The sequence below is a fragment of the Petromyzon marinus genome, chromosome 59 (genome assembly GCF_048934315.1).
Source record: "Petromyzon marinus isolate PM22_M1 ecotype Great Lakes invasive population chromosome 59, UKy_Petmar_22M1.pri1.0, whole genome shotgun sequence".
In the NCBI taxonomy this organism is placed as follows: domain Eukaryota; kingdom Metazoa; phylum Chordata; class Hyperoartia; order Petromyzontiformes; family Petromyzontidae; genus Petromyzon; species Petromyzon marinus.
Window position 1 is genome coordinate 11,223,326 of NC_133725.1, and position 144,179 is coordinate 11,367,504.

Below are 144,179 nucleotides of genomic sequence, written 5' to 3' on the forward strand. Positions count from 1 at the left end.
GTCAGAGTCTCGATGAGCTGTGACTTCTTGTCCCGTTGTCTGTTTAAAGCTCTAACAGATAGGTGAAAGCCCTCCCCGTAGAGGTTATCAATTCTAGATTTAAAGCTTTCGTGACTGCAAGGATCCATACTCTTTGGTTCTATTCAGTAAAGTCACGTAGGTAAATAATAAAACAACAAAAATCACGACGTTTCAGCCACAACACAAGCGGCCTTCATCAGGTGAAGGAACCAGGCTGTCTCGAGGACAGCGCTGGAGTGAAACACAGCCACGCTCAGACCGCGACCGTTAAGCTGTGTGCGAGGAAACAAGGTGCCTTGACAAAGGAATTAGCATAAAAATTAGCATTTGATTGGCCGACTTAGCATGATGAACGGTGTAGAGGTGGTGTACATGCGGGTGCACATGCCGGTTGGTGCGGATTGAAATCACATAGACAACATGACTGCTTCTGCTGATTCACTGTCAGTCAAATGTAAAGCTAACCTGATTTCTAAATTCAACCAGCTATTAAAGAAGAACCCAGTTCCACATATAACAAAACTCGACGTCAACAAAATCGTCATTAATCAGAGTAGCACGCCGATTTCGGACAATCTGAAAACAGTACTGGCTAGGGGACTGAATTTTGCTGTCACCCCAAAACACATACCAGTAGATGATATCATCTCTCAGGTCGATGTAGCCCTCAAAGGCGTGGGACACATCCAAGCAGATGTTGTGAGAGCTGAAATAGCCCCTATTCTTAAGAATGCTAAGAAACCCATTAGTAACATCAGCAAAAATGAATGCTCTGAACTCGCGAATTAAAAAAAAACAGAAGTGATATAGTCATCCTCTCAGCCGATAAAGGCAACGCTACTGTAATTATGGATAAAGATTCATACAACAACAAAATCCAGAATCTGCTCAACGATGGAAGTTACTCAAAAATTAAAAATTACCCTACCAATAGCCTAGCGATGAAAACCAACAAGATCATCACAAGTTCGACCTCCCTAATCGACCCAACTAAACGTCCCTCCCTAAAACCTTCTGCTGCAAGACTCCCTAGATTCTATGGTCTTCCCAAGATCCATAAAGAAGGCTCCTACTACGACCCATCGTATCCACGATCAACTCCCCTATCTATAGACTAGCCCGTTTTCTGTCATATTCCTTGCTGCCTTTCACTGACAAGACCACCTCAGCAGTACTTAACTCAGCCCAATTGGTCTCTATGGTCAAAGACGTTGTACTGTCCCCTGACGATATCCTTGTCAGCTTCGATGTGGTCTCTTTGTTCACCAAGGTCCCAGTACCTGATACCATTGAAATAATTGAAAATTTGGTCCAACATGGACTAGACGCCGATACACCTGCACTGGTTAGGCACTGCCTCAACAATACCTACTTTACTTGGAATGGCTCCTTCTACAAACAAAATGAGGGTACCCCCATGGGTTCCCCCTTGTCACCAGTGATAGCCAATATTTTCATGGAGAAATTTGAATCAGACGCCATCCAGACTTCCACCCTCAGACCTTCCCAGGGGAAGAGATATGTGGATGACACTTTCGTCATTTGGCCACAAAGCCTCCCAGCTTTGAACCTTTTCCTACACCCCATCAATTCCAGACATCCCGCCATCAAATTCACCATGGAAGTGGAGAAAGATGGCAAGCTACCATTCTTCGATGTTCTGTTTGAGAGGAGACCTGATGGCTCATTGGGGCATTCTGTCTACAGGAAACCCACCCACACAGATTCCTACTTGAAACCTGATTCCCACCACCACCCAGCCCAAAAGAATTATCTCATCAAAACTTTATACCATTGGGTTCATTGCATTTCGGACCAACACAACCTGACCAGTGAATTAAAACATGTACACCTGGCCCTCAAAAGGAATGGTTACTCTGACCGCACCATCCGCCAAGCTGTCTCTCCCTCCATACAGAAACAACCACTTGATACTCCGGTCAAAACCATCACACTTCCATATATAGCAGGCGTTACTAAAAAGATTTCCAAAATTCTAAACAAACACAAGATCCAGGTCCGGCTCAATACAGTACACAAAATTCGTGATCTGATCCCATCCGTGAAGGATGTCATTCCTGATTTACAGTACCCCGGGGTTTACAAATTGAGTTGTACCTGCGGTGATTGCTACATCGGTGAGACAAAGCGACATGTCTCTGACCGAATTCGCGAGCACAAATCAGATTTGAAACACGGCAAAACGAATTCTTCTGCCGTGGCTGATCACTGTTACAACGCTGTAGGGGATCACGATATAATTTTCTCCGATACCAAGGTTCTTTGCAAATTCACGGGCTTTTATCAGAGATTTGTTCATGAAGCAATTCAGATCTACAAACACAGACACAATTTCAACCGAGAGGATGGTTTCAAATTAAGCAACCATTGGAAAGATGTTCTAAATCGAACTAAACATTAAACTAATTTCAATGGTACAGTATATTTTTTCAAGTAGTGGTACCCCAAACTTTCGCAGCTCTTATAAATTCCCCCTTTTCACACCATCAATAAGTAAACTCCCCCTCCCCCCTTCCCCCCCCCCCCGCGCCAAACTGCAAGTCCACCGGCACGTACACCACCTCTTTCCTAAAATCCGCCAATCAAATGCTAATTTTTATGCTAATTTCTTTATCAGAACACCTTGTTTGCTCGCACACAGGTCCGATGTCTGAGCGTGGTTGTGTTTCGCTAAATTCTCCTGTTTGATGAGTACTAGGTGCCTCGGTGAATGTATATGCTCTAACTTTAACATAGCTATTTCTGTGACCAGTTACAAGCTAATCACTCAGCTATTTCAATGCTAAATTCGATGCTAATTCCTTTGTCAAGGGCTCCCTCTGCAGATGTGTATACTTTAACTTAGCTATTTCAATGAGCCATTTCAATGCTAAATTATATGCTATTTCCTTTGTCAAGGCGCTTGGTCTTTTTCTTCTCACACAGCTTACAGGTCGTGCTCTAAGCGTGGCTTCTTCCACTCCAGCGCTGTCCTCCAGACAGTCTCGTCTCTTCACCTGATGAAGGCCGCTTGTGTTGTGGCTGAAACGTTGTGATTTTTTGTTATTTTATTTTCACCTACGTGACTTTACCCAATAGAACCAAAGAGTATGGATCCTAGCAGTCACTAAAGCTTTAAATCTAGAATTATGAGGCTCGTTTACCCAGGAAAGCCTCACTGCAGGCGCGACACGTCCATGTAGGCTATCTAGGCGGTCGTCTAGGGCGTAAAGTTAAGTGGGGTGCCAAATTCGAGGAAAAAAAACCTGTAATTAATTTCTCAACATTTCTGACAATTGATTAATTGGACAGACGGACGGACAAACCGATTAATTATACCTCTTTAAATAAATAATTAATATTGGACGGAAAATAGGGGCAAAATGTTTCCCAGTTTACCAAAAAACTCAGCCTCGATCTGCCCCTGGGGTTTGGGGGGCGCCGATTGCTGGCAGCAGCGGGTCCAGGGCCGCCGCTGCCTCACTGAGTGAGCCTCGTGGCTCTTTTTCAGGAGGGTCCTGCCAGTTTTCACAGTAGGGGGTGGCTATGTATAATCCCAATTGAGTAATGTGTACTTTATATCAGAATACATTACAGTACACTATACCATTTTGCGTGAAAACTCGGACCCATTATCTTGAAGTTATCGGGGGTGGGGCGTCTTTGCTTATTAGCATCTTTAGTATCTTGCGATTCACCAACGATGGTTGGGGCAAGCCTGACTGCTGATGAGACACTGAATGTCGAAGCGAGCCCATAGCTTGCTTTGTATTGAACTAATACTGCTGACATTATGCACTCCAAGTTTTTGGCTCTTATGAAACATTTTTTTTATTTTCCATCTACGTGACTTTACCGAAAGAACCAAATAATATGAATTCCTGCAGTCAAATAAAGTTTGAAGTCACTGATGCAAGTGTTTGATGATGTACGTATGTGCTCAGAATCATTAGCCATACTTGACTGTTATAGAGCACAAAACTGTCATTACCCGCTAGATGGCAGTCAAATTATGCGGATGTAATTCCGGCTATGCACGACAGACAGATAGACAAATAATCCCTGGTGGGCAGTGTGGAATCTCTTATGGGTTCTTTCGGTAAAGTCACGTAGAATGGAGATAAAATAATACAAATAATAGCAGAATAAAATTCTCACGACGTTTCGGCCACAACACAAGTAGCCTTCCTCAGGTGAAGAAACAGGACTGTCCGGAAGACAGCGCTTGAGTGAACCCTGCCAAGCTTGGAAGCGTCTTTTAAGCTGTGTGGGAGGAACAGAGCGTCTTGACAAAGGAGTTTACATATGAATTAGCATGTAACTGGGGGATTAGCATGATGTTGGTGTGATGGATGAGCACCACGGAGAGCGACGAGTTTTGTTCAGACGGACGAGTTCATCTATGTACGGAACGGAGGAAGGGGGGAGAGGAGTTTACATATCAACAGTAAATTAGCATGTAACTGGGGGATTAGCATGATGTTAGTATAAGGGATTAACACCACGGAGAGCGACGAGCTTGGTTCAGACGGACGAGTCTATCTATGTTCGGAACGGAGGAGGGGGGGGGAAGAGGGGGAAACAGCCACGGTGCGCTGCTCTGTCCTGTGTTGCGTTATAACTATGCTACAAACTAGACTACTATACATTACAATATTATACCTTCCAATCTAAACTACATTGTATGATATCGTATACATAGACAAACCCCACCCTTGAATTATACAATGCGTTACTATACACTACCCTATACTTTAGACTATAAAATATTAGACTTGTAGTATTACACTATGTATTATTCTACTAACCCTACTGTATACCACACTGCTGTATATTCACTATACAATTACGGTACTATATATTGCCTTATCAATTATATTTAACATTACACTGTTATACTATTTATTATTATACAAAATGCTATAAACTAAACTATTGACCGTCGTGTGAAAGGTACTAAGAGGCAATGCCAGCAAATGGATTGCAGTCTGAAAGTCACCGTAAAATACAATCAATCAAAAACCGAAATGGTTTATAACGTCTTTCCAATGGTTACTAAGCCGGAATCCATCTTCTCGGTTGAAATTGTCTCTGTGTTTGTATATGTGGATAGCCTCATGAACAGATCTCTCATGGTAGCCAGGTGGCTTGCAGAGAACCTCCGTCTTGGAGAAGTCAATGTCATGTGAGCCCACTGAATAATAAAAGTGATCTGCCACGGCTGAGGTGTTCGTCCTACCGTGTTTCAAGTCTGCTTTATGTTCACGGATGCGGTCTGAGATATGTCGTTTGGTTTCTCCAATGTAGCTGCTTCCACAGAGGCAACTTAGTTTGTAGACGCCCGGGTACTGTATGTCTGGAACACATCTTTTACAGACGGAACCAGATCACGGATTTTATGTACTGTGTTGAATCGGACCTGGATCTTGTGTTTATTCAGGATTTTGGAGATATTTTTTGTGACCCCCGCAATGTAGGGTAAGGTGATGGTTTTGAATGGCTCGTCAAGAGGATCCTACTTCATGGTTGGAGTGATGGTTTTGCGGATTGTGTAGTCGGAGTAACCATTAGCCTTGAGAGCTTGGTGTACGTGCTTGAGTTCACTGGCAATGTGTTCCTGGTCGGAAATGCATTGGGCTCTATGGTATAGAGTCTTGATGAGGGAATTCTTCTGGGATGGATGGTGGTGGGAATCCGGTTTTAAGTGAGCATCCATATGGGTAGCTTTCCTGTAGACAGAGTGGCTCATTGAACCATCAGGTCTCCTTTTAATTAGGACATCTAAAAAGGGTAGCTTGCCATCTTTTTCGTGTGTGGAACCTGTTGTTCCTACCTGTATAATCCCCAGTCATAACCCCCACCATTAAGCCCAAATGCAGATACTTACCCCACACTGCAACCCCTAATCCAGATGTGCATGTACATAAACAGCCCAGAATTTAGCAATCCACTGCTGGATGAGGGCCTCCCAAAGTCTTGCGGGTCGTGAGGTATATATGACCATACTTCACCACGCTGGTCAGTAGTGCGTTGGTGCAGATGGAGGGGGGGGGGGACTGCAGAACAACAATGGATTTTTCTGCACTGTCCTTTCCTGCTCACGCTGGCTACGGCACCGTCTTTGTGCGTGCTGGCAATTAATCAGTCATACATCCAGGCTACAGTATATCCACGCTCAACTCTGCCGAGCTTCTAAGGCCTAGCGAAATCGAGCACATACCGGGTGATTTAGATATAGGTCATCCAATCTATTCGCCTAAGATACATCTCTCATCATAACCCCTATTCCACAACCAGCCATTGGAGTTCCGCCACCGCCACTTAGTGGCGAACGGCGGTTGTTGTTGATGTACGTCACTTATCTTGTCTGAAGCACTCCGATAAGCCTGGGCGAAAAGGGCACTCTATTAATAAGAATAATTGTTATTATGAATATAAATATCACTACACTTACTTTGAGGATGGGACGCATCGCATCTGTAATACACACTTTAATATGACATTACTCAGACCAATCTGATTAATCTTTCTGTTATTTCTTCCCCCAAACATATTTAACTATCATGAGATTAATAATCCATTCAGAACGCTCACAGAGCAGAATAACGTCATCACCATCGCCTCGTGTTACAAAATATCCCTCGGAAGGAGATACCACGACTGTATCTGATGTCATTGGAAAGATTTGATAAACCATTTCAGGTCTTAATTGATTGTTCACGCTTACAGTGGCTTTCAGACAGCATACATTAATTTTTCGTCTCCCCCCTCCTCTTTTCAGAACATAGATGGACTAGTCCTAAATAAACTGCCAAATCGCTGCGCGTGGCGCTGACGTTTTTTGTTATAAATAAATAAATACACCGTTTAAAAATACATTTATGCAAACCGACACACCTGATGACGACCGTTTGTGTTATGGTCGAAACGTCGTGAGAATTTTTATTGTTTTATATATATTTTATTGTTTCCCTTCAACGTGACTTTACCGAAAGAGCTAAGAATATGTATCTGATATATCAAGTAGCCATTTTATCCACACCATAAATAGGTTGACACAACAGTTGCTTCATTTGTCTAAATGTTTTTTTGTTTACACATCCCATCAGACACGTGACCTTCTGCGACTGCACAACCCACAGCATTGTAAGTTCAACACAAGCAGCCTCTGGAGCGTTTTCGACATGCAGTGTCTCATCAGCAGAGCCAACATCGCTTGAAGCAATGGTGGTAAACTGCCAAATGTGTAGAGGCGAGGACCCTCTCTGTTCGATATGGGTACTAATTGAACGCATAATTGTATACAGTAATACATATAACACAATAATTATGTTTTTATTGTGGAGATTACAAGTCAAAACATTAAGAAGCTTCGTTTCATATATCTGTCCCTCTGCATAACAATGTAAACGTTTAGTTTTACACATCGCTTAAGTATCACGACCATCTAGGAATTTAATAATTGCAGCAACTTTGGTTCAATACAAGCAAACTCAGGACCGGTTTTGGCAATGTCTCAATCAGCACACGAGGAGGCAGCATCTTCACACGCACCCTGCTGGAGAATTTTTTTTTGTCATGTAACAGTCAAAAATTATATTTATAATGCTCAGAGATGGGATTTAACCGTACCAAGTGTAAAACATGAACGTAACACAATGAGGCTTAGTTTGTATCCTTTTTTCGAGCGGGATGAGATCATCCTGCTCACTGCCCTGATTCACACTCATGATCGCAGCAGTACTGGCTGAGTTCTCGGGACCCATCAACTATTTTCAACCTATAAACGATGTTTGATTTTACCAGGTAAGGCCCACTGAGCTATGTAGCTCTTTTTCAGAAGTGACCTGGTCCCAAACAATAATTCGACAAAGTGGCTTATCACGTGGAAATTTTGAGCGGCTAAATACTCTAAACGCGCGCTTGTAAATGTGGAGAGAGAAAAAAAAACGGAGGAATTGGAGAAAAGTCCATGCAACCACGGGGAGAGAGACACTAAAATTCCAAAAAAATACATGCATCAGGGTCGGGGTCAAACCCACGACCTCCTGCATTACCAGGCGAGGAAGTTAACATCTCACCACTGTGGACCTCTGAACCACTCGGTCACCTCTCCAGTCTGATAGTGTGAATCTAAATAAATTGTGGTGATAAATGGAGACATTGTGTCTGCTTGTCTCTGTCGTAATTTTCTTAATTCATGAATTCACACTGACAACAACGAGAAAGGACGCACGGTGATGCTGTCAGCGACGTAGATGTGTCTTGATGCGACGCAAATCAATGAAGCGGCGGTGTTAATCATCACGTTACCACGTATTTGCCAAACGACGTAAAAAGGGGGAAGACATACATCGGGGTATTACTCTACGAGCATTATTGTCTTGACTATAAAGTTGCAGTGATTGAAAAAAAAACTGTATTTAAGTAATCTCTATTCATACGGGAAGCAAATAAACAGAATAACAATCTATATAAATAAAAATGTAAATGTTCGTTTGTTCAAAATCTTAAATCTCCGAAAGTTCTTCACCGATTGCTTTGAAATTTTGACACAACGTTGCATTCGAATACACGCATGTTTTTATATACATACTATGTTGTTATATACCTACTATTATATAGATGTCACACCTGTGACAGGTAAAAATATACTCATTGGCTTTTTCGGTAAAAATATGCTTTTTTTGAAAAACAGCGCCATCTGTTGGACGTAAAAGCAACACACGCTATACTCTGGTTCTATTGGGTAAAGTCACGTAGGTAAAAAATAAAGTAACAAAAATCACGACGTTTCGGCCACAACACAAGCGGCCTTCATCAGGTGAAGGGACGAGACTGTCTGGAGGCAGGGCTGGAGTGAAAAAAGCCACGCTCAGATCACGACCTTTAAGCTGTGTGAGAAGAAACAAAGCGCCTTGACAAAGGAATTAGCATATAATTTAGCATTGAAATGGCTGAGTGATTAGCTTGTGACTGGTCACAGAAATGGCTATGTTAAAGTTAAAGCATACATCTTCTTTGATTATTTCGGTAAAGTCACGTAAAATGAGAATAAAATAATAAATTGATAATATAAAATAACAAAATAATATTCTCACGACGTTACCAGGTAAAAATGTTTACCTGGTAAACATTTTTTTATTTAGTTATTCTTCAGGTGCTCCGGTTTCCTCCCACATTAATTGGCCCACACCACCTCAAACTGTAGAGGACCGCAGAGCTTGGGCAATCGTTGGCGCCGACTCGTCGCCTGGCTGCTGCCTTCCCGCTCATCTGTGGTTCCTCCTCGCGCCTCCGAGTCGTTGTCCTCTCTGCGAGAGCGAGCGAGTGATGTGCGGTAGCGGCGTGTTGCAAGTTGACATTGTTATTATTGACACACACACTAGAGGACGGATAAGGTGGCGTGACCTCACATGCATGACAACTGACCCATCGCCAGACACCGCTCACCATGCGGGCACTCACCACTCACCAGATATCATTCACCTGGCACACACATGATATACAGTGAGGGAAAAAAGTATTTGATTCCCTGCTGATTTTGTACGTTTGCCCACTGACAAAGAAATGATCAGTCTATAATTTTAATGGTAGGTTTATTTGAACAGTGAGAGACAATAACAACAACAAAAATCCAGAAAAACGCATGTCAAAAATGTTATAAATTGGTTTGCATTTTAATGATGGAAATAAGTATTTGACCCCCTCTCAATCAGAAAGATTTCTGGCCCCCAGGTGTCTTTTATACAGGTAACGAGCTGAGATTTAGGAGCACACTCTTAAAGGGAGTGCTCCTAATCTCAGCTTGTGTAACAGGTACCTGTCCACAGAAGCAACAAATCAATCAGATTCCAAACTATCCACCATGGCCAAGACCAAAGAGCTCTGCAAGGATGTCAGGGACAAGATTGTAGACCTACACAAGGCTGGAATGGGCTACAGTACCATTGCCAAGCAGCTTGGTGAGAAGGTGACAACAGTTGGTGCGATTATTCGCAAATGGAAGAAACATAAAAGAACTGTCAATCTCCCTCGGCCTGGGGCTCCATGCAAGATCTCACCTCGTGGAGTTGCAATGATCATGAGAACGGTGAGGAATCAGCCCAGAACTACGCGGGAGGATCTTGTCAATGATCTCAAGGCAGCTGGGACCATAGTTACCAAGAAAACAATTGGTAACACACTGCGCCGTGAAGGACTGAAATCCTGCAGCGCCCGCAAGGTCCCCCTGCTCAAGAAAGCACATATACATGCCCGTCTGAAGTTTGCCAATGAACATCTAAATGATTCAGAGGACAACTGGGTGAAAGTGTTGTGGTCAGATGAGACCAAAATGGAGCTCTTTGGCATCAACTTAACTCGCCGTCTTTGGAGGAGGAGGAATGCTGCCTATGACCCCAAGAACACCATCCCCACCGTCAAACATGGATTTTATTGTTGCTATTCTGTCTCTTACTGTTCAACTAAACCTACCATTAAAATTATAGACTGATCATTTCTTTGTCAGTGGGCAAACGTACAAACCTGCAGGGGATCAAATACTTTTTTTCCCTCACTGTATATGTATTTTATGTTTTTTTTATTTCAAGGCCACAGTATCGTTTATGAGTGTGAGTTAATTTTTCTTCTCAAGAGGCAAAGTATCATCGGGCCCTCGTGAAGAATGGCACTTTGGCAAGTGGCCCGTGGCCATATGTTCACCGCCTGCTGATTTCCTATTCTCCTTACTGCAGGAACTTGTGAACACGGACAGCACGGTCGTGGACACTTCCAGCAAGCCACGGCTAGCTGATTGGAAGTTCGGCCATGAATCGGTAGGGAGTGACTTGCAGATGCAAACACATACAGAACTGTAAAAAAGACAAAGATCCCCTATAGAGCCTAAAAAGACTTTTGGAGCAAGTGCTGTTAGCAAGCATCTATGAAGGCCGTAATTATGGCACACAAGGGGGTAGGTGGCCGACACTACGCCCGGCCGCCTTTGTCTTCCCAATGGCAATGTTTACACACTTCACAAAGTACTCATTTGAGGCTCATTCGACTTTAGGGAAGCCCCAGGACCCATTCAGATAATCGTCACTGGTATTGTCCATAAGCGGCCATAGAAGTCGGGTCACCGGGTTCGTAGAGCAGCGCGCTATCCGCTACACTACTGCTCCGCACGTACATACACACGCGTACAAGTACCAACATATGCGTACACACACATGCAATGACAGCCATGTTAAGGTGTTCGCTGTAAAGCCCAGAGCATGGGTTTAGGATGTGCGAGCGAATCGCTCGTTTGCCTCGGGCGTTCTCGACGAGCTGATGTTCATGGCGGTCTCCTTCACAGGTCTCCCAGCCCCGGGGGGGAAATGTTTCTCCAATGTATGAGAACCAACAGCCACCGGGGTTCGTGCAGCAGAAGGACGGTCACAGGTGAGACGCACGCGCGCATACACACAAACGAACGCACGGTCACGAGAGCATCGCCGTTAACACCCGGCGCCACATCCCGTCCAGGCACGGACACGGACCTCTTTCTGTCTCACCCACGCGTCGTGGCCCCCTGCGCTGACTCAGCTTGCGTGTGCCAGGTGGGAAAGATGGGAGGGGCGGGTACCAAAGGACTGCGCGGCTTAACGCTCGTTTTCTTCCGCAGGTTTATCAACGTTACACCTTGTGCCAACCAACTGTGATGAGCAGGCACGAGCGTCCGCCCCACCCCGACCCCACCGCCAGCGAGATGGGAGATTGAGTGTGCTGCTGGCTCGGCACCTCCTCTGAACACGGTTCTTCCGCTGGGGACCTCTGGGAGATGGCTTCGTAAATATAAATCTGTCGTTAAACCCGCCACCACCCGACAAAGGTTTATCACGTAAACAGAACATGGCAATTTGTTACTAGTACAGCATACCAGTGTGTTGGCATGTTCTGTTTATGTGACAAACCTTACTGTGTCGGGTGGTGGTGTGTTGCATGACACATTTATATTTACGAAATCTAACTTAACAGGTCCCTGCAGGGTGGGCTGGTAGAAACATTGGAATTTTGCGCAAATTTATTACACCCAACAGCACGAGATTTCACTTCTTAAAGTATTGAAAGGGACGGACAGACGGACACATTAATCTATTGCAGGCTGGTACACTCAGTTTACAACTTCGTTCCTACCAGTATAAGTCGATGTTTAAGATAAGTCGATGTTTAAGATAAGTAAATGTTAAGATAAATCGATGTTTAAGATAAGTCGATGTTTAAGATAAGTCGTTGTTTAAGATAAGTCGATGTTTAAGATAAGTCGATGTTTAAGATAAGTAAATGTTCAAGATAAGTCGATGTTTAAGATAAGTAAATGTTCAAGATAAGTCGATGTTTAAGATAAGTCGATGTTTAATATAAGTCGATGTTTAAGATAAGTAAATGTTAAAGATAAGTCGATGTTTAAGATAAGTCGATGTTTAAGATAAGTAAATGTTTAAGACAAGTCGATGTTTAAGACAAGTCGATGTTTAAGACAAGTCGATGATTAAGACAAGTCAATGTTTAAGATAAGTAAATGTTAAAGATAAGTCGATGTTTAAGATAAGTCGATATTTACGATAAGTAAATGTTCAAGATAAGTCGATGTTTAAGACAAGTCGATGTTTAAGACAAGTCAATGATTAAGAGAAGTCGATGTTTAAGATAAGTAAATGTTAAAGACAAGTCGATGTTTAAGAATAGTTAATGATTAAGATAAGTCGATGTTTAAGATAAGTCGATGTTCAAGATAAGTCGATGTTCAAGATAAGTCGATGTTTAAGATAAGTCGATGTTCAAGATAAGTAAATGTTTAAGATAAGTAGATGTTTAAGATAAGTCAATTATTAAGATAAGTCGATGTTTAAGATAAGTAAATGTTTAAGATAAGTGGATGTTTAAGATAAGTAAATGTTGAAGATAAGTCGATGTTTAACATAAGTCGATGTTTAAGATAAATCGATGTTTAAGATAAGTAAATGTTTAAGATATGTAGATGTTTAAGATAAGTAAATGTTTAAGATATGTAGATGTTTAAGATAAGTCAATGATTAAGATAAGTCGATGTTTAAGATAAGTAAATGTTTAAGAACAGCACGAGATTTCACTTCGTTAAAGTATTGAAAGGGGACGGACGGACACATTAATCTATTGCAGGCTGGTACACTCAGTTTACAACTTCGTTCCTACCAGTATAAAACCTATATTATGTATTACCAACTGTGAATAAATTGTCTTGATAATTCACATTGACTCGACTTCGTTTGTTTGTATGTATGTTGAATTTGTTTCGCATCGCCAACCGTGCTAATCAGAATAGCAATTTGCATTGCTATTCTTTTTGCATTGCTACTCAGGCCCTTGGGGCTTCTCTGCTGCATCATCACGGCACCAACCCAGTCACTCTTGCACATTTGACTCATTCTGGGCATTTTTATCATCAAGTTTATAAATGACGGTGACTTTGTTGGACATTTTTAAGAGGAGGGTAAGCTTAGGAATTTCGAGAGTTTGAGGGAGTGTGGGGGGAGGGATCACAAGGTAGTTACCGGTAACATGAAATAGAAATCACTTTATTGAACAACACGAATAAACGGAAGTGACTGAAAAATGAGTCGCCTTGGATTTTCCTTGAAAGTGAAATTGAAAAGCTATTTGATCAAAAAGGCCCACGTGAATTTGAGTGGGAAAAATGTTATACATCACGAACGGGTTAAACACGGTAAAATATTTGACACCAGCAGCTCACAGGCAAGAGGCAAATTGACCTCTTGCAACGGGGCTCATTAACAATGTTATACTTGGCGCCATCGCACAGGCTGAGTGGCTGCTTGCTGAGTGTTACGTCACGTATGCATGCCCTGTAAACGTGAAGATACAAACTTCCGATAAATAAAGGTGAGACCCTATCCATGAAATAATTAATAATCCTGTGCTGCAAAAAAGCTACGTTATTTTTCAACTCGCCGTCATAACACTTTACGGCCAGTCCCCGCTTCACGAACAGGCTGCGTTCCTGAGGCCCGTTCATTGATCCAACTCATTTGTAAGTTGACACTCAGTGGACGAAAGCCCCACTTATGACAACACGGAGATAACACATTCCATGAGAAAAAAACTTACAGTAACAGCTTGAAAACGCCGACTCGCACTGGCGAAACGAACCACCAAAACTCTTTGGTTTGGCGGAGCCAGCTGTGATGAGTCCTAACATCACCACTGAGAGTGTGTGTTGAGTGTACGTGTGAGCGTATGTATAAAGTGAGGGAAAAAAGTATTTGTTCCCCTGCTGATTTTGTACGTTTGCCCACTGACAAAGAAATTATTAGTCTATAATGTTAATGGTAGGTTGATTTGAACAGTGAGAGACAATAACATCAACAAAAATCCAGAAAAACGCATGTCAAAAATGTTATAAATTGATTTGCATTTTAATGAGGGAAATAAGAATTTGACCCCGTCTCAATCAGAAAGATTTCTGGCTCCCAGGTGTCTTTTATATAGGTAACGAGCTGAGATTAGGAGCACACTCTTAAAGGGAGTGCTCCTAATCTCAGCTTGTTACCTCTATAAAAGACACCTGTCCACAAGCAATCAATCAAATTCCAAACTCTCCACCATGGCCGAGACCAAAGAGCTCTGCAAGGATGTCAGGGACAAGATTGTAGACCTGCACAAGGCTGGAATGGGCTACAAGACCATTGCCAAGCAGCTTGGTGAGAAGGTGACAACAGTTGGTGCGATTATTCGCAAATGGAAGAAACACAAATGAACTGTCAATCTCCCTCGGCCTGGGGTTCCATGCAAGATCTCACCTCGTGGAGTTGCAATGATCATGAGAACGGTGAGGAATCAGCCCAGAACTACACAGGAGGATCTTGTCAATGATCTCAAGGCAGCTGGGACCATAGTCATCAAGAAAACAAATGGTAACACACTATGCCGTGAAGGACTGAAATCCTACAGCACCCGCAAGGTCCCCCTGCTCAAGAAAGCACATATATATGCCCGTCTGAAGTTTGCCAATGAACATCTGAATGATTCAGAGGACAACTGGGTGAAAGTGTTGTGGTCAGATGAGACCAAAATGGAGCTCTTTGGCATCAACTCAACTCGCCGTGTTTGGAGGAGGAGGAGGAATGCTGCCTATGACCCCAAGAACACCATGCCCACCGTCAAACATTGAGGTAAAAACATTATTTTTGGGGGTGTTTTTCTGCTAAGGGGACAGGACAACTTCACCGTATCAAAGGGACAATGGTGGGGACCATGTACCATCAAATCTTGGGTGAGAACCTCCTTCCCTCAGCCAGGGCATTGAAAATGGGTCGTGGATGGGGAAGGTTCGAGTTGCCAAACGTCAGCCTCGAAACCTTAATGACTTGGAGAAGATCTGCAAAGAGGAGTGGGACAAAATCCCTCTTGAGATGTGTGCAAACCTGGTGGCCAACTTCAAGAAACGTCTGACCTCTGTGATTGCCAACAAGGGTTTTGCCACCAAGTACTAAGTCATGTTTTGAAGAGGGCTCAAATACTTATATCCCTTATTAAAATGCAAATCAATTTATAACATTTTTGACATGCGTTTTTCTGGATTTTTTTGTTGTTATTCTGTCTCTCACTGTTCAAATAAACCTGCCATTAAAATTATAGACTGATCATGTATTTGTCAGTGGGCAAACGTACAAAATCAGCAGGGGATCAAATGCTTTTTTTCCCTCTGTATGTGCGACAGGGATGTTCTACAGATCCCACATTATTTAATATCTAATAAAAAATAATTACTTAATCTAATAAAGAATAATTATTTCATATTTTAATAGCAAATGCTAAGACATACATATTCACCATCATTTTACAAAAAAAAATTGAAGGCACCCAATGGGTTCTCCCTTATCTCCGGTTGTGGCCAATATTTTCATGGAAATATCTGAGACGGACGCCATCCAGGCATCCACTCTACGCCTGTCCTTGTGGAAGAGGTACGTGGATGACACGTTTGTCATCTGGCCACATGGCCGACCGGCTCAACTACATCAATTCCATACACCCAGCCATCAAATTCACGATGGAGGTAGAAAAGGATGGCATGCTAACTTTCTTGGATGTCTTAATCAAAAAGAGACCAGATGGCTCAATGAGCCACTCTGTCTACAGGAAAGTAACCCATACTGACGCCTACCTAAAACCTGATTCCCACCACCATCCATCCCAGAAGAATCCCCTCATCAAAACGCTACACATAGAGCTCAGTGTATCTCCGACCATGAACACCTAACCAGTGAAGTAAAACACGTACACCAAGCTCTCAAGGCGAATGGATATTCTGATTAAACAATCCGCAAAGCCTTCACCCCAAGCGTGAGGAAGGAGCCATCTGAGGATCCAATCAAAACCATCACCCTGCCATACATAGCAGGGGTAACCACAAATATTTATAAAATCATGAAGAAATACAAGATCCAGGTCCGATTTAACACAGTACATAAAATTCGTGATCTGATCCCATCTGTGAAGGACAAAATTCCTGACATGCAATATCGCGGTGTCTACAAACTAAGCTGTATCTGCGGCAGCAGTTACATTGGGGAAACCAAACGACATGTCTCGGGCCGTGTTCGTGAACATAAGGCAGATCTGAAACACGGCAGGACCAATACTTCTGCTGTGGCTGATCATTACTTTAATGCGCCATAATAATTACTTTAATGCGCCATAATAAGGCGCTGTAGGCAGCTGAGCTGCCACCACGCCAATGGACCGACAGGGGGCAGCCGAGAGAGAGCGAGGTGTGTAGGGGTTGACCGAAGGTCAAACCCCCGCCCCTCCGTGACCGGAGGTTGACACCCCAGACCCCCCAGGGGCTGGGGGCTGAGGGGGATGGGGACCCCCACCACTTCCTAAAACCCCTTAAGAATTAAGACCTACTAAGACCTTCTAGAAGGTTCTGTAGGGGGGATCATGAGGGGAGGGGTGACCTCGACCTGGGGATAAAAGGCCGGCCCTCGGGACGGGCCAGGGAGTGTTCGCCAACTCAAGCTTGAAGACATCTGAAGACCTGAAGACTGGACCAGCACCCGGGGACCCTCCCCGAGGCTCTCGCTAGAGCCGGGGTTGCAGCGGACCAGGGCGAGTCCCGTACCCCGGGGTGGGTCGGTCGGTCCAGTCTTCCCCTAGCCGCCGTCGCAAGGGACCGGCGTGTAGCGAAGCCCGGCGTGTGTAGGACACGCTAGAAGGGAGGCTGTCTCTCCCTTAGGCTATCGGGTGTTACAGTAGTGTTTAACAGAGTAGTCTTAACAGAGTGTTAAGAGTTGTTACAATAAACGCGTTGCCTCCAGCAGATGTCTCCGTGTGGTTAGTTCGGGCCACAAAACTTGTATGTCACTGTCCCTCTCTCTGCATATCTCTTTATGTCTCTGTCTCTCTATCTGTTTCTATCTCAGTCTGTGTATCTCTCTGTGTCTGTCTCTCTCTCCCTATGTCTCTGTATTAATGTTTCGTGTCTCTCTCTGCACTGCTTTTTTTGAATGTCCCTCTCTATTTCTGTGTCTGTCTCTATATATCTGTGGAAGTTCTTTCGTTCCATACATTGCCAACCGTGCTAATCGGAGGTGCGGGGGAAAGACAGCCTACTAAACACAAAAATAAGTTATAAAGAAATTAGTTTTCAATCTATATTTAAAATTGCATAGCTCCAGTGGCTTCCTAATATCGGGACAGCGTTCCAGACGGCCGTAAAACTGCATCAGAAAACACGTGATGCGGTGGCCATCTTTGTTCTATGGCCAGCCAAAAGCCACTGTGAGGATGACCGGAGTCTGCATGATGGTTTTTCTCTGTGTCTGTGTCCCTTTGTGTGTGTATTTGTAGGCCTGGGCTCTGGTTGTTCTTCATGCTTTCGGAGTCCCTGTCCCTCTGCTCACGATCATTAAGGACCTTCATGATGGTGAGCGGGCCTGGGTAAAACTACGTGGCTGGGAGTCAGAGCTATTCCCTGCACACCTTGGGGTGCGACAGGGATGTCCTCTGGCTCCAACATTATTTAACATCTATTTTGACCTCGTGGTTCGTGAAGCCTTCAATAGCTGTACCGGAGGAATCTCCATTTGGTACGGATACAATGGGAGGCTGATCGATGCCCGGGTAATTGCTGCTCACTCAGAGGAGGAGTTGGAGGCTCTGCTGCCGAACCTGGAGCTTGCCACCAAGAGGTGGGGCGTTACCATCAGCCCCACCAAAACTAAGCACCTGCCTGGGTATTTGTACCATCGGACACTCCACCCCCACAACTCCAAATTGGTGATAGGGTAGTTGTGGAGAGAGTGGAGAGCTTCCCATACCTTGGCAATGTGCTCATGACCGGCTCCGCTTTAACAGCAGAGGTCTCACTCCAAATCAGTCAAGCGGCATTATATTTTCATCGGTTGCGTAACGCTGTGTGGAAGCTACCTGGTCTTTCACTCCGCACAAAGCCTCAGGTCTTCTCGGCCACGGTCATTCCCTCCCTTCTCTACGCTTGCAAAACGTGGACCCCCCTAATGGAACATCGTCGCCGGTTAGAAACATTTATGCTGGCCTGCCTACGATCCATCCTGGGTTTAACCAGGCTAGATTGTGTGAGCTCACAAATCGTTGAAAGATGTGGACAAAGTCCCATTGGTGAGCTCCTCCGGCAGGCAAGGCTTCGTTGGCTGGATCATGTAGCCCGCATGCCCAGCCACCGCATGCCTAAACAGCTTTTGTTCAGCCGGATCTAGGTGGTGAAACGGGCGCGGACGGGCTAGAGAAGAGATGGATTGATGTGGTACATGAGGATGTGGACTTGCCGATGACTTGTACCAGCGGTGTCAAGATCGGCCTCGGTGGAGGAGGCTCGTGAAGGACGCTGCTACTGGGCAGTTGGAGGCAGTCACCCTCCAACAACAACAGACGGCGGAGGAGCGACGCTCACAACAACGAGCGGAGTGCCGGGTGGCTAAAGCACAGCAAGTTGATACAGTAGGGGGCACAGGTGGTGCATCAGCCAGTAGTCTCAGTCAGTAGACCCGTGGCATCTAGGTCTGCCCCGTGACCTCCTGCCAGCGGGTTTTCGACACTTCACGTGACCTCAAGGTGCACATAGCCTGGCACAAGCGTCATGGTGATGTCACTGCCACTTAGTGGCGAATGGCGGTTGTTGTTGTGTTTGTTTCTCACTTTACTCCTACGTCTCTCACTGCCTATTTCTGTGTCTATCTTTCGCTGTGTGTGTTTCTCTCCGTGTCTTTCTCTCTACCCCTATTTGCCCATGGCGATGCCCTCATTATTTTCATTACAAATTTTCGCCCATGAGTAGCTGCCCCGATCGTCCATTCCTAAGTCCAGTCCTGACTTTAGTGCTAAAACATTTTACAATACGAGAATCACAGTCACATCCACCTCATGTAAATACTGTACCATATACTTAGCATGAAGACGTACCTAATCAGGCCTATTGACCATGTAGAGTGGTGAAAGTTTCTGTGGGAAAATATTAAAAAGTAATTGTAGCTCCCTGTGGAATCAATGTTAGAGGAACTAGAATATGCATGCTCATATGTATACCTAGGGGAGTTATTGAAGGCAGACCGGGATCATAGACAGGATATAAGAGAGGGGGACGACGTTAGATCGGAGTGCTTCTGAATATCAACATAGCTATGTGCTCAGGGAATCACGTTAACAAACGGTGCATCTATCACCTGCTGTGATGTATGGCTCAGACACACCGACATATCAAATGAGTGCAGCTAATACTTGGACGAGGAAGACATTGACATATGATCTCTGGATTAATGTATAAGCATCTGCGTGCTGAAGAAGGAAAACGAATGCATGGAAATGTAAAACATTAGAATGATCTGAGATTGAAAACATCGCTAGACCTGCTGCTGGCGGATGGTTCGTAGGGACGCAGTTATGTAGTCCACCAGTAATTTAATTCGTCACGATTCAGAATTTACAATTTCATTTATTACTTGCTCATGCCTCGTTTTTACCGTCTCCTGTGTACACACGCACACAACAAAAGCTGGGCGGTGGCGGCTACGCTGCTGCACGTGGCTGCTGCACTGTGGAGGCAGCAGCGAGGGTCGGTGGATCACCGCACTTCGATGTTGTGAAACTCCCTTGCCGTGGGCGTCGAGGAGGTGCCATGCTCTGGCTATGCCAGGAGAAGGTGGTAAAGGAAGAATGTGGACTGCATGGGATTGATCGTTTGCCCCCTTCGCACGCATGGGCGCCACGGTGGTGAGATGTTAACTACCTCGCCTGGTATACAGGTCATGGATTCGATCCCGACCCAGACGCCTGCTGTATATTTGGAGTTTGCATGTCTCTGTCTCCCCGTGGTCGCGTGGATTTTTTCCGGGTCCTCCGGTTTTTACCTCCGCAGATACAGAATAAACGAGCGTTTTGAGTATTTGACTGCTGTAAATTTCCACAAGATAAGCCACTTCGTTGAGCTATCATTTGAGGCCAGGTCGTTTCTGCAAAAAAGAGCTGTATAGCTGAGTGAGCTTCACGTGGTGAACATTTTTTTATTTGGTTATTCTTCAGGTGCTCCGGTTTCCTCCCACATTAATTGGCCCACACCACCTCAAACTGTAGAGGACCGCAGAGCTTGGGCAATCGTTGGCGCCGACTCGTCACCTGGCTGCTGCCTTCCCGCTCATCTGTGGTTCCTCCTCGCGCCTCCGAGTCGTTGTCCTCTCTGCGAGAGCGAGCGAGTGATGTGCGGTAGCGGCGTGTTGCAAGTTGACATTGTTATTATTGACACACACACTAGAGGACGGATAAGGTGGCGTGACCTCACATGCATGACAACTGACCCATCGCCAGACACCGCTCACCATGCGGGCACTCACCACTCACCAGATATCATTCACCTGGCACACACATGATATACTCATCAACCACCACGCACCACTCACCTGATCCGAACCACACATTCCAGGCATTTGCCATTCACTCGCACACAAACTCACACCATTCTCACCTATTCGTCCATAACATTGACAAAAAACACGTCTCATTCACAATCCTGTATCTGTCTCATCGCATAAAACAAAAAAATCAATGTTTTTTTTTTATCCCATCGGCCCCAAGGTCGTCGTGGAGTGCATAATATCAGCAGTATTAGTTCAATACAAAGCAAGCTATGGGCTCGATTAGACATTCAGCGTCTCATCAGCAGTCAGGCTTGCCCCAACCAACATTGGTGAATCGCAAGATACTAAAGATGCTAATAAGCAAAGACGCCCCACCCCCGATAACTTCAAGATAATGGGTCCGAGTTTTCACGCAAAATGGTATACTGTACTGTAATAGATTCTGATATACAGCACACATTACTCAATTGGGATTATAGATAGCCACCCCTTACTGTGAAAACTGGCAGGACCCTCCTGAAAAAGAGCCACGAGACTCACTCAGTGAGGCAGCGGTGGCCCTGGACCCGCTGTTGCCAGCAATCGGCGCCCCCCAAACCCCAGGGGCAGATCGAGGCTGAGTTTTTTGGTAAACTGGGAAACATTTTGCCCCTATTTTCCGTTTAATGGTTTTTAAAGAGGCATATTTATTCGATTTGTCCGTCTGTCCAATCAATCAATTGTCAGAAATGTTGAGAAATTATTTTTTTTCCTCGAATTTGGCACCCCACTTAACTTGGCTCCCTAGACGACCGCCTAGATAGCCTACATGGACGTGTCGCGCCTGCAGTGAGGCTTTCCTGGGTAAACAAGCCTCATACTGGTAGGAACCTCCTGGTTACACCAGCCCACAGGGGATTATTGTGTCCGTCCATCCGTCGTGCATCAAAAAATAGGAGGGGTGGGGCTGGGTGGAGAGGGGAGGGTGGGGAGGAGCTGAGTGGGGAGGGGCTGAGTGGGGAGGGGAGGGTGGGGAGGGGCTGGATGGGGAGGGTGGGGCTGGGTGGGGAGGGTGGGGAGGGGCTGAGTGGGGAGGGTGGTGAGGGTGGGGCTGGGTGGGGGGTGGGAGGGGTGGGGCTGGGTGGGGAGGGGCTGGTCACCCTGTGGTGCCCTTATAAAACTCAACGTTTAACCTACTCACGCCGGCTTGTGCCCGCCCTCACAGTCGGGCATATTTGCGGAATACACCACGTGGTGCCGCCGTTGACCCTGGCCATTGACCGAGCAACCCAACGTTCCTACCAGCTCCCTCCGCAGGAATGTGTTAATCATCATGATCACACTTGACACCACTCGCTTGTGGCCGTCTGATGCGTATTGTCTCCGCGGCACAGTAGCGTGTTTAGTCCAGCAGGGGGTGCTGCGGCAATGTTGTTGACGCACGTGTTGGCTTCACGTGCTATGAAGAAGAACAATTGACCAAATGTCGCGTATTAAAAAATAAATACTTTTAAGACCACAGTTTTTTATTTACGAATTTTCTCTGAGTAGTCATTGCACTGCAGCACGTGACTTTTTTATTGTATCTAGGTCAAGAGTCATAACATAGGCAATGTGCAATTCCAAAGACCCCCATGGATGATTATGGTGGGTGTTTCAGATTGCCATCAAACACCCTACCTGTGTCACGCACTGGATTCTATTTTTTTTTTAATCTGAGATAAAATTCATACGTCGTACAAAGTTCACATTTAATACCATAGCCAGCTGGATTAATACGGTCAAAATGAGTTATCTTTCGGCTCTGTACGTTGGCAACTACTCAAATTAATGCTGCCAAAACACACCGGCTTATGTGAGCCGATTCATAATCTGCGCCATAACTCACACACGTGTTTTCCTTGTTGCCTCTCTCTCCAGAGGCTGTCCCCACTCCTTCCCTTGGCCTCGCTCCTCCACCAGCGGGCCCTGTTCAGCTCCATCCACCACATGAACCACAGATGTTTCTTTAATCTAGTTTAGAGGCTATAAGCAGTTGTTATAGGTCATTACCAGTGCCATAGGTTATCGGTTTCTGGTAAAAATCAGCTGGACCTGTAAAATGAAAATTACAGGCAGCCCTCGACTTACGAACACCCGACTTAAGAATACCCGCCTTAGGAACACCCGACTGACGAACACTAGTACTTAAGAATCCGCGAAATTTCGTGAAACTGAACGTTCGTAAATCGAGGGATACCTGTATAGAGTGAGAGACAAGGTAGGGGCGATGAGAAGTTTCCTGTTGCCCGGGAAAGCAAACGCGGTGTGGAAGGCAGGGCATGTGGAAGGAGGGAAGTTGTGAGATGTGATGAGGCTAAGGTTGACTCAACCTCAAATTCTTACCTGGTGCGATGTGTAAATATCGTCACTGGCAAGATAAAGACGGGCGGGCGTGGTGCTGGCCACCCATCCCTCGTGTGCCGTTCAGGCCTTCATAGGTGCTTGCTTATAGCACTTGCCCCAACAGTCTGTTAAGGCTATACGGGTGATCTTTGTCTGTATAATGAATGCCATGGATTTGGGCATAGGCAAAGGAATCTAGCATTTATTATCAATCCATGCACTTCCTCCCACCATTCTCCCTAAAATAAGAATAATTAATGAATATGCACACCGTTAATTACCCACGTGGGGAGCCATATCAGCGCTATAAATCCGTCTTGCAGCTTGTGGACTGTGCAGCGTGGTGTCCCGCACCACAAGGGCCCTGCTTTGCACCACAAACTAACTTTGCTTCTGCCACCAACAAGGTGTAGGGCGTGATGTGCATGTAGGGCGAAGAAGAGTCTGGGGCCAGATACATGGAATGTGGGATGTGGGCAGGAAGAAGGTTGTGTATTGGAGATCCTGGCTCTGAGATAATGTGGAGGTTTGGGTAGGCTGTGTGCGCTGAGTGTTGGGGCGAGTGGTCGGTGGTATGTGGACCGGACAAAGAGGCTGATCGTATGTTGCTAGGTGTGTATGAGGCTGGGTATAGGAGTTGGGGGTGTGCAAGGTGTGTACGAGGATGGGTGTTTGTATTCGAGTTGGGTGTATGGGCTGTAGATTAGACTATCTGGCTGTTTGATTGCTAGGTGGGTATAGGGCTGGCTGTGTGAGGTCTGGGTGAGTGTTTGGGGCTGGCTGTGTGAGTTCTGGGTGAGTGTTTGGGGCTGGCTGTGTGAGTTCTGGATGAGTGTTTGGGGCTGGCTGTGTGAGTTCTGCGTGAGGGTATGGGGCTGGCTGTGTGAGTTCTGGGTGAGTGTTTGGGGCTGGCTGTGTGAGTTCTGGGTGAGGGTTTGGGGCTGGCTGTGTGAGTTCTGGGTGAGTGTTTGGGGCTGGCTGTGTGAGTTATAGGTTAGTGTTTGGGGCTGGCTGGGTGAGTTCTGGGTGAGGGATTGGGGCTGGCCGTGTGAGTTCTGGGTGAGTGTTTGGGGCTGGCTGTGTGAGTTCTGGGTGAGTGTTTGGGGCTGGCTGTGTGAGTTCTGGGGGAGTGTTTGGTGCTGGCTGTGTGAGTTCTGGGTGAGTGTTTGGGGCTGGCTGTGTGAGTTCTGGATGAGTGCTTGGGGCTGGCTGTGTGAGTTTTGGGTGAGTGTTTGGTGCTGGCTGTGTGAGTTCTGGGTGAGTGTTTGGGGCTGGCTGTGTGAGTTCTGCGTGAGGGTTTGGGGCTGGCTGTGTGAGTTCTGGGTGAGTGTTTGGGGCTGGCCGTGTGAGTTCTGGGTGAGTGTTTGCTGCTGGCTGTGTGAGTTCTGCGTGAGGGTTTGGGGCTGGCTGTGTGAGTTCTGGGTGAGTGTTTGGGGCTGGCTGTTTGAGTTCTGGGTGAGCGTTTGGGGCTGACTGTGTGAGTTCTGGGTGAGTGTTTGGGGCTGGCTGTGTGAGTTCTGGGTGATTGTTTGGGGCTGGCTGTGTGAGTGCTGGGTGAGGGTTTGGAGCTGGCTGTGTAAGTTTTGGGTGAGGGTTTGGGGCTGGCTGTGTGAGTTCTGGGTGAGTGTTTGGGGCTGGCTGTGTGAGTGCTGGGTGAGGGCTTGGGGCTGGCTGTGTGAGTGCTGGGTGAGTGTTTGGGGCTGGCTGTGTGAGTTCTGGGTGATGGTTTGGTGCTTGCTGTGTGAGTTCTGGGTGAGGGTTTGGGGCTGGCTGTGTGAGTTCTGGGTGAGTGTTTGTGGGTGGCTGTGTGAGTTCTGGGTGAGTGTTTGGGGGTGGCAGTGAGTTCTGGGTGAGTGTTTGGTGCTGGCCTTGTGAGTTCTGGGTGAGTGTTTGGGGATGGTTGTGTGAGTTCTGGATGAGTGTTTGGGGCAGGCTGTGTGAGTTCTGGGTGAGTGTTTGGGGCTGGCTGTGTGAGTTCTGGGTGAGTGTTTGGGGCTGGCTGTTTGAGTTCTGGGTGAGTGTTTGGGGCTGACTGTGTGAGTTCTGGGTGAGTGTTTGGGGCTGGCTGTGTGAGTTCTGGGTGAGTGTTTGGGGCTGGCTGTGTGAGTGCTGGGTGAGGGTTTGGAGCTGGCTGTGTGAGTTCTGGGTGAGGGTTTGGGGCTGGCTGTGTGAGTTCTGGGTGAGTGTTTGGGGCTGGCTGTGTGAGTTCTGGGTGATGGTTTGGTGCTTGCTGTGTGAGTTCTGGGTGAGGGTTTGCTGCTGGCTGTGTGAGTTCTGGGTGAGTGTTTGGGGCTGACTGTTTGAGTTCTGGGTGAGTGTTTGGGGCTGACTGTGTGAGTTCTGGGTGAGTGTTTGGGGCTGGCTGTGTGAGTTCTGGGTGATTGTTTGGGGCTGGCTGTGTGAGTGCTGGGTGAGGGTTTGGAGCTGGCTGTGTAAGTTTTGGGTGAGGGTTTGGGGCTGGCTGTGTGAGTTCTGGGTGAGTGTTTGGGGCTGGCTGTGTGAGTGCTGGGTGAGGGCTTGGGGCTGGCTGTGTGAGTGCTGGGTGAGGGTTTGGGGCTGGCTGTGTGAGTTCTGGGTGATGGTTTGGTGCTTGCTGTGTGAGTTCTGGGTGAGGGTTTGGGGCTGGCTGTGTGAGTTCTGGGTGAGTGTTTGTGGGTGGCTGTGTGAGTTCTGGGTGAGTGTTTGGGGCTGGCTGTGTGAGTGCTGGGTGAGGGCTTGGGGCTGGCTGTGTGAGTGCTGGGTGAGTGTTTGGGGCTGGCTGTGTGAGTTCTGGGTGATGGTTTGGTGCTTGCTGTGTGAGTTCTGGGTGAGGGTTTGGGGCTGGCTGTGTGAGTTCTGGGTGAGTGTTTGTGGGTGGCTGTGTGAGTTCTGGGTGAGTGTTTGGGGGTGGCAGTGAGTTCTGGGTGAGTGTTTGGTGCTGGCCTTGTGAGTTCTGGGTGAGTGTTTGGGGATGGCTGTGTGAGTTCTGGATGAGTGTTTGGGGCAGGCTGTGTGAGTTCTGGGTGAGTGTTTGGGGCTGGCTGTGTGAGTTCTGGGTGAGTGTTTGGGGCTGGCTGTTTGAGTTCTGGGTGAGTGTTTGGGGCTGACTGTGTGAGTTCTGGGTGAGTGTTTGGGGCTGGCTGTGTGAGTTCTGGGTGAGTGTTTGGGGCTGGCTGTGTGAGTGCTGGGTGAGGGTTTGGAGCTGGCTGTGTGAGTTCTGGGTGAGGGTTTGGGGCTGGCTGTGTGAGTTCTGGGTGAGTGTTTGGGGCTGGCTGTGTGAGTTCTGGGTGATGGTTTGGTGCTTGCTGTGTGAGTTCTGGGTGAGGGTTTGCTGCTGGCTGTGTGAGTTCTGGGTGAGTATTTGGGGCTGGCTGTTTGAGTTCTGGGTGAGTGTTTGGGGCTGACTGTGTGAGTTCTGGGTGAGTGTTTGGGGCTGGCTGTGTGAGTTCTGGGTGATTGTTTGGGGCTGGCTGTGTGAGTGCTGGGTGAGGGTTTGGAGCTGGCTGTGTAAGTTTTGGGTGAGGGTTTGGGGCTGGCTGTGTGAGTTCTGGGTGAGTGTTTGGGGCTGGCTGTGTGAGTGCTGGGTGAGAGCTTGGGGCTGGCTGTGTGAGTGCTGGGTGAGGGTTTGGGGCTGGCTGTGTGAGTTCTGGGTGATGGTTTGGTGCTTGCTGTGTGAGTTCTGGGTGAGGGTTTGGGGCTGGCTGTGTGAGTTCTGGGTGAGTGTTTGTGGGTGGCTGTGTGAGTTCTGGGTGAGTGTTTGGGGCTGGCTGTGTGAGTGCTGGGTGAGGGCTTGGGGCTGGCTGTGTGAGTGCTGGGTGAGTGTTTGGGGCTGGCTGTGTGAGTTCTGGGTGATGGTTTGGTGCTTGCTGTGTGAGTTCTGGGTGAGGGTTTGGGGCTGGCTGTGTGAGTTCTGGGTGAGTGTTTGTGGGTGGCTGTGTGAGTTCTGGGTGAGTGTTTGGGGGTGGCAGTGAGTTCTGGGTGAGTGTTTGGGGATGGCTGTGTGAGTTCTGGATGAGTGTTTGGGGCTGGCTGTGTGAGTTCTGGGTGAGTGTTTGGGGCTGGCTGTGTGAGTTCTGGGTGAGTGTTTGGGGCTGGCTGTTTGAGTTCTGGGTGAGTGTTTGGGGCTGACTGTGTGAGTTCTGGGTGAGTGTTTGGGGCTGGCTGTGTGAGTTCTGGGTAAGTGTTTGGGGCTGGCTGTGTGAGTGCTGGGGGAGGGTTTGGAGCTGGCTGTGTGAGTTCTGGGTGAGGGTTTGGGGCTGGCTGTGTGAGTTCTGGGTGAGTGTTTGGGGCTGGCTGTGTGAGTGCTGGGTGAGGGCTTGGGGCTGGCTGTGTGAGTGCTGGGTGAGTGTTTGGGGCTGGCTGTGTGAGTTCTGGGTGATGGTTTGGTGCTTGCTGTGTGAGTTCTGGGTGAGGGTTTGGGGCTGGCTGTGTGAGTTCTGGGTGAGTGTTTGTGGGTGGCTGTGTGAGTTCTGGGTGAGTGTTTGGGGGTGACAGTGAGTTCTGGGTGAGTGTTTGGTGCTGGCCTTGTGAGTTCTGGGTGAGTGTTTGGGGCTGGCTGTGTGAGTTCTGCATGAGTGTTGGGGGTGGCTGTGTGAGTTCTGGGTGAGTGTTTGGTGCAGGCCGTATGAGTTCTGGGTCAGTGTTTGGGGCTGGCTGTGTGAGTTCTGGTGGAGTGAAAAAAACCACGCTCAGATCACGACCTTTAAGCCGTGTGAGAAGAAACAAAGCGCCTTGACAAAGGAATGAAATGGCTGAGTGATTAGCTTGTGGCTGGTCACAGAAATGGCTATGTTAAAGTTAAAGCATACACATCCGCAAAGGCACCCCTTGATAAAGGAATTAGCATAGAATTTAGCATTGAAATAGCTAAGTTAAAGTATACACATCCGCAGAGGCACCCCTTGACAAAGGAATTAGCATAGAATTTAGCATTGAAATAGCTGAGTGATTAGCTTGTAACTGGACTCAGAAATAGCTATGTTAAAGTCAGAGCATATACATTCACCGAGGCACCTAGTACAAATCAAACAGGAGAATTTAGCGAAACACAACCATGCTCAGACCGCGGACCTTTAAGCTGTGTGCGAGCAAACAAGGTGTCCTGACAAAGAAATTAGCATAAAAATTAGCATTTGATTGGCCGATTATAGAAAAGAGGTGGTGTACGTGCCGGTGGACTGGCCGTTTGGCGCGTGGGGGGAGTTTACCTATTGATGGTGTGAAAAGGGAATTTATAAGAGCTGCGAAAGTTTGGGGTACCACTACTTGAAAAATATACTGTACCATTGAAGTTACTTTAATGTTTAGTTCGATTTAGAACATCTTTCCAATGGTTGCTTAATTCTCCTGTTTGATTTGTACTAGGTGCCTCGGTGAATGTATATGCTCTGACTTTAACATAGCTATTTCTGCGACCAGTTACAAGCTAATCACTCAGCTATTTCAATGCTAAATTCTATGCTAATTCCTTTGTCAAAAGGTGCCTCTACGGATGTGTATACTTTAACTTAGCTATTTCATTGCTAAATTCTATGCTAATTCCTTTGTCAAGGGGTGCCTTTGCGGATGTGTATGCTTTAACTTTAACATAGTCATTTCTGTCACCAGCCACAAGCTAATCACTCAGCCATTTCAATGCTAAATTATATGCTAATTCCTTTGTCAAGGCGCTTTGTTTCTTCTCACACAGCTTAAAGGTCGTGATCTGAGCGTGGCTTTTTTCACTCCAGCGCTGTCCTCCAGACAGTCTCGTCCCTTCACCTGATGAAGGCCGCTTGTGTTGTGGCCGAAACGTCGTGATTTTTGTTATTTTATTTTTTTACCTACTTGACTTTACCCAATAGAACCAAAGAGTACCCACAGACTCACCACACAGAGACCCACAGACTCACCACACAGAGACCCACAGACTCACCACACAGAGACCCACAGACTCACCACACAGAGACCCACAGACTCACCACACAGAGACCCACAGACTCACCACACAGAGACCCACAGACTCACCACACAGATACCCAGAGACTCACCACACAGAGACCCATAGACTCATCAAACAGAGACACACAGACTCACCACACAGAGACCCACAGACTCACCACACAGAGACCCACAGACTCACCACACAGAGACCCACAGACTCACCACACAGAGACCGATAGACTCACCACACAGAGACCCACAGTCTCACCACAAAGAGACCCACAGACTCACCACACAGAGACCCACAGACTCACCACACAGAGACCTACAGACTCACCACACAGAGTCCCACAGACTCACCACACAGAGACCCATAGACTCATCACACAGAGACCCACAGACTCACCACACAGAGACCCACAGACTCACCACACAGAGACCCACAGACTCACCACACAGATACACACAGACTCACCACACATAGACCCATAGACTCATCACACAGAGACACACAGACTCACCACACAGAGACCCACAGACTAACCACACAGAGACCCACAGACTCACCACACAGAGACCCACAGACTCACCACACAGAGACCCATAGACTCACCACACAGAGACCCACAGACTCACCACACAGAGACCCACAGACTCATCACACAGAGACCCACAGACTCATCACACAGAGACACACAGACTCACCACACAGAGACCCACAGACTCACCACACAGATACCCACAGACTCACCACACAGAGACCCATAGACTCACCACAAACACCCAGAGACTCACCGCACAGAAACCCACAGACTCACCACACACAGACACCCACAGACTCACCACACAGAGACCCACAGACTCACCACACAGAGACCCACAGACTCACCACACACAGACACCCACAGACTCACCACACAGAGACCCACAGACTCACCACACAGAGACCCACTGACTCACCACAGAGACCCACAGACTCACCACACAGAAACCCACAGACTCATCACACAGAGACCCACAGACTCACCACACAGAGACCCACAGACTCACCACACAGAGACCCACAGTCTCACCACACAGAGACCCACAGACTCACCACACAGAGACCCACAGACTCACCACACAGAGACCCACAGACTCACCACACAGAGACCCACAGACTCACCACACAGAGACCCACAGACTCACCACACAGAGACTCACAGACTCACCACACAGAGACCCACAGACTCACCACACAGAGACCCACAGACTCACCACACAGAGACCCACGGACTCACCACACAGAGAACCACAGACTCACCACACAGAGACCCACAGGCTCACCACACAGAGACCCACAGACTCACCACACAGAGACCCACAGACTCACCACACAGAGACCCACAGACTCACCACACAGAGACCCACAGACTCACCACACAGATACCCAGAGACTCACCACACAGAGACCCATAGACTCATCAAACAGAGACAGACAGACTCACCACACAGAGACCCACAGACTCACCACACAGAGACCCACAGACTCACCACACAGAGACCCACAGACTCACCACACAGAGACCGATAGACTCACCACACAGAGACCCACAGTCTCACCACAAAGAGACCCACAGACTCACCACACAGAGACCCACAGACTCACCACACAGAGACCTACAGACTCACCACACAGAGTCCCACAGACTCACCACACAGAGACCCATAGACTCATCACACAGAGACCCACAGACTCACCACACAGAGACCCACAGACTCACCACACAGAGACCCACGGACTCACCACACAGAGACCCACAGACTCACCACACAGAGACACATAGACTCATCACAAAGAGACCCATAGACTCACCACACAGAGACCCACAGACTCACCACACAGAGACCCACGGACTCACCACACAGAGACCCACAGACTCATCACACAGAGACACATAGACTCATCACAAAGAGACCCATAGACTCACCACACAGAGACCCACTGACTCATCAGAGACCCACAGACTCATCACACAGAGACCCACAGACTCATCACACAGAGACACACAGACTCACCACACAGAGACCCATAGACTCACCACAAACACCCAGAGACTCACCGCACAGAGACCCACAGACTCACCACACACAGACACCAACAGACTCACCACACAGAGACCTACAGACTCACCACACAGACACCCACAGACTCACCACACAGAGATCCATAGACTCACCACACAGAGACCCACAGACTCACCACACGGAGACCCACTGACTCACCACAGAAACCCACAGACTCACCACACAGAGACCCACAGACTCACCACACAGAGACCCACAGACTCATCACACAGAGACACATAGACTCATCACACAGAGACCCATAGACTCACCACACAGAGACCCACAGACTCATCACACAGAAACACATAGACTCATCACAAAGAGACCCATAGACTCACCACACAGAGACCCACAGACTTACCACACGGAGACCCACTGTCTCACCACACAGAGACCCACAGACTCATCACACAGAGACCCACAGACTCATCACACAGAGACACACAGACTCACCACACAGAGACCCACAGACTCATCACACAGAGACACATAGACTCATCACACAGAGACACATAGACTCACCACACAGAGACCCACAGACTCACCACACAGAGACCCACAGACTCACCGCACAGAGACCCACAGACTCACCACACAGACACCCACAGACTCACCGAATAGAGACCCACAGACTCACCACACAGAGACCCATAGACTCACCACACAGAGACCCACAGACTCACCACACAGATAACCACAGACTCATCACACAGTGATACACAGACTCACCACACAGTGATACACAGACTCACCACACAGAGACCCACAGACTCACCACGCAGAGACCCACAGACTCACCACGCAGAGACCCACAGACTCACCACGCAGAGACCCATAGATTCACCACACAGAGACCCACAGACTCACCACACAGAGACCCACAGATTCACCACACAGAGACCCACAGATTCACCACACAGAGACCCACAGACTCACCACACAGAGACCCACAGACTCACCACACAGAGACCCACAGACTCACCACACAGAGACCCACAGACTCACCACACAGAGACCCACAGACTCACCACACAGAGACCCAAAGACTCACCACACAGACACCCACAGACTCACCACACAGAGACCCACAGACTCACCACACAGAGACCCACAGACTCACCACACAGAGACCCACAGACTCACCACACAGAGACCCACAGACTCACCACACAGAGACCCACAGACTCACCACACAGAGACCCACAGACTCATCACACAGAGACCCACAGACTCACCACACAGAGACCCACAGACTCACCACACAGAGACCCACAGACTCACCACACAGAGACCCACAGACTCACCACACAGAGACCCACAGACTCACCACACAGAGACCCACAGACTCACCACACAGAGCCCCGTGTGGGCACCTTCAGGCTGAGTCGACCTTGAGGAGGCCCAGACAGGGTTCAGATTTTCCCGCCACCGCCTCCACTCGTCCCGACCCGGAAGCGGAAGTAGAAGCTGTAGATTTGGGGGCGCCCGGCTGCCGGGGGCGTGGCCGCGTTATCCACGTCATTCGGCAGGGGCGTGGCTCCGCGTGGGCGTGGCTTGGCGTGGGCGTGGTCACTTCCCTCGCACTGAACGTCATCGGTGACGTCACGTGGCCACGTGGCTCGTCACAGTTCGAGACGGACGTGAAGGAGGCGGCTGCTTTTTCGTCTTTAGCGTCGACATCTTCAGATTCTTCATCATCCTAATCGCTGAGCACCTTCTGCTGAAGCCATTGACGTGGTGAGTTGTGTGGGTCAGTGTTGTGGGTCTGTGGTGAGTTGTCTGGGTCTGTGGTGAGTTGTGTGGGTCCGTGTTGTGGATCCGTGGTGAGTTGTGTGGGTTCTTGGTGAGAGTGTTGGTTCGTGGTGAGTTGTGTGGGTCCTTATTGTGGCTTATTGGTGAGTGTGGGTGTCCGTGGTGAGGATTCATGGTGAGTTGTGAGAGTCCGTGGTGAGGATGTGGGTTCGTGGTGAGTTGTGTGGATTCGTGGTGATGATGTGGGTTTGTGGTGAGTTGTGTGGGTTCGTGGTGAGTTGTGTGGGTTCGTGGTGAGGATGTGGGTTCGTGGTGAGTTGTGTGGGTTCGTGGTGAGGATGTGGGTTCTTGGTTTGATGTGTGGGTTAGTGGTGAGGATGTGGGTTTGTGGTGAGTTGTGTGGGTTCGTGGTGAGGATGTGGGTTTGTGGTGAGTTGTGTGGGTTCGTGGTGAGGATGTGGGTTTGTGGCGAGTTGTGAGGGTTCGTGGTGTAGGTTTGGGTTTGTGGTGAGTTGTGAGGGTTCGTGGTGAGGATGTGGGTTTGTGGTGAGTTGTGAGGGTTTGTGGTGTAGATGTGGGTTTGTGGTGAGTTGTGAGGGTTCGTGGTGAGGATGTGGGTTCTTGGTGAAGGTTGGTGGGTTCGTGGTGAGGATGTGGGTTTGTGGTGCGTGAGTCCGTGCTAACAATGTGAGTCCACGTGGTAGCGGTGCAATCGCCCTCTACTGAACTCTGCCTGACTCTCCCCACTCTCCACTCTCCACGCAGAGACGCCGAGAGATTTACGGAGCACAGCAACGCCATGCAGGTAGGCGTGGCCCCCTCCACTCAACATATGAACACCACCCTAACTTACAAACACCACCTACACTTACAAACACCACCCTCACTTACAAACACCACCCTCACTTACGAACACCACCCTCACTTACAAACACCACCCACACTTACAAACACCATCCACACTTACAAACACCACTCACACTTACAAACACCACCCTCACTTACAAACACCACCCACACTTACAAACACCACTCAGACTTACAAACACCACCCACACTTACAAACACCACCCTCACTTACATAGACCACCCTCACTTACAAACACCACCCACACTTACAAATACCACCCTCACTTACAAACACCACCCTCACTTACAAACACCACCCACACTTACAAACACCACCCACACTTACAAACACCACCCACACTTACAAACACCACCCTCACTTACAAACACCACCCACACTTACGAACACCACCCACACTTACAACACCACCCTCACTTACAAACACCACCCTCACTTACAAACACCACCCTCACTTACGAACACCACCCTCACTTACAAACACCACCCTCACTTACAAACACCATCCACACTTACAAACACCACCCTCACTTACGAACACCACCCTCACTTACGAACACCACCCTCACTTACAAACACCATCCACTATTACAAACACCACCCTCACTTACAAACACCACCCTCACTTACGAACACCACCCTCACTTACAAACACCACCCTCACTTACGAACACCACCCTCACTTACAAACACCACTCACACTTACAAACACCATCCACTATTACAAACACCACCCTCACTTACAAACACCACCCACACTTACAAACACCACCCACACCTGTGAACACCACTCACACTTACAAACACCACCCATATATGTATACATATATACATATATATGTATGTGTGTGTATATATGTATGTATGAATGTGTATGTGTGTGTATGAATGTGTATGTATGTGTGTGTATGTGTGTATGTGTGTGTATATATGTATCTATGAATGTGTATGTGTGTAGGAATGTGTATGTATGTGTGTATGTATGTGTGTATGTCTGTGTATATGTGTGTGTGTATGAATGTGTATGTGTGTATGTGTGTGTAAGTATGTATGAATGTGTGTGTATGCGTGTATGTGTATATATGTGTGTATATGTGTATGTGTGTGTGTATGTGTGTGTGTATGCCCTGGTGGTCCCCCTTTTCAAGAAGGGGGACCGCACAGACTGTAACAACTACAGGGGCATCTCACTCCTCAGTGTGCCGGGAAAGGTCCTGGCAAGGATTATTCAACATCGCCTTGCCAGGCACGCTGAGGAGAGGCTTGCGGAGCCCCAATGCGGTTTCAGGAAAGGGTGGTCCTGCACAGATGCCATATTTTCTGTCCGTCTGCTACAGCAGAGGTGTAGGGAATTCCAACAAGACCTACATCTCTGTTTTATTGACCTGGTCAAGGCCTATGATACCATCAGTAGGCCTGGGCTCTGGGTCGTTCTTCGTGCTTTTGGAGTACCTGACCCTCTGCTCACGATCATTAAGGACCTTCATGATGGTGAGCGGGCCCGGGTAAAACTACGTGGCCGGGAGTCAGAGCCATTCCCTGTACACCTTGGGGTGCGACAGGGATGTCCTCTGGCTCCCACATTATTTAACATCTATTTTGACCACGTAGTTCGTGAAGCCTTCAATAGCTGTACCGGGGGAATCTCCATATGGTACAGATATAATGGGAGGCTAATCGATGCCCGGGTGCGGTCAAGGGATGGCTCCCTATTACTCAACCACGTTATGTATGCTGATGATTTGGTAATAGCTGCTCAGTCAGAGGAGGAGTTGGAGACGCTGCTGCTGAGACAGGAGCGTGCCACTAAGAGGTGGGGCCTTACCATCAGCCCCACCAAAACTAAGCACCTGCCTGGGTATTTTGTACCATCGGACACTCCACCCCCACAACTCCCAATCGGTGATGGGGCAGTTGTGGAGAGAGTGGAGAGTTTCCCATACCTGGGCAGTGTGCTTATGACTGGCTCCAGTTTAACAGCAGAGGTCTCACTCCGAATCAGTCGAGCGGCAATATATTTTCATCGGTTGCGTAACGCTGTGTGGAAGCTACCTGGTCTGTCGCTCCGCACTAAGCTTCAGGTCTTCTCGGCCACGGTCATTCCCTCCCTTCTCTACGCTTGCGAAACGTGGACCCCCCTAATGGAACATCTTCGCTGGTTAGAAACATTTAGACTGGCCTGCCTACGATCCATCCTGGGTTTAACCAGACTGGATTGTGTGAGGAGCTCACAAATCCTTGAAAGATCTGGGCAGGGTCCCATCGGTGAGCTCCTTCGGTAGGCAAGGCTGCGATGGCTGGGTCATGTAGCCCGCATGCCCAGCCACCGCATGCCGAAACAGCTTTTGTTTGGCCGGATTGAGGGGGCTAAGCGGGCGCGGCACGGGCTAGAGAAGAGATGGAGTGATGTGGTACAGGAGGACGTGGAGCTGAGTGGACTTGCCGATGACTGGTACCAGCGGTGTCAAGATCGGCCTCTGTGGAGGAGGCTCGTGAAGGATGCTACTGGGCAGTTGGAGGCAGTCGCCCTCCAACAACAACGGAGGACGGAGGAGCGACGCTCAGAACAACGAGCGGAGCGCCGGGTGGCTAAAGCACAGCAGGTTGGCACAGTAGGGGGCACAGGTGGTGCATCAGCCAGTCATCTCAGTCAGTCGACCCGTGGCACCTGGGTCTGCCCCGTGACCTCCTGCCAGCGGGCGTTCGACACTTCACGTGGCCTCACGGTGCACATAGCCTGGCACAAGCGTCGTGGTGACGTCACCGCCACTTAGTGGCGAATGGCGGTTGTTGTTGTGTATGTATGTATGAATTTGTGTGCGTGTAGACGAGGCAAGCTGGACCGAGCGGGAGGCAGCCTCCGCCTATCACCAGGTGGAGTGCGCTGACCGCCAGCTCCACGTTAATCCGCCCCAAATCACCCAAAGGTAAGAACGAGAGAGGAGCAGGAGAATCATCAAAGTCTAAGAATGATGGCAGCTCAGATCAAAGCAGCTCAACCAAGTGGGCTGATATCATCGTCATCATCATCGTCGTCATCATCATCGCCGTCATCATCGTCGTCATCATCATCATCGTCGTCATCATCATTGTCGCTGTCGCGTGGAAATGCATAGCAGCAGCCAAATAACACTTGGATACAAGCGTGGTGATGTTGATTCCTCTAAATGTTGAGCGGGGAGATACTCACAGAGACACCCATAGATACACAGAGACACCCATAGACATACACTGACAACCATAGACAGAGACACCCATAGACACACAGAGACACTCATAGACACCCACATACACCCATAGACACTCATAGACACACAGAGACACACAGATACACCCGTAGACACACAGAGACCCACAGAGACACCCAGACCCAAAAAGAAGTTTAACTTTCGTAGATGCAACCTGTACCGCCACGTGGGTCTACATTAGCGTTGAAGGGTTCCCGACGACTCGGAGGTTTAGGGGCTTTCGCCGTAAGTTTACTCGAAGCTTATTACAGTACACGAGGGTGTAACAACTTCCCCAGGGGTCCCGGGCTACGTCCCACTAGCCCCCCCGTCACAGCCGGCTGCCCCGTGCTGCCTCCTCTGCGTCCGACCGTGGGTTCAGCCAACCCGGCCGACCGAGGAGCGCGGTCACCTCCAGCCCTGTACGCTGTGCTATCCCCTACTCCTACCCTCTTGCCCCTGGCTCCCCCCGTTCCACCCTACTCCGAGCCCTGGCTCCAGCAACGACCCCGCCTACGTCACGGGGTTCCCCTTTTTATACCAAGGGGAGACGTGACGTCATGGAGCCGCCCGGCGCGCATGACGTCACGTTTCGTGACGCCATCGCGCCGGACGGCACACCTGACGACACGTTTCCATTTGACTCCTCTGCATTAGTAAAGGTCTCTGGTGAGTCTCTGTAAGTCTCTGTGGGTGTCAGTGGGTCTCTGTGGCTCTCTGTGGGTCTCTATGAGTCTCTGTGGGTCTCTGTGGGTCTCAATGAGTCTCTGTGGGTCTCTTTGAGTCTGTAGAAAAATGCGTTTAGAGCATTTGTCTGCCACGTGATGATAACGATGATGATGATGACGATGATGACGACGGTGATGATGACGACGATGATGATGACACCAGCCACTTTGGGGGGGGGGGGGGCATAGCGCGGTTTGTGTATACAAAACAAGTTGATAGCTTCAGTTGTTGTGGCTGATGTTGTTGTTGTTGTCACGTGTGCAGCGATCCAGCGTATCTTCAAGACTTCCCTGACGAAGCGCCAGAAGCTGGAGCTCGCCGCCATGGACGCGGTTTGGTTTTTTACTTTGGACGAGGGGGAGGAGGAAAGCCGAGGGGGCGTGGCCAATGGAGGATATGACGACGACGATAACAACTACATCCTTGTGAGACTCACACACACAGTCACACACACACACAGACACACACATACACAGACACACACACAGACACACACAACTACATCCTTGTGAGACTCACACACACAGACACACAGACACACACGCACACACAGACACACACAGACACACACACACAGACACACACAGACACACACAGACACACACATACACACAGACACACACAGACACATACAGACACTCACACAGCCACACACACAAACACAGACACACACAGACACACACAGACACATACACACAGACACAGACACACACAGACACACACAGACACAGACACACACACACAGACACACACACACAGACACACACACAGACACACACAGACACACACAGACACACACCGACACACACAGACACACACACAACTACATCCCTGTGAGACTCACACACAAGACAAAGACAAAGATCCCCTATATAGCCTTCACAGACTGTAGGGGCAAGTGCTGTTAGCGAGCACCTATGAAGGCCAGAACGTTACACGAGGGGGTGGGTGGCCAGCACCACGCCCGACCGCCTTTGTCTCCCCAGTGGCGATGTTTACACACCACACCAGCTACTCATTTGAGGCTGAGTCGACCTAGGGGAGGCCCGGGACCGGTTCAGATAATCGTCACTGTTGGTGTTGGCCGTGAGTGGGAATCGAACCCCGGGTCGCCAGGTTGATAACGCAGCGTAACGCTAACCGCTGCACCACCACTCCCCACACACACAGACACACACAGACCCCCAATTTGACCTTCACCCTGATGCTTTCCGTGACCTCCCCGTGACCCCACTTTGACCTTCACCCTGACCACTCCGCGTGACCTCCCTCGTGACCCCTGCAAGGTCCAGAACGAGCACTTCTACTACCGCTTCGAGCTGAACGAGACGATTGGGCATGGCGGACAGGGCGTGGTGGTGCAGTGTCTGGACCACAAGACTCGGACAATGGTGGCGCTCAAGATCCTCGCCTCGCCCTCCAAGTGAGTGGGCCCTGGTGCAGCGGTGCAGTCAACAGCAGCAGCAGCAGCACCAACAACAACAACAACAACGATGTCAACAACAACAATGGGCCAACTATGGGACTGCTGTTGTCACTGTGAGCTAACACTCACAGTGACAACAATAACAAACTATGGCTGAAACATCCTTTACTTGACTCGCTCGAGCACCCACCACCATCACGACCACTGCCACCCCCATCACCACCACCACTGCCACCACCATCACCACCATCACACTACCACCACCCCTCTCTCGCTACCACCACCATCACGACCACTGCCACCACCATCACCACCACCATCACACTACCACCACCACCATCACACTACCACCACCATCACGACCACTGCCACCACCCCTCTCTCACTACCACCACCACACTACCACCATCACACTACCACCACCACCATCACAACAACAACAACCGCCATTCGCCACTAAGTGGCGGTGACGTCACCACGACGCTTGTGCCAGGCTATGTGCACCCTGAGGCCACGTGAAGTGTCGAACGCCCGCTGGCAGGAGGTCACGGGGCAGACCCAGGTGCCACGGGTGGACTGACTGAGATGACTGGCTGATGCACCACCTTTGCCCCCTACTGTGCCAACCTGCTGTGCTTTAGCCACCCGGCACTCCGCTCGTTATTCTGAGTGTCGCTCCTCCGCCCTCCGTTGTTGTTGGAGGGCGACTACCTCCAACTGCCCAGTAGCGTCCTTCACGAGCCTCCTCCACAGAGGCCGATCTTGACACCGCTGGTACCAGTCATTGGCAAGTCCACTCAGCTCCACGTCCTCCTGTACCACATCACTCCATCTCTTCTCTAGCCCGTGCCGCGCCCGCCTAGCCCCCTCAATCCGGCCGAACAAAAGCTGTTTCGGCATGACCCAGCCATCGCAGCCTTCCCCGCCGGAGGAGCTCACCGATGGGACCTTGCCCAGATCTTTCAAGGATTTGTGAGCTCCTCACACAATCCAGTCTGGTTAAACCCAGGATGGATCGTAGGCAGGTCAGCCTAAATGTTTCTAACCGGCGAAGGTGTTCCATTAGGGGTTCCACGTTTCGCAAGCATAGAGAAGGGAGGGAATGACCGTGGCTGAGAAGACGTGAAGCTTAGTGCGGAGCGACAGACCAGGTAGCTTCCTCACAGCGTTACGCAACCGATGAAAATATATTGCCGCTCGACTGATTCGGAGAGAGACCTCTGCTGTTAAACTGGAGCCAGTCATAAGCACACTGCCCAGGTATGGGAAACTCTCCACTCTCTCCACAACTGCCCCATCACCGATTGAGAGTTGTGGGGGTGGAGTGTCCGATGGCACAAAATACCCAGGCAGGTGCTAGTTTTGGTGGGGCTGATGGTAAGGCCCCACCTCTTAGTGGCACGCTCCTGTCTCAGCAGCAGCGTCTCCAACTCCTCCTCTGAATGAGCAGCTATTACCAAATCATCAGCATACATAACGTGGTTGAGCTATAGGGAGCCATCCCTTGACCGCACCCGGGCGTCGATCAGCCTCCCATTATATCTGTACTATATGGAGATTCCCCCGGTACAGCTATTGCAGGCTTCACGAACTACGTGGTCAAAATAGATGTTAAATAATGGGGGAGCCAGAGGACATCCCTGTCGCACCCCAAGGTTAACAGCGAATGGCTCTGACTCCCGGCCACGTAGTTTTACCCGGGCCCGCTCACCATCATGAAGGTCCTTAATGATCGTGAGCAGAGCGTCAGGTACTCCAAAAGCACGAAGAACAACCCAGAGCCCAGGCCTACTGATGGTATCATAGGCCTTGACCAGGTCAATAAAGCAGAGATGTAGGTCTTGTTGGAATTCCCTACACCTCTGCTGTAGCAGACGGACAGAAAATATGGCATCTGTGCAGGACCGCCCTTTCCTGAAACCACATTGGGACTCCGCAAGCCTCTCCTCAGCGTGCCTGGCAAGGCGATGTTGAATAATCCTTGCCAGGACCTTTCCCGGCACACTGAGGAGTGAGATGCCCCTGTAGTTGTTACAGTCTGTGCGGTCCCTCTTCTTAAAAAGGGGGACCACCAGGGCATCCTTCCAATCCTGCGGAACCCGTCCAGTGGTCCAGACTGTTGTTATGATGTCATATAGGGCAGTCTGTGCACAAACGCCGCCCTCCCTCAGCATTTCGCTTGGGAGATCATCTCTGCCCGCTGCCTTTCCTCGTCTCAGACTTCGGATTGCCTTCAGTACTTCCTCAACAGATGGCACCTCAGCCAGCCATTCACAGGGGGTGACTTCTTCCAATATTTGAGGCACCGCAGTCTCAGCAGGGTCATCCTCACTTTGTGCCACAATGTTTTCCTGGCTGAGGGATTTTCCCTCCCCCAGGACCTCACAGAAATGCTCAGCAAATCTGCAAACCTGTTCCTGGGGGTTGGAGATTGGGTCACCGTTTTTTCCCCTAATGATGGTAATAGGTGTGGCGCTGCAGATTACTTTTTTGATGGAGTTAAATAGAGATTTGTGATCATGGGCCACTGAGGCAGACTCCATCTCCTCAGCAACCCGCGACCACCACCCATCCTTGCAGCGCCTCACGGCTCTCCGAACCTCCGAGTGAAGGCTGCGGTAAGCCTCCTCATTCTCTGACGTGGGATTCTGTAGCCGATGACAGTGGGCCTGTCGCTTTTTCTCAACCATCCTGAACACCTCCTCTGTCAGCCAGGGTCTCTGGGGAGGTCTGGACCGCGTACCCAAAGCAGCCATTGCAGCTGCATGAGTCACAGTCCTAAACCTCGCCCATTTATCCTCGACATCAGGAGGAGTCAGGGACGATGCCAATCCCAGCCGCAAGCGATGATGAAATTCTCGCTTGCAACTTTCATCAGATAACTGAGACCAGGCCACTTTAGGTTGGAATGGGGTCCTGGGTGAATACCCACCATCGGAGTGGAAGAATGGCAGGCGCATCTTACAGATGACTAGTCGATGGTCAGGGGGCAGATCAGCTCCACGGTAGGTCCTGGTGTCAAGGACATGGGCTCGCATCCGCTTGTCCGTCACTATGTAGTCCAGCAGATGTTCTTGCTTGGACCCGGCATGCATCCATGATGTTGTGTGGATGCGCCGATGCCGGAACAGCGTGTTGGTAATTACAAGCCCATGGGCTGCACAACAATCTAGCAGCCTCCTACCGTTGTTATTGAGCTGATCTGGCCCCTGCCCTCCAATCACTCCAGACCAGGTGCCAGTATCATGACCAACTCGGGCATTGAATTCACCCAGCATGATGACTCTATCCCGAGGGGCCACTTTAGCCAGCACCTGCGACAGGAGGTCATAGAAGGCATCTGACTCATCGGCTTTGCCTGCATCCCTCCACGGATGTTCATCTTCAATGGGGGCATAAGTAACGACGACCACCATTCCTCGCCTCCGGTTGATGGGAAGGCGAGCCCAAAGTAGCCTGGGACTTACAGCTTCCCACACCTCACCGCCACGCTCCCACGCCCCCTTCATTCTTTTGTTCAAAAGAAGAGCCACACCCTGTTGTTTGGCAGTCTGCTGCCCCGAGTAGAGGACTGTCCACCCCTCATGGTGGCAGGAGCCAGAGCCGGTCCACCGGACCTCCTGAATGCCACAGAGATCCAGGCGGTACCGGTCCAGCTCCCGACAGAGGAGTGGCAGCCTCTCCTCCGCAGTGAGCGTTCGAACATTCCACGTGGCCACCCGTAATGACTTTTCGTTGTTTCTGGAGGAGCCCCGAGGGTAGATATTCAATCTCCTGGCTCCGCCAATTGGGGTTTGGCCAGGAGACGTCATAGATGCCTGGCCCCCCGGGGCCTCCGGCACAAGCTTATTAGTTACATATTTCAGTTTAACTCGTGGTTTAGTGGTAATTAATTGAAGGTGGAGGGGTTACCAGCCCCTCGCACCCGTCCAGAGCCCCCGTTTAGCCCCTGTGGTGGACACATATGCCATGAGGGGAGGAGCCAATCAAAATTGGACCTCTCCCCACAGCACTCTCCACGACAGAGTTGCCCGTCCGGCACCGCACGGAGGTAGGGGGTTGTTTTGCCGGACCACCATCACACTACCACCACCACCACCATCATCACCATCACACTACCACCACCATCACCATCACACTACCACCACCACCACCCCCACACTACCACCACCATCACGACTACTACCACCACCACCCCCACACCACCACCACCCTTCCCCACCATCACCACCATCCCTCCTCTACGTTATGTCTAAACTCTCTGTCTCTCTGTCTCTGTGTCTCTCTCTGTGCACTCGCTCACTCGCGCGCAGCTCCATGCAAGAGGAGAACCAGCTGAGGGAGATGCAGATGTCCATGGAGCTGCAGAGCCACCGTAGCGACGTGGACTTCAACGTTGCCAGAGTCCTGGAGACTTTCTCCTTCCGAGGACATAAATGCCTTGTCATGGAGCTGTTGAGGTACGAACAGCACCAGCACCAGCACCACTCACTCACTCACCATCACCACTACCGCCATCACCACCACTCACTTACCATCACGACTACCACCATCATCACCGCTACCACCACGACTCACTCACTCACCATCACCACTACCACCAGCACCACCACTCACTCACTCACCATCACCACTACCACCAACACCACCACCACTCACTCACTCATTCACCATCACCACTACCACCAGCACCACCACTCACTCACCATCACTACTACCACCATCACCACCATCACCACCACCACCACCACCTACTCACTCACCACCACTCACTCACTCACTCACCACTACCACCACCACTCACTCACCCACCATCACCACCACTCACCATCACCACTACCACCATCACCACCCACTCACCACCACCACACCACCACCCACAGAGACCCACAGAGAGGGGCATCGCTGACGCCTCTGTCTCCCCGTCACAGCACGAACCTCCATTGGCTGCTCAGAGACATGGGGCAGGGGCACATCGACGAGGACATCGCGAGGGCCTACACCAGGGGCATCCTCCGCTTCCTCGCCTATGCCAAGTCCCGGGGCATCGTCCACGGGGACATAAAGCTGGTGAGCGGAGGGCAGGCTGGGGGCGCGGACGCTCGCTTCGACGCTCGGCACTCTGACAGATGTAGATGAAACTGGTCCTCCACGTTCTGTAGATGTAGATGCCACTGGTCCTTCACGTTCTGTAGATGTAGATGCCACTGGTCCTTCACGTTCTCCAGATGTAGATGCCACTGGTTCTTCACGCTCTGTAGATGTAGATGCCACTGGTCCTTCACGTTCTGTAGATGTAGATGCCACTGGTCCTTCACGTTCTGTAGATGTAGATGCCACTGGTCCTTCACGTTCTGTAGATGTAGATGCCACTGGTTCTTCACGTTCTGTAGACGCAGATGCCACTGTTCTTCACATTCTGTAGTTGTAGATGTCACTGGTTCTTCACGTTCTGTAGATGTAGATGCCACTGGTTCTTCACTTTCTGTTGATGTAGATGCCACTGGTTCTTCACTTTCTGTAGATGTAGATGCCACTGGTTCTTCACGTTCTGTAGATGTAGATGCCACTGGTCCTTCACATTCTGGAGACGAATATGCCATTGCTTCTTCACGTTCTGCAGATGTAGATGTCACTGGTTACAGATGTAGATGCCACTGGTTCTTCACGTTCTGGAGATATAGATGTCACTGGTTTTTCGCGTTCTGTAGATGTAGATGCCACTGGTCCTTCACATTCTGTAGATGTAGATGCGACTGGTTCGTCACGTTCGAAAGATGTAGATGCCACTGGTTCTTCACATTCTGCAGATGTAGATGCCACTGGTCCTTCACGTTCTGTAGACGAAGATGCCACTGGTTCTTCACGTTCTGTAGATTTAGATGCCACTGGTTTTTCACGTTCTGCAGATGTATATGCCACTGGTTCTTCACGTTATGTAGATGAAGATGCCACTGGTTCTTCACGTTCTGTAGATGTAGACGCCACTGGTTCATCACGTTCTACAGATGTAGATGCCACTGGTTCTTCATGTTCTGTAGATTTAGATGCCACTGCTTCTTCACATTCTGTAGATGTAGAAGCCACTGGTTCGTCACTTTCTGTAGACGCAGATGCCACTGGTTCTTCACATTCTGTAGACGCAGATGCCACTGGTCCTTCACGTTCTGTAGACGTAGATGCCACTGGTTCTTCACTTTCTGTAGATGTAGATGCCACTGGTTCTTCACTTTCTGTAGATGTAGATGCCACTGGTTCTTCACGTTCTTTAGATGTAGATGCCACTGGTCCTTCACATTCTGTAGACGAATATGCCATTGATTCTTCACGTTCTGCAGATGTAGATGTCACAGGTTCATCAAGTTCTACAGATGTAGATGCCACTGGTTCTTCACGTTCTGGAGATATAGATGTCACTGGTTTTTCGCGTTCTGTAGATGTAGATGCCACTGGTCCTTCACATTCTGTAGACGTCGATGCCACTGGTTCTTCACGTTCTTTAAATGTAGATGTCACTGGTTCTTCACATTCTGTAGTTGTAGATGTCACTGGTTCTTCACGTTCTGTAGATGTAGATGCCACTGGTTCTTCACTTTCTGTTGATGTAGATGCCACTGGTTCTTCACTTTCTGTAGATGTAGATGCCACTGGTTCTTCACGTTCTGTAGATGTAGATGCCACTGGTCCTTCACATTCTGGAGACGAATATGCCATTGCTTCTTCACGTTCTGCAGATGTAGATGTCACTGGTTACAGATGTAGATGCCACTGGTTCTTCACGTTCTGGAGATATAGATGTCACTGGTTTTTCGCGTTCTGTAGATGTAGATGCCACTGGTCCTTCACGTTCTCCAGATGTAGATGCCACTGGTTCTTCACGCTCTGTAGATGTAGATGCCACTGGTCCTTCACGTTCTGTAGATGTAGATGCCACTGGTCCTTCACGTTCTGTAGATGTAGATGCCACTGGTCCTTCACGTTCTGTAGATGTAGATGCCACTGGTTCTTCACGTTCTGTAGACGCAGATGCCACTGTTCTTCACATTCTGTAGTTGTAGATGTCACTGGTTCTTCACGTTCTGTAGATGTAGATGCCACTGGTTCTTCACTTTCTGTTGATGTAGATGCCACTGGTTCTTCACTTTCTGTAGATGTAGATGCCACTGGTTCTTCACGTTCTGTAGATGTAGATGCCACTGGTCCTTCACATTCTGGAGACGAATATGCCATTGCTTCTTCACGTTCTGCAGATGTAGATGTCACTGGTTACAGATGTAGATGCCACTGGTTCTTCACGTTCTGGAGATATAGATGTCACTGGTTTTTCGCGTTCTGTAGATGTAGATGCCACTGGTCCTTCACATTCTGTAGATGTAGATGCCACTGGTTCGTCACGTTCGAAAGATGTAGATGCCACTGGTTCTTCACATTCTGCAGATGTAGATGCCACTGGTCCTTCACGTTCTGTAGACGAAGATGCCACTGGTTCTTCACGTTCTGTAGATTTAGATGCCACTGGTTTTTCACGTTCTGCAGATGTATATGCCACTGGTTCTTCACGTTATGTAGATGAAGATGCCACTGGTTCTTCACGTTCTGTAGATGTAGACGCCACTGGTTCATCACGTTCTACAGATGTAGATGCCACTGGTTCTTCATGTTCTGTAGATTTAGATGCCACTGCTTCTTCACATTCTGTAGATGTAGAAGCCACTGGTTCGTCACTTTCTGTAGACGCAGATGCCACTGGTTCTTCACATTCTGTAGACGCAGATGCCACTGGTCCTTCACGTTCTGTAGACGTAGATGCCACTGGTTCTTCACTTTCTGTAGATGTAGATGCCACTGGTTCTTCACTTTCTGTAGATGTAGATGCCACTGGTTCTTCACGTTCTTTAGATGTAGATGCCACTGGTCCTTCACATTCTGTAGACGAATATGCCATTGATTCTTCACGTTCTGCAGATGTAGTTGTCACAGGTTCATCAAGTTCTACAGATGTAGATGCCACTGGTTCTTCACGTTCTGGAGATATAGATGTCACTGGTTTTTCGCGTTCTGTAGATGTAGATGCCACTGGTCCTTCACATTCTGTAGACGTCGATGCCACTGGTTCTTCACGTTCTTTAAATGTAGATGTCACTGGTTCTTCACATTCTGTAGTTGTAGATGTCACTGGTTCTTCACGTTCTGTAGATGTAGATGCCACTGGTTCTTCACTTTCTGTTGATGTAGATGCCACTGGTTCTTCACTTTCTGTAGATGTGGATGCCACTGGTTCTTCACGTTCTGTAGATGTAGATGCCACTGGTCCTTCACATTCTGGAGACGAATATGCCATTGCTTCTTCACGTTCTGCAGATGTAGATGTCACTGGTTACAGATGTAGATGCCACTGGTTCTTCACGTTCTGGAGATATAGATGTCACTGGTTTTTCGCGTTCTGTAGATGTAGATGCCACTGGTCCTTCACATTCTGTAGATGTAGATGCCACTGGTTCGTCACGTTCGAAAGATGTAGATGCCACTGGTTCTTCACATTCTGCAGATGTAGATGCCACTGGTCCTTCACGTTCTGTAGACGAAGATGCCACTGGTTCTTCACGTTCTGTAGATTTAGATGCCACTGGTTTTTCACGTTCTGCAGATGTATATGCCACTAGTTCTTCACGTTATGTAGATGAAGATGCCACTGGTTCTTCACGTTCTGTAGATGTAGACGCCACTGGTTCATCACGTTCTACAGATGTAGATGCCACTGGTTCTTCATGTTCTGTAGATTTAGATGCCACTTCTTCTTCACATTCTGTAGATGTAGAAGCCACTGGTTCGTCACTTTCTGTAGACGCAGATGCCACTGGTTCTTCACATTCTGTAGACGCAGATGCCACTGGTCCTTCACGTTCTGTAGTCGTAGATGCCACTGGTTCTTCACTTTCTGTAGATGTAGATGCCACTGGTTCTTCACTTTCTGTAGATGTAGATGCCACTGGTTCTTCACGTTCTTTAGATGTAGATGCCACTGGTCCTTCACATTCTGTAGACGAATATGCCATTGATTCTTCACGTTCTGCAGATGTAGATGTCACAGGTTCATCAAGTTCTACAGATGTAGATGCCACTGGTTCTTCACGTTCTGGAGATATAGATGTCACTGGTTTTTCGCGTTCTGTAGATGTAGATGCCACTGGTCCTTCACATTCTGTAGACGTCGATGCCACTGGTTCTTCACGTTCTTTAAATGTAGATGTCACTGGTTCTTCACGTTCTGTAGATGTAGACGCCACTGGTTCTTCACGTTCTGGAGATGTAGATACCACTGGTTCTTCACGTTTTGCAGATGTAGATGCCACTGGTTCGTCACGTTTTACAGATGTAGATGCTACTGGTTCTTCACGTTATGCAGATGTAGATGCCACTGGTTCTTCCCGTTCTGTAGATGTAGATGCCACTGGTTATTCACGTTCTGTAGATGTAGATGCCACTGGTTCGTCACGTTATACAGATGTAGATGCCACTGGTTCTTCACGTTCTGCAGATGTAGATGCCACTGGTTCTTCACGTTCTGTAGATGTAGATGTCACTGGTTCTTCACGTTTTGCAGATGTAGATGCCACTGGTTCGTCACGTTTTACAGATGTAGATGCCACTGGTTCTTCACGTTCTGCAGATGTAGATGCCACTGGTTCTTCAAGTTCTGTAGATGTAGATGCCACTGGTTATTCACGTTCTGTAGACGAAGATGCCACTGGTTCTTTACGTTCTGTAGATGTAGATGCCACTGGTTTTTCACGTTCTGCAGATGTATATGCCACTGGTTCTTCACGTTATGTAGATGAAGATGCCACTGGTTATTCACGTTCTGTAGATGTAAATGCCACTGGTTCATCACGTTCTACAGATGTAGATGCCACTGGTTATTCACGTTCTGTAGATTTAAATGCCACTGCTTCTTCACATTCTGTAGATGTAGAAGCCACTGGTTCGTCACATTCTGTAGACGCAGAGGCCACTAGTCCTTCACGTTCTGTAGACGTAGATGCCACTGGTTCTTCACTTTCTGTAGACGTAGATGCCACTGGTCCTTCACATTCTGTAGTTGTAGATGCCACTGGTCCTTCACATTCTGTAGACGAATATGCCACTGGTTCTTCACGTTCTGTAGATATCACTGGTTCGTCAAGTTCTACAGATGTAGATGCCACTGGTTCTTCACGTTCTGGAGATATAGATGTCACTGGTTTTTCGTGTTCTGTAGAAGTAGATGCCACTGGTCCTTCACATTCTGTAGACGTAGATGCCACTGGTTCTTCACGTTCTTTAGATGTAGATGTCACTGGTTCTTCACGTTCTGTAGATGTAGACGCCACTGGTTCTTCACGTTCTGTAGATGTAGATGCCACTGGTCCCTCACGTTCCGTAGATGTAGATGCCACTGGTTCTTCACGTTCTTCAGATGTGGATGCCACTGGTTCTCCAAGTTCTGTAGATGTAGATGCCACTGGTTATTCACGTTCTGCAGATGTAGATGCCAACGGTTCGTCACGTTCTACAGATGTAGATGCCACTGGTTCTTAACGTTCTGCAGATGTAGATGCCACTGGTTCTTCACGTTCTGTAGATGTAGATTCCACTGGTCCTTCACGTTCTGGAGATGTAGATACCACTGGTTCTTCACGTTTTGCAGATGTAGATGCCACTGGTTCGTCACGTTTTACAGATGTAGATGCTACTGGTTCTTCACGTTCTGCAGATGTAGATGCCACTGGTTCTTCACGTTCTGTAGATGTAGATGCCACTGGTTATTCACGTTCTGTAGATGTAGATGCCACTGGTTCGTCACGTTCTACAGATGTAGATGCCACTGGTTCTTCACGTTCTCCAGATGTAGATGCCACTGGTTCTTCACGTTCTGTAGATGTAGATGCCACTGGTTCTTCACGTTTTGCAGATGTAGATGCCACTGGTTCGTCACGTTTTACAGATGTAGATGCCACTGGTTCTTCGCGTTCTTTAGATGTAGATGTCACTGGTTCTTCACGTTCTGTAGATGTAGATGCCACTGGTTATTCACGTTCTGTAGACGAAGATGCCACTGGTTCTTTACGTTCTGTAGATGTAGATGCCACTGGCTTTTCACGTTCTGCAGATGTATATGCCACTGGTTCTTCACGTTATGTAAATGAAGATGCCACTGGTTCTTCACGTTCTGTAGATGTAGATTCCACTGGTTCATCACGTTCTACAGATGTAGATGCCACTGGTTCTTCACGTTCTGTAGATTTAAATGCCACTGCTTCTTCACATTCTGTAGATGTAGAAGCCACTGGATCGTCACATTCTGTAGACGCAGATGCCACTAGTCCTTCACGTTCGGTAGACGTAGATGCCACTGGTTATTCACGTTCTGTAGATGTAGATGCCACTGGTTCTTCACGTTCTGTAGATGTAGATGCCACTGGTCCTTCACATTCTGTAGACGAATATGCCACTGGTTCTTCACGTTCTGTAGATGTAGATGTCACTGGTTCGTCAAGTTCTACAGATGTAGATGCCACTGGTTCTTCACGTTCTGGAGATATAGATGTCACTGGTTTTTCGCGTTCTGTAGAAGTAGATGCCACTGGTCCTTCACATTCTGTAGACGTAGATGCCACTGGTTCTTCACGTTCTTTAGATGTAGATGTCACTGGGTCTTCACGTTCTGTAGATGTAGACGCCACTGGTTCTTCACGTTCTGTAGATGTAGATGCCACTGGTCCCTCACGTTCCGTAGATGTAGATGCCACTGGTTCTTCACGTTCTGCAGATGTAGATGCCACTGGTTCTCCACGTTCTGTAGATGTAGATGCCACTGGTTCTTCACGTCCTGCAGATGTAGATGCCAACGGTTCGTCACGTTCTACAGATGTAGATGCCACTGGTCCTTCACATTCTGTAGACGAATATGCCACTGGTTCTTCATGTTCTGTAGATGTAGATGTCACTGGTTCGTCAAGTTCTACAGATGTAGATGCCACTGGTTCTTCACGTTCTGGAGATATAGATGTCACTGGTTTTTCGCGTTCTGTAGAAGTAGATGCCACTGGTCCTTCACATTCTGTAGACGTAGATGCCACTGGTTCTTCACGTTCTTTAGATGTAGATGTCACTGGGTCTTCACGTTCTGTAGATGTAGACGCCACTGGTTCTTCACGTTCTGTAGATGTAGATGCCACTGGTCCCTCACGTTCCGTAGATGTAGATGCCACTGGTTCTTCACGTTCTGCAGATGTAGATGCCACTGGTTCTCCACGTTCTGTAGATGTAGATGCCACTGGTTCTTCACGTCCTGCAGATGTAGATGCCAACGGTTCGTCACGTTCTACAGATGTAGATCCCACTGGTTCTTCACGTTCTGCAGATGTAGATGCCACTGGTCCTTCACGTTCTGTAGACACAGATGCCACTGGTTCTTCACGTTCTACAGATATAGATGCCACTGGTTCTTCATGTTCTTCAGATGTAGACGCCATTGGTTTTTCACGTTCTGTAAATGTAGATGCCACTGGTCCTTCACGTTCTGTCGATGCAGATTCCACTGGTTTTTCACGTTCTGTAGATGTAGATGTCACTGGTTCTTCACGTTCTGCAGAAGTAGATGCCACTGGTTCTTCACGTTCTGTAGATGTAGATGCCACTGGTTCTTCATGTTCTGCAGATGTAGATGCCACTGTTCCTTCACGTTCTGTAGACGAAGATGCCACTGGTTCTTCATGTTCTGTAGATGTAAATGCCACTGGGTCTTCACGTTCTGCAGATGTATATGCCACTGGTTCTTCACGTTATGTAGATGAAGATACCACTGGTTCTTCACGTTCTGTAGATGTAGATGCCACTGGTTCATCACGTTCTACAGATGTAGATGCCACTGGTTCTTCACTTTCTGTAGATTTAGATGCCACTGCTTCTTCACATTCTGTAGACGCAGATGCCACTGGTCCTTCACGTTCTGTAGACGTAGATGCCACTGGTTCTTCACTTTCTTTAGATGTAGATGCCACTGGTTCTTCACTTTCTGTAGATGTAGATGCCACTGGTTCTTCACGTTCTGTAGATGTAGATGCCACTGGTCCTTCACATTCTGTAGACGAATATGCCATTGGTTCTTCACGTTCTGCAGATGTAGATGCCACTGGTTCTTCACTTTCTGTAGATGTAGATGCCACTGGTTCTTCACGTTCTGTAGCTGTAGATGCCACTGATCCTTCACATTCTGTAGACGAATATGCCACTGGTTCTTCACGTTCTGTAGATGTAGATGTCACTGGTTCGTCAAGTTCTACAGATGTTGATGCCACTGGTTCTTCACGTTCTGGAGATATAGTTGTCACTGGTTTTTCGCGTTCTGTAGAAGTAGATGCCACTGGTCCTTCACATTCTGTAGACGTAGATGCCACTGGTTCTTCACGTTCTGTAGATGTAGATGCCACTGGTTCTTCACGTTCTACAGATGTAGATGCCACTGGTTCTTCACGGTCTGCAGATGTAGATGTCACTGGTTCTTCACGTTCTGTAGATGTAGACGCCACTGGTTCTTCACATTCTGTAGATGTATAAGCCACTGGTTCGTTACATTCTGTAGACGCAGATGCCACTGGTTCTTCACATTCTGTAGACGCAGATGCCACTGGTCATTCACGTTCTGTAGACGTAGATGCCACTGGTTCTTAACTTTCTTTAGATGTAGATGCCACTGGTTCTTCACTTTCTGTAGATGTAGATGCCACTGGTTCTTCACGTTCTGTAGATGTAGATGCCACTGGTCCTTCACATTCTGTAGACGCAGATGCCACTGGTCATTCACGTTCTGTAGACGTAGATGCCACTGGTTCTTCACTTTCTTTAGATGTAGATGCCACTGGTTCTTCACTTTCTGTAGATGTAGATGCCACTGGTTCTTCACGTTCTGTAGATGTAGATGCCACTGGTCCTTCACATTCTGTAGACAAATATGCCATTGATTCTTCACGTTCTGCAGATGTAGATGCCACTGGTTCTTCACGTTCTGTAGATGTAGATGCCACTGGTTCTTCACGTTCTGCAGATGTAGATGCCACTGTTCCTTCACGTTCTGTAGACGAAGATGCCACTGGTTGTTCATGTTCTGTAGATGTAAATGCCACTGGGTCTTCACGTTCTGCAGATGTATATGCCACTGGTTCTTCACGTTATGTAGATGAAGATGCCACTGGTTCTTCACGTTCTGTAGATGTAGATGCCACTGGTTCATCACGTTCTACAGATGTAGATGCCACTGGTTCTTCACTTTCTGTAGATTTAGATGCCACTGCTTCTTCACATTCTGTAGACGCAGATGCCACTGGTCCTTCACGTTCTGTAGACATAGATGCCACTGGTTCTTCACTTTCTTTATATGTAGATGCCACTGGTTCTTCACTTTCTGTAGATGTAGATGCCACTGGTTCTTCACGTTCTGTAGATGTAGATGCCACTGGTCCTTCACATTCTGTAGACGAATATGCCATTGGTTCTTCACGTTCTGCAGATGTAGATGCCACTGGTTCTTCACTTTCTGTAGATGTAGATGCCACTGGTTCTTCACGTTCTGTAGCTGTAGATCCCACTGATCCTTCACATTCTGTAGACGAATATGCCACTGGTTCTTCACGTTCTGTAGATGTAGATGTCACTGGTTCGTCAAGTTCTACAGATGTTGATGCCACTGGTTCTTCACGTTCTGGAGATATAGATGTCACTGGTTTTTCGCGTTCTGTAGAAGTAGATGCCACTGGTCCTTCACATTCTGTAGACGTAGATGCCACTGGTTCTTCACGTTCTTTAGATGTAGATGTCACTGGTTCTTCACGTTCTGTAGATGTAGATGCCACTGGTTCTTCACGTTCTACAGATGTAGATGCCACTGGTTCTTCACGGTCTGCAGATGTAGATGTCACTGGTTCTTCACGTTCTGTAGATGTAGACGCCACTGGTTCTTCACATTCTGTAGATGTAGAAGCCACTGGTTCGTTACATTCTGTATACGCAGATGCCACTGGTTCTTCACATTCTGTAGACGCAGATGCCACTGGTCATTCACGTTCTGTAGACGTAGATGCCACTGGTTCTTCACTTTCTTTAGATGTAGATGCCACTGGTTCTTCACTTTCTGTAGATGTAGATGCCACTGGTTCTTCACTTTCTGTAGATGTAGATGCCACTGGTTCTTCACGTTCTGTAGCTGTAGATGCCACTGATCCTTCACATTCTGTAGACGAATATGCCACTGGTTCTTCACGTTCTTTAGATGTAGATGTCACTGGTTCTTCACGTTCTGTAGATGTAGATGCCACTGGTTCTTCACGTTCTACAGATGTAGATGCCACTGGTTCTTCACGGTCTGCAGATGTAGATGCCACTGATTCTTCACATTCTGTAGACGTAGATGCCACTGGTTCTTCACGTTCTGTAGATGTAGATGCCACTGGTTCTTCACGTTCTACAGATGTAGATGCCACTGGTTCTTCACGGTCTGCAGATGTAGATGTCACTGGTTCTTCACGTTCTGTAGATGTAGACGCCACTGGTTCTTCACATTCTGTAGATGTATAAGCCACTGGTTCGTTACATTCTGTAGACGCAGATGCCACTGGTTCTTCACATTCTGTAGACGCAGATGCCACTGGTCATTCCCGTTCTGTAGACGTAGATGCCACTGGTTCTTCACTTTCTTTAGATGTAGATGCCACTGGTTCTTCACTTTCTGTAGATGTAGATGCCACTGGTTCTTCACGTTCTGTAGATGTAGATGCCACTTGTCCTTCACGTTCTGTAGACGCAGATGCCACTGGTCATTCACGTTCTGTAGACGTAGATGCCACTGGTTCTTCACTTTCTGTAGATGTAGATGCCACTGGTTCTTCACGTTCTGTAGATGTAGATGCCACTGGTCCTTCACATTCTGTAGACGAATATGCCATTGATTCTTCACGTTCTGCAGATGTAGATGCCACTGGTTCTTCACGTTCTGTAGATGTAGATGCCACTGGTTCTTCACGTTCTGCAGATGTAGATGCCACTGTTCCTTCACGTTCTGTAGACGAAGATGCCACTGGTTCTTCATGTTCTGTAGATGTAAATGCCACTGGGTCTTCACGTTCTGCAGATGTATATGCCACTGGTTCTTCACGTTATGTAGATGAAGATGCCACTGGTTCTTCACGTTCTGTAGATGTAGATGCCACTGGTTCATCACGTTCTACAGATGTAGATGCCACTGGTTCTTCACTTTCTGTAGATTTAGATGCCACTGCTTCTTCACATTCTGTAGACGCAGATGCCACTGGTCCTTCACGTTCTGTAGACATAGATGCCACTGGTTCTTCACTTTCTTTAGATGTAGATGCCACTGGTTCTTCACTTTCTGTAGATGTAGATGCCACTGGTTCTTCACGTTCTGTAGATGTAGATGCCACTGGTCCTTCACATTCTGTAGACGAATATGCCATTGGTTCTTCACGTTCTGCAGATGTAGATGCCACTGGTTCTTCACGTTCTGTAGATGTAGACGCCACTGGTTCTTCACATTCTGTAGATGTAGAAGCCACTGGTTCGTTACATTCTGTATACGCAGATGCCACTGGTTCTTCACATTCTGTAGACGCAGATGCCACTGGTCATTCACGTTCTGTAGACGTAGATGCCACTGGTTCTTCACTTTCTTTAGATGTAGATGCCACTGGTTCTTCACTTTCTGTAGATGTAGATGCCACTGGTTCTTCACTTTCTGTAGATGTAGATGCCACTGGTTCTTCACGTTCTGTAGCTGTAGATGCCACTGATCCTTCACATTCTGTAGACGAATATGCCACTGGTTCTTCACGTTCTTTAGATGTAGATGTCACTGGTTCTTCACGTTCTGTAGATGTAGATGCCACTGGTTCTTCACGTTCTACAGATGTAGATGCCACTGGTTCTTCACGGTCTGCAGATGTAGATGCCACTGATTCTTCACATTCTGTAGACGTAGATGCCACTGGTTCTTCACGTTCTGTAGATGTAGATGCCACTGGTTCTTCACGTTCTACAGATGTAGATGCCACTGGTTCTTCACGGTCTGCAGATGTAGATGTCACTGGTTCTTCACGTTCTGTAGATGTAGACGCCACTGGTTCTTCACATTCTGTAGATGTATAAGCCACTGGTTCGTTACATTCTGTAGACGCAGATGCCACTGGTTCTTCACATTCTGTAGACGCAGATGCCACTGGTCATTCACGTTCTGTAGACGTAGATGCCACTGGTTCTTCACTTTCTTTAGATGTAGATGCCACTGGTTCTTCACTTTCTGTAGATGTAGATGCCACTGGTTCTTCACGTTCTGTAGATGTAGATGCCACTGGTCCTTCACATTCTGTAGACGCAGATGCCACTGGTCATTCACGTTCTGTAGACGTAGATGCCACTGGTTCTTCACTTTCTGTAGATGTAGATGCCACTGGTTGTTCACGTTCTGTAGATGTAGATGCCACTGGTCCTTCACATTCTGTAGACGAATATGCCATTGATTCTTCACGTTCTGCAGATGTAGATGCCACTGGTTCTTCACGTTCTGTAGATGTAGATGCCACTGGTTCTTCACGTTCTGCAGATGTAGATGCCACTGTTCCTTGACGTTCTGTAGACGAAGATGCCACTGGTTCTTCATGTTCTGTAGATGTAAATGCCACTGGGTCTTCACGTTCTGCAGATGTATATGCCACTGGTTCTTCACGTTATGTAGATGAAGATGCCACTGGTTCTTCACGTTCTGTAGATGTAGATGCCACTGGTTCATCACGTTCTACAGATGTAGATGCCACTGGTTCTTCACTTTCTGTAGATTTAGATGCCACTGCTTCTTCACATTCTGTAGACGCAGATGCCACTGGTCCTTCACGTTCTGTAGACATAGATGCCACTGGTTCTTCACTTTCTTTAGATGTAGATGCCACTGGTTCTTCACTTTCTGTAGATGTAGATGCCACTGGTTCTTCACGTTCTGTAGATGTAGATGCCACTGGTCCTTCACATTCTGTAGACGAATATGCCATTGATTCTTCACGTTCTGCAGATGTAGATGCCACTGGTTCTTCACGTTCTGTAGATGTAGATGCCACTGGTTCTTCACGTTCTGCAGATGTAGATGCCACTGTTCCTTCACGTTCTGTAGACGAAGATGCCACTGGTTCTTCATGTTCTGTAGATGTAAATGCCACTGGGTCTTCACGTTCTGCAGATGTATATGCCACTGGTTCTTCACGTTATGTAGATGAAGATGCCACTGGTTCTTCACGTTCTGTAGATGTAGATGCCACTGGTTCATCACGTTCTACAGATGTAGATGCCACTGGTTCTTCACTTTCTGTAGATTTAGATGCCACTGCTTCTTCACATTCTGTAGACGCAGATGCCACTGGTCCTTCACGTTCTGTAGACATAGATGCCACTGGTTCTTCACTTTCTTTAGATGTAGATGCCACTGGTTCTTCACTTTCTGTAGATGTAGATGCCACTGGTTCTTCACGTTCTGTAGATGTAGATGCCACTGGTCCTTCACATTCTGTAGACGAATATGCCATTGGTTCTTCACGTTCTGCAGATGTAGATGCCACTGGTTCTTCACGTTCTGTAGATGTAGACGCCACTGGTTCTTCACATTCTGTAGATGTAGAAGCCACTGGTTCGTTACATTCTGTATACGCAGATGCCACTGGTTCTTCACATTCTGTAGACGCAGATGCCACTGGTCATTCACGTTCTGTAGACGTAGATGCCACTGGTTCTTCACTTTCTTTAGATGTAGATGCCACTGGTTCTTCACTTTCTGTAGATGTAGATGCCACTGGTTCTTCACTTTCTGTAGATGTAGATGCCACTGGTTCTTCACGTTCTGTAGCTGTAGATGCCACTGATCCTTCACATTCTGTAGACGAATATGCCACTGGTTCTTCACGTTCTTTAGATGTAGATGTCACTGGTTCTTCACGTTCTGTAGATGTAGATGCCACTGGTTCTTCACGTTCTACAGATGTAGATGCCACTGGTTCTTCACGTTCTACAGATGTAGATGCCACTGGTTCTTCACGGTCTGCAGATGTAGATGTCACTGGTTCTTCACGTTCTGTAGATGTAGACGCCACTGGTTCTTCACATTCTGTAGATGTATAAGCCACTGGTTCGTTACATTCTGTAGACGCAGATGCCACTGGTTCTTCACATTCTGTAGACGCAGATGCCACTGGTCATTCACGTTCTGTAGACGTAGATGCCACTGGTTCTTCACTTTCTTTAGATGTAGATGCCACTGGTTCTTCACTTTCTGTAGATGTAGATGCCACTGGTTCTTCACGTTCTGTAGATGTAGATGCCACTGGTCCTTCACATTCTGTAGACGCAGATGCCACTGGTCATTCACGTTCTGTAGACGTAAATGCCACTGGTTCTTCACTTTCTTTAGATGTAGATGCCACTGGTTCTTCACTTTCTGTAGATGTAGATGCCACTGGTTCTTCACGTTCTGTAGATGTAGATGCCACTGGTCCTTCACATTCTGTAGACGCAGATGCCACTGGTCATTCACGTTCTGTAGACGTAGATGCCACTGGTTCTTCACTTTCTGTAGATGTAGATGCCACTGGTTCTTCACGTTCTGTAGATGTAGATGCCACTGGTCCTTCACATTCTGTAGACGAATATGCCATTGATTCTTCACTTTCTGCAGATGTAGATGCCACTGGTTCTTCACGTTCTGTAGATGTAGATGCCACTGGTTCTTCACGTTCTGCAGATGTAGATGCCACTGTTCCTTCACGTTCTGTAGACGAAGATGCCACTGGTTCTTCATGTTCTGTAGATGTAAATGCCACTGGGTCTTCACGTTCTGCAGATGTATATGCCACTGGTTCTTCACGTTATGTAGATGAAGATGCCACTGGTTCTTCACGTTCTGTAGATGTAGATGCCACTGGTTCATCACGTTCTACAGATGTAGATGCCACTGGTTCTTCACTTTCTGTAGATTTAGATGCCACTGCTTCTTCACATTCTGTAGACGCAGATGCCACTGGTCCTTCACGTTCTGTAGATGAAGATGCCACTGGTTCTTCACGTTCTGTAGATTTAGATGCCACTGCTTCTTCACATTCTGTAGACGCAGATGCCACTGGTCCTTCACGTTCTGTAGACATAGATGCCACTGGTTCTTCACATTCTGTAGACGCAGATGCCACTGGTTCTTCACGTTCTGTAGACATAGATGCCACTGATCCTTCACATTCTGTAGACGAATATGCCACTGGTTCTTCACGTTCTTTAGATGTAGATGTCACTGGTTCTTCACGTTCTGTAGATGTAGATGCCACTGGTTCTTCACGTTCTACAGATGTAGATGCCACTGGTTCTTCACGGTCTGCAGATGTAGATGCCACTGATTCTTCACATTCTGTAGACGTAGATGCCACTGGTTCTTCACGTTCTGTAGATGTAGATGCCACTGGTTCTTCACGTTCTACAGATGTAGATGCCACTGGTTCTTCACGGTCTGCAGATGTAGATGTCACTGGTTCTTCACGTTCTGTAGATGTAGACGCCACTGGTTCTTCACATTCTGTAGATGTATAAGCCACTGGTTCGTTACATTCTGTAGACGCAGATGCCACTGGTTCTTCACATTCTGTAGACGCAGATGCCACTGGTCATTCACGTTCTGTAGACGTAAATGCCACTGGTTCTTCACTTTCTTTAGATGTAGATGCCACTGGTTCTTCACTTTCTGTAGATGTAGATGCCACTGGTTCTTCACGTTCTGTAGATGTAGATGCCACTGGTCCTTCACATTCTGTAGACGCAGATGCCACTGGTCATTCACGTTCTATAGACGTAGATGCCACTGGTTCTTCACTTTCTGTAGATGTAGATGCCACTGGTTCTTCACGTTCTGTAGATGTAGATGCCACTGGTCCTTCACATTCTGTAGACGAATATGCCATTGATTCTTCACGTTCTGCAGATGTAGATGCCACTGGTTCTTCACGTTCTGCAGATGTATATGCCACTGGTTCTTCACGTTATGTAGATGAAGATGCCACTGGTTCTTCACGTTCTGTAGATGTAGATGCCACTGTTCCTTCACGTTCTGTAGACGAAGATGCCACTGGTTCTTCATGTTCTGTAGATGTAAATGCCACTGGGTCTTCACGTTCTGCAGATGTATATGCCACTGGTTCTTCACGTTATGTAGATGAAGATGCCACTGGTTCTTCACGTTCTGTAGATGTAGATGCCACTGGTTCATCACGTTCTACAGATGTATATGCCACTGGTTCTTCACTTTCTGTAGATTTAGATGCCACTGCTTCTTTACATTCTGTAGACGCAGATGCCACTGGTCCTTCACGTTCTGTAGACATAGATGCCACTGGTTCTTCACTTTCTTTAGATGTAGATGCCACTGGTTCTTCACTTTCTGTAGATGTAGATGCCACTGGTTCTTCACGTTCTGTAGATGTAGATGCCACTGGTCCTTCACATTCTGTAGAGGAATATGCCATTGGTTCTTCACGTTCTGCAGATGTAGATGCCACTGATTCTTCACTTTCTGTAGATGTAGATGCCACTGGTTCTTCACGTTCTGTAGCTGTAGATCCCACTGATCCTTCACATTCTGTAGACGAATATGCCACTGGTTCTTCACGTTCTGTAGATGTAGATGTCACTGGTTCGTCAAGTTCTACAGATGTTGATGCCACTGGTTTTTCACGTTCTGGAGATATAGATGTCACTGGTTTTTCGCGTTCTGTAGAAGTAGATGCCACTGGTCCTTCACATTCTGTAGACGTAGATGCCACTGGTTCTTCACGTTCTTTAGATGTAGATGTCACTGGTTCTTCACGTTCTGTAGATGTAGATGCCACTGGTTCTTCACGTTCTACAGATGTAGATGCCACTGGTTCTTCACGGTCTGCAGATGTAGATGTCACTGGTTCTTCACGTTCTGTAGATGTAGACGCCACTGGTTCTTCACATTCTGTAGATGTAGAAGCCACTGGTTCGTTACATTCTGTAGACGCAGATGCCACTGGTTCTTCACATTCTGTAGACGCAGATGCCACTGGTCATTCACGTTCTGTAGACGTAGATGCCACTGGTTCTTCACTTTCTTTAGATGTAGATGCCACTGGTTCTTCACTTTCTGTAGATGTAGATGCCACTGGTTCTTCACTTTCTGTAGATGTAGATGCCACTGGTTCTTCACGTTCTGTAGCTGTAGATGCCACTGATCCTTCACATTCTGTAGACGAATATGCCACTGGTTCTTCACGTTCTTTAGATGTAGATGTCACTGGTTCTTCACGTTCTGTAGATGTAGATGCCACTGGTTCTTCACGTTCTACAGATGTAGATGCCACTGGTTCTTCACGGTCTGCAGATGTAGATGCCACTGGTTCTTCACGTTCTGCAGATGTAGATGCCACTGGTTCTTCACATTCTGTAGATGTAGATGCCACTGCACGTTCGTTAGATGCAGATTCCACTGGTTCTTCACGTTGTGTAGATGTAGATGTCACTGGTTCTTCACGTTCTGTAGATGTAGATGTCACTGGTTCTTCACGTTTTGCAGATGTAGATGCCACTGGTTCGTCACGTTTTACAGATGTAGATGCCACTGGTTCTTCACCTTCTGCAGATGTAGATGCCAATGGTTCTTCACGTTCTGTAGATGTATATGCCACTGGTTATTCACGTTCTGTAGACGAAGATGCCACTGGTTCTTTACGTTCTGTAGATGTAGATGCCACTGGTTTTTCACGTTCTGCAGATGTATATGCCACTGGTTCTTCACGTTATGTAGATGAAGATGCCACTGGTTCTTCACGTTCTGTAGATGTAAATGCCACTGGTTCATCACGTTCTACAGATGTAGATGCCACTGGTTCTTCACGTTCTGTAGATTTAAATGCCACTGCTTCTTCACATTCTGTAGATGTAGAAGCCACTGGTTCGTCACATTCTGTAGACGCAGATGCCACTAGTCCTTCACGTTCTGTAGACGTAGATGCCACTGGTTCTTCACTTTCTGTAGACGTAGATGCCACTGGTCCTTCACATTCTGTAGTTGTAGATGCCACTGGTCCTTCACATTCTGTAGACGAATATACCACTGGTTCTTTACGTTCTGTAGATGTCACTGGTTCGTCAAGTTCTACAGATGTAGATGCCACTGGTTCTTCACGTTCTGGAGATATAGATGTCACTGGTTTTTCGTGTTCTGTAGAAGTAGATGCCACTGGTCCTTCACATTCTGTAGATGAAGATGCCACTGGTTCTTCACGTTCTTTAGATGTAGATGTCACTGGTTCTTCACGTTCTGTAGATGTAGACGCCACTGGTTCTTCACGTTCTGTAGATGTAGATGCCACTGGTCCCTCACGTTCCGTAGATGTAGATGCCACTGGTTCTTCACGTTCTTCAGATGTGGATGCCACTGGTTCTCCAAGTTCTGTAGATGTAGATGCCACTGGTTATTCACGTTCTGCAGATGTAGATGCCAACGGTTCGTCACGTTCTACAGATGTAGATGCCACTGGTTCTTAACGTTCTGCAGATGTAGATGCCACTGGTTCTTCACGTTCTGTAGATGTAGATTCCACTGGTCCTTCACGTTCTGGAGATGTAGATACCACTGGTTCTTCACGTTTTGCAGATGTAGATGCCACTGGTTCGTCACGTTTTACAGATGCAGATGCTACTGGTTCTTCACGTTCTGCAGATGTAGATGCCACTGGTTCTTCACGTTCTGTAGATGTAGATGCCACTGGTTATTCACGTTCTGTAGATGTAGATGCCACTGGTTCGTCACGTTCTACAGATGTAGATGCCACTGGTTCTTCACGTTCTGCAGATGTAGATGCCACTGGTTCTTCACGTTCTGTAGATGTAGATGCCACTGGTTCTTCACGTTTTGCAGATGTAGATGCCACTGGTTCGTCACGTTTTACAGATGTAGATGCCACTGGTTCTTCACGTTCTTTAGATGTAGATGTCACTGGTTCTTCACGTTCTGTAGATGTAGATGCCACTGGTTATTCACGTTCTGTAGACGAAGATGCCACTGGTTCTTTACGTTCTGTAGATGTAGATGCCACTGGTTTTTCACGTTCTGCAGATGTAGATGCCACTGGTTATTCACGTTCTGTAGACGAAGATGCCACTGGTTCTTTACGTTCTGTAGATGTAGATGCCACTGGTTTTTCACGTTCTGCAGATGTATATGCCACTGGTTCTTCACGTTATGTAGATGAAGATGCCAATGGTTCTTCACGTTCTGTAGATGTAGATGCCACTAGTTCATCACGTTCTACAGATGTAGATGCCACTGGTTCTTCACGTTCTGTAGATTTAAATGCCACTGCTTCTTCACATTCTGTAGATGTAGAAGCCACTGGTTCGTCGCATTCTGTAGACGCAGATGCCACTAGTCCTTCACTTTCTTTAGATGTAGATGCCACTGGTTCTTCACTTTCTGTAGATGTAGATGCCACTGGTTCTTCACGTTCTGTAGATGTAGATGCCACTGGTCCTTCACATTCTGTAGACGAATATGCCATTGGTTCTTCACGTTCTGCAGATGTAGATGCCACTGGTTCTTCACTTTCTGTAGATGTAGATGCCACTGGTTCTTCACGTTCTGTAGCTGTAGATCCCACTGATCCTTCACATTCTGTAGACGAATATGCCACTGGTTCTTCACGTTCTGTAGATGTAGATGTCACTGGTTCGTCAAGTTCTACAGATGTAGATGTCACTGGTTCTTCACGTTCTGTAGATGTAGATGCCACTGGTTCTTCACGTTCTACAGATGTAGATGCCACTGGTTCTTCACGGTCTGCAGATGTAGATGCCACTGGTTCTTCACGTTCTGCAGATGTAGATGCCACTGGTTCTTCACGTTCTGTAGATGTAGATGCCACTGCACGTTCGTTAGATGCAGATTCCACTGGTTCTTCACGTTGTGTAGATGTAGATGTCACTGGTTCTTCACGTTCTGTAGATGTAGATGTCACTGGTTCTTCACGTTTTGCAGATGTAGATGCCACTGGTTCGTCACGTTTTACAGATGTAGATGCCACTGGTTCTTCACGTTCTGCAGATGTAGATGCCACTGGTTCTTCACGTTCTGTAGATGTAGATGCCACTGGTTATTCACGTTCTGTAGACGAAGATGCCACTGGTTCTTTACGTTCTGTAGATGTAGATGCCACTGGTTTTTCACGTTCTGCAGATGTATATGCCACTGGTTCTTCACGTTATGTAGATGAAGATGCCACTGGTTCTTCACGTTCTGTAGATGTAAATGCCACTGGTTCATCACGTTCTACAGATGTAGATGCCACTGGTTCTTCACGTTCTGTAGATTTAAATGCCACTGCTTCTTCACATTCTGTAGATGTAGAAGCCACTGGTTCGTCACATTCTGTAGACGCAGATGCCACTAGTCCTTCACGTTCTGTAGACGTAGATGCCACTGGTTCTTCACTTTCTGTAGACGTAGATGCCACTGGTCCTTCACATTCTGTAGTTGTAGATGCCACTGGTCCTTCACATTCTGTAGACGAATATGCCACTGGTTCTTCACGTTCTTTAGATGTCACTGGTTCGTCAAGTTCTACAGATGTAGATGCCACTGGTTCTTTACGTTCTGTAGATGTAGATGCCACTGGTTTTTCACGTTCTGCAGATGTATATGCCACTGGTTCTTCACGTTATGTAGATGAAGATGCCACTGGTTCTTCACGTTCTGTAGATGTAAATGCCACTGGTTCATCACGTTCTACAGATGTAGATGCCACTGGTTCTTCACGTTCTGTAGATTTAAATGCCACTGCTTCTTCACATTCTGTAGATGTAGAAGCCACTGGTTCGTCACATTCTGTAGATTCAGATGCCATTTTATTCCTTCACGTTCTGTAGACGTAGATGCCACTGGTTCTTCACTTTCTGTAGACGTAGATGCCACTGGTCCTTCACATTCTGTAGACGAATATGCCACTGGTTCTTCACGTTCTTTAGATGTCACTGGTTCGTCAAGTTCTACAGATGTAGATGCCACTGGTTCTTCACGTTCTGGAGATATAGATGTCACTGGTTTTTCGTGTTCTGTAGAAGTAGATGCCACTGGTCCTTCACATTCTGTAGACGTAGATGCCACTGGTTCTTCACGTTCTTTAGATGTATATATCACTGGTTCTTCACGTTCTGTAGATGTAGACGCCACTGGTTCTTCACGTTCTGTAGATGTAGATGCCACTGGTCCCTCACGTTCCGTAGATGTAGATGCCACTGGTTCTTCACGTTCTTCAGATGTGGATGCCACTGGTTCTCCAAGTTCTGTAGATGTAGATGTAGATGCCACTGGTTATTCACGTTCTGCAGATGTAGATGCCAACGGTTCGTCACGTTCTACAGATGTAGATGCCACTGGTTCTTAACGTTCTGCAGATGTAGATGCCACTGGTTCTTCACGTTCTGTAGATGTAGATTCCACTGGTCCTTCACGTTCTGGAGATGTAGATACCACTGGTTCTTCACGTTTTACAGATGTAGATGCTACTGGTTCTTCACGTTCTGCAGATGTAGATGCCACTGGTTCTTCACGTTCTGTAGATGTAGATGCCACTGGTTATTCACGTTCTGTAGATGTAGATGCCACTGGTTCGTCACGTTCTACAGATGTAGATGCCACTGGTTCTTCACGTTCTGCAGATGTAGATGCCACTGGTTCTTCACGTTCTGTAGATGTAGATGCCACTGGTTCTTCACGTTTTGCAGATGTAGATGCCACTGGTTCGTCACGTTTTACAGATGTAGATGCCACTGGTTCTTCACGTTCTTTAGATGTAGATGTCACTGGTTCTTCACGTTCTGTAGATGCCACTGGTTATTCACGTTCTGTAGACGAAGATGCCACTGGTTCTTTACGTTCTGTAGATGTAGATGCCACTGGTTTTTCACGTTCTGCAGATGTATATGCCACTGGTTCTTCACGTTATGTAGATGAAGATGCCACTGGTTCTTCAGGTTCTGTAGATGTAGATGCCACTGGTTCATCACGTTCTACAGATGTAGATGCCACTGGTTCTTCACGTTCTGTAGATTTAAATGCCACTGCTTCTTCACATTCTGTAGATGTAGAAGCCACTGGTTCGTCACATTCTGTAGACGCAGATGCCACTAGTCCTTCACTTTCTTTAGATGTAGATGCCACTGGTTCTTCACTTTCTGTAGATGTAGATGCCACTGGTTCTTCACGTTCTGTAGATGTAGATGCCACTGGTCCTTCACATTCTGTAGACGAATATGCCATTGGTTCTTCACGTTCTGCAGATGTAGATGCCACTGGTTCTTCACTTTCTGTAGATGTAGATGCCACTGGTTCTTCACGTTCTGTAGCTGTAGATCCCACTGATCCTTCACATTCTGTAGACGAATATGCCACTGGTTCTTCACGTTCTGTAGATGTAGATGTCACTGGTTCGTCAAGTTCTACAGATGTTGATGCCACTGGTTCTTCACGTTCTTTAGATGTAGATGTCACTGGTTCTTCACGTTCTGTAGATGTAGATGCCACTGGTTCTTCACGTTCTACAGATGTAGATGCCACTGGTTCTTCACGGTCTGCAGATGTAGATGTCACTGGTTCTTCACGTTCTGTAGATGTAGACGCCACTGGTTCTTCACATTCTGTAGATGTAGAAGCCACTGGTTCGTTACATTCTGTAGACGCTGATGCCACTGGTTCTTCACATTCTGTAGACGCAGATGCCACTGGTCATTCACGTTCTGTAGACGTAGATGCCACTGGTTCTTCACTTTCTTTAGATGTAGATGCCACTGGTCCTTCACATTCTGTAGACGAATATGCCATTGATTCTTCACGTTCTGCAGATGTAGATGCCACTGGTTCTTCACTTTCTGTAGATGTATATGCCACTGGTTCTTCACGTTATGTAGATGAAGATGCCACTGGTTCTTCACGTTCTGTAGATGTAGATGCCACTGGTTCATCACGTTCTACAGATGTAGATGCCACTGGTTCTTCACGTTCTGTAGATTTAAATGCCACTGCTTCTTCACATTCTGTAGATGTAGAAGCCACTGGTTCGTCACATTCTGTAGATGCAGATGCCACTAGTCCTTCACGTTCTGTAGACGTAGATGCCACTGGTTGTTCACTTTCTGTAGATGTAGATGCCACTGGTTCTTCAGGTTCTGTAGATGTAGATGCCACTGGTCCTTCACATTCTGTAGACGAATATGCCACTGGTTCTTCACGTTCTGTAGATGTAGATGTCACTGGTTCGTCAAGTTCTACAGATGTAGATGCCACTGGTTCTTTACGTTCTGGAGATATAGATGTCATTGGTTTTTCGCGTTCTGTAGATGTAGATGTCACTGGTTCGTCAAGTTCTACAGATGTTGATGCCACTGGTTCTTCACGTTCTGGAGATATAGATGTCACTGGTTTTTCGCGTTCTGTAGAAGTAGATGCCACTGGTCCTTCACATTCTGTAGACGTAGATGCCACTGGTTCTTCACGTTCTTTAGATGTAGATGTCACTGGTTCTTCACGTTCTGTAGATGTAGACGCCACTGGTTCTTCACGTTCTGTAGATGTAGATGCCACTGGTTCCTCACGTTCCGTAGATGTAGATGCCACTGGTTCTTCACGTTCTTCAGATGTGGATGCCACTGGTTCTCCAAGTTCTGTAGATGTAGATGTAGATGCCACTGGTTATTCACGTTCTGCAGATGTAGATGCCAACGGTTCGTCACGTTCTACAGATGTAGATGCCACTGGTTCTTAACGTTCTGCAGATGTAGATGCCACTGGTTCTTCACGGTCTGCAGATGTAGATGTCACTGGTTCTTTACGTTCTGTAGATGTAGACGCCACTGGTTCTTCACATTCTGTAGATGTAGAAGCCACTGGTTCATTACATTCTGTAGACGCAGATGCCACTGGTTCTTCACATTCTGTAGACGCAGATGCCACTGGTCATTCACGTTCTGTAGACGTAGATGCCACTGGTTCTTCACTTTCTTTAGATGTAGATGCCACTGGTTCTTCACTTTCTGTAGATGTAGATGCCACTGGTTCTTCACGTTCTGTAGATGTAGATGCCACTGGTCCTTCACATTCTGTAGACGAATATGCCATTGATTCTTCACGTTCTGCAGATGTAGATGCACTGGTTCTTCACTTTCTGTAGATGTAGATGCCACTGGTTCTTCACGTTCTGTAGCTGTAGATGCCACTGATCCTTCACATTCTGTAGACGAATATGCCACTGGTTCTTCACGTTCTTTAGATGTAGATGTCACTGGTTCTTCACGTTCTGTAGATGTAGATGCCACTGGTTCTTCACGTTCTGTAGATGTAGATGCCACTGCACGTTCGTTAGATGCAGATTCCACTGGTTCTTCACGTTGTGTAGATGTAGATGTCACTGGTTCTTCACGTTCTGTAGATGTAGATGTCACTGGTTCTTCACGTTTTGCAGATGTAGATGCCACTGGTTCGTCACGTTTTACAGATGTAGATGCCACTGGTTCTTCACGTTCTGCAGATGTAGATGCCACTGGTTCTTCACGTTCTGTAGACGAAGATGCCACTGGTTATTCACGTTCTGTAGACGAAGATGCCACTGGTTCTTTACGTTCTGTAGATGTAGATGCCACTGGTTTTTCACGTTCTGCAGATGTATATGCCACTGGTTCTTCACGTTATGTAGATGAAGATGCCACTGGTTCTTCACGTTCTGTAGATGTAAATGCCACTGGTTCATCACGTTCTGTAGATTCAGATGCCACTAGTCCTTCACGTTCTGTAGACGTAGATGCCACTGGTTCTTCACTTTCTGTAGACGTAGATGCCACTGGTCCTTCACATTCTGTAGACGAATATGCCACTGGTTCTTCACGTTCTTTAGATGTCACTGGTTCGTCAAGTTCTACAGATGTAGATGCCACTGGTTCTTCACGTTCTGGAGATATAGATGTCACTGGTTTTTCGTGTTCTGTAGAAGTAGATGCCACTGGTCCTTCACATTCTGTAGACGTAGATGCCACTGGTTCTTCACGTTCTTTAGATGTATATGTCACTGGTTCTTCACGTTCTGTAGATGTAGACGCCACTGGTTCTTCACGTTCTGTAGATGTAGATGCCACTGGTCCCTCACGTTCCGTAGATGTAGATGCCACTGGTTCTTCACGTTCTTCAGATGTGGATGCCACTGGTTCTCCAAGTTCTGTAGATGTAGATGTAGATGCCACTGGTTATTCACGTTCTGCAGATGTAGATGCCAACGGTTCGTCACGTTCTACTGATGTAGATGCCACTGGTTCTTAACGTTCTGAAGATGTAGATGCCACTGGTTCTTCACGTTCTGTAGATGTAGATTCCACTGGTCCTTCACGTTCTGGAGATGTAGATACCACTGGTTCTTCACGTTTTACAGATGTAGATGCTACTGGTTCTTCACGTTCTGCAGATGTAGATGCCACTGGTTCTTCACGTTCTGTAGATGTAGATGCCACTGGTTATTCACGTTCTGTAGATGTAGATGCCACTGGTTCGTCACGTTCTACAGATGTAGATGCCACTGGTTCTTCACGTTCTGCAGATGTAGATGCCACTGGTTCTTCACGTTCTGTAGATGTAGATGCCACTGGTTCTTCACGTTTTGCAGATGTAGATGCCACTGGTTCGTCACGTTTTACAGATGTAGTTGCCACTGGTTCTTCACGTTCTTTAGATGTAGATGTCACTGGTTCTTCACGTTCTGTAGATGCCACTGGTTATTCACGTTCTGTAGACGAAGATGCCACTGGTTCTTTACGTTCTGTAGATGTAGATGCCACTGGTTTTTCACGTTCTGCAGATGTATATGCCACTGGTTCTTCACGTTATGTAGATGAAGATGCCACTGGTTCTTCACGTTCTGTAGATGTAGATGCCACTGGTTCATCACGTTCTACAGATGTAGATGCCACTGGTTCTTCACGTTCTGTAGATTTAAATGCCACTGCTTCTTCACATTCTGTAGATGTAGAAGCCACTGGTTCGTCACATTCTGTAGACGCAGATGCCACTAGTCCTTCACTTTCTTTAGATGTAGATGCCACTGGTTCTTCACTTTCTGTAGATGTAGATGCCACTGGTTCTTCACGTTCTGTAGATGTAGATGCCACTGGTCCTTCACATTCTGTAGACGAATATGCCATTGGTTCTTCACGTTCTGCAGATGTAGATGCCACTGGTTCTTCACTTTCTGTAGATGTAGATGCCACTGGTTCTTCACGTTCTGTAGCTGTAGATCCCACTGATCCTTCACATTCTGTAGACGAATATGCCACTGGTTCTTCACGTTCTGTAGATGTAGATGTCACTGGTTCGTCAAGTTCTACAGATGTTGATGCCACTGGTTCTTCACGTTCTGGAGATATAGATGTCACTGGTTTTTCGCGTTCTGTAGAAGTAGATGCCACTGGTCCTTCACATTCTGTAGACGTAGATGCCACTGGTTCTTCACGTTCTTTAGATGTAGATGTCACTGGTTCTTCACGTTCTGTAGATGTAGATGCCACTGGTTCTTCACGTTCTACAGATGTAGATGCCACTGGTTCTTCACGGTCTGCAGATGTAGATGTCACTGGTTCTTCACGTTCTGTAGATGTAGACGCCACTGGTTCTTCACATTCTGTAGATGTAGAAGCCACTGGTTCGTTACATTCTGTAGACGCAGATGCCACTGGTTCTTCACATTCTGTAGACGCAGATGCCACTGGTCATTCACGTTCTGTAGACGTAGATGCCACTGGTTCTTCACTTTCTTTAGATGTAGATGCCACTGGTCCTTCACATTCTGTAGACGAATATGCCATTGATTCTTCACGTTCTGCAGATGTAGATGCCACTGGTTCTTCACTTTCTGTAGATGTATATGCCACTGGTTCTTCACGTTATGTAGATGAAGATGCCACTGGTTCTTCACGTTCTGTAGATGTAGATGCCACTGGTTCATCACGTTCTACAGATGTAGATGCCACTGGTTCTTCACGTTCTGTAGATTTAAATGCCACGGCTTCTTCACATTCTGTAGATGTAGAAGCCACTGGTTCGTCACATTCTGTAGACGCAGATGCCACTAGTCCTTCACGTTCTGTAGACGTAGATGCCACTGGTTGTTCACTTTCTGTAGATGTAGATGCCACTGGTTTTTCACGTTCTGTAGATGTAGATGCCACTGGTCCTTCACATTCTGTAGACGAATATGCCACTGGTTCTTCACGTTCTGTAGATGTAGATGTCACTGGTTCGTCAAGTTCTACAGATGTAGATGCCACTGGTTCTTCACGTTCTGGAGATATAGATGTCATTGGTTTTTCGCGTTCTGTAGAAGTAGATGCCACTGGTCCTTCACATTCTGTAGACGTAGATGCCACTGGTTCTTCACGTTCTTTATATGTAGATGTCACTGGTTCTTCACGTTCTGTAGATGTAGACGCCACTGTTTCTTCACGTTCTGTAGATGTAGATGCCACTGGTCCCTCACGTTCCGTAGATGTAGATGCCACTGGTTTTTCACGTTCTGCAGATGTAGATGCCACTGGTTCTCCACGTTCTGTAGATGTAGATGCCACTGGTTCTTCACGTTCTGCAGATGTAGATGCCAACGGTTCATCACGTTTTGTAGACGCAGATGCCACTAGTCCTTCACTTTCTTTAGATGTAGATGCCACTGGTTCTTCACTTTCTGTAGATGTAGATGCCACTGGTTCTTCACGTTCTGTAGATGTAGATGCCACTGGTCCTTCACATTCTGTAGACGAATATGCCATTGGTTCTTCACGTTCTGCAGATGTAGATGCCACTGGTTCTTCACTTTCTGTAGATGTAGATGCCACTGGTTCTTCACGTTCTGTAGCTGTAGATCCCACTGATCCTTCACATTCTGTAGACGAATATGCCACTGGTTCTTCACGTTCTGTAGATGTAGATGTCACTGGTTCGTCAAGTTCTACAGATGTTGATGCCACTGGTTCTTCACGTTCTGGAGATATAGATGTCACTGGTTTTTCGCGTTCTGTAGAAGTAGATGCCACTGGTCCTTCACATTCTGTAGACGTAGATGCCACTGGTTCTTCACGTTCTTTAGATGTAGATGTCACTGGTTCTTCACGTTCTGTAGATGTAGACGCCACTGGTTCTTCACGTTCTGTAGATGTAGATGCCACTGGTCCCTCACGTTCCGTAGATGTAGAAGCCACTGGTTCTTCACGTTCTGCAGATGTAGATGCCACTGGTTCTCCACGTTCTGTAGATGTAGATGCCACTGGTTCTTCACGTTCTGCAGATGTAGATGCCAACGGTTCGTCACGTTCTACAGATGTAGATGCCACTGGTTCTTAACGTTCTGCAGATGTAGATGCCACTGGTCCTTCACGTTCTGTAGACACAGATGCCACTGGTTCTTCACGTTCTACAGATATATATGCCACTGGTTCTTCATGTTCTGCAGATGTAGACGCCATTGGTTTTTCACGTTCTGTAAATGTAGATGCCACTGGTCCTTCACGTTCTGTCGATGCAGATTCCACTGGTTTTTCACGTTCTGTAGATGTAGATGTCACTGGTTCTTCACGTTCTGCAGAAGTAGATGCCACTGGTTCTTCACGTTCTGTAGATGTAGATGCCACTGGTTCTTCACGTTCTGCAGATGTAGATGCCACTGTTCCTTCACGTTCTGTAGACGAAGATGCCACTGGTTCTTCATGTTCTGTAGATGTAAATGCCACTGGGTCTTCACGTTCTGCAGATGTATATGCCACTGGTTCTTCACGTTATGTAGATGAAGATGCCACTGGTTCTTCACGTTCTGTAGATGTAGATGCCACTGGTTCATCACGTTCTACAGATGTAGATGCCACTGGTTCTTCACTTTCTGTAGATTTAGATGCCACTGCTTCTTCACATTCTGTAGACGCAGATGCCACTGGTCCTTCACGTTCTGTAGACGTAGATGCCACTGGTTCTTCACTTTCTTTAGATGTAGATGCCACTGGTTCTTCACTTTCTGTAGATGTAGATGCCACTGGTTCTTCACGTTCTGTAGATGTAGATGCCACTGGTACTTCACATTCTGTAGACGAATATGCCACTGGTTCTTCACGTTCTGTAGATGTAGATTCCACTGGTCCTTCACGTTCTGGAGATGTAGATACCACTGGTTCTTCACGTTTTGCAGATGTAGATGCCACTGGTTCGTCACGTTTTACAGATGTAGATGCTACTGGTTCTTCACGTTCTGCAGATGTAGATGCCACTGGTTCTTCACGTTCTGTAGATGTAGATGCCACTGGTTATTCACGTTCTGTAGATGTAGATGCCACTGGTTCGTCACGTTCTACAGATGTAGATGCCACTGGTTCTTCACGTTCTGCAGATGTAGATGCCGCTGGTTCTTCACGTTCTGTAGATGTAGATGCCACTGGTTCTTCACGTTTTGCAGATGTAGATGCCACTAGTTCGTCACGTTTTACAGATGTAGATGCCACTGGTTCTTCACGTTCTTTAGATGTAGATGTCACTGGTTCTTCACGTTCTGTAGATGTAGATGCCACTGGTTATTCACGTTCTGTAGACGAAGATGCCACTGGTTCTTTACGTTCTGTAGATGTAGATGCCACTGGTTTTTCACGTTCTGCAGATGTATATGCCACTGGTTCTTCACGTTATGTAGATGAAGATGCCACTGGTTCTTCACGTTCTGTAGATGTAGATGCCACTGGTTCTTCACGTTCTGCAGATGTAGATGCCACTGTTCCTTCACGTTCTGTAGACGAAGATGCCACTGGTTCTTCATGTTCTGTAGATGTAAATGCCACTGGGTCTTCACGTTCTGCAGATGTATATGCCACTGGTTCTTCACGTTATGTAGATGAAGATGCCACTGGTTCTTCACGTTCTGTAGATGTAGATGCCACTGGTTCATCACGTTCTACAGATGTAGATGCCACTGGTTCTTCACTTTCTGTAGATTTAGATGCCACTGCTTCTTCACATTCTGTAGACGCAGATGCCACTGGTCTTTCACGTTCTGTAGACGTAGATGCCACTGGTTCTTCACTTTCTTTAGATGTAGATGCCACTGGTTCTTCACTTTCTGTAGATATAGATGCCACTGGTTCTTCACGTTCTGTAGATGTAGATGCCACTGGTACTTCACATTCTGTAGACGAATATGCCACTGGTTCTTCACGTTCTGTAGATGTAGATTCCACTGGTCCTTCACGTTCTGGAGATGTAGATACCACTGGTTCTTCACGTTTTGCAGATGTAGATGCCACTGGTTCGTCACGTTTTACAGATGTAGATGCTACTGGTTCTTCACGTTCTGCAGATGTAGATGCCACTGGTTCTTCACGTTCTGTAGATGTAGATGCCACTGGTTATTCACGTTCTGTAGATGTAGATGCCACTGGTTCGTCACGTTCTACAGATGTAGATGCCACTGGTTCTTCACGTTCTGCAGATGTAGATGCCGCTGGTTCTTCACGTTCTGTAGATGTAGATGCCACTGGTTCTTCACGTTTTGCAGATGTAGATGCCACTGGTTCGTCACGTTTTACAGATGTAGATGCCACTGGTTCTTCACGTTCTTTAGATGTAGATGTCACTGGTTCTTCACGTTCTGTAGATGTAGATGCCACTGGTTATTCACGTTCTGTAGACGAAGATGCCACTGGTTCTTTACGTTCTGTAGATGTAGATGCCACTGGTTTTTCACGTTCTGCAGATGTATATGCCACTGGTTCTTCACGTTATGTAGATGAAGATGCCACTGGTTCTTCACGTTCTGTAGATGTAGATGCCACTGGTTCATCACGTTCTACAGATGTAGATGCCACTGGTTCTTCACGTTCTGTAGATTTAAATGCCACTGCTTCTTCACATTCTGTAGATGTAGAAGCCACTGGTTCGTCACATTCTGTAGACGCAGATGCCACTAGTCCTTCACTTTCTTTAGATGTAGATGCCACTGGTTCTTCACTTTCTGTAGATGTAGATGCCACTGGTTCTTCACGTTCTGTAGTTGTAGATGTCACTGGTCCTTCACATTCTGTAGACGAATAAGCCATTGGTTCTTCACGTTCTGCAGATGTAGATGTCACTAGTTCGTCAAGTTCTACAGATTTTGATGCCACTGGTTCTTCACGTTCTGGAGATATAGATGTCACTGGTTTTTCGCGTTCTGTAGAAGTAGATGCCACTGGTCCTTCACATTCTGTAGACGTAGATGCCACTGGTTCTTCACGTTCTTTAGATGTAGATGTCACTGGTTCTTCACGTTCTGTAGATGTAGATGCCACTGGTTCTTCACGTTCTACAGATGTAGATGCCACTGGTTCTTCACGGTCTGCAGATGTAGATGTCACTGGTTCTTCCCGTTCTGTAGATGTAGACGCCACTGGTTCTTCACATTCTGTAGATGTAGAAGCCACTGGTTCGTTACATTCTGTAGACGCAGATGCCACTGGTTCTTCACATTCTGTAGACGCAGATGCCACTGGTCATTCACGTTCTGTAGACGTAGATGCCACTGGTTCTTCACTTTCTTTAGATGTAGATGCCACTGGTTCTTCACTTTCTGTAGATGTAGATGCCACTGGTTCTTCACGTTCTGTAGATGTAGATGCCACTGGTCCTTCACATTCTGTAGACGAATATGCCATTGATTCTTCACGTTCTGCAGATGTAGATGCCACTGGTTCTTCACGTTCTGTAGATTTAAATGCCACTTGTTCTTCACGTTCTGTAGATGTAGATGCCACTGGTTCATTACGTTCTACAGATGTAGATGCCACTGGTTCTTCACGTTCTGTAGATTTAAATGCCACTGCTTCTTCACATTCTGTAGATGTAGAAGCCACTGGTTCGTCACATTCTGTAGACGCAGATGCCACTAGTCCTTCACGTTCTGTAGACGTAGATGCCACTGGTTGTTCACTTTCTGTAGATGTAGATGCCACTGGTCCTTCACATTCTGTAGACGAATATGCCACTGGTTCTTCACGTTCTGTAGATGTAGATGTCACTGGTTCGTCAAGTTCTACAGATGTAGATGCCACTGGTTCTTCACGTTCTGGAGATATAGATGTCACTGGTTTTTCGCGTTCTGTAGAAGTAGATGCCACTGGTCCTTCACATTCTGTAAACGTAGATGCCACTGGTTCTTCACGTTCTTTAGATATAGATGTCACTGGTTCTTCACGTTCTGTAGATGTAGACGCCACTGGTTCTTCACGTTCTGTAGATGTAGATGCCACTGGTCCCTCACTTTCCGTAGATGTAGATGCCACTGGTTCTTCACGTTCTGCAGATGTAGATGCCACTGGTTCTCCACGTTCTGTAGATGTAGATGCCACTGGTTCTTCACGTTCTGCAGATGTAGATGCCAACGGTTCGTCACGTTCTACAGATGTAGATGCCACTGGTTCTTAACGTTCTGCAGATGTAGATGCCACTGGTCCTTCACCTTCTGTAGACACAGATGCCACTGGTTCTTCACGTTCTACAGATATATATGCCACTGGTTCTTCATGTTCTGCAGATGTAGACACCATTGGTTTTTCACTTTCTGTAAATGTAGATGCCACTGGTCCGTCACGTTCTGTCGATGCAGATTCCACTGGTTTTTCACGTTCTGTAGATGTAGATGTCACTGGTTCTTCACGTTCTGCAGAAGTAGATGCCACTGGTTCTTCACGTTCTGTAGATGTAGATGCCACTGGTTCTTCACGTTCTGCAGATGTAGATGCCACTGTTCCTTCACGTTCTGTAGACGAAGATGCCACTGGTTCTTCATGTTCTGAGATGTAAATGCCACTGGGTCTTCACGTTCTGCAGATGTATATGCCACTGGTTCTTCACGTTATGTAGATGAAGATGCCACTGGTTCTTCACGTTCTGTAGATGTAGATGCCACTGGTTCATCACGTTCTACAGATGTAGATGCCACTGGTTCTTCACTTTCTGTAGATTTAGATGCCACTGCTTCTTCACATTCTGTAGACGCAGATGCCACTGGTCCTTTACGTTCTGTAGACGTAGATGCCACTGGTTCTTCACTTTCTTTAGATGTAGATGCCACTGGTTCTTCACTTTCTGTAGATGTAGATGCCACTGGTTCTTCACGTTCTGTAGATGTAGATGCCACTGGTACTTCACATTCTGTAGACGAATATGCCACTGGTTCTTCACGTTCTGTAGATGTAGATTCCACTGGTCCTTCACGTTCTGGAGATGTAGATACCACTGGTTCTTCACGTTTTGCAGATGTAGATGCCACTGGTTCGTCACGTTTTACAGATGTAGATGCTACTGGTTCTTCACGTTTTGCAGATGTAGATGCCACTGGTTCTTCACGTTCTGTAGATGTAGATGCCACTGGTTATTCACGTTCTGTAGATGTAGATGCCACTGGTTCGTCACGTTCTACAGATGTAGATGCCACTGGTTCTTCACGTTCTGCAGATGTAGATGCCACTGGTTCTTCACGTTCTGTAGATGCCACTGGTTCTTCACGTTTTGCAGATGTAGATGCCACTGGTTCGTCACGTTTTACAGATGTAGATGCCACTGGTTCTTCACGTTCTTTAGATGTAGATGTCACTGGTTCTTCACGTTCTGTAGATGTAGATGCCACTGGTTATTCACGTTCTGTAGACGAAGATGCCACTGGTTCTTTACGTTCTGTAGATGTAGATGCCACTGGTTTTTCACGTTCTGCAGATGTATATGCCACTGGTTCTTCACGTTATGTAGATGAAGATGCCACTGGTTCTTCACGTTCTGTAGATGTAGATGCCACTGGCTCATCACGTTCTACAGATGTAGATGCCACTGGTTCTTCACGTTCTGTAGATTTAAATGCCACTGCTTCTTCACATTCTGTAGATGTAGAAGCCACTGGTTCGTCACATTCTGTAGACGCAGATGCCACTAGTCCTTCACTTTCTTTAGATGTAGATGCCACTGGTTCTTCACTTTCTGTAGATGTAGATGCCACTGGTTCTTCACGTTCTGTAGATGTAGATGCCACTGGTCCTTCACATTCTGTAGACGAATATGCCATTGGTTCTTCACGTTCTGCAGATGTAGATGCCACTGGTTCTTCACTTTCTGTAGATGTAGATGCCACTGGTTCTTCACGTTCTGTAGATGTAGATGCCACTGGTCCTTCACATTCTGTAGACGAATATGCCACTGGTTCTTCACGTTCTGTAGATGTAGATGTCACTGGTTCGTCAAGTTCTACAGATGTTGATGCCACTGGTTCTTCACGTTCTGGAGATATAGATGTCACTGGTTTTTCGCGTTCTGTAGAAGTAGATGGCACTGGTCCTTCACATTCTGTAGACGTAGATGCCACTGGTTCTTCACGTTCTTTAGATGTAGATGTCACTGGTTCTTCACGTTCTGTAGATGTAGATGCCACTGGTTCTTCACGTTCTACAGATGTAGATGCCACTGGTTCTTCACGGTCTGCAGATGTAGATGTCACTGGTTCTTCCCGTTCTGTAGATGTAGACGCCACTGGTTCTTCACATTCTGTAGATGTAGAAGCCACTGGTTCGTTACATTCTGTAGACGCAGATGCCACTGGTTCTTCACATTCTGTAGACGCAGATGCCACTGGTCATTCACGTTCTGTAGACGTAGATGCCACTGGTTCTTCACTTTCTTTAGATGTAGATGCCACTGGTTCTTCACTTTCTGTAGATGTAGATGCCACTGGTTCTTCACGTTCTGTAGATGTAGATGCCACTGGTCCTTCAGATTCTGTAGACGAATATGCCATTGATTCTTCACGTTCTGCAGATGTAGGTGCCACTGGTTCTTCACTTTCTGTAGATGTATATGCCACTGGTTCTTCACGTTATGTAGATGAAGATGCCACTGGTTCTTCACGTTCTGTAGATGTAGATGCCACTGGTTCATTACGTTCTACAGATGTAGATGCCAATGGTTCTTCACGTTCTGTAGATTTAAATGCCACTGCTTCTTCACATTCTGTAGATGTAGAAGCCACTGGTTCGTCACATTCTGTAGACGCAGATGCCACTAGTCCTTCACGTTCTGTAGACGTAGATGCCACTGGTTGTTCACTTTCTGTAGATGTAGATGCCACTGGTTCTTCACGTTCTGTAGATGTAGATGCCACTGGTCCTTCACATTCTGTAGACGAATATGCCACTGGTTCTTCACGTTCTGTAGATGTAGATGTCACTGGTTCGTCAAGTTCTACAGATGTAGATGCCACTGGTTCTTCACGTTCTGGAGATATAGATGTCACTGGTTTTTCGCGTTCTGTAGAAGTAGATGCCACTGGTCCTTCACATTCTGTAGACGTAGATGCCACTGGTTCTTCACGTTCTGTAGATGTAGATGCCACTGGTCCCTCACGTTCCGTAGATGTAGATGCCACTGGTTCTTCACGTTCTGCAGATGTAGATGCCACTGGTTCTCCACGTTCTGTAGATGTAGATGCCACTGGTTCTTCACGTTCTGCAGATGTAGATGCCAACAGTTCGTCACGTTCTACAGATGTAGATGCCACTGGTTCTTAACGTTCTGCAGATGTAGATGCCACTGGTCCTTCACGTTCTGTAGACACAGATGCCACTGGTTCTTCACGTTCTACAGATATATATGCCACTGGTTCTTCATGTTCTGCAGATGTAGACGCCATTGGTTTTTCACGTTCTGTAAATGTAGATGCCACTGGTCCATCACGTTCTGTCGATGCAGATTCCACTGGTTTTTCACGTTCTGTAGATGTAGATGTCACTGGTTCTTCACGTTCTGCAGAAGTAGATGCCACTGGTTCTTCACGTTCTGTAGATGTAGATGTCACTGGTTCTTCACGTTGTGCCGATGTAGATGCCACTGTTCCTTCACGTTCTGTAGACGAAGATGCCACTGGTTCTTCATGTTCTGTAGATGTAAATGCCACTGGGTCTTCACGTTCTGCAGATGTATATGCCACTGGTTCTTCACGTTATGTAGATGAAGATGCCACTGGTTCTTCACGTTCTGTAGATATAGATGCCACTGGTTCATCACGTTCTACAGATGTAGATGCTACTGGTTCTTCACTTTCTGTAGATTTAGATTCCACTGCTTCTTCACATTCTGTAGACGCAGATGCCACTGGTCCTTCACGTTCTGTAGACGTAGATGCCACTGGTTCTTCACTTTCTTTAGATGTAGATGCCACTGGTTCTTCACTTTCTGTAGATGTAGATGCCACTGGTTCTGCACGTTCTGTAGATGTAGATGCCACTGGTCCTTCACATTCTGTAGACGAATATGCCATTGGTTCTTCACGTTCTGCAGATGTAGATGCCACTGGTTCTTCACTTTCTGTAGATGTAGATGCCACTGGTTCTTCACGTTCTGTAGCTGTAGATGCCACTGATCCTTCACATTCTGTAGACGAATATGCCACTGGTTCTTCACGTTCTGTAGATGTAGATGTCACTGGTTCGTCAAGTTCTACAGATGTTGATGCCACTGGTTCTTCACGTTCTGGAGATATAGATGTCACTGGTTTTTCGTCTTCTGTAGAAGTAGATGCCACTGGTCCTTCACATTCTGTAGACGTAGATGCCACTGGTTCTTCACGTTCTTTAGATGTAGATATCACTGGTTCTTCACGTTCTGTAGATGTAGATGCCACTGGTTCTTCACGTTCTACAGATGTAGATGCCACTGGTTCTTCACGGTCTGCAGATGTAGATATCACTGGTTCTTCACGTTCTGTAGATGTAGACGCCACTGGTTCTTCACATTCTGTAGATGTAGAAGCCACTGGTTCGTTACATTCTGTAGACGCAGATGCCACTGGTTCTTCACATTCTGTAGACGCAGATGCCACTGGTCATTCACGTTCTATAGACGTAGATGCCACTGGTTCTACACTTTCTTTAGATGTAGATGCCACTGGTTCTTCACTTTCTGTAGATGTAGATGCCACTGGTTCTTCACGTTCTGTAGATGTAGATGCCACTGGTCCTTCACATTCTGTAGACGAATATGCCATTGATTCTTCACGTTCTGCAGATGTAGATGCCACTGGTTCTTCACTTTCTGTAGATGTAGATGCCACTGGTTCTTCACGTTCTGTAGCTGTAGATGCCACTGATCCTTCACATTCTGTAGACGAATATGCCACTGGTTCTTCACGTTCTGCAGATGTAGATGCCACTGGTTCTCAACGTTCTGTAGATGTAGATGCCACTGGTTCTTCACGTTCTGCAGATGTAGATGCCAACGGTTCGTCACGTTCTACAGATGTAGATGCCACTGGTTCTTAACGTTCTGCAGATGTAGATGCCACTGGTCCTTCACGTTCTGTAGACACAGATGCCACTGGTTCTTCACGTTCTACAGATATATATGCCACTGGTTCTTCATGTTCTGCAGATGTAGACGCCATTGGTTTTTCACGTTCTGTAAATGTAGATGCCACTGGTCCTTCACGTTCTGTCGATGCAGATTCCACTGGTTTTTCACGTTCTGTAGATGTAGATGTCACTGGTTCTTCACGTTCTGCAGAAGTAGATGCCACTGGTTCTTCACGTTCTGTAGATGTAGATGCCACTGGTTATTCACGTTCTGCAGATGTAGATGCCACTGTTCCTTCACGTTCTGTAGACGAAGATGCCACTGGTTCTTCATGTTCTGCAGATGTATATGCCACTGGTTCTTCACGTTATGTAGATGAAGATGCCACTGGTTCTTCACGTTCTGTAGATGTAGATGCCACTGGTTCATCACGTTCTACAGATGTAGATGCCACTGGTTCTTCACTTTCTGTAGATTTAGATGCCACTGCTTCTTCACATTCTGTAGACGCAGATGCCACTGGTCCTTCACGTTCTGTAGACGTAGATGCCACTGGTTCTTCACTTTCTGTAGATGTAGATGCCACTGGTTCTTCACTTTCTGTAGATGTAGATGCCACTGGTTCTTCACGTTCTGTAGATGTAGATGCCACTGGTCCTTCACATTCTGTAGACGAATATGCCATTGGTTCTTCACGTTCTGCAGATGTAGATGACACTGGTTCTTCACTTTCTGTAGATGTAGATGCCACTGGTTCTTCACGTTCTGTAGCTGTAGATGCCACTGGTCCTTCACATTCTGTAGACGAATATGCCACTGCTTCTTCACGTTCTGTAGATGTAGATGTTCCTGGTTCGTCAAGTTCTACAGATGTAAATGCCACTGGTTCTTCACGTTCTGGAGATATAGATGTCACTGGTTTTTCGCGTTCTGTAGAAGTAGATTCCACTGGTCCTTCACATTCTGTAGACGTAGATGCCACTGGTTCTTCACGTTCTGCAGATGTAGATGCCGCTGGTTCTCCACGTTCTGTAGATGTAGATGCCACTGGTTCTTCACGTTCTGCAGATGTAGATGCCAACGGTTCGTCACGTTCTACAGATGTAGATGCCACTGGTTCTTCACGTTCTGCAGATGTAGATGCCACTGGTCCTTCACGTTCTGTAGACACAGATGCCACTGGTTCTTCACGTTCTACAGATATAGATGCCACTGGTCCTTCACGTTCTGTAGACGCAGATGCCACTAGTTCTTCACGTGTTGTAGATGTAGATGCCACTGGTTCTTCACGTTCTACAGATGTAGATGCCACTGGTTCTTTATGTTCTACAGATGTAGATGCCACTGGTTCTTCACGGTCTGCAGATGTAGATGCCACTGGTTCTTCACGTTCTGCAGATGTAGATGCCACTGGTTCTTCACGTTCTGTAGATGTAGATGCCACTGGTCCTTCACGTTCTGTAGATGCAGATTCCACTGGTTCTTCACGTTCTGTAGATGGAGATGTCACTGGTTCTTCACGTTCTGCAGAAGTAGATGCCACTGGTTCTTCACGTTCTGTAGATGCCACTGGTTCTTCACGTTCTGCAGATGTAGATGCCACTGGTCCTTCACGTTCTGTAGACGAAGATGCCACTGGTTCTTCACGTACTGTAGATGTAGATGACACTGGTTCTTCACATTCTGCAGATGTATATGCCACTGGTTTTTCACGTTATGTAGATGAAGATGCCACTGGTTCTTCACGTTCTGTAGATGTAGATGCCACTAGTTCATCACGTTCTACAGATGTAGATGCCACTGGTTCTTCACGTTCTGTAGATTTAGATGCCACTGCTTCTTCACATTCTGTAGAGGTAGAAGCCACTGGTTCGTTACATTCTGTAGACGCAGATGCCACTGGTTCTTCACATTCTGTAGACGCAGATGCCACTGGTCCTTCACGTTCTGTAGACGTAGATGCCACTGGTTCTTCACTTTCTGTAGATGTAGATGCCACTGGTTCTTCACTTTCTGTAGATATAGATGCCACTGGTTCTTCACGTTCTGTAGATGTAGATGCCACTGGTCCTTCACATTCTGTAGAGGAATATGCCATTGGTTCTTCACGTTCTGCAGATGTACATGTCACTGGTTCGTCAAGTTCTACAGATGTAGATGCCACTGGTTCTTCACGTTCTGGAGATTTAGATGTCACTGGTTTTTCGCGTTCTGTAGATGTAGATGCCACTGGTCCTTCACATTCTGTAGACGTAGATGCCACTGGTTCTTCACGTTCTTTAAATGTAGATGTCACTGGTTCTTCACATTTTGTAGATGTAGACGCCACTGGTTCTTGACGTTATGTAGATGTAGATACCACTGGTCCTTCATGTTCTGTAGATGTAGATACCACTGGTTCTTCACGTTTTGCAGATGTAGATGCCACTGGTTCGTCACGTTCTAAAGATGTAGATGCCACTGGTTCTTCACGTTCTGCAGGTATAGATGCCACTGGTCCTTCACGTTCTGTAGACGAAGATGCCACTGGTTCTTTACGTTCTGTAGATGTAGATGCCACTGGTTCGTTACATTCTGTAGACGCAGATTCCACTGGTTCTTCACATTCTGTAGACGCAGATGCCACTGATTCTTCACATTCTGTAGACGCAGATGCAACTGGTTTTTCACGTTCTGTAGACGTAGATGCCACTGATCCTTCACATTCTGTAGACGAATATGCCACTGGTTCTTCACGTTCTGTAGATGTAGATGTCACTGGTTCGTCAAGTTCTACAGATGTAGATGCCACTGGTTCTTCACGTTTCTAGAGATATAGATGTCACTGTTTTTTTGCGTTCTGTAGAAGTAGATGCCACTGGTCCTTCACATTCTGTAGATGTAGATGCCACTGGTTCTTCACGTTCTTTAGATGTAGATGTCACTGGTTCGTCAAGTTCTACAGATGTAGATGCCACTGGTTCTTCACGTTCTGGAGATATAGATGTCACTGGTTTTTCGCGTTCTGTAGATGTAGATGCTACTAGTCCTTCACATTCTGTAGACATAGATGCCACTTGTTCTTCACGTTCTTTAAATGTAGATGTCACTGGTTCTTCACGTTCTGTAGATGTAGACGCCACTGGTTCTTCACGCTCTGTAGATGTAGATGCCACTGGTCCTTCACGTTCTGTAGATGTAGATACCACTGGTTCTTCACGTTTTGCAGATGTAGATGCCACTGGTTCGTCACGTTATACAGATGTAGATGCCTCTGGTTCTTTACGTTCTGCATATGTAGATGCCACTAGTTCTTCACGTTCTGTAGATGTAGATGCCACTGGTTCTTCACGTTATCTAGATGTAGATGCCACTGGTTCGTCACGTTCTAAAGATGTAGATGCCACTGGTTCTTCACGTTCTGCAGATGTAGATGCCACTGGTCCTTCATGTTCTGTAGACGAAGATGCCACTGGTTCTTTACGTTCTGTAGATGTAGATGCCACTGGTTCTTCACGTTCTGCAGATGTGTATGCCATTGGTTCTTCACGTTATGTAGATGAAGATGCCACTGGTTCTTCACGTTCTGTAGATGTAGATGCCACTGGTTCATCACGTTCTACAGATGTAGATGCCACTGCTTCTTCACATTCTGTAGATGTAGAAGCCACTGGTTCGTCACATTCTGTAGACGCAGATGCCACTGGTTCTTCACATTCTGTAGACACAGATGCCACTGGTCCTTCACGTTCTGTAGACGTAGATGCCACTGGTTCTTCACTTTCTGTAGATGTAGATGCCACTGGTTCTTCACGTTCTGTAGATGTAGATGCCACTGGTCCTTCACATTCTTTAGACGAATATGCCACTGGTTCTTCACGTTCTGTAGATGTTGATGTCACTGGTTCGTCAAGTTCTACAGATGTAGATGCCACTGGTTCTTCACGTTCTGGAGATATAGATGTCACTGGTTTTTCGCGTTCTGTAGATGCCACTGGTCCTTCACATTATGCAGACGTAGATGCCACTGGTTCTTCACGTTCTTTAGATGTAGATGTCACTGGTTCTTCACGTTCTGTAGATGTAGATGCCACTGGTTCTCCACGTTCTGTAGATGTAGATGTAGATGCCACTGGTTCTTCACGTTCTGCAGATGTAGATGCCACTGGTTCGTCACGTTCTACAGATGTAGATGCCACTGGTTCTTCACGTTCTGCAGATGTAGATGCCACTGGTCCTTCACGTTCTGTAGAAGAAGATGCCACTGGTTCTTCACGTTCTGTAGATGTAGACGCCATTGGTTCTTCACGTTCTGTAGACAAAGATGCCACTGGTTCTTCACGTTCTACAGATATAGATGCCACTGGTTCTTCATGTTCTGCAGATTTAGACGCCATTGGTTTTTCACGTTCTGTAAATGTAGATGCCACTGGTCCTTCACGTTCTGTAGATGTAGATGCCACTGGTTCTTCACGTTCTACAGATGTAGATGCCACTGGTTCTTCACGTTCTGCAGATATAGATGCCACTGGTCCTTCACGTTCTGTAGACGAAGATGCCACTGGTTCTTTACGTTCTGTAGATGTAGATGCCACTGGTTCGTTACATTCTGTAGACGCAGATTCCACTGGTTCTTCACATTCTGTAGACGCAGATGCCACTGGTTCTTCACATTCTGTAGACGCAGATGCAACTGGTTTTTCACGTTCTGTAGACGTAGATGCCACTGATCCTTCACATTCTGTAGACGAATATGCCACTGGTTCTTCACGTTCTGTAGATGTAGATGTCACTGGTTCGTCAAGTTCTACAGATGTAGATGCCACTGGTTCTTCACGTTTCTAGAGATATAGATGTCACTGGTTTTTTGCGTTCGGTAGAAGTAGATGCCACTGGTCCTTCACATTCTGTAGATGTAGATGCCACTGGTTCTTCACGTTCTTTAGATGTAGATGTCACTGGTTCGTCAAGTTCTACAGATGTAGATGCCACTGGTTCTTCACGTTCTGTAGACGAAGATGCCACTGGTTCTTCACGTACTGTAGATGTAGATGACACTGGTTCTTCACATTCTGCAGATGTATATGCCACTGGTTTTTCACGTTATGTAGATGAAGATGCCACTGGTTCTTCACGTTCTGTAGATGTAGATGCCACTAGTTCATCACGTTCTACAGATGTAGATGCCACTGGTTCTTCACGTTCTGTAGATTTAGATGCCACTGCTTCTTCACATTCTGTAGAGGTAGAAGCCACTGGTTCGTTACATTCTGTAGACGCAGATGCCACTGGTTCTTCACATTCTGTAGACGCAGATGCCACTGGTCCTTCACGTTCTGTAGACGTAGATGCCACTGGTTCTTCACTTTCTGTAGATGTAGATGCCACTGGTTCTTCACTTTCTGTAGATGTAGATGCCACTGGTTCTTCACGTTCTGTAGATGTAGATGCCACTGGTCCTTCACATTCTGTAGAGGAATATGCCATTGGTTCTTCACGTTCTGCAGATGTAGATGTCACTGGTTCGTCAAGTTCTACAGATGTAGATGCCACTGGTTCTTCACGTTCTGGAGATTTAGATGTCACTGGTTTTTCGCGTTCTGTAGATGTAGATGCCACTGGTCCTTCACATTCTGTAGACGTAGATGCCACTGGTTCTTCACGTTCTTTAAATGTAGATGTCACTGGTTCTTCACATTTTGTAGATGTAGACGCCACTGGTTCTTGACGTTATGTAGATGTAGATACCACTGGTTCTTCACGTTTTGCAGATGTAGATGCCACTGGTTCGTCACGTTCTAAAGATGTAGATGCCACTGGTTCTTCACGTTCTGCAGATATAGATGCCACTGGTCCTTCACGTTCTGTAGACGAAGATGCCACTGGTTCTTTACGTTCTGTAGATGTAGATGCCACTGGTTCGTTACATTCTGTAGACGCAGATTCCACTGGTTCTTCACATTCTGTAGACTCAGATGCCACTGGTTCTTCACATTCTGTAGACGCAGATGCAACTGGTTTTTCACGTTCTGTAGACGTAGATGCCACTGATCCTTCACATTCTGTAGACGAATATGCCACTGGTTCTTCACGTTCTGTAGATGTAGATGTCACTGGTTCGTCAAGTTCTACAGATGTAGATGCCACTGGTTCTTCACGTTTCTAGAGATATAGATGTCACTGGTTTTTTGCGTTCTGTAGAAGTAGATGCCACTGGTCCTTCACATTCTGTAGATGTAGATGCCACTGGTTCTTCACGTTCTTTAGATGTAGATGTCACTGGTTCGTCAAGTTCTACAGATGTAGATGCCACTGGTTCTTCACGTTCTGGAGATATAGATGTCACTGGTTTTTCGCGTTCTGTAGATGTAGATGCTACTAGTCCTTCACATTCTGTAGACGTAGATGCCACTTGTTCTTCACGTTCTTTAAATGTAGATGTCACTGGTTCTTCACGTTCTGTAGATGTAGACGCCACTGGTTCTTCACGCTCTGTAGATGTAGATGCCACTGGTCCTTCACGTTCTGTAGATGTAGATACCACTGGTTCTTCACGTTTTGCAGATGTAGATGCCACTGGTTCGTCACGTTATACAGATGTAGATGCCTCTGGTTCTTTACGTTCTGCATATGTAGATGCCACTAGTTCTTCACGTTCTGTAGATGTAGATGCCACTGGTTCTTCACGTTCTCTAGATGTAGATGCCACTGGTTCGTCACGTTCTAAAGATGTAGATGCCACTGGTTCTTCACGTTCTGCAGATGTAGATGCCACTGGTCCTTCATGTTCTGTAGACGAAGATGCCACTGGTTCTTTACGTTCTGTAGATGTAGATGCCACTGGTTCTTCACGTTCTGCAGATGTATATGCCATTGGTTCTTCACGTTATGTAGATGAAGATGCCACTGGTTCTTCACGTTCTGTAGATGTAGATGCCACTGGTTCATCACGTTCTACAGATGTAGATGCCACTGCTTCTTCACATTCTGTAGATGTAGAAGCCACTGGTTCGTCACATTCTGTAGACGCAGATGCCACTGGTTCTTCACATTCTGTAGACGCAGATGCCACTGGTCCTTCACGTTCTGTAGACGTAGATGCCACTGGTTCTTCACTTTCTGTAGATGTAGATGCCACTGGTTCTTCACGTTCTGTAGATGTAGATGCCACTGGTCCTTCACATTCTTTAGACGAATATGCCACTGGTTCTTCACGTTCTGTAGATGTTGATGTCACTGGTTCGTCAAGTTCTACAGATGTAGATGCCACTGGTTCTTCACGTTCTGGAGATATAGATGTCACTGGTTTTTCGCGTTCTGTAGATGCCACTGGTCCTTCACATTCTGTAGACGTAGATGCCACTGGTTCTTCACGTTCTTTAGATGTAGATGTCACTGGTTCTTCACGTTCTGTAGATGTAGATGCCACTGGTTCTCCACGTTCTGTAGATGTAGATGTAGATGCCACTGGTTCTTCACGTTCTGCAGATGTAGATGCCACTGGTTCGTCACGTTCTACAGATGTAGATGCCACTGGTTCTTCACGTTCTGCAGATGTAGATGCCACTGGTCCTTCACGTTCTGTAGAAGAAGATGCCACTGGTTCTTCACGTTCTGTAGATGTAGACGCCATTGGTTCTTCACGTTCTGTAGACACAGATGCCACTGGTTCTTCACGTTCTACAGATATAGATGCCACTGGTTCTTCATGTTCTGCAGATTTAGACGCCATTGGTTTTTCACGTTCTGTAAATGTAGATGCCACTGGTCCTTCACGTTCTGTAGACGCAGATGCCACTGGTTCTTCACGTTATGTAGATGTAGATGCCACTGGTTCTTCACGTTCTACAGATGTAGATGCCACTGGTTCTTCACGTTCTACAGATGTAGATGCCACTGGTTCTTCACAGTCTGCAGATGTAGATTCCACTGGTTCTTCACGTTCTGCAGATGTAGATGCCACTGGTTCTTCACGTTCTGTAGATGTAGATGCCACTGGTCCTTCACGTTCTGTAGATGCAGATTCCACTGGTTCTTCACGTTCTGTAGATGTAGATGCCACTGGTTCTTCACGTTCTGCAGATGTAGATGCCACTGGTTATTCACGTTCTGCAGATGTAGATGCCACTGGTTCTTCACTTTCAGCAGATGTAGATTACCACTGGTTCTTCACGTTCTGCAGATGTAGATGCCACGACCGCCATCTATCGAACTTATGAACTCTCGGTTCTGAACAGCAGCAACTGGAGCGTACGGACTGGGTTTGGTTCGTATCTCTGATAGTTCGCAAGCTGAACGTTCATAAGTAGAGGTAGTTACCGTACATAGACGTACAGTCCTAGAGAGTGTTCGACGCCTTGACCCCGCTGAGTGTGAATCCTCTCTCTCCCTGCCGCTCGCTCCCCATCCAGGGCAACATTCTGGTGAAAAACATCGCGAGCCGCGTTGCCAGAGTCACCGACTTTGGCTTCAGCTTCTTTGTGGACCGTCCACGTGAGTGGTGACCCTCATACACCTGCACTTGTGTGTGTGGGTGTGTGTGGGTGTGTGGGTGTGTGTGTGGGTGTGTGTGTGGGTGTCTGTGTGTGTGGGTGTGTGGGTGTGTGTAGTGGGTGTCTGTGTGTGTGTGTGGGTGTGTGGGTGTGTGGGTGTGGGTGTGTGGGTGTGTGGGTGTGTGGTTATGGGTGTGTGGGTGTGTGAGTGGGTGTGTGTGTGTGGGTGTCTGTGTGCGGGTTTCTCCTCCCACCCACCCACCCACCACCGCCCCCCACACACGCGCACGTACCCAGTCCACATTCACCATCACCGCCGCTGTCGCTTGCCGTCGTCCGCACAGCCTCGCACGTGGGAGGCACCCTCGTCTACGTGGCGCCCGAGGTGCTGCTGGGCTACCCGGTCACCTGCGCCGCGGACACGTGGTCCCTGGGCTGCACCGTCGCCAAGATGGCCACCGGCAGGGACCTCTTCCTCTCCTTCGGCCGCGACGACCACCTGGCATGCTGCATCGAGGTGACCGGGGAGCCTCCTTGGGGGAAAGGGGGGGGGACACCTCAAGCGGGAGACTTGGCCCAGACCGGCCCCGCAGACATCCACCCAGCCAGTCACCCAGCCAGACACCCAGCCAGCCACACAGCCAGACACCCAGCCAGCCACCCAGTCAGACACCCAGCCAGTCACCCAGTCAGACACCCAGCCAGTCACGCAGCCAGTCACCCAGTCAGACACCCAGCTAGACACCCAGCTAGTCACCCAGCCAGTCACCTGGCCAGTTACCCAGTCAGACACCCAGCCAGTCACGCAGCCAGTCATCCAGCCAGTCACGCTGCCAGACACCCAGCCAGTCACGCTGCCAGACACCCAGTCAGACACCCAGCCAGTTACCCAGCCAGACACCCAGCCAGTCACCTGGCCAGTTACCCAGCCAGTCACCTGACCAGTTACCCAGCCAGTCACCCAGCCAGACACGCAGCCAGTGACCCAGCCAGTCACCCAGCCAGTCACCCAGCCAGTCACCCAGCCCGATACACAGCCACCCGGCCAGCCACCTGACCAGTCACCCAGTCAGTCACCCAGTAAGTCACCCAGCCAATCACCCAGCCAGACACCCAGACAAATACGCAGTTACCCAGCCAGTCACCCAGCCAGTGACCCACCGACTCGCCAAACCCACCGACCGACCCACTCACCCACCCACCTACCAACCCACCTACCTACCGACACACCCACCCACCTACCAACCTATCTACCCACCTACCCACTCACCCACCCACCTACCAACCTACCCACCTATCTACCCACCTACGCACCCATAATGCTCAATGTGACAATGTCACATAGAGATCTTTTTCTGCCGTACGGCCGATGAGAAATAACTACGTAGCTCTGTGGGCGCCTTACCTGGTTAAAGAAAAATAGTTTAGCTGTAGCTTGGGTCCCTGTGTAGGTCACTGTCCTTCTATATGAGTCTCTAGATCTCCAAGGTGCTCTGTATGGGTCTCTGTGAGTTCCTTTTGTTCTTTGTAAGTCTATGGGTCTCTATGGGTCTCTGTATGGGTCTCTGTGAGTCCCTATTGTTCTATGTAAGTATATGGGTCTCTGTATGGGTCTCTGTGAGTCCTTATTGTTCTATATAAGTATATGGGTCTCTATGGGTCTATGTATGGGTCTCTGTGAGTCCCTATTGTTCTATGTAAGTCTATGGGTCTCTATGGGTCTCTGTATGGGTTTCTGTGAGTCCCTATGGTTCTATGTGAGTCTCTGAATCTCTGTCGGTCTCTATGCATCTATGTATGGGTCTCTAGGAGTCCCTATGTTTCTATATGTCTCTGAATCTCTATGGGTCTCTCTGTGTAACACGCGTGTAACATGCGTGTAACACGCGTGTAACATGCGTGTAAAATGCGTGTAACAAGCGTGTCTCTCTTTGTCGCTGTCTTGAAATGGTTGTGCAGATCCTGGGCATGCCTCCAAAAGAAATGGTGGAGAGATCTCGCAACAAAGAGCACTTCTTTGGTGAGTAGAAGGGTGGTGTGGTGGTGGTGTGGTGGTGGTGCTGTGTTGGTGGTGGTTCAGTGGTGGTGGTGTCGTGGTGTGGTGTGTTGTTGATGTGGTGGTGGCGATGGTGGTGGTGTGGTGGTGGGGGGGGCCTGGGGGGAGCGGTAGGGAGGAGGTGGTGGTTGGGGTTTGGGCCCACTCAATTACGACCTGGGTTGGGGTTGATAAGCAACCCAAGTATGGATAGGTGGGTCGATAGGTTGGTGGGTGGGTAGGTGGGTGGGTGAGTTGGTGGATAGGTCGGGTGGTAGGTGGGTTGAGTGGATAGGTAGTTAGGTGAGTAAGTGGGTGGGTGGGAGTCGGTGTGGGTGGGTGAGTTGATATGTTGTTGACGTGGTGGTTAGTGACACTGTGCGTGTGTCTGTCTCTCTCTCCCTGTCTCTCTCTTTATCTCTTTATGTGTCTCTCTCTGTGTCTCTGTCTCTCTCTGCCTCTCTCTCTATCTCTCTGTCTCTCTCTGTCTCTCTCCCTGTCTCTCTATCCATCTCTCTCTATCTCTCTATCTCTGTCTATCTGTGTCTCTCTCTGTCTCTCTCGCTCTCCTGCAGACCGATTCGGCCATCCTCTCTGCCCGGCCACGAAGCGTCACCCGGGAAGCATTCCCCTGCATTTCGTGCTGTGGGGATGTGGAGCTCAGCTCGTGAACTTTATCAGAAACTGCCTACAGTAAGAACAAAGACAAAGATCCCCCATGTAGCCTCTAGCAGGCTGTAGGGGCAAGTGCTGTTAGTAGTAGCGAGTAGCAGCACCTACACACAGACAAAATCCCCCGTGTAGCCTCTAGCAGACTGTAGGGGCAAGTGCTGTTAGTAGTAGCGAGTAGCAGCATCTATGAAGGCCGGTGCTGTGGCACACACAGAGGGGGTGGGTGGCCAGCACCACGCCCGGCCGCCTTTGTCTCAGGGTTGGAGATGTTTACACACCGCACCAGGTACTTTTTTGAGGCTGAGTCGACCGAGGGGAGGACCAGGACCGGTTGTTCAGATAATCGCAGTCACTGGTGTTGGCTGTGAGCGGGAATCGAACACGTACACACACGTACACACACTCACACGCCACTAAGTGGCAGTGATGTCACCACGACGCTTGTGCCAGGCCATGTGCACCTTGAGGCCACGTGAAGTGTCGAACGCCCGCCCGCTGGCAGGAGGTCACGGGGCAGACCCAGGTGCCACAGGTCGACTGACTGAGATGACTGGCTGATGCACCACCTGTGCCCCCTACTGTGCCAACCTGCTGTGCTTTAGCCACCCGGCGCTCCGCTCGTTGTTGTGAGCGTCGCTCCTCCGCCCTCTGTTGTTGTTGGAGGGCGACTGCCTCCAACTGCCCAGTAGCGTCCTTCACGAGCCTCCTGCACAGAGGCCGATCTTGACACCGCTGGTACCAGTCATCAGCAAGTCCACTCAGCTCCACGTCCTCCTGTACCACGTCACTCCATCTCTTCTCTAGCCCGTGCCGTGCCCGTTTAGCCCCCTCAATCCGGCTGAACAAAAGCTGTTTCAGCATGCGGTGGCTGGGCATGCGGGCTACATGACCCAGCCATCGCAGCCTTGCCCGCCGGAGGAGCTCACCGATGGGACCTTGCCCAGATCTTTCAAGGATTTGTGAGCTCCTCACACAATCCAGTCTGGTTAAACCCAAGATGGATCGTAGGCAGGCCAGCCTAAATGTTTCTAACCGGCAAAGATGTTCCATTAGGGGGGTCCACGTTTCGCAAGCGTAGAGAAGGGAGGGAATGACGGTGGCCGAGAAGACCTGAAGCTTAGTGCGGAGCGAGAGACCAGGTAGCTTCCACACAGCGTTACGCAACCAATTAAAAGATATTGCCGCTCGACTGATTCGGAGTGAGACCTCTGCTGTTAAACTGGAGCCGGTCATAAGCACACTGCCCAGGTATGGGAAACTCTCCACTCGCTCCACAACTGCCCCATCACCGATTGGGAGTTGTGGGGGTGGAGTGTCCGATGGTACAATACCCAGGCAGGTGCTTAGTTTGGGTGGGGCTGATGGTAAGGCCCCACCTCTTAGTGGTACGCTCCAGTCTCAGCAGCAGCGTCTCCAACTCCTCCTCTGAATGAGCAGCTATTACCCAATCATCAGCATACATAACGTGGTTGAGCAATACGGAGCCATCCCTTGACCGCACCCGGGCATCGATCAGCCTCCCATTATATCTGTACCATATAGAGATTCCCCCGGTACAGCTATTGAAGGCTTCACGAACTATGTGGTCAAAAGAGATGTTAAATAATGTGGGAGCCAGAGGACATCCCTGTCGCACCCCAAGGTGTACAGGTAATGGCTCTGACTCCCGGCCACGTAGTTTTACCCGGGCCCGCTCACCATCATGAAGGTCCTTAATGATCGTGAGCAGAGCGTCAGGTACTCCAAAAGCACGAAGAACAACCCAGAGCCCAGGCCTACTGATGGTATCATAGGCCTTGACCAGGTCAATAAAGCAGAGATGTAGGTCTTGTTGGAATTCCCTACACCTCTGCTGTAGCAGACGGACAGAAAATATGGCATCTGTGCAGGACCGCCCTTTCCTGAAACCACATTGGGGCTCCGCAAGCCTCTCCTCAGCGTGCCTGGCAAGGCGATGCTGAATAATCCTTGCCAGGACCTTTCCCGGCACACTGAGGAGTGAGATGCCCCTGTAGTTGTTACAGTCTGTGCGGTCCCCCTTCTTAAAAAGGGGGACTACCAGGGCATCCTTCCAATCCTGCGGAACCCGTCCAGTGGTCCAGACTGTTGTTATGATGTCATATAGGGCAGTCTGTGCACAAACGCCACCCTCCCTCAGCATTTCGCATGGGAGATCATCTCTGCCCGCTGCCTTTCCTGGTCTCAGACTCCGGATCGCCTTCAGTACTTCCTCAACAGATGGCACCTCAGCCAGCCACTCACAGGGGGTGACTTCTTCCAATATTTGAGGCACCGCAGCCTCAGCAGGGTCATCCTCACTTTGTGCCACGATGTTTTCCTGGCTGAGGGATTTTCCCTCCCCCAGGACCTCACAGAAATGCCCAGCAAATCTGCAAACCTATTCCTGGGGGTTGGAGATTAGATCACCGTTTTTTCCCCTAATGATGGTAATAGGTGTGGCGCTGCAGGTTACTTTTTTGATGGAGTTAAATAGAGATTTGTGATCACGGGCCACGGAGACAGACTCCATCTCCTCAGCAACCCGCGACCACCACCCATCCTTGCAGCGCCTCACGGCTCTCCGAACCTCCGAGCGAAGGCTGCGGTAAGCCTCCTCATTCTCTGACGTGGGATTCTGTAGCCGATGACAGTGGGCCTGTCGTTTTTTCTCAACCATCCTGAACACCTTCTCTGTCAGCCAGGGTCTCTGGGGAGGTCTGGACCGCGTACCCAAAGCAGCCATTGCAGCTGCATGAGTCACAGTCCTAAACCTCGCCCATTTCCCCTCGACATCAGGAGGAGTCGGGGACGATGCCAATCCCAGCCGCAAGCGATGATTAAATTCTCGCTTGCAACTTTCATCAGATAACTGAGACCAGGCCACTTTAGGTTGGCATGGGGTCCTGGGTGTACACCCACCACCGGAGTGGAAGAATGGCAGGCGCATCTTACATATGACTAGTCAATGGTCAGAGGGCAGATCAGCTCCACGGTAGATCCTGGTGTCAAGGACATGGGCTCGCATCCGCTGGTCCGTAACTATGTAGTCCAGCAGATGTTCTTGCTTGGACCCGGCATGCATCCATGATGTTGTGTGGATGCGCCGATGCCAGAACAGCGTGTTGGTAATTACAAGCCCATGGGCTGCACAAAAATCTAGCAGCCTCCTACCGTTGTTATTGAGCTGATCTGGCCCATGCCCTTCAATCACTCCAGACCAGGTGCCAGCATCATGACCAACTCGGCCATTGAAGTCACCCAACATGATGACTCTATCCCGAGGGGCCACTTTAGCCAGCACCTGTGACAGGAGGTCATAGAAGGCATCTGACTCATTGGCTTTGCCTGCATCCTTTCACGGATGTTCATCTTCGGTGGGGGCATAAGTAACCACGACCACCATTCCTCGCCTCCGGTTGATGGGAAGGCGAGCCCAAAGTAGCCTGGGGCTTACAGCTTCCCACACCTCACCGCCACGCTCCCACGCCCCCTTCGTTCTTTTGTTCAACAGAAGAGCCACATCCTGTTGTTTGGCAGTCTGCTGCCCCGAGTAGAGGACTGTCCACCCATCATGGTGGCAGGAGCCAGAACCGGTCCACCGGACCTCCTGAATGCCACAGAGATCCAGGCGGTACCGGTCCAGCTCCCGACAGAGGAGTGGCAGCCTCTCCTCCGCAGTGAGCGTTCGAACATTCCACGTTGCCACCCGTAGTGGTTTTTCGTTGTTTCTGGAGGAGCCCCGAGGGTAGATATTCAATCTCCTGGCTCCGCCAATTGGGGTTTGGCCAGGGGACGTCATAGACGCCTGGCCCCCCGGGGCCTCCGGCACAAGCTTATTAGCTATATACTTAATTCGCGGTTTAGTGGTAATTAATTGAAGGTGGAGGGGTTACCAGCCCCTCGCACCCGTCCAGAGCTCCCGTTTAGACCCTGTGGTGGACACAGATGCCATGAGGGGAGGAGCCAATCGAAATTGGACCTCCCCCCACAGCACTGTCCACGGCAGAGTTGCCCGTCCGGCACCACGAGGAGGTAGGGGGTTGTTTTGCCGGACGGACCTACACACACGTACACACACACGTACAGATACACACGTACACACACACGTACACACACACACGTACACACACACGTACAGACACACACGTACACACACACACGTACACACACACACACGTACAGACACACACGTACACACACACACGTACACACACACACGTACAGACACACACGTACAGACACGATCAGATCGGAACGTGACGTACGTCTAGCGAACGTCATATCCTCACCCCGCCTCACCCCCCTTCTTGTCCTTCCCCCCCCCCTCCGTGCCCCCCCTAACCCCCTCCGTGCCCCCCCTCACCCCCCTCCGTGCCCCCCCTCACCCTAGCTGGGATCCGGAACTCCGCATGACACCGGAGCAGGCGCTGGCTCACGGCTGGCTCCAGAGCGACGACACCGCCAGCCCCAGCGACGACCTCCCCACCACCAGCCGGGCCCTCCCCACCACCAGCCGGGCCCTCCCCACCACCAGCCATGCCCTCCCCACCACCAGCCGGGCCCTCCCTACCACCAGCCGGGCCCTCCCCACCACCAGCCGGGCCCTCCCCAGAGCTGTGAAGCCACGGTGAGGCTCTCTCTGTGTGTATGGGTCTCTGTGGGTCTCTATGAGTCTCTATGAGTCTCTGTGTGTATGGGTCTCTGTGTGTATGGGTCTCTGTGTGTCTCTGTATGTGTATGGGTCTCTAAGAGTATGGGTCTCTGTGAGTATGGGTCTCTGTGAGTTTCTGTGGGTCTCTATGAGTATGGGTCTCTGTGAGTCTCTGTGGGTCTCTATGAGTATGGGTCTCCATGAGTATGGGTCTCTGTGAGTCTCTGTGGGTCTCTATGAGTATGGGTCTCTGTGTGTATGGGTCTCTGCTGGTCTCTATGAGTATGAGTCTCTGTGAGTCTCTGTGAGTCTCTATGAGTATGGGTCTCTGCTGGTCTCTATGAGTATGGGTCGCTGTGAGTCTCTGTGGGTCTCTATGAGTATGGGTCTCTGTGAGTCTCGGTGGGTCTCTATGAGTATGGGTCTCTGTGAGTCTCGGTGGGTCTCTATGAGTATGGGTCTCTATGAGTATGGGTCTCTGTGGGTCTCTGCTGGTCTCTATGAGTATGGGTCTCTGTGAGTCTCTGTGGGTCTCTATGAGTATGGGTCTCTGTGAGTCTCTGTGGGTCTCTATGAGTATGGGTCTCTGTGAGTCTCTGTGGGTCTCTATGGGTATGGGTCTCTATGAGTATGGGTCTCTGTGAGTCTCTGTGGGTCTCTATGAGTATGGGTGTCTATGTGTATGGGTCTCTGCGTGTATGGGTCTCTGCTGGTCTCTATGAGTATGGGTCTCTGTGAGTCTCTGTGGGTCTCTATGAGTATGGGTCTCTGTGTGTATGGGTCTCTGCTGATCTCTATGAGTATAGGTCTCTATGAGTCTCTGTGGGTCTCTATGGGTATGGGTCTCTATGAGTATGGGCCTCTGTGAGTCTCTGTGGGTTTCTATGAGTATGGGTCTCTGTGAGTCTCTGCGGGTCTCTATGAGTATGGGTCTCTATGAGTATGGGTCTCTGTGAGTCTCTGTGGGTCTCTATGAGTATGGGTCTCTGTGAATCTCTGTGGGTGTTTATGAGTATGGGTCTCTATGAGCATGGGTCTCTATGAGTATGGGTCTCTATGAGTATGGGTCTCTGTGAATCTCTGTGGGTGTCTATGAGTCTGTAGAAACTCGTGATGGGCAAGTCCACTCCTGGGGGTGGGGACCGACTGTGACCTCTGGCCGTAGTCGCGCGATGCTGACGTGGTGGTGCTGTGGTGTTGCTGCCTCTCTCTCCACAGAGCTCAGCCGGAGAAGAGGCTCCCATCATCATCATCATCATCCTCCTCCTCCGATGAGGAGGGGGAGGAGGAGGAGCAGGAGGAGGAGGAGAAGGAGGAGGATGAGGAGGAGATGGAGGAGGACGAGGACGAGGAGGAGGATGAGGATGAGGAGGATGAGGATGAAGAGGATGAGGAGGAGGAGGATGAGGAGGATGAGGAGGAGGATGAGGAAGATGAGGATGAGGAGGATGAGGATGAGGAGGATGAGGAGGAGGATGAGGACGAGGAGGAGGAGACGGAGGATGAGGAGGAGATGGAGGAGGACGAGGAGGCGGAGGAGGCGATGGAGGAGGAGGAGTTGGATGAGGATGAGATGGATGAGGAGATAGAGGAGGAAACGGGGGATGAGGAAAAGGATGAGAATGAGGAGCAGGAGAACAAATGTGAGGAGGAGGGGGGTGATGAGGAGACAGAGGAGGAGGTGGAGAAGGTGGTGGTCGTGGTGGTGCAAGAGGTCGAGACGAAGGTGGTGAAGATGGAAGTGAACGAGGACAAGATGGAGGAGGAGGAGAAGACGGAGGAGGAGAAGGAGGAGAAGGACGAGAAGATGGAGGAGAAGGAGGTGGAGGAGGTGGAGGAGGAGACGGATGAGGAGAAGGAGGAGGAGAAGGAGGTGGTGGTGGTGGTGGCCGTGGTGCAAGAGGTCGAGACGAAGGAGTTGGAGGAGGAGACAGAAGAGAACAAGGAGAAGATGGAGAAGATGGAGGAGGTGGAGATGCGGCAACAGCAGAAGAAGGAGGAGGAGGAGGAGAAGAAGAAGAGGAAGCGAGGGGGCTTGGCCCAACTGGGCAGGGCGCTCCGCTCACTCCGGTCGCTCTTCGGCCGCCTGCTGCTGTGTGGTGGACGGCCCACGGCAGAGTAGCGGCGTGGTGGTGGTGGTGGAGTCGGTGCCATCCACCACCACGAGCAGCACCACCACCGCACGCACCACCCACTCACCCCGTAACACCACACTCACCACACACACCCAGCCACACACACCCAGCCCACACACACACACTCACCCCACACACACACACACTCACCCCACACACACTCACCCCACACACACTCACCCCACACACACACTCACCCCACACACACACTCACCACACACACACTCACCACACACACTCACCACACACACACACTCACCCCACACACTCCCGTGGGGAAACAGCTGTGGCAGAAGACGAAAGAGTGGAAACCCAGACATGGACTGGACACAGCCACTCTGACTGCACTCACCACACAGCCCACCACTCACTCACCACACACTCAGCCCAGTAGCCTACCCAGGGCCCGCTTACCCCGGGACTCCAGCCCATGCTGGTTTTCATCCGGTGGCAGTCCTCAAAGGAGGAGGATGAGGGAGGGAGTGACCTCGCCACACGGTTTCCAGGACATGGGGAGGGGGAAGGGAGGCCTGGTGCAGGCACTGGGCGAGAAGCCTGTCTAGGCCCTGCCACGTGAAGTTTGTTTAAGAAAAAATGTTATAATTTAATCATATATAGCTCTGTACATAATATCGTAGTTTTGAATGTTATTATTGTAAATATTATAATTATTGTAAGAATGTTGTGTTCTTCTAAGAGGGTTGTTATTGTGCATAAAGTCACCGGGACGTGAGATGACCTTGCGGACGTTGATTTTGTGGGGTCTGGTGCCGTCGATTGTCAGTGACGTGTGGGGTCTGGGTTCATCTTGGCCGTGTCACTGGGGTTTATAATGGGCAGGTAGGGTGGGTTCATCTTGGCCGTGTCACTGGGGTTTATAATGGACAGGTAGGGTGGGTTTATAATGGGCAGGTAGGGTGGGTTTATAATGGACAGGTAGGGTGGGTTTATAATGGGCAGGTAGGGTGGGTTCATCTTGGCCGTGTCACTGGGGTTTATAATGGGCAGGTAGGGTGGGTTTATAATGGACAGGTAGGGTGGGTTATAATGGACAGGTAGGGTGGGTTTATAATGGGCAGGTAGGGTGGGTTTATAATGGGCAGGTAGGGTGGGTTCATAATGGATAGGTAGGGTGGGTTTATAATGGGCAGGTAGGGTGGGTTTATAATGAACAGGTAGGGTGGGTTTACAATGGGCAGGTAGGGTGGGTTTATAATTGGCAGGTAGGGTGGGTTTATAATGGGCAGGTAGGGTGGGTATTTAATGGTCAGGTAGGATGGGTTTATAATGGACAGGTAGGGTGGGTTTATAATGGACAGGTAGGGTGGGTTTATAATGGGCAGGTAGAGTGGGTTAATAATGCGCAGGTAGAGTGGGTTTATAATGGACAGGTAGGGTGGGTTTATAATGGGCAGGTAGAGTGGGTTTATAATGGGCACGTAGAGTGGGTTCATAATGGACAGGTGGGGTGGATTTATAATGGGCAGGTAGGGTGGGATGGCGATTGGACGCCTTCCCCACGTAAGATGGCGGTTAGGTGCCTTCCCTATGCAAGATGGCGGTTGGGCGCCTTCCCTTGGTCCCTTTCCAAATAGATTGGTCCCTTTCCACGTTAATGGGTCTCTTTGTGAGTCTGTGGGCGTATGTTGTGAGTCTACCGGCGTCCGTTGTGAGTCTGCTTGTGTCCGTTGTGAGTCTGTGGGTGTCCGTTCTGAGTCTGCGGGTGTCTGTTGCGAGTCTGTGGGTGTCCGTTGTGAGTCTTCCGGCGTCCGTTGTGAGTCTGCTTGTGTCCGTTGTGTGTCTGTGGGTGTCTGTTCTGAGTCTGCGGGTGTCTGTTGTGAGTCTGTGGGTGTCTGTTGCGAGTCTGTGGGTGTCCGTTGCGAGTCTGCGGGTGTCTGTTGTGAGTCTGTGGGTGTCCGTTCTGAGTCTGCGGGTGTCTGTTGTGAGTCTGCGGGTGTCTGTTATGAGTCTGTGGGTGTCCATTGTGAGTCTGTGGGTGTCCGTTGTGAGTCTGCGGGTGTCCGTTGTGAGTCTGTGGATGTCCATTGTGAGTCTGCGGGTGTCCGTTGTGAGTCTGTGGGTGTTCCTTGTGAGTCTGTTGGTGTCCGTTGCGAGTCTGTGGGTGTCTGTTGTGAGTCTGTGGGTGTCCATTGTGAGTCTGCGGGTGTCCGTTGTGAATCTGTGGGTGTTCATTGTGAGTCTGCGGGTGTCCGTTGTGAGTCTGTGGGTGTTCATTGTGAGTCTGTGGGTGTCCGTTGCGAGTCTGTGGGTGTCCGTTCTGAGTCTGCGGGTGTCTGTTGTGAGTCTGCGGGTGTCCGTTGTGAGTCTGTGGGTGTCCGTTGCGAGTCTGTGCGTGTCCGTTGTGAGTCTGCGGGTGGTGTTAGTGATTGTGGTTGTTAGTAGTGGTGATAGTGGTGGTGTTACTGGTGTTAGTGATGGTGGTGTTGGTGGTATTAGTGATGGTGGTGTAAGTGAGGTGATCAGATGCCATGGTGGTCCCCATCTTTAAGAAGGGAGACCGCACAGACTGTAACAACTACAGGGGCATCTCACTCCTCAGTGTGCCGGGAAAGGTCCTGGCAAGGATTATTCAACACTGCCTTACCAGGCATGCTGAGGAGAGGCTTGCGGAGCCCCAATGTGGTTTCAGGAAAGGGTGGTCCTGCACAGATGTCATATTTTCTGTCCGTTTGCTAAAGCAGAGGTGTAGGGAATTCCAACAAGACCTACATCTCTGCTTTATTGACCTGGTAAAGGCCTATGACACCATAAGTAGGCCTGCTCTCTGGCTTCTTCGTGCTTTCGGAGTCCCTGACCCGCTGCTCACGATCTTTAAGGACCTTCATTATGGTGAGCGGACCCGGGTAAAACTACATTGCCGGGAGTCGGAGCCATTCCCTGTTCACCTTGGGGTGCGACAGGGATGTCCTCTGGCTCCAACATTATTTAACATCTATTTCGACCACGTAGTTCGTGAGGCCTTCAGTAGCTGTACCGGAGGAATTTCCATCTGGTACAGATACAGTGGGAGGCTGATCAATGCCCGGATGCCGTCAAGGGATGGCTCCCTATTGGTCAACCACGTTATGTATGCCGATGACGTGATAATTGCGGCTCACTCAGAGGAGGAGTTGGAGGCGCTGCTGCTAAAACTGGAGTGTGCCACTAAGAGGTGGGGCCTTACCATCAGCCCCACCAAAACGAAGCACCTGCCTGGGTATTTTGTACCATCGAGCACTCCACCCCCACAACTCCCAATCGGTGATGGGGCAGTTGTGGAGAGAGTGGAAAGTTTCCCATACCTGGGCAGTGTGCTCATGACCGTCTCCGGTTTAACAGCAGAGGTCTCACTCCGAATCAGTCGAGCGGCATTATCTTTTCAGCAGTTGGGTAACGCTGTGTGGAAGCTACCTGGTCTGTCGCTCCACACGAAGCTTCGGGTCTTCTCAGCCACAGTCATTCCCTCCCTTCTCTACGCTTGTGAAACGTGGACCCCCCTAATGGAACATCTTTGCCGGTTAGAAACGTTGAGGCTGGCCTGCCTCCGATCAATCCTGGGTTTAACAAGGCTGGATTGTGTGAGGAGCTCACAAATCCTCGAAAGATCTGGACAAAGCCCCATCAGTGAGCTCCTCCGGCAGTCAAGGCTGCGTTGGCTGGGCCATGCAGCCTGCATGCCCAATCACCGCATGCCCAAGCAGATTTTATTTGGCCGGATCGAGGGGGCTTAACGGACGCAGCACGGGCTAGAGAAGAGATGGAATGATGTGGTACAGCAGGATGTGGAGCTGAGTGGACTTGCCGATAACTGGTACCAGCTGTGTCAAGATCGGCCTCTGTGGAAGAGGCTCGTGAAGGACGCTACTGGGCAGTTGGAGGCAGTCGCCCTCCAACAACAACGGAGAGCGCAGGAACGACGCTCCCAACAACGAGCAGAGCGCCGGATGGCTAAAGCACAGCAAGTTGGCACAGTAAGGGGCACAGGTGGTGCATCAGCCAGTCATCTCAGTCAGTCGACCTGTGGCACCTGGGTCTGCCCCGTGACCTCCTGCCAGCGGGCGGGCGTTCGACACTTCACTTGGCCTCAAGGTGCACATGGCCTGGCACAAGCGTCGTGGTGACATCACCGCCACTTAGTGGCGAATGGCGATTGTTGTTGTTGGTGTTAGTGATGGTGGAATTTTTGTTGCTGGTGTTAGTCGTGGTGGTGTTAGTGATGGTGGTATTATTGGTGCTGGTAGTGGTGTTCGTGGTGGTCTTAGTGGTGGTGTTAGTGTTGGTGGTATTATTGGTGGTGGTGTTAGTAGTGGTGTTAGTTATGGTGTTAGTGGGGTAGTGTAGCGGTTAGCGCGCTGCTCTAAGAACCTGGCGACCTGGGTTTGATTCCCGCTCACAGCCAACATTGGTGACGATTATCTGAACTGGTCCTGGGCCTCACCCTAGATCGACTCAGCCTTAAATGAGTACCTGGTGGGAGGTGCAAACATTGCCACTGGGGAGACAAAGGCGGCCGGGCGTGGTGTTGGCTACCCACCCTCTCGTGTGCCGTGCCGGCCTTCATAGGTGCTCGCGGACAGCACTTGCCCCAACAGTCTGTTAAGGCTATACGGGGGATCTTTGTCTTTGTTCGTGGTGTTAATTGTGGTGTTAGTAGTGGTGTTCGTAGTAGTGGTGTTCGTAGTAGTGGTGTTCGTAGTGGTGGTGTTCGTAGTGGTGGTGTTGGTGGTGTTAGGAGTAGTGTTAGTAGTGGTGTCCGAACAGAGGAGCAACGCTCACGACAACAACCTTTGAGCCGGGCATCTAAAATGCAGCAAGTTGGCACAGTCATCTCAGTCAGACAACTCATGGCACCTGGGTCTGCCCTGTGACCGCCTGTCAGTGAGCCTTCGGCACTTCACGTGGTCTCAAAGTGCACCTGGCCTGGCACAGGCGCCGTGGTCACATCACCGCTACTTAGTGGCGAATGGCAGTTGTTGTTTTTTGTATTTTTCGTATTGTGTGACTGGTGAGGATGTGAGTCCGTGTTGATGAGAGTCCGCATTGTGACGTGACGTGGGTTTAGACGTGGGTGTGTCATGCCCCTTCAACTCTGCGTGTCCCTTGCCTCTGTCTGCCGCTCTCCACGCAGAGACCCGGACCGCGCGAGAGACACCGTGAGCTCTGAGCACCCTCGTCTGCAAGTTGCTACCATGGAGGTACATGTGGCTCCTCGACTCGTGTGGTGAAGTATGGGTGGACGTGTGTTCTCCCCTCTGCGTGTGCCTACCTGTCACCTGTATACCTGGGTGTGCTTCTCCTTGCCCGCCTAAGTGTGTGCGCGTCTATCAGAGTGTCTCTCCGAGATCCTGTTGGTGTACGTGCCCGTCTACGCGTGAGCATCTACAGCGCTGTTATCTATCCACTGATGGATGAACGCCTCTCTCCCTGAGACCCTACTACCCCTCACATCCTGTGATGGAATAATCTGCCAAGCGCCGATTTCGTCGCACCATCTCTCTAGCGGCTCTCCTCTCTGATGTGTTCTGTTCCTTGGTTGTCGCTCCGTTATTATTCTTGACCGTGAGCCATTGTTGTCCCTCCTAGCCATGGCTCGTCCGGCCCGAGTCCCACTCACTCCTCTTAACAGTTTGAACGATGCCATTGACCTGCGTGTGACCTCGAAATCCACACGTCTTTCATTGTAAATCCAAGCATGGCAACTGATATTGGCCAAATATCCCAACGCTGAGAACTGGCAACATCTCGGCAGGACCCTCCTGAATGTGGAGCCCAGGATGTCAGAGATGCTGGCTCAGTGCTCGCCCACTGCACTTGCTCCAACATCTTAATCAAGCCCATGTGGTGGACGTTTGGCTTTGTGTGTGTAGATCAGCCGAGCTGGAGAGGCTCGGAGTAACGGCGAGTCTTGCACCACGTGGAGTGCGCTGTCCTCAGCGCGCACCGGCTCCATCCGCAGCAAATCGCCACAAGGTAAGAATAGAAATGAGTGACGTCAAGATGGCCACGCTGAATGGTGGGACATCACGACGGTCATGTTTCAAGGGGGACGTCACAGTGACCATGATGCATGGGGGACTTCATGGTGGCCATGTTGCATGGGTGATGTACCGTTCGAATTTTGCCGTTCTCTGGTCTAACACCGACGAGACAAGGTCATAAAGAAGGCTGTCTCTGGTGCGGGCCAGTCAGTTTCAAAGACAATGCCCATATATTATCGGAGCATGTTTGTTTGCATATTTTTCCACAAGTACGTGTGGTAAATGCAGACTTGATGCCTTGCAAAAGGTATCTATTTGGTGTTTGAACATATTAACACCTGTTTTTTTGCCAGAAAGGGTAAAAGCTATTCTTATTTCATAAAATCCTTCTTGGCATATCTGTGTTATATTTATCTAATTCGTTAACCCCGTTTTCAAACCCAAGCAACCTAAGATGTCCTCAGAGCTGCATATAGCTGGACATCGAACAAAGATGGTCACTGCATGGCACGCTTTCAGATGTGCTTCTGCAGTCATCTGGAATGCTCTTCCGACATTAGGCAGCCACTGGAGCGATGCACTTTTAAATCAATAATTTTTGCGAACTTGTTAGTTTGTTGCCTTTCCCCCTCACTTCTGATTAGCAGGGCTGCCGAAGCACGGTTTAACATACGGACATAACTGGTATTGGCCAAAACATCCAAATCCCCTGCAAATTCCTCAAATTGGGATCACACAGCAGACGTAATGACAGCAGCGTCGCCCCCATTCTCTGTAAAGCATCTGCAGGAACCTCCTGAAAAGGAATCTTGAGACTTTTTGAGGCTGTGCTGCTTAAATGAAAGATCACCGACAGCTGTTGTTATTCTCTTGCCTGCAGCAATCCTGGCTCTCTTTGGCCCACAAATGACCCACCGGGAGAAGTTGGAGCTTGTCGCCATACAGGAAGTATGGTACTTTGCGCTCCGCAACAGATCCCGGGGACACAACAACGATGGATACGACGACCACGAACATCATTACATTCCGGTGAGACTCGCCACAAAGCCCCCGCCGTGGGGGCGGTCACAGGGCGCAGCAGTCGCGGGGTTCGTGGCTTCTTGTCATTGCAATTTAAGCACCAACCAACCAGAGAAAGCACACGTGCACTCTCCCACACACTTCACAATCAGAAGTGTATTTCCCAAGTTAAGCCCATTGAGCTAAAGAGCTTTTTTTAGGGTGACTCGGCCAGCAGACATCAGAGCATTCCACAATTACAGATTTAAGAAAACCAAACGCTTAATAAAAGCAATTATTTCGTAAAATAATGCTCACATGTTGTGATTTTCAAAATATAGTCAGTCTAAATTTGTGTAATTTTGTGCAGGTCCACCATGAGCACCTCCACTACCGCTATGAGGTGCTGAAGAAGATTGGGGATGGAGCTCAAAGCCAGGTGATCCGGTGCCTTGACCAAAAGATGAACACCCTGGTGGCAGTGAAGATCTTGAGATCACCATTGAGGTAAGAATTCAGAGTGGTGTCGTCACAAGGACGACGTTGTTGTTATGTCCAGTGCTGTGGGCGGCCGTGTGATGAGGTGGTGACAACTCGTGCCTCACGTAGAGGGTCCCCGGTTCGACTCCTGACTCGGGTGTCCTCCTGTGTGGAGTTTGTATGTTCTCCCCCTGTTCTGGATCAGTTCACTCTTACATTACATTAAGTCTTCATTTAACCCGGTAGATGCATTCCTGAAAAGTGCCGCATTAAGGGAAAGCACATTAAGCAAACATAATATCCCCATATATAATGTAACGATAAAGTTTTGCAAGATATAATACACGCACACAGTGATGTAAAGAGATCAATAACGGAGGGCATGCTGTCACGTCACGTGATCATTCCGCATTCCACCTACTGTGTCATACCGCTCAGCCTTGCAATTTTATAGCGGGCACATTCCACGTTATAATGGGCGCCTTCCTGCATTAGAACAGAAGCATTCCGGATTATAATGGGTGCGGTCCGTGTTATAACGGGAGCCTTCCACATTATCATGGGCACGTTCCACGCTATAAAAGGCGTGTTCCACGCTGTAATGGGGTTGTCCCATGTCATAACGGGCGTGTTACATGTTATAACGGGTGCGTTCTGCGTTATAGCAGCTACTTCATGGGACCTCCTTTGCCAGTACCAAAATATACTCCCAAAGAAGGTCCATGATGTAGCCGTTCACCCTGAGCTCTCATTACTCTGATAACGCTTGTCTTTGTGCTGTACACCTTTTGGCGTACTCTGGTCTAACATCGTTTTTGAGACGAGGCTCAAAAGAAAGCTGTCTCTGGTGTGGACCAATCAGTTTCAAAGACAATGCATATATTATCAGAGTATGTTTTTTGTTTGCATTCTGACCACAAGTATTATGGTTAATGCAGACATGATTCCTTGTAAAAGGTTTCAGTTTGGTGTTTTAACATCTTAACACCTGTTTTGTTGCCAGAAAAAAAGGGAAAATCTATTCTGATATTTTGGTACTGGCAAAGGAGGTCCCATGATATCCCACGTTATAATGCCTTGCTCTGTGAGAGCCACATTTAGTCACGACTCAGCTGTGGCTCAGTCTCTAAAACTCAGGCTCAGCTCTCGCTCAGCCGTGGTTTGGCTCAGGCTTGAGCCGCTCAGCTACTGTTAAAGATACATGAGTGGCTCAGCCGTGGCTTGGCTCAGCTTCTGGGAATCCTGAGTGTGGCTGGGGCCATGCTCGGAGTCGGCTCAATTCACACATTAGGGAATCACTACGTTCAGGCAACACCCCAAACCCCCTTCTATCCCTTGCTTATTTGATCCTCTTCCCGATCCTTTCTGGAACCTTCCATGAGCGCGGTACCGGAACTCACAATGCCATTACACTTGGGGAACGTATATTTATTTATTTAATTCGGAATAGAATTTGTTTCTGGTCATTCCTTTAGCAAGTCTAAGTCATGATTCATTTGTGGATTTTCTCTGCACAGCTCCAAGGATGATAAATTTCAGAGAAAGGAGCTCCAGATGGCTCTGGAACTTCAGGGCGAGGGCAGTGATGAGGAGTACAACGTCATCAAAGTCCTGAACCATTTTGACTTCAGAGGACACCACTGCATTGTCCTGGAGCTGTTGAAGTACGTACCATGTGTTCCCACCGCCCCCCCCCCCCCCCCCCCCATAGCGTGGTTAACTACATTAGCTAAACTAAAACTTTTATTTAACAGGTAAAGCCCACTGCCCTATCAGTTATTTTTCACAAGCGGCCTGGCTACAAATGATAGCTAAAAAAAATGGCTGATGTGGAAATGTATAGCAGCCAAATACTCTAAACACATGTTTCTAAATGTGGAGGGACAAACCAGAGAACCCGGAGAAAAATCCACGTGACCAGGGGTAGAACATGCAAACTCAAAATATACATGCGTCACGGTCGGGATCAAAGCCCCGATCTCTTCCACACCAGGGGAGGGTGATAACGTCACACCACCGGGGCTAGATGTTACTTTTGGGATTCCTGTGCCACCCACGCATTGTGATACTGTGGAGCTGCAATGTGTCCCGGGTGCACGAGGCCACTCCTCTTTTCTCAATCAGCCCCGCCCACTTTTATATAGCCACGCCTCCACTCGATCAGCAGGTTGGCTGCAGCGCAGTGGTGACGCTTGTGCCCCTCGGTGAAAATCCCTGAGTTCGATTCTCAACTCGGACGCCTTTCTGCGTGGAGTTTGTATCTCCTAATGGATAATTCCACCACCCGGAAACAGAGCCAATGAAAGCAAGTGGACAGATGTGCTAACTGATTTGGTTTATCAACAAACCGATGACCTAAACCCACACTGAGCTATGAATCATATTAGTCGTGAATGTGCAAATATCATATTAATATTGTCGTTATCAGAATCCACGCAGTATTGCAGGGTATGACACTGACGCTGCTTCGTTGTTGTCATTGTTGTTGCTGCTGCTGCCTCTTTCACAGGGAGAGCCTCTATGATGTGATTACGGAAGCGGGGTTCCGGAAATTGCACATGGGGATGGTGAAAACTTACACCAGGGGCATCCTCAAGTTCCTTTGCCACACCAAGGCCAGGAGCATCATCCATGCAGACATCAAGCCAGTGAGTGGACACAGCAATCAGCGTGACTTTGTTCCGGAGTTGTGTCATTATTGGGGACTCGGTCCATAGAGAAAACTAACCACGTTGGTCACAGGGTCGATGTGTTAGCTCTGTCCGTCTATCTGGAAGGAAGCAGGGTCACCTTACCTCTGGTGATGATCTGGTATGAATTAAACTGTTGTGTAGAGTCGTGTCGCTATTGCGGGACTCACCACAGATAAAACCAGCAATGTAGATGACAGCGTTGCCCCAAACTTTGGGAAACACAAACCGGAGCCGAAAAGAATGATTTTCAAAACGTGCCAAACACGCGTTTGAACTGACAGCTGCCCGTTGTCAGCTTCCATGCTGTGAATGGAAAACTTCCCAAGACAAACGTGCGGTGGAAAGCGTCACGAAATCCGTGCGCCCTCGAGTGTGTTTTTTGGTCCGTAACTCGTTATCGGGCAGCTGTGAGCAACTAGGATAAGTTGTCTATAGAGCCGCACCCTTTTACTTAGATGGTGCTTCAGAGAGCTTTAAATGTGATGAGCCTCGACTAACATCGCTCATCTTGACGCATTTGAAAGGGGCACCCCCAGTGGCAGCTGTCAGAAAACAGCGAATGTTGCACTTGACTCAAGGTTGATGACGGCGCTACGCCTCACCTAGTTCCCCTGTTTAGTTTGCACCGTGGTACGTGATTGATCCACTGCTGGCTGAATGCTATCGGCGTAACCTCCGAGTGTGAATTACTTCTGCCTTTCTTCCTTTAGGAAAATGTTCTACTCAAGGATACCGTGACTGGCACCATCAGGGTCACGGACTTTGGCACCAGCTTTTTTGTGAAAAGGCAACGTGAGTAACCTCACCTGGGTGTGAGTTTCTGCGTGTAGGTGTGAGTTTCTGCGTGTGGGTGTGTCTGTGTTCCAGTGTGTGTGTGTGTGTGCAAGTCTCTTAGTGTCTGTACATGTGACAGTGTGTGATAACGATGCTGTTCATGACACAGTGAGTATACACACACACGTACTTATATATTCGTTGTTGTTGTGCAGCTCTGCATGTGGGTGGGACCCTGCCATACCTCTCTCCGGAGGTATTGCTGGGCTACAGATTAACGTGTGCAGTGGACATGTGGGCACTGGGCTGCACAGTGGCGGAGTTGGCGACCGGCAGGAAATTATTCCATTCGGACAGCCGCGATGACCACCTCCCGTGCTGCATGGAGGTATTTCCAACTGGACGTTCACCCGCTCGTGATTCCCCCCTCCTTTCTTGAAGTTGTAGGCTATGGGGGGGGGGGAGCCAGGAGAGGGGGGGCGATTGGCTACTTGGTGATCTGGCGAATGGCAGCCATCGTATGTTTTATGCGTGTACACGTGTGTGTCTTGAACGTGTGGGGGGAGGAGTGGTGTAGCGGTTAGCGTGCTCAGCTACAAACCCGGTAATGCGAGTTTGATTCCAATTCACGGCCAACATCAGTGAGGATTATCTGAACCGGTACTGGGCATCCCCTAGTACAAATCAGCCTCAAATGAGTACCTGGTGCCGTGTGCACCTGCTTCAATATGGCCAACTATCCCCTCTCTGTGTGTACCACAGTCCTGGCCCTCAACAGGTGCCGCTACTGTTGCTGCTGCTGTTTCTACTCACTACTAAAAGCACTTGCCCCTACAGTCTGCTGCGGCTACACGGGTGACTTTTGCCTTTATCTCAACCATGTGCAGATCCTTGGGTTGCCTCCAAGATGCATTATGTATGCAGCTCCTGACGGAATGCACTACTTTGGTTAGTTGAAGGGTGGGGCGAGCAACTGGACGGATTCAGTGTTAGGGTGTGGCCTGGAGCTGTTGTAGTATTTTGGGGGGGTGGCCATGCGGGGGGGCCTCTTTGTATTTTCAATTCCTTGGGTGAGTGGGTGTGTAAATGGGCGCGTGGGCAAGTGGGTAGGTGGGCAAAGTGGTGGTTGGTGACTGTGTGTCTCTCCTGCTGTGCATGTCTCCTGCAGATCGTTTGGGCATGATGTTCTCCCCAGTCAAGAGAAGGGTGCCAGGGAGCTTGTCACTTCACGGGGCACTCAAAAGCCACGACCCGGAGTTTGTTGACTTTGTCAGCTCCTGCCTGCGGTAAGAATCATCCCCCACCCCCTCCCCCCTCCCCATGAGGATTTCTCCCACCAAGGTGATCAACGATCGCCCTCCACCGATCACCAGGAAGATGTGGAGCTGAGTTAACCTGCCGATAACCAGTACCACCGGTGTTAAGATCGCCCTCTTTGGAGGTCCGTTAAAGATGCTCCTCGGCAGTGCGAGGCTCAGGGCATTATTAGAGTACCGCGTATTGAAGGATTGCCGCTGCTACCAAGACTACCGCTGATGCCGTGCGATCCTGGACCTCGTGGGAGAAGGGAAGGAACGTCAATCCTCTCACCACGCCTCTCTCAGCATGTGAGCCACGTGTGACCCCGGTGCGTCTCTCAACAGATGGGATCCGGATTGTCGTATGACGCCAGCGCAGGCGCTGGGTCACAGCTGGCTCCGGACCGTGGCCACCAGCACCACCAGCAACGCCACCGCCACCACCATTGCTGCTCCTGGCAGTGTACAGTGTTTTGGAGCTGCTGAGTGACGGTAAGCCATGAGTTGCTTGTCCAATGTTCAAGGCAGTCCATAGGGAGGTGTGGGGCCCGGGGCAAGTCACAATTAAATCGGAAGTATTACCAACAATACAGGGGTTTTTTCGGTTAGATCGCATAGATATACATGTGTTGTTAAACTCACCACTACCCAACACAGCCAATTAGTAAGGTGTATCATGTAAACAAAATGTGCCAATTAGTTACTAGATCAGCACACCAGTGTTGGAAAGTAAACCCACCACATTTACTATTCGAGTACGACATTTTGCCGGGGATTGCAACCAGCCTCATAAGGTGACGGCCAGAATTGTGGAGAAATACTCCTGTTTCGGTCTTAGTGATAAATGTGAATGTGATGTCATCATTTGTGAGCCAATCTGGTGCGAAAGCCTACGTGTTAAAAAGACATTTGATGTCTGACACCGTGACATCGAAGCACAGGGCCGCCAAAAGCACGGTGCCTGGGGCGGTTTCCTCAGTACACCGTACCCGGGGGACGGCTCTGCTCCCGTTAATGTATTTATATTTATTACTACTACCCTTATTTAGCCAGCATGAGCCTCACTCAGTCTCAAGACTCTTTTTCAGTAGAGTCCTGCCAAGTTGTTTGCAGTACAGAACAAATTTGCTTTTGCTACTGCTGCTATGTGATCCCAATTGAGTGATTTGGAGGTTCAATTTCTAACACTGGCGAGGATGTCCATCCAACACTGGTTGCGTGGCGTGTGTCAGGGTTCAGTTACGTGGAGGAAAATGCCAAACCCAAAGGAATGAAAGTTACATTTTAATGTACAATTTTATTGAGGGACTGTGTGTTGTCTTGGAGGGGTCTGGGGCTGTTTTTGTTGATGTTTTGCTGCCTTGCCCAAGTTTACATTTAGTGTTGAAAATCTGGCAGGATTTTATGTACTTTGTGCTTATGTGCTCAATTTTTTGTGACTTGCTTACATTTTTACACGTTGCACTCCTCTTGTTTGTTGTAACTTGCTGACCCTGTGCCTCGACTGCATATCTGTGAAAGAAGAGCTTCATAGCTTATCGGATTCCTCTTCATCCAGTCTAAATAATGTATTCTGATTTTGGAAACCAATGCAGGACAAAACGGGGGGGGGGGTAGAACACACTCCACATTCCACACGGAGAAAGTGGCCCAAGTATGGGAATCAAACCCAGGTCCCTCTTTGACTGAGTTCCAGCCCTGCTGCCTGCAAACGAACACATGTACAGTTCAAACCCCACGTATACATTCGGTTATATACGGATGTATTTTTATAATTGGTTCCTGGGTGAGGACAAATAATGAGGCAGCCATATCTTTACCATGTAGCCCTTCATCCTTTGTGATATCGCAAGACTAATGCCCATTCTGTAACCAGACCCACGATGGGCAAAGGTATGCTGCATTATTGCACCATCGTTATTAGCCTGGTCAATCTATCTCTGCACACAGTCCGTACGCGGACGATGGTGGGGGGGGGGGGGGGGGCTGTGATCTCTGCTGTAGCAGGAAGTTGGAACGGTGTCGTGCGCATCTCTTTATAGAGCGGAGCCGGCCCTGCCCCCATCCTCCGCGCTTGCCCTGGCCTCTAAATGGAAGCTGACGTTTGTGGTGGAAGAGGAGACCCTGGTGGAGGAGCTGGTGGTGCAGGAGGAGACCCTGGTGGAGGAGCTGGTGGTGCAGGAGGAGACCCTGGTGGAGGAGCTGGTGGTGCAGGAGGAGGAGACCCTTGTGGAGGAGCTGGTGGTGCAGGAGGAGGACACCCTGGTGGAGGAGCTGGTGGTGCAGGAGGAGACCCTGGTGGAGGAGCTGGTGGTGCAGGAGGGGGAGGAGACCCTGGTGGAGGAGCTGGTGGTGCAGGAGGAGACTCTGGTGGAGGAGCTGGTGGTGCAGGAGGAGACCCTGGTGGAGGAGCTGGTGGTGCAGGTGGAGGAGGAGACCCTGGTGGAGGAGCTGGTGGTGCAGGAGGAGGAGACCTTGGTGGAGGAGCTGGTGGTGCAGGACGAAGAGGAGATGGAGGGGGAGACAGAGGAGGTGGAGATGAAGAAGGAGCAGGAGGAGGAGATGGTGGTGCAGGAGATGGTGGTGGAGGAGAAGGAGATGACAAGGAAAGAGGATCAGGCGATGGTGATGCAGGAGGAGAAGAGGAAGCGAGGGGGCCTGGCCCGCATAGGGAGAACCATCCGTTCACTCCTCCGACGCGCGCTGCTGTGTGGTGGCCGGTCCACCACACAGTAGAGGTGGTGGTCATGGATCGTTGTGAACCACGACCACTATCACCACACCCACCACATGCACACTCCACACATACACCCCCCTGTGATACCCACCACCCACCACACACACCCTGCACCCACCAACCCCGTGACACCCACCACACACTACACAAAGGGCTAGGGGTTTAGAGGGTTAGGGGTTTATAAAGTTATGGGTTTAGAGGTTTTGGGGTATTTTGGGGATAAGGGGTTTATATGTTTAGGTATTTCGAGGGTTATAGGGTTTAGGGGTTGAGAGTGTTAGGGGTTTAGGGGATTCTAGAGTTAGGGGTTTAGAGGGTTAGGGTTTTAAGGGTAAAGGGGTTTAAAGGGTTAGGTGTTTAGAGGATTAGGCTATTAGGGGTATAGGGTTTTAAAGAGTTAGGGGTTTAGGGGTTAAGAGGGTTAGGGATTTAGAGGGTTTTGAATTTAACGATTTTGTGTTTAAGGGTTTAGGTTAGGGGTTCAGTGGGTTAGAGGTTTGGGGGTTTATGGGTTAGGATTTTAGAGAGTGATGGGTTTAGACCGTTATGGTTTTAAGGGTAAAGAGGTTTTGAGGGTTGAGTTTTAGAGGGTTACAGTTTAGAAGGTTATGGTTTTAAAGGGTTCTCGGTTTAGATAATTAGGTGTTTAGAGGGTTTATGGGGTTTGATTGTTAAAGGGTTAGTGGTTTAGAGGGTTAGGAGTTTATAAGGTTATGGGCTTAGGGGTTTAGAGGTTTTGGGGTTTTTAGGGGGTAAGCAGTTTAGAGGTTTGGGGGGTTTTAAGGGTTATGATGTTTAGGGTTTGAGCGTATTAGGGGTTTTGAGGGTTAGGGTTTTAGTGGGTTAAGGGTGTAGAGGGTTAGGGGATTAGAGGGTGAGGGGTTTAGAGGGTTGGGGTTTTCAAGGTATTTGGGTTAGGATTTCAAACGGTGAGGAGTTTAGACGGAGAGGGTTTTAAGGGTGAAGGGGTTGAGGTCTTTATTTGGTAGAGTTTAGGTTATGGGTTTAGAGGGTTAAGGGTTTAGAGTTACTGTCGGTGTTTAGAGGTTTAGGGGGTTTATTGGTTTTGATTGCTCGGTGTTTTGGTTTACAAGGTTACGAGTTTGAGAAGGTTATGGGTTTAGAGGTTTCGGTGTTTCGGGGATTAGAGGTTTATAAGGTGAGGGGTTTAAAGGGTTATGGTTTTACAGGTTTATGGGTTTAGACAATTTGGGGTTTAAGGGTTTAGAACAGGGGTGGGCAAATTTTTTGACTCGCGGGCCACAATGGGTTCTAAAATTTGACAGAGGGGCCGGGCCAGGAACAGATGGATGGAGTGTTTGTGTGAACTAATATAAATGGCATGTAAAAATAATAACATGAAAGGATTTGGCCTTTAACAGGTAGCAAAGCATTTATTTGCAAGGCAATTTAACAAATTGTACGAACATGAACATACAAAAACATGTCGTAACTCCCGGTCAAAGTCCGCCATCTAATGGGGAAATGGGGGCATTACAGGAGAAAGGTAAAATTTAATTTAGTAATAATAATATTTGTACAAGTTCGGCGGGCCGGATTAAAAAGCCCAACGGGCTGTATACGGCCCGGGGGGCGTGCTTTTCCCATGTCTGGTTTAGAAGGTTAAGGGTTTAGACAGCTAAGAGTTTGGGGTTTATGGGTTAGGGTTCTAAAGGGTGAGGTGTTTAGACGGTTGGAGTCTTCAGGGTAAAGTCCTTTAGAGAATTTGGTGTTTAGAGGGTTAGGGATTTAGAGTGTTAGGGGTTTAGTGGTTTGAGAGTTGAGGGTTTAACACCTAGACTTTCACAACTAATATTGGGTTAGTCTCCAACACTAAATGGCACTTTTTGTTGATGTGACAAATTTTCCTAATTGGCTGTGTCAGGTGGTGGCTGGTTTAACGACACATTTATAGTTACACAATCTAACCCCAAATTTTTTTTTATGGGTTTAGAGGGTTAGGGGTTTAGTGGGTTATGTGTTTAGAGGGTTAGCATTTTAGGGGTATAGGTGTTTTAAGGGTTAGGCATCTAGAGGGTTAGTTCTTTAGAGGGTTGGGGTTTAAATGTGTTGGGATTAGATTAGGGATTTAGGGTTTTAGAACGTTAGGGTTTTGAGGGTTAGGGTTTTAGAAGTTGAGGATTTAGAAGGTTGTGAGTTCAGAGGGTTAGGGGTCTAGAGGGTTAGTTCATTACAGGGTTTTGGTTTAGATTGGTTGGTATTTAGAATATTAGGGATGTAGGGTTTTAGAAGCCTAGAGTTTCAAGGTTTAGAGGGTTAGGGATTCAGAGGGTTGAGGGTTTGATTTTTAATGGCTTCGAAGGTTAGGGTTAAAAGACTAAGGGGTTTGGAGAGTGAGGGGTTTTTGGTGGGTTAGGGTTTTAAGGGTAAAGGGTTTGAGAGGGTTAGCGGTTTAGATGGTTATGGGTTTAAATGGTTAGGGATTTAGATAGTTACGGGGTTTAGAGGTTTTAGAGGGTTTTATTTGTTCGAGGTTTAGTGGTTAAGGTCTCTGTGCGAGTCCAACAGGTTTATTTTAGTCTATGGTAAGATAAAAACAGTTCAGTTTAATTTGTATATATTTAAACAATTTGTTTACCTTCCCTGTCGTGTTTTTGTATTGTATTTTTGTTATGTTCTGACCCGCCCGATTGGACGTCTGTGAAAACAGATCGTTATAGCTCATCAGATTCATCCAGTATAAATAAATATTCAGATTAAAATTCTATTGACCTCTGTGCGAATCTATGGATTTCTGTGTGAGTTTTTCGGTCTCTTGAGTGTATGGATCTCTGTGTGAGGCTATTGGTCTCTGTGCATGTCAAAAGGACTCTGTGTGAGTCTATGGGGTTGCTGTGTGAGTCTGAGTGTCTGTAGGAATGCATGGGTCTCTGTTGGAGTCTATGGGTTTCTGGGTATGGTTGTTTGTGCGAGTTTTACATGCACAAATGGAACTTAAAAAGGTCATTGAGGGTTGCAGAATCCAAATTGAATATTAAGTTCCCCGCAGTGCAAGCCAGCTCCCTAGTCGTGTCATCAAACAGCCCCTGTAATTCTTTATAATAAAAGACTTACTCCAAGAAATCCACACTGAGTCACAGTAGGGTCCTGAATTGGGGTTTTATTTTATAATCTTTGGTTTTATTCGGTTAAGTCACGTAGGTAAAAAATAAATTAAAATTAAATAAAAGAATAAATTAAAACACGACGTTTCGAAGGCAACACAAGCTTCCATCTTCAGGTGGAAACAGTCACAGCAAAAAATCGCTGCACCAAGTGGCGAGGCTCTGGAAACCTCTGGCTTAAATACAGGTTATGGGAGGGGGGGGGAGGAGCCATGTAGGGGGACCTTGGTGGGGTGAGGGGCTGACTTAATCCGTCTTTTGTTGTGTAGAGGGTGTGGGGGGAGGGTCACTGTGTATGTGCAATAGAAACGGAAAAATAGAAAAAAATTAAAGATCGGCAAGAATGTGCTGTAAGGTGCGGAGTAGAAAACCGTGGAAATAGAAAAGCTTAAATGCAGGTTAAGGGGGGGCGGGTGGGAGGAGCCATGTAGGGGGACCTTGGTGGGGTGCGGGGCTGAGTTAATCCGTCTTTTGTTGTGTAGAGGGTGCGGGGGATGGGTCACTGTGTATGTGCAATAGAAACGGAAAAAAAATAGAAAAATTAAAGATCGGCAAGAATGTGCTGTCAGGGGGAAGTAGAAAAAAGGGAAATAGAAAGTTCGGAAGGAATATGCTTGGTATACCACTACTTGAAATTGCTGTTAGAAATTAGTTGACGGTTGGTATGATTTAAAACGTCCTTCCAGTGGTTGCTTAATTTGAAACTATCCTCTCGGTTGAAGGTATGCCTGTATTTGTATATCTGAATGGCTTGGTGAACACATCTCTGGTGATAACCTATAGGTTTACAGAGAACCTTGGTATCGGAGAAGACAATCTCATGATCACCCATAGCGTTGTGACAATGATCAGCCACAGCAGAAGAATTCGTTCTGCCGTGTTTCAAATCTCATTTGTGCTCGCGAATTCGGTCAGAGACATGTCGCTTTGTCTCCCCGATATAGCAATCACCACAGGTACAACTCAATTTGTAAACCCCGGGGTACTGTAAGTCAGGAATGACATCCAGGATCAATTTAAAGATCATACTCGGCATTCTGAAGGTCCTCCGTGGTCTGACAATGATCACGTTGCCATGTTTACGCTTCTTACAAATATTTTTGCCCTGTTGAATCGATCACCAAACCCAAGTGACGGTAATGTTACGGTAAAAAAAAATCTCAGTGGGTGACCTCTGGGCAGAGCATGACCTTGCAAACAGACGACCAATCGAGTGAAATAAACATGGGAAACGCACCTCGATGAACAAGCTGACTTCCCTGTGTGTTTGGACAAACTCATTCATCACAGGCAAAACGAACATGTCCCGAATGCCCACGTCCTTCAGGAACTGCATCTGGAGGTGTTGGCACACCAATTGCATCACCTAGCAAAAGAGGAAAACAGCAGGAACGACGTGAATACATCATCGCCATGCAGCAGTCTACGCCCGTCAATTTCTCACAGCGGTAGTAAGGTCCTTAGGTGTCTGGGAGCACAAGGCAGGTGCAGGTGGGTGAGTCATAATTTCCATCCCTGACGCCAAAACTTATTTCAGGCTGTGCAAGAGATAATGACATGGGTTAATTGTCACACAAGCCAATTAGAAAGCTGCCATGCTGTTAATGGTTAGTAAACTGAACTCACAGACCATAGGTCGCTAAATGGGTACACCACAGTTAGCTGATCGGCAAGTCACGTGTGATGCAGCAAAGTGTGGCTTTCAGCCGGCTCTTCCAACACATCTGGTCAACGTGGAAAAGTAGAATATGGGACCTTCCTGGTGTGGACTAATCAGTTTCAAAGACAATGCATATATTATCAGAGCATGTTTGCATGTTCACCACAAGTACGTGTGGTTAATGCAGACAGGATTCCTTGAATGAGGATTCTGTTTGGTGTTTTAACATCTTGACACCTGTTGTATTGCCAGAAAGGGTAAAACCTATTGTTATATGGAAAAGTAGACCAAATACTCGTAAAGAGTTCGCTCTCATGAAAGTCTTTTCACCAGCGGTGGTGTGACCAAGCAATTGCAGAGCTGCACTTTTATATAAGTCAGGTCAGAGCCAGATACACATTGGAGGATAAACATCCCACGGTGGCTGGGCAATTGTTGTGCAATAATGTCAGGTCAAACTTACTTAGGATATTTACAGGTGCATTTTATTCATGCCGTATATATTAATGCACACATTGTGTAGTAGTGGTATTATTATTAAACTCACCTTTAATGACGATGACCATAAACATGATTAAGAGTAACTAGTAATGAATGTGCGACTGTACGATGTGGACGTAGCGGAGGGGGCCCCCCACGGTGAGCGGTGACGCAACGCGCGCAGTGGCCCGCGTCACGTGGTTGGCACCTCACGTGCACAGAGCGAGGCAGGCAGAGCCAGAGGGGCGGGGGGGCGGCGTTGCCTAGGCGACGTTGGCGTCCTCGCGGTCTACTCCACGGTCAAGCTGCGTGTCACTTGGTGACCCCCCCACCGCCTTTTACTGGACACCTGTGAGTGAGAGCTTGATAGCGCTTCGGATTTCTCCAGGGTCAAAACAGATTTTGATTCCCAGTACAGTGTGCACAGCACCTGTACGACGGGTCCTCGTTTAACGCAGTAGATGCGTTCCTGAAAAGTGCCGCGCTAAGCGAAAACTATTTCCCCCGTAATGAATGTCCAAGCGCAGTCAGAATTGGGTTACAAACAACTTGAGGGGACGCCGCCGCGTTACCGTCTCGTCTCGCTCAACCGCGCAGCTCAAGAAAGTAGTTCGGCGTCGACTGCTCACAAGTCGCCTTATGGCGGTGCGCGTTCCCTAAATGAAGGCAACCGCGTTATAGCGTGAACACGCGGGACAGACCCAGTTGTCGTGTGCGGGTCAACTCCCTGAGATAAACTTGCTGCCGACTTCATGCGTTGTATACGCCCAGTGCTCAGCCAATTGTTGTGAGCGTCGCTCCTCTGTCCTCTGTTGTTAATGGAGGGAGACTGCGCCCAACTGCCAAGTATCATCCTTCGCGAGCCTCTTCAAAACGCTCACCTTGACACCGCTGGAAGCAGCCATCGGACTTGACCTCACCCCACAACAGTGCAAGTTTAACCGCTCAACATTAAAACACAACGATGGGTCGCTTGCACCAATCGCACAACATCACAGCGTTGACTCTCAACTGTTACTTGTGTAGAGGGGGTCAGATTGTCCAGACATTCGGTTGATACTAATAGGGTTTATTTTTCCAGTATTGTAGATTATTTGAATTACATTTGTTTGGGCGTCAGGGTGGTGCAGTGGTCACGCCCGTGCATGGCATCTTCTGAAGGAGTGCCTGGCATCGCTTTCCTAATTCTGGTCCCTTTCTCTGCATGGGTTTACTCCCATAGCAAAACAACAACAAAAACATACACTGTAACTGGTACTAGCCAAACATCTGGGATTGTTTTTGTTATGCTGCCTTGCCCAAAATGGCATTTGGTGATAAAAAAATTTGGCAGGAATTGATGCACTAATGCAATTTGAACTCTTATATATTTTCATTTCATGACTTGCTTAGCGTTCATATTCTTGGTAAAGTCACGTAAATAGAAAACAAGAAATAAAATTCAAATTAAATAAAAAAATAAATTAAAAAATAACAAATAAAAAATAAATTGAAAATAATAAAAGCAAAAAACCCAGGACGTTTCAATCGCAACACAAGTGGTCTTTATTTTATTGTTTTTTGTTTTCTATTTACGTGACTTTACCGAAAGAACCAAGAATATGATTTCCTGCAGTCACGAAAGTTTTAAGTCAAAATTTGCTTCGCGTTCCTTTACTTTGCCCTCCTATCTGTTTGTATTGCTGTTTGTTGTTGTAACTTTCTGACTCGCCCCGACTGGACATCTGTGAAAAAAAGAGCTTCATAGCTCATCAGATTCGTCCAGCCTAATTAAAGATTCTGATTCTAACATTAACTGACCCAGTTTTCGCGCAGATATCATGGCCAGGATGCGGAACAAAGGGACCCCCGGTCACACTCACGTGGAATGCCTAGGGCATTGCACAGCAATTAAATGGACTAGTTTTGTGAGATTTATTTGGTGGCTTAGGGAAGGCCTTTATTCAACAATGTATATCATGGCCGATAAGAATTTTTATAGTTATACACCATAGCCCACGATTTCCTGCACCGTTCATTCACTTGAGGAGACTGCGCATGGTGGAGATGGATTACCCTCGGTATCCTGTCCCAAAGTAATTCCAGTGGTTCAGGTAGTGGAAGAGTTGCTAGAGCTTCTGGTTCTTGCCGAAGCCTTGTGACTTTGGGATGAGAGCGTGGTAGGATGAGTGAAGCGTAGAGCTAAAGCTCCTGGAACATCCTGTACCCAAACAACACCAAACATTCAAAATCTTACAATGCTGCTGTTCCAGCACGAACAACATAACAATGAACACATTTTAACAAATTCAACGTAATGCAGGTAATTGAGTGGCTCGAGGTTAATTTCAATGTCAGAGCACCGAGCCAATGCCATTGAGGTCCTCCATTCAAAATTCAGTGAGCCATCTATCAACAAACGTTCCTGCGAATTAAGTGCAGGAATGCTGTGGTCTCAACTTGGTCACCAATGGCTGCACAGTAAACATCATGTCAAATGTGTTTTTGTTCACTGAAGCATATCCCAGCTCTGAGGGTTTGAATTCCATTTGACGTGTAATGAATTATCTTCAGCTTGGATTTCTGGTAAAGCACATCAGTGGCAACTTGTCTCTGAACCAGGGGTTCCTTGTTCGACAAACTGTGTTTCTGGAACATTCAAGCATCCTCAAGTGCCGTGGATAAGTAAGAGTTTTATCGTTCCACTATTGTTTTGTTGACTGTATCAGCTTTAACAGGATTTGCCCAAAACGCCTTAGCAAGGAAGGATGAGTCTTTGTAAGTTAGCAAATAGAGAGGGTGGAGACCTCAGCATGTAGACATCTCAACCACAACTCTACCTGGTCTCTGTTATTTATTAAATGAGCCAGCCCTTGCCACACTGAGGTTATACGAATGAACCTTGCATGCCACAGACAGGGCAGTGAACGGCAGTTGCTGCTATTGTTTTGGTTGTTTGTAGCTTTTTTTTGTACCCAGCGATGGCAAGCTCGTACTCCGAGTGCCCATAGAAGGAGGCTGGGTCAAAGATGACGGGCCCTTCATTAATCTCTGCAGCATTCCCAGTCCATATATCACTGTGGAGCAGTGCCAGAACCACCTCTACGTCCCGGAAAAAATCCCCCAACCGAAGCTGCACACCACGCAAAAAACAACACCGCTTTATTCATGATAACGTTTTTTTCGAGTTAGATCGCATAAATTTACATGCGTCGTACACCCACCTCCAATTGCAATGAGGCAATTGCCAGAAGTCAGAACGCTTCTGGCAATTGCTTGATGATGCTGGTTGTAATCACCAGCGAAAGGTCGTACTCATTTTAAAATGTTCCGCGTTTCCTCTCTAACACACCAGAGTGCCGAAGCAATAACATAAATGGCACGTTCTGTTCATGTCAGAAACATTACTAATGGGCGATCTAAGCCAAAAAAAACTTTATCATGAATAATATTGGTCGCGAAAGCCTGCGTGTGAAACACCACTTTACCTTTAAAGTCACCTCGAAAACCCACTGCGATCAAATGGGTTTCCCATATGGCTGTGCACATGATGAGCTACACTGCTGCATGTATTAACTCTTTCCTGCTCAGAGATGACCGCAAGTTGCGGGGTGCATCCCGTTCACCGCTGAATCTCGTGTACGTCATCGGAACGTAATAGGAAGTAAATATTAATTAACTTTATTAGTACCGAGGATCCCACAAGGCCGTGCGGGAACGTGTGTAGCACAGTTTGGTACCAGCTATAATAGAGTGCTGTCCTGTTGCTACGGTGCTCTGCGGCGAGTACAATGTCTTTAAAAACAACGGCGCTATGCCTCTCTAAATAAAATTACCGCTGAACCGCTTGCGGGTTCCGAGATTCGGTGGTGAACGAGACCCATCCTGAAATGAGCAGTCGTCTCGGAACAGGAAAGGGTTAAGGGCGAGAGTGAAACAGCTTACGAACCTGAAGCCGAGACCAGAGCTCGCGGGTTTCCCGTTCACCGTAGTCCTTCTCTATCATGTCCAGCTGAAGCTGCAGTTGCTGCCGTGAGAAGAACGTCACCCAGTCCTCCTGCCACTCATTCAGCTGGTGGCATAAATATAGTTTTATTACGGACATTTAGAAACATAAGCAAATAATACCTACTTTATTTGGCCAATCCTTGACCTAAAACAGTGATATTCACTCATTTTCGGAGGGGGGCCACTTTCGCGAATAAGACATTATCAGTGAAAGAGCCATCTCACATTTGAAACCATTGGGGGGTTTGACAGCATGATGGGGTGTTTTCACTTGTGTGTATTGTCGGGGACTGCACGTCAGGGGTCGCAGTAAAAAGGACACCAGGGACTGCCACCGGCCCACGGGCCTTGCAATGAAGAACACGGACTTAAGATGTCACCCAGAAACGTTGAATTTTACGTACAAATGGCTGGGTAATTCTTAAGACATAATTCGACACTCATGTTATGTACCGATTATCATGCTGTAGTCTTTGAACATCTCATTTTAGCCACCAATTGATATCCTCATAAAAAAATTACAACAGCATTGATCCTAACGATAGGTTCTGCGCTTAATTCCCACACCTCCGTTTAGCACGGTTGGCTATGTACGGTGGAAAGGAAGTTCAACATACATTCATACAAGTCTCTCAAACCCGGCTGAGTGTAATTGGTAATTAGCGAAAACATAACTGATTACGTGAACACTGGTTATGCAAGATCGATCTCTGAGGGAACTTCAGTGATATCTGGTGATGTCAGTTGTAACTGTGTGCCCTGTTATCAATGGTACAACTGTGTGCAATGGAAGAAAATATATGCATTTTTTTATCAAATATATTGTTTTATAAATTTGTGTACTTGCACAAGATAAAATGTACGCCAATCTAGTTCTTCTTAAAATGTAACCTTAAACCAATGTTACCATCATCAGTGGTTAATAGAATATTACACAAAGGACTCTCATATTTCTACGATGTAATACTAATTAGACTGACATCTGAACAACAGCTGATTTCACCGCTCCATGATAAAACTAATTTAATCAAGTAAACATTATTGCCGTTCCTATAAAACTTTGGTCACCCAGGCTGTCCTTCAACAAAAGGGTATATTAAATCTATAACATAGTTTTTTCTGGGTTAGATCGCATAAAAATGAATGAGCCGTTAAACCTACCACCACCTAACAGCCAATTAGTAAGGTTGTCACGTAAACGGAACATGCCAATCCGCTACTTGAACAGCAAACCGAAGTGTTGGAGAGAAAATCCACAACATTTACAATCTGAGTATGACGTTTCGCTGGTATTTACAACTATCATCATTAGGTGGACAGCCAAAATCATAGAGAAATCCTCCTGTTTCATTCCTTGGAGGGATAGATGTGATGACGTCACTTGTGAGCCCTTCACGAATTGGAATGTTCTGTTTATGTGACAAACCTTACGAATTGGCTGTCGGTGGCGGGTTTAACGACAAATTTATATTTCAACGATCTAACCCAAAAAAAAACGATATTATGGATGATATTGGCCGCGAAAGCCTACGTGTTAAACGGGTATATTCAAATTTAAATGGGCTACAACCAGTTTCATGACTTTAAAGCGGAGATCACATGTGGGATGTAACCACAGCATATAGCCGTATGAAACCCACATACTCTACATCCTCCTGCCCAGGGTCTATACCTGTTGGGAGAAATTCAAGACTGAAATTTTTATCAAAATCTGTAAAACACATGAGAACCTTAATTTAGCAGTCTCAAACTGACTGGGACCCCTGTCGTGACGGAGCAGCTGAACATTGCACAAAATCATCAACGCATATACAGATATATACCAAGGGTGACCAACTTTCCTGACCCTACCAGCAGCATACCATAATCTTCAGATGGCCGCGGGAGCCACAAGAGATAAAGATTAGCCATACAGAAGTTGACTCGTGTCGACTGGCTGTGGAATTTTGACTTTAGAAATCTCAGTGCCCTGGGAGTACTCATGGCCTGCCTCCGATACCAGATTGTTCTCACTTCATATAAAGTTAAATTGAAGAGTTACAAATTAGCAGCGCCTCTGCAGAGCCACACTTGAACTGCCCAGGAGCCACATGCAGATGCCGAGCAATGGTCTGGCCAACCATGGTATTTTCTGTACATTATAGACTTGTAAATCTAGCGTATATAAATAATTAGCTGAAAACATTTATTTTAGCATTTACTCTATTGCCCTTTAATGAATGAATAGCAAAACTACATGAACTCTCTCCTAAAGCCTTCTTTTGGCTAGCAGACCTTGACATTTATCTCCTGAACATATTGCGATTATATTCTTGGTTCTTTCGGCAAAGTCACGTAGAAGGGAAATAATACAAATAAAACATAATATAATAAAATTCTCACGACATTTCGGCCACAACGCAAACAGCCGTCCTCAGGTGAAGAAACAGAGCTGTCGGAAAGACAGCGTCTTAATGAACACTACCCAGCGTTCATTAAGACGCTGTCTTTCCGACAGCTCTGTTTCTTCATCTGAGGACGTCTGCTTGCGTTGTGGTCGAAACTTCGTGAAAATTTTATTATATAATGTTTTATTTGTATTATTTTATTATTTCCCTTCCACGTGACTTTACCGAAAGAAACAAAAATATGAATCCCTGCAGTCACGAAAGCTTTAAATCGAAAAATATTGCGATTAGCAAAAATATAAAGGGACGCAATGTTGAATGCTCTAAGTCTCCTTTGCAGAAGAGTTTGCCCTGATGGACTTAAATACAGATACTTTTAATAGCCATAATTCATATATTACCCAACATAATTCATATTCTGAAAAGTACATTGCACACACATGAACAATACAGTTCCCTTCATCACAAAGATGGCTAAAACAAAGAGATGAATGTGATTAGGTGTGGAAAAGCATGACCGCTGGCTGGCTAGTTGTGTTCATGTATGAAATAATGACAGCATGTGTCTATCTCATTCACTAGCTCAATCGCTTGATTTTTACGATTAATAAACAGCTGTATGAAATGTGTGTTTGTTTACACACAAATCGCCTGTTTACACATATTCATTAGATCCGATTAGCATGCCTACTCTCAGTGCGAAGGAATGTCAACATAATACATAGTTGACATGATGCTAGGGTTGGATCGGTGGGCCTAGTTTTCCACATGTTTTACATTTTCATGATTCAATACCGATAGTTTCTCTTCCTTGTGAAGCCTCTCTCCAATCTTCCTGTTGTGAAGGTGCATTTCAGCCAGATGCTGCCCCAACAAGCCTGAGCCCCTGTCAGAGTGTACAACACAATAGACCTGTCAAAGAAAACATTAACTTTATCATGTCAACAAACCCCAAGTAATAATTCATATGCAAACTAAACTACATCATATTTGTCCAGGTGGTCTGTGGCCAAGAACCTCGCTTGAAAATACGAATATATCAGTTCACATTCTGGTTTAGGTGACTCAAAACAATATTCTTCTGGGGTTTATACAATGAGTGTTACTTCCTGGGAAGTCAATCCTATGTAGACTATAAATGAAACCATTTTTTATATTACCAGAGCTATTTTTCAGAACCGACCTGGCCACAAATGATAGCCTAACGAAGTGGCTTATCACATGGAAATGTATAGCAGCCAAATGCTCAAAATACTCATGTTTCTAAATGTGCAGGGAAAAACTGGAGAAACCGGAGAAAAATCTGCACGACCACGGGGAGAACATGCAAACTTAAAATATACAGCAGGCGTCAAGGTCGGGATCGAACCTACGAAGTCCAATATACCAGGCGAGGCAGTTAACATCTCCTAGCCACCATGGCGCCCCATTCTCTGACTTATCCACCCACCCACCCACTCGTAAAGCCACCCACTCACTCACCCTGCCACGTACTGAATCTCTAAACCAACAACTCAACCACCCACTCACTCACCCTGCCACGTACTTAATCTCTAAACCAACAACTCAACCACCCACCCACTCATCCAACCTCTCACTTACTAAACCAGCCACTCACCAACCCACCGACCCACTCATCCACCTATTCACTTAAAATAGTTCAACTACAATTGAATTATTTTAAATTCACCAGGCAAGGCCCACTGAGCTATATAGATCCTTGTCGGAAACGACGTGGCAAACAAATGATAGCTCAAAGAAGTGGCTTATCACGTGGACATTTATAGCAGCCAAAGCCTCTAAATGTATATTTCTAAATATGCATGAAAAACTCGGAGGTCCCAGAGAAAAATCCATGCAACCACAGGGAGAACATGCAAACTCCAAATATACAGGCGTCACGATCGAGATCGAACCCACGATGTCTTATACAAATGGCGAGGGAGTTAACATTCCGCTACCCTGGCGCTCCACTCTGACTCAGCCTCCCACCCACCCACTCAAACACCCAGCCAAGCACTCATGAACCCAATCACCGTGGCACCCACTTAATCGCGAAACCCACTCACTCATCAACACACCCAGCCACTCACTTAACCACTTACCTACGAACCCACCTGCATACCCCCCACTCACTAACTCAACGACCCACTCACTCAACACTCCACTAACCCACCCAATCACCTATTCATGCCCCAAATCACACACTGACCCATTCACCCACTTAATCTATAACTCATGCACTCATCCACCCACCTGCTCACCAGCCACTTATCTACTCACCCACCCACTCATCCTGCCACCTACTCAACCTCTAACCCACCCACGCACCGAACTACCCACCTACCCAATCACCCATCCAATAAACTACAACTAAACTATTTTGTATTTTACCAGGTAAGCCCCACAGAGCTATATAAAACATTTTAGAAGTGATCTGGTTACAACTGATACGTGAACGAAGTGGCTTATCAAGCTGACATTTCTTCTAAACAAATCTTGACTCTAAATGGGGAGGGATGAATCTGGAGGACCCGGAGAAAGATCTACGAAGACACAGGCAAAACATTAAAACTCATAATATACAGGCAGCAGGGTCAGAATCGAATACACGATTTCCTGTATACTTAGTGAGGTAGTTAATATCTCACCATAGTGGCACCCCGCTCTCTGACCCACTCACCCAATTACACACTAACTCACCCACTCAACCTCCCACATTAACTTACCCACCCACCAGTCACTCCCCCATTCACCCAACCACCCCCTCACTCACCCAACCACGCACCAACTCACCTACCCACTAACTCACCCACCCATCTTCTCCCGCACTCAGCCAGCCACCCGCTCAATCACGTGCCGACTAACTTACTCACACACTCACCGACCAATACACCCATTCACCCATTCACTTACCCACCCACAATCTCACTAGCCAAGCCAACCACCCAGCCCCTCACTCACCCACTTATTCAATCACTCACTACCCCACACACTCACCCAACCACTTGCTCACTTACCCATACGCTAACCCAACCACTCACTCACCGACTCACCCACCCACTAACTCATCAAAATTAATTCTCAACCACTCACCCAACCACCCACGCAATCTCATACCCACTAACTCACTCACCTACCCATTTATGCACTCACGCACCCACTTACTCACTCACGCACCCACCAACCAACCCACCTACCCATCTCTTCACTCACTCACCCACCCACACAGTCAATCACTCACCTACATACCTACCCACTAATACTCACCCACTCATCCAACAACGAACTCACCAACCCACCCGCCGACTCACTCAGGTACTAACCCACTCAACTTATAACCCACACACTAACCACCTAACCACCTACCCACACACTCACTCACTCACTCACCCACACACTCACTCACTCATCCACCCACCCAAACATCCACTCACCCACCCACTAATTCACCCACCCACTCACTCCCTCATCCATCCACTCACCTACTCGCCCATCCACTCACTTACTCAATGAGCCACTCACCTTCTCACCCAGTACTTACACATCAACTGACTCTGCCACCCACTCAATTCCTAACCCACCCACTCACCCAACCAGCTGCCCACTCCCTCAGCCACTCACCTACTTACCCACCCCACTTACACATCCACTTACCCTGCAATCCACTCAATTTCTAATCCCCCACTCACCCAACCACCCGCCCACTCATCTACTCACCCATTACCACGGAATTATTCACCCACCCATCAGTCAACCACCCAATAATTCAACCACTCACAAACTAAATCGCCTATTAATTAAACCACCCACTACCTCAACCACCCACTAACTTAACCACCGAGCCACTCACCCACTCAGCAAGCCACCCACCTATATCTCTAACCCAATATTTCACTCACCCACCGCCCACTCACCTACACACTAAATTATGTTTATTTTACCAGGTTAGGCCCAATGAGCTACGTAGCTCGTTTTCAAAACAACCTTCACCACAAATAAACCGACCATTAAAATTATAGACTGATCATTTCTTTGTCAGTGGGCAAACGTACAAAATCAGCAGAGGATCAAATACTTTTTTCCCTCACTGTACATTGCGGGGGTCACAAAAATATCTCCAAAATCCTGAATAAACACAAAATCCAGGTCCAATTCAACACAGTACAAAAAAATCCGTGATCTGGTTCCATCTGTAAAGGATGTGGTTCCAGACATACAGTACCCGGGCGTTTACAAACTAAAGTGCGTCTGTGGTAGCAGCTACATTGGAGAAACCACACGACATATATCAGACCCCATCCGCGAACATAAAGCAGACTTGAAACACGGTAGGACGAACTCCTCTGCCGTGGCAGATCACTGTTATAATTCAGTGGGCTCACATGACATTGACTTCTCCAAGACAGAGGTTCTTTGCAAGCCAACCGGCTACCATGAGAGATTCGTTCATGAGGCCATCCACATATACAAGCACAGATACAATTTCAACCGAGAAGATGGATTCTGGCTTAGTAACCATTGGAAAGATGTTTTAAACCATTTCGGTTCTTAATTGATTGTATTTTATGGTGATTTTCAGACCGCAGCCCTTTCGCTGGCACTGCCTCTTAATACTTCTCACACCACGGTCAATGGTATGGTTTACAACATGTAGTATAATAATTAATAGTATAACATTGTAATGTTTAACATAACTCATAAGGCAATATATAGCATCGTAATTGCATAATGAATATACATCAGTGTGGTATATAGTTGGGTTCATAGAATAAGACATAGTGTAATATCACAAGTCTAATAGTTTATAATCTAAAGTATAGGGTAGTGTAAAGTAACGCATTGTATAATTCAAAAGTGGAATTTGTCTATGATATGATGTTATACAATGTAGTTTAGATTGGAAGGTATAATATTGTATTATATAGTAGTCCAGTTTACAGCATAGTCATAAGGCAACTCAGGACACAACAGCGCACCTTGGCTGTTGCACTTGCCCCTTTTCTTGTTTCCTCTCTGCCTGTGTTCCCAGCCCCCTCCCTCCTCCTCTCCGGAGGTGATGCAGGTAACATGCAAATTCATATTTTAACTCCGCCCACACAGCTTAATAGACGCGGTCCTTGCATGTCAGCGTTCATTCAAGCTCTGTCTTCCGGACAGACCTGTCTCTTCACTTGAAGAAGGCCACTTGTGTTGTGGCCAAAACGTCGTGAGAATTTTATTGTCTTATTTAATTTTATTATTTTATTCCCATTCTACGTGACTTTACCGAAAGAACCAAGAAGATGAATCCTTGCAGTCATGAAAGCTTTAAACTGAAATTTACTTTTTATTTCACCAGGCAAGGCCCATTAAGCTATATAGATCCTTTTCAGAATAGACCTGGCTACAAATGATAGATATACGAGTGGCTTATCACAGATACATTTATTGCAGCCAAATCCTCTAAACACATGTTGCTTCTAAATGCAGAGGGAAAACCCTGATTATCTAGAACAAAATCCAGGCGACCACGGGTGAGAACTTGCAAACTCCAAATATACAGGCGACAGGGTCGGGATCGAATCTACCACCTCCTGTATACTAGGCAAAATAGTGAACATCTCACCACCTTGGCGCCTCACTCTCTGACTCAGCCATCCACTCACTTACACGCTAACTTACCCACTCAACTTCCCATGTTAAATTACCCACCCAGCCGTCACTCACCCATTCACTCACTCACCCAACCCGTCACTCACCCCTCCACTAACCCACCCACTCACTCATTAACTTGCCCACCTATCTTCTCAACCACTCACCCAGCATCCCACTCAATCTCATACCAAACTAATCTACACACACCCACACACCCACTCACTGACCCACTCACTTATGCACTCGCCCAACCACCCACTTACTCCCTCATGCACTCACCAACCCACCCACCCATCTCCTCACTCACACACCCACCCCATCAATCACCCACCCACTAACTAACACCCACACACTCACCTACTCACCCACTCACCGACCCAGCACTCACTCACCGAGCCACTCAATTGCTAACCCACCCACTCACCCACCCACCTGCCCACTCACTCACCCACCCACCTGCCCACTCACTCACCCAGTCACTAACGCACTCACTCAATGTATAACCCACCCACTACCCACCTAACCTCCTTCCCACACACTCATTCACCCAACCACATACCCACCCACACTCACCCATACACTCACCTACTCGCCCAGCTGCTCAATAATTTACCGAGCCACTCACCTAATTACCCAGCCACTCACCTACTCACTCACCCACTTACACATCCACTCACCCTGCCACCCACTCCATTTCTAACCCACACACTCACCCAACCACCTCCCACTCCCTCAGCCACTCACCGACTCACCAAATCACCCACTACCCAAATAACTAATCATCCACCCATCACTCAACCAAACAATAATAAAGCCACCCAATAATTAAACCACCCATTAACTCAACCACCCACTAACTCAACCAGGTTTATTTTACCAGGTCAGGCCCACTGAGCTATAAATATCGTTTTCAGAAGCACCATCGCCAAAAATTATAGCTCAAAAAAGTGGCTTATCATGTATACATTTATAGCAACCAACTCCTCTAAATACATGTTTCTAAATGTGGAGGGAAATCTACAGGCATTAGGGTCAGGATCGAACCCACAACCTTCTGTATACGAGGCGAGGTAGTTAACATATCGCCACTGTGGCCCCCCACTATATGACTCTCCCACCCACTAACCCACACAGTCACCCACTCACTTAAATACCCACCGTCACATGCATCCAGGCACTGACTCACCCAGCCACTCAGTACCCATAAACCCACCCAGGCACTCACCCATGCACTTGCCCACTCACCCACCCACCCAATTATCCACAAACTAAACTAAATGTTAAATATATTTTTTTATTTTACCAGGTCAGGCCCACAGCAAAATAGATATTTTTCAGAAGCCACGTGACCACAAATAGCAGTTCAATGAAGTGGCTTTTCACGTAGAAGCTAAATTCTATAAATGCATGTGTCTAAATGCAGCAGGACAACCCGAAGAACTCTGATTAAATGTCACGCGACCACAGGAACAACATGCACACTCCAAATTTCCAGGCGTCAGGGTCGGGATTGAACTCACAACCTCCTGCATAAAATACGAGGAAGTTAACATCTCGCCACAATGGCACTCCACTATCTGACGTAGCCACCCACTCACCCACCCACTCACAACAAACCCACTCAACCCTGACAACTACTCAATCTCTAACCCACCAACCCAAGCACACAACAACCCACCTACCCATTCACCAACCCAGCCAATAAACTAAACTAATTTTATTTTACCAGGTAAGGGTCACAGAGCTATATACTGTACATCACTTTCAGTAGTGACCTGGTTACAAATGATAGGCCAACGAAGTGGCTTATCACGTAGACATTTATTGCAGCCAAATCCTATAAATGCATGTTGATTTTATATGCAGAGGGAAAACCCGGAGGACATGGAGAAAAATCCATGCGACCAAGGGGAGAACGTGCAAACTCCAAATATACAGGCAGAAGGGTCGAGATCGAAACCACAACCTCCTGTTTTCCAGGTGAAGTGGCTCGCATCTCACCACAATGGCGCTCCATTCTCCGACTCTCCCATCCATGAACCCACACACCCACCCACTCAAATACCCACCCATTAACTCAACAACCCATGAACTCAACCACCCACTAACTCAACCAGCCACTTACTCAACCAGCTACTTACTCAACCACCCACAAACTCAACCACCGAGCCACTCACACACTCACCAAGCCACTCTCTCAATCTATAACTCACACTCATGCATCCAGCTACTCACCCATCCACTCATCCACCCACCCACACACCAACCCACTCACCCACGCACCCAGCCAATCATAAAAAAACACTGAACTAAAACGATTTTTTTTTCCAGGTAAGGCCCACAGCTATATAAATCTTTATCAGAAGCAATCTGCCCACAAATAACAGCTCAATGAAGTGGCTTTTCACGTAGAACGTTATAGCAGCCACATTCTATAAATGCATGTTTCTAAATACGGAGGGACAACCCGGAGAACCCGGAGAAAATTCCACCCGACCATGGGGAGAAGATGCAAACTCCAAATGTATACAGGCTTTAGGGTTGGGGGGAACCTACGAACTCCAATATACCAGGCGAGGGAGTTAACATCTCGCCACTGTGGCGCCTCATTATCTGACTCACCCACCAACTCAACTACTAAAGCCACCCACACACTCACTCACCCACTCACAAACCCACTCATTCACTAACCCACTGACTCATCAACACACCAAGCCACTCACTCAAGAACTTACCTATGCACCCACCTACACACCCACTCACTCTAAATATACAGACGTCAGGGTCGGGATCGAACCCATGACCTCGTTTATAAAAGACGAGGCAGTTAACATCTCGCCACCATGGCACTCCACACTCCGACTCAGCCACCTACTCACCCACCCACTCACAAACCCACCCACTGGATCTCAAACACACTCACTCACCAATTTACCCACCCACTCACCCTGACACCCACTCAATCTCCAACTGACCCACCCACGCACTCAAAATCCCACCTACCCACTCAACCATCCAATAAACTGAAACTAAACATTTTTTTTTTTACCAGGTAAGGCACACAGAGGTATAGCAAGTGACCTGGTTACAAATAATAGGTCGACGAAGTGGCTTATCACGTAAACATTTATTGCATTCAAATCCTTTAAACGCATGTTGATTTGAAATGCGGAGGGAAAACCCGGCTATTTTAATGCACACAATGGACCAGAAGGACAAGCGCAAAGGGTTCACATAATGCGCATGCATAATGTACGTTGACTCATTAATCTCTCCCCCCCTCCCCACTTTGCATCAAGAGCGCCAAAGTGTGGTCACCACATCTATGCCTCTTTATAAGGAACGAAACAGACTAACTTCTCCACAAATCTGGCTGTCGCCTGATGAAGCTAGTTGTAATTACTGGCGAAAAGTTGTACTCAGATTGTAAATGTTGTGGTTTGACTCTCCAACACACCGGTGTGCTGTACTAGTTACAAATTGGAATGTTCTGATTACGTGACAACCCTTACTAGTTGGCTGTGTCGGGTGGTGGTGGGTTTTAACGACACATTTATATATTTACGCGATATAACCCAAAAAAAACCTCTATTATGGATAATATTGGTCGCGAAAGCCTACGTGTAAAACAAACCCCAAGGAATCAAAAAAATCGACGCGACCACGGAAGAAGATGAAAACTCCAAATATACAGGCTTCAGGGTCGGGATCGAATTGATTACATCCTGTATTCTGGGCGAGGGAGTTAACATCTCGCCACTGCGGTGCCTCATTATCTGACTCACCCACCCGCTCAACTACTAAAGCCACCCACACCCTCACTCACCCACTCAAAAACCCACTCACCCTGCCACCCACTCGCTCATACAAATCGGGCATCAATACCGTTGCTTTGTATGATCTGTGAAACGCAGAATATTGCAGATAAAATCGGACATTTCGAGCTTGCTGCAGGATCGATTGAGTGGAATCAATACAATTAGTCTTGATTCACGATCAACAAAGACCATATATAGGAAAATCTCTGATCGGTGATTTGGATTGCATCATATTGCAGCGCCCCTTTGATGTTATAAAGCACTTGCCCCAACAGTCTGTTAAAGGCTACACGGGGGATCTTTGTGTGCGAGTAGCTCACAGATGCTTGAGAGATCTGGGCACTGTCCGATCATCAGTGAGCTCCTCCGGCAGGCGAGGCTGAGTTGGCTGTTGTCTGTGCATTAAGAGGTGTTAAATATCCCACGCAGAGGAGTCTGCTTATAGGACAGATAAAAGGTTCATCTTCTTTGGTTCTTTCGGTAAAGTCACGTAGAATTAGAATAAAATAATAAATTGATAAAATAAAATAACACAATAATATTTTCCCGACGTTTCGGCCACAACACAAGCGGCCTTCATCAGGTGAAGGGACGAGACTGTCTGGTAGGACAACACTCCAGCGTTGTCCTACCAGACAGTCTCGTCCCTTCACCCGATGAAGGCCGCTTGTGTTGTGGCCGAAACGTCGTGAGAATATTATTGTGTTATTTTATTTTATCAATTTATTATTTTATTCTAATTCTACGTGACTTTACCGAAAGAACCAAAGAAGATGAATCATTGCAGTCACGAAAGCTTTAAATCGAAAGATAAAAGGTTCTTCACGTACCGTGTCCCGTGTCACCTAAACGTTAAATGGGGCCCCGGTAAATTCAGTGTCCACCGCTGAATCATCTTTCACCATCACCACTCGTCCATGAAGGCCAATGCGACGAGGCCATAGATAGACGGCGCGTTATAACGGAGAAGGGGGGGACCAGGAGAAACGTCGTACTACGTGACATCACAACACCCTGCACACAACCGTAGTGGCAGATTAGGGTGCGCATCATTCACGAATATGTGGTTTAAGTGGTTGAGAGTAGATTTTGGTGTAAACTGATCACGATGCTTTGCGTGGCCTGCATTTAAAATGTAATGTGTGGGTGCGTGAGCAGATATGAGTGGGTGAGTGCGTCAGTAAGCCGGTAGGTGAGTATGTGGGTGGATGGAGGGGGATGGGCGGGAACGCCATGGGCTGGAGTGGAGGCGGACTGATGCGTTACGGGAGGATATGGAGCTGAGTGGGCTTTGCCGACGACTGGTACCAGCGGTGTCGGGATCGGCCTCTGTGGGGGAGGCTCGTGAAGGACGCTTCTACTGGGCAGTTGGAGACAGTCGCCCTCCACCAACAACGGAGGAGTGACGCTCACAACAACGAGCGGAACACCGGATGATAAATATGCAGCAATTTGGCACAGTACGGGGTACAGGTGGTGCATCTGCCAGTCATCTCAGTCAGCCAACCCATGGCACCTGGGTCTGTTCCAGGACCTCCGGTCAGCGAGCCTTCGACACTTCACGTGGCTTCAAAGTGCACCTGGCCTGGCACAGGCGCCGTGGTGACGTCACTGTCACATATTGGCGAATGGCGACGGTCGATAACGCGGCGGTGGTTGTGAGAAATGCCATTTTGGGGGGGGGGGGGGGGGCGCCAAACCTGACCAGCTGTAAACCTCACGTCGCCTCGCAGCCACACAGTGGCAACAGGGAGTTCTGGATGGGTGCAAGGGGCTGGTAATCCCCCTCCACCTTCAACTAAATAACCACACACGCGAGCCCTTGGGGCTCTCTGTGAGTCGATGGATCTGTGTGTGGTGAGTCTATGGGTCTCTGTGAGAGTCCGTGGGTCTCTGTGTGGTGAGTTTATGTGTGTCTGTTTTATGAGTCTATAGGGCTCTGTGCGAGTCTGTTTGATTCGGTGGTTCTCTGTGTGATGAGTCTGTGCGTTTTTGTATGACTCTATGGGTCTCTATGTGGTGATTCTATGGGTCTGTTTGGTGAGTCTATGGGTCTCTCTCTGAGTCTATGGGTCTCTGTGGGGTGAGTCTATGCGTCTTTGTGGGGTGAGTCTATGCGTCTCTGTCTGATGTGTCTATGGGTCTCTGTGGTGAGTCTATGGGTCTCTGTGGTGAGTCTATGGGTCTCTGTGGTGAGTCTATGGGTCTCTGTGGTGAGTCTATGGGTCTCTGTGTGAGTATGGGTACGATTGAGTCTATGGGTATCTGTCTGGTGAGTCTATGTCTCTGTTTGGTGAGTCTATGTCTCTGTTTGGTGAGTCTATAGGGCTCTGTGCGAGTCTGTGGATCTGTTTGAGTCTGTGGTTCTCTGTCTGATGAGTCTATGGGTCTCTGTGGTGAGTCTATGGTTCTCTGTGCAAGTCTGAGGGTATGTGCGTGGTGAGTGTATAGGTCTATGTGTGATGACTCTATGGGTCTCTATGTGATGGATATCTGTGGTGCACATATCCTGGCACAAGCGCCGTGGCGTCATCACCACCACTAAGTGGAGAATGCTCCTACCCCTGCTCCTGCTTGTTTTTGTGCTCGGGAAGGAGAGAGAAAACTAGACTAAGGTCCACTGAGCTAAACATCTCTTCTTCAGAAGCGATTTGGCACCAATGATAGCTCAACGAAGTGGCTCATCATCACAGTCACGAAAGTTTTAAGTAAAAACTTTAAACGAATGTTTCTAAATGTGGAGGGAAAAACCGGAGGACCCGGAGAAAAAGTCCACACGACCACGGGGAGAGACAGAGACACGCAAACTCCAAATATACAGCAGGCATCAGGGTCGGGGTCGAACCCACAACCTCCTGTACACCAGGCGAGGTAGTTAGGGGGGAAAGCAGAGACAGCGAGAGAGAGGAGAATTAGTCAAACTCACACTCAGTATTACTAACTAACCATGATACACTCGCCATGATACTCACCATCATACTCACGCATTCACCATCATACTCACACACAAGCCCACACACATCAACTGTCGCCATTCACCACTACGTGGCGGTGATGTCCCCACAATAACTCAGGTGCCAAGGTTTGACGGCTGTGCCAGGCTAAGTGCAGGAGGAGGCCACGGGCCAGACTCAGGTGCCATGGGTTGACTGCTCTGCCTGGCTAGGTACAAGAGGAGGGCTAGACCCTGGTGCTATGGGTTAACTCGTGTGCCACCACCTGCACAACCACCACAATAACAACCACACAACAATAACCACGACCAACAACTGTAACCACAGTTTAACACGTAGGCTTTCGCGACCAATATTATTCATAATAACGGTTTTTGGGTTAGATCGCGTTTATTTATAAATGTGTCGTAACCCTCCACCACCCGACACGGCCAATCAGCAAAAAAAGTGTCACGTTGACAAAAGACAAATAATTCACTACTTTAGCCCACCGGTGTGTTGAAGAGTGAATCCACATTTACAGTTTGAGTACTGGGCTAAAGTAGTGAATTATTTGTCTTTTGTCAACGTGACACTTTTTTTGCTGATTGGCCGTGTCGGGTGGTGGAGGGTTACGACACATTTATAAATAAACGCGATCTAACCCAAAAACCGTTATTATGAACTGTAACCACAACTATAATTTAACCACAACTATAATTCCCATCAGCCACACGGCCCTCTGGGAGTGCCTCTCAACAGCAGCAGCAGCAGGGCCGAGCTCTGCTTGAAGCAAACTCAGCAGAACGTGACGGCTGTGGGCCAGGCGCCTCCTCTGTCTCCCCCCACCGCCGCCGCCGCCACTGCTGATGTGGACACACCGCGCGAGGTTCTCACCTTCAGGCTGAGTCGACGTAGAGGAGGCCCAGCGAGCCGCCGCTTCAGAAGCTTTCGCGAGCCACTGACGGTGGCCGTGAGCTGGAATCCAAATCAGCCGCTCGCCACCCACAATCCACAGCGCGCGCCGCCTCCACTCGGCCCCGGCCTAAGCGGAAGTAGCAGCGGGGGAGGGGGGCGGGGCATGGGGGGTGAGGGGGCGGGTGACGAGGGGAGGGGGTTGGGGCATGGGGGGTGAGGGGGCGGGTCGCGAGGGGGGGCATGGGGGGTTGTGAGGGGGCATGGGGGGTTGCGAATGTGGAGGGGCGGGGGGGGAAGGGGGGTCACGAGGAGGGGCGGGGGGGGGCAGGGGGGGTAGCGAGGGGGAGGGAAATGTCGGGCCATGGGGCGTGGTCGCGCATGGGGAGCAGGGGGGGAGGAGCTCAGGTGTGAGGGGGAGGAGCTCATGGCTCTGACGTCACGGGGGCGTGGTTACTTTGTACCGCCCCCGCGTCTCGTGCCACGTGCTTCCCATTGGCAGTTTGGCCGTTAGAGAGGCCCGGACAGACCCCAGAGCAGGAGTGGAACCGAGCTGTGGGTGAGTGGTGGCGGTGGTGGTGTGAGTCTCTCTGTGCGAGGCTGTGTGAGTCTCTCTGTGTGAGTCTGTGTGTGAGTCTCTCTGTGCGAGTCTGTGTGTGTGTGAGTCTGTGTGTGTGTGAGTCTGTGTGCGTGAGTCTCTCTGTGTGAGTCTCTGTGTGCGTGTGAGACTCTGTGTGAGTCTTGCTGTGTGAGTCTCTGTGTGTGTGTGAGTCTGTGTGTGTGAGTCTGTGTGTGTGTATCTCTGCGTGAGTCTCTGTGTGTGTGTGAGTCTCTGTGTGAGTCTGTGTGTGTGAGACGCTCTGTGTGAGTCTCTCTGTGTGTGTGAGTCTGTGTGAGTCTGTGTGTGTGTGGAACGGTCGTGGAGCTGACAGCGCGCTGCGCTATGAACCCGGCGTCCCCGAGTTGGATTCCCTCTAAAGGCCAACAGCAGTAACGATTATCTGAACCGGTGCTGGGCCTCCCCTAGATCGACTTAACCTCGAATGAGTACCTGGTGTGGTGTGTAAAGATCGCCACTGGGGAGACAAAGGCGGCCGGGCGTGGTCCTGGCAATCCAACACCCTCGTGTGTCGTGCCGGCCTTCATACGTACTGCTGGCTAACAGCACTTGCCCCTACAGCCTGTTAAGTCTCTACGGGGATCTTTGTCTTTGGTGTCCCATACTGGCAGGGGGAGGAGTGGTGGTGTTAATGTTGGTGGTGTTAGTGGTGGTGGTGCTCGTGATGGTGGTGGTGTTAGTTGTGTTAGTGATGGTGGTGTTAGTGTTTGTGGTTGTTAGTAGTGGTGATAGTGGTGGTGTTACTGGTGTTAGTGATGGTGGTGTTGGTGTTGGTGGTATTAGTGATGGTGGTGTAAGTGAGGTGATCGGATGCCATGGTGATCCCCATCTTTAAGAAGGGAGAACGCACAGACTGTAACAACTACAGGGGCATCTCACTCAGTGTGCCGGGAAAGGTCCTGGCAAGGATTATTCAACACTGCCTTACCAGGCATGCTGAGGAGAGGCTTGCGGAGCCCCAATGTGGTTTCAGGAAAGGGCGGTCCTGCACAGATGCCATATTTTCTGTCCGTTTGCTAAAGCAGAGGTGTAGGGAATTCCAACAAGACCTTCATCTCTGCTTTATTGACCTGGTAAAGGCCTATGACACCATCAGTAGGCCTGGGCTCTGGGTTCTTCGTGCTTTCGGAGTCCCTGACCCGCTGCTCACGATCTTTAAGGACCTTCATTATGGTTAGCGGACCCGGGTAAAACTACATGGCCGGGAGTCGGAGCCATTCCCTGTTCACCTTGGGGTGCGACAGGGATGTCCTCTGGCTGCAACATTATTTAACATCTATTTCAACCACGTAGTTCGTGAAGCCTTCAGTAGCAGTACCGGAGGAATTTCCATCTGGTACAGATACAGTGGGAGGCTGATCAATGCCCGGATGCCGTCAAGGGATGGCTCCCTATTGGTCAACCACGTTATGTATGCCAATGACCTGATAATTGCGGCTCACTCAGAGGAGGAGTTGGAGGCGCTTCTGCTAAAACTGGAGTGTGCCACTAAGAGGTGGGGCCTTACCATCAGCCCCACCAAAATGAAGCACCTGTCTGGGTATTTTGTACCATCGAGCACTCCACCCCCACAACTCCCAATCGGTGATGGGGCAGTTGTGGAGAGAGTGGAAAGTTTCCCATACCTGGGCAGTGTGCTCATGACCGTCTCCGGTTTAACAGCAGAGGTCTCACTCCGAATCAGTCGAGCGGCATTATCTTTTCAGCAGTTGCGTAACGCTGTGTGGAAGCTACCTGGTCTGTCGCTCCACACGAAGCTTCGGGTCTTCTCAGCCGCAGTCATTCCCTCCCTTCTCTACGCTTGTGAAACGTGGACCCCCCTAATGGAACATCTTTGCCAGTTAGAAACGTTGAGGCTGGCCTGCCTCCGATCAATCCTGGGTTTACCCATGCTGGATTGTGTGAGGAGCTCACAAATCCTCGAAAGATCTGGACAAAGCCCCATCAGTGAGCTCCTCCAGCAGGCAAGGCTGCGTTGGCTGGGCCATGTAGCCCGCATGCCCAATCACCGCATGCGCAAGCAGCTTTTATTCGGCCGGATCGAGGGGGCTGAACGGACGCGGCACGGGCTAGAGAAGAGATGGAGTGATGTGGTACAGCAGGATGTGGAGCTGAGTGGACTTGCCGATAACTGGTACCAGCTGTGTCAAGATCGGCCTCTGTGGAAGAGGCTCGTGAAGGACGCTACTGGGCAGTTGGAGGCAGTCGCCCTCCAACAACAACGGAGAGCGCAGGAACGACGCTCACAACAACGAGCAGAGCGCCGGATGGCTAAAGCACAGCAAGTTGGCACAGTAAGGGGCACAGGTGGTGCATCAGCCAGTCATCTCAGTCAGTCGACCTGTGGCACCTGGGTCTGCCCTGTGACCTCCTGCCAGCGGGCGGGCGTTCGACACTTCACGTGGCCTCAAGGTGCACATGGTCTGGCACAAGCGTCGTGGTGACATCACCGCCACTTAGCGGCGAATGGCGGTTGTTGTTGTTGTTGGTGTTAGTGATGGTGTAATTTTTGTTGCTGGTCTTAGTCGTGGTGGTGTTAGTGATGGTGGTATTATTGGTGCTGGTAGTGGTGTTCGTGGTGGTCTTAGTGGTGGTGTTGGTGGTGGTGGTATTATTGGTGGTGGTGTTAGTAGTGGTGTTAGTGATGGTGTTAGTGGGGTAGTGTAGCGGTTAGCGCGCTGCGCTAAGAACCTGGCGACCTGGGTTTGATTCCCGCTCACGGCCAACATTGGTGACGATTATCTGAACTGGTCCTGGGCCTCACCCTAGATCGACTCAGCCTTAAATGAGTACCTGGTGCGAGGTGCAAACATTGCCACTGGGGAGACAAAGGCGGCCGGGCGTGGTGTTGGCCACCCACCCCCTCGTGTGCCGTGCCGGCCTTCATAGGTGCTCGCGGACAGCACTTGCCCCAACAGTCTGTTAAGGCTATACGGGGGATCTTTGTCTTTGTTCTTGGTGTTAATTGTGGTGTTAGTAGTGGTGTTCGTAGTAGTGGTGTTCGTAGTGGTGGTGTTCGTAGTGGTGGTGTTCGTAGTGGTGGTGTTGGTGGTGTTAGGAGTAGTGTTAGTAGTGGTGTCCGAACAGAGGAGCAACGCTCACGACAACAACCTTTGAGCCGGGCATCTAAAATGCAGCAAGTTGGCACAGTCATCTCAGTCAGACAACTCATGGCACCTGGGTCTGACCTGTGACCGCCTGTCAGTGAGCCTTCGGCACTTCACGTGGTCTCAAAGTGCACCTGGCCTGGCACAGGCGCCGTGGTCACATCACCGCTACTTAGTGGCGAATGTCAGTTGTTGTTTTTTGTGTTTTTCGTATTGTGGGTGACTGGTGAGGATGTGAGTCCGTGTTGATGATGAGAGTCCGCATTGTGACGTGACGTGCGTTTAGACGTGGGTGTGTCACGCCCCTTCAACTCTGCGTGTCCCTCACCTCTGTCTCCCGCTCTCCACGCAGAGACCCGGACCGCGCGAGAGACACCGTGAGCTCTGAGCACCCTCGTCTGCAAGTTGCTACTATGGAGGTACATGTGGCTCCTTGACTCGTGTGGTGAAGTATGGGTGGACGTGTGTTCTCCCCTCTGCGTATGCCTACCTGTCACCTGTATACCTGGGTGTGCTTCTCCTTGCCCGCCTAAGTGTGTGCGCGTCTATCAGAGTGTCTCTCTGAGATCCTGTTGGTGTACGTGCCCGTCTACGCGTGAGCATCTACAGCGCTGTTATCTATCCACTGATGGATGAACGCCTCCCTCCCTGAGACCCTACTACCCCTCACATCCTGTGATGGAATAATCTGCCAAGCGCCGATTTCGTCGCACCATCTCTCTGGCGGCTCTCCTCTCTGATGTGTTCTGTTCCTTGGTTGTCGCT

At 48.1% G+C, this 144,179-nt stretch overlaps 1 protein-coding gene and 3 long non-coding RNA genes across 7 annotated transcripts in view; 2 read left to right on the forward strand and 2 right to left on the reverse strand.

Annotated features, from left to right (window-relative positions):
- Positions 1-8,180, forward strand: part of LOC142905850 (uncharacterized) — a 17,423-nt gene extending 9,243 nt beyond the window's left edge. The window contains exon 5 of one of the 2 annotated variants that reach the window (XR_012929850.1): positions 7,131-8,180. This is a non-coding gene — a long non-coding RNA (uncharacterized LOC142905850). Of the gene's footprint in view, positions 1-2,967; positions 3,933-7,130 lie in introns of those variants that run through there. The other variant, XR_012929851.1, reaches the window with a different exon arrangement.
- An 11,817-nt stretch (positions 8,181-19,997) lies between these two features.
- Positions 19,998-32,767, reverse strand: LOC142905852 (uncharacterized). Its single transcript, XR_012929852.1, has 2 exons — positions 32,661-32,767; positions 19,998-20,758 (listed from the first exon to the last, which is right to left on the reverse strand). It is a non-coding gene; the product is annotated as an uncharacterized LOC142905852 (long non-coding RNA).
- A 23-nt stretch (positions 32,768-32,790) lies between these two features.
- On the forward strand, positions 32,791-97,803 carry LOC142905851 (dual specificity tyrosine-phosphorylation-regulated kinase 2-like). Of its 2 annotated transcripts, XM_076053114.1 has the most exons (12): positions 32,811-33,047; positions 33,828-33,867; positions 36,758-36,857; positions 38,151-38,311; positions 39,173-39,309; positions 43,626-43,772; positions 44,244-44,382; positions 90,214-90,295; positions 90,639-90,811; positions 92,254-92,314; positions 92,905-93,022; positions 97,392-97,803. In XM_076053114.1, exons 2-12 carry the CDS (start codon positions 33,862-33,864, stop codon positions 97,630-97,632), a joined length of 1,365 nt encoding a protein of 454 aa, XP_075909229.1. In that variant the 5' UTR covers positions 32,811-33,047; positions 33,828-33,861; the 3' UTR covers positions 97,633-97,803. The 2 variants fall into 2 exon arrangements, with proteins under 2 accessions (XP_075909228.1, XP_075909229.1); XM_076053113.1 differs by lacking the exons at positions 92,254-92,314; positions 92,905-93,022; positions 97,392-97,803 and having other exon boundaries at positions 32,791-33,047; positions 90,639-91,624.
- A 23,261-nt stretch (positions 97,804-121,064) lies between these two features.
- LOC142905853 (uncharacterized) lies at positions 121,065-139,839 on the reverse strand. 2 transcript variants are annotated; one of them, XR_012929853.1, is made up of 4 exons: positions 139,671-139,837; positions 127,181-127,271; positions 123,940-124,062; positions 121,065-122,211 (listed from the first exon to the last, which is right to left on the reverse strand). It is a non-coding gene; the product is annotated as an uncharacterized LOC142905853 (long non-coding RNA). The 2 variants fall into 2 exon arrangements; XR_012929854.1 differs by lacking the exon at positions 121,065-122,211 and adding an exon at positions 122,225-123,123 and having other exon boundaries at positions 139,671-139,839.
- Between the last annotated feature and the right edge of the window lie 4,340 nt (positions 139,840-144,179).

Excerpts from the sequence above, each read along its gene's own strand:
- LOC142905851 (XM_076053113.1), top strand. Across the intron at positions 36,858-38,150 it reads CCGCCCCAAATCACCCAAAG|CGATCCAGCGTATCTTCAAG; the intron begins GTAAGAACGAGA and ends TCACGTGTGCAG. Across the intron at positions 39,310-43,625 it reads ATCCTCGCCTCGCCCTCCAA|CTCCATGCAAGAGGAGAACC; the intron begins GTGAGTGGGCCC and ends ACTCGCGCGCAG.